Source organism: Pygocentrus nattereri, chromosome 9 (assembly GCF_015220715.1).
Source record: "Pygocentrus nattereri isolate fPygNat1 chromosome 9, fPygNat1.pri, whole genome shotgun sequence".
Lineage (NCBI taxonomy): Eukaryota > Metazoa > Chordata > Actinopteri > Characiformes > Serrasalmidae > Pygocentrus > Pygocentrus nattereri.
In genome coordinates this window covers 1,807,134-1,932,133 of record NC_051219.1, presented here as the reverse complement: position 1 = coordinate 1,932,133, position 125,000 = coordinate 1,807,134, and the positions used below count along the sequence as shown (strand labels likewise).

The following is a 125,000-nucleotide window of genomic DNA, read 5'->3' as shown; positions in this document are numbered from 1 at the left end:
TGAACTCACTCCGCTGCTTCGGCCTGAAGCAGTAAATAACAGTGATGGTAATTGGGCTCTTTATTGGTAACTGACCGTGAAAACTGGTCAATGATTCACGCACAGGCGCACAAACTGGGAGTCAGGTCTATGAAGCCTGTCCCTGCAGGTCTCAGGCACTGATACGATGCTTTCCAACTGAAAAGTGTGTGTTATGGCCAAAACTGGATGAAATCATGTGTCTGATTACGTAGTGTGGTCAGTTCTCTAAGCTTTCAGAGGCCAGTTATGCATTGTAAACCAGGCATGAATGAACAGAGGCCTCTCACAGAAAACGTATAGCAACAACAGCAGCATTAAGATCAGCTGGAGGCTGGCAGGATATTTACAAACAGAGCAGCACTATTTCAACACTGTAATACTGTTTCAATATGATTACAGTTATAACACTTCATATGACTAGATAACGCATCACAATTTGGGCTGGAGGTTAGCGAGCTGGCCCGTGACCGGAAGGTTGCCGGTTTGATCCCCAGGGCCGACAGTCCATGACTGAAGTGTCCTTGAGCAAGACACCTAACCCCCAATTGGCGCCGTGGATAGGGCTGCTCACCGCTCCAGGCAAGTGTGCTCACTGTCCCAGTGTGTGTGTATTCACTAGTGTGTATGTGGTGTTTCACTGCACAGACGGGTTAAATGCGGAGGTGGAATTTCCCCGTTTGGGGGATTAAAAAAACTATCAACTTAATAACAGTGCTGTTCAAGCATGATAGCATGATTATAATACTTTAGATAACGAGATAATATACATACAACACCATTTCACCACTAATACACTGTTTAAATGCATTACCAATATTGATTTAACACTAACAGTAATACAGGTCTTAGCCCAGTGACTCCTATGACACAGCCATTCTCTGTTATTGCTAAAATTAAATTCAGTTTATTAACATGACCAATTGTATGTAACTGAGTTATTAAGACCGTTAATTTGATAGTACACTATAAATTGCAATGGCAGGTTTATAACCGTGCAGCAAGCTGAACCTCCTGTGTGTGAGTAAACATCCTGACGGAAAGTCAGCGTCCAGCACTTACACACTTCTGCTTTTACAGGAATAGAGTGTGAACATCAGCACTGCAGTCTGTGTGTCATTAACAACCTCCCTCCATCATCAGACCCCCTCCAGACTCCGCCCACAAACCTCCTCTCTTATAGCTGCTGCTGTAAAGCTTTACAGACCACAGACTCAAATCCCACACAACCCTCGTCATATCACAATACCTACATTTAGAGTCGGTTATTCATTCAGTCTAATGAGAAACTGTAGAACAGACTCGGTTTATATCACAATACCTACATTTAGAGTCGGTTATTCATTCAGTCTAATGAGAAACTGTAGAACAGACTCGGTTTATATCACAATACCTACATTTAGAGCCGGTTATTCATTCAGTCTAATGAGAAACTGTAGAACGGACTCGGTTTATATCACAATACCTACATTTAGAGTCGGTTATTCATTCAGTCTAATGAGAAACTGTAGAACGGACTCGGTTTATATCACAATACCTACATTTAGAGTCGGTTATTCATTCAGTCTAATGAGAAACTGTAGAACAGACTCGGTTTATATCACAATACCTACATTTAGAGCCGGTTATTCATTCAGCCTAATGAGAAACTGTAGAACGGACTCGGTTTATATCACAATACCTACATTTAGAGTCGGTTATTCATTCAGCCTAATGAGAAACTGTAGAACGGACTCGGTTTATATCACAATACCTACATTTAGAGTCGGTTATTCATTCAGCCTAATGAGAAACTGTAGAACGGACTCGGTTTATATCACAATACCTACATTTAGAGTCGGTTATTCATTCAGCCTAATGAGAAATTGTAGAACGGACTCGGTTTATATCACAATACCTACATTTAGAGTCGGTTATTCATTCAGTCTAATCAGAAACTGTAGAACAGACTCGGTTTATATCACAATACCTACATTTAGAGTCGGTTATTCATTCAGCCTAATGAGAAACTGTAGAACGGACTCGGTTTATATCACAATACCTACATTTAGAGTCGGTTATTCATTCAGTCTAATGAGAAACTGTAGAACAGACTCGGTTTATATCACAATACCTACATTTAGAGCCGGTTATTCATTCAGTCTAATGAGAAACTGTAGAACAGACTCGGTTTATATCACAATACCTACATTTAGAGCCGGTTATTCATTCAGCCTAATGAGAAACTGTAGAACAGACCTGGTTTATATCACAATACCTACATTTAGAGTCGGTTATTCATTCAGTCTAATGAGAAACTGTAGAACGGACTCGGTTTATATCACAATACCTACATTTAGAGTCGGTTATTCATTCAGTCTAATGAGAAACTGTAGAACGGACTCGGTTTATATCACAATACCTACATTTAGAGTCGGTTATTCATTCAGTCTAATGAGAAACTGTAGAACGGACTCGGTTTATATCACAATACCTACATTTAGAGTCGGTTATTCATTCAGTCTAATGAGAAACTGTAGAACAGACTCGGTTTATATCACAATACCTACATTTAGAGTCGGTTATTCATTCAGCCTAATGAGAAACTGTAGAACGGACTCGGTTTATATCACAATACCTACATTTAGAGTCGGTTATTCATTCAGCCTAATGAGAAACTGTAGAACAGACTCGGTTTATATCACAATACCTACAATTAGAGTCGGTTATTCATTCAGTCTAATGAGAAACTGTAGAACGGACTCGGTTTATATCACAATACCTACATTTAGAGTCGGTTATTCATTCAGTCTAATGAGAAACTGTAGAACGGACTCGGTTTATATCACAATACCTACATTTAGAGTCGGTTATTCATTCAGTCTAATGAGAAACTGTAGAACGGACTCGGTTTATATCACAATACCTACATTTAGAGTCGGTTATTCATTCAGTCTAATGAGAAACTGTAGAACGGACTCGGTTTATATCACAATACCTACATTTAGAGTCGGTTATTCATTCAGCCTAATGAGAAACTGTAGAACGGACTCGGTTTATATCACAATACCTACATTTAGAGTCGGTTATTCATTCAGCCTAATGAGAAACTGTAGAACAGACTCGGTTTATATCACAATACCTACATTTAGAGTCGGTTATTCATTCAGCCTAATGAGAAACTGTAGAACAGACTCGGTTTATATCACAATACCTACATTTAGAGCCGGTTATTCATTCAGCCTAATGAGAAACTGTAGAACAGACTCGGTTTATATCACAATACCTACATTTAGAGCCGGCTATTCATTCAGTCTAATGAGAAACTGTAGAACAGACTCGGTTTATATCACAATACCTACATTTAGAGTCGGTTATTCATTCAGTCTAATGAGAAACTGTAGAACGGACTCGGTTTATATCACAATACCTACATTTAGAGCCGGTTATTCATTCAGCCTAATGAGAAACTGTAGAACAGACTCGGTTTATATCACAATACCTACATTTAGAGTCGGTTATTCATTCAGTCTAATGAGAAACTGTAGAACGGACTCGGTTTATATCACAATACCTACATTTAGAGCCGGTTATTCATTCAGCCTAACGAGAAACTGTAGAACAGACTCGGTTTATATCACAATACCTACATTTAGAGCCGGTTATTCATTCAGCCTAATGAGAAACTGTAGAACAGACTCGGTTTATATCACAATACCTACATTTAGAGTTGGTTATTCATTCAGTCTAATGAGAAACTGTAGAACGGACTCGGTTTATATCACAATACCTACATTTAGAGCCGGTTATTCATTCAGTCTAATGAGAAACTGTAGAACGGACTCGGTTTATATCACAATACCTACATTTAGAGTCGGTTATTCATTCAGTCTAATGAGAAACTGTAGAACAGACTCGGTTTATATCACAATACCTACATTTAGAGCCGCTTATTCATTCAGTCTAATGAGAAACTGTAGAACGGACTCGGTTTATATCACAATACCTACATTTAGAGTCAGTTATTCATTCAGTCTAATGAGAAACTGTAGAACAGACTCGGTTTATATCACAATACCTACATTTAGAGTCGGTTATTCATTCAGTCTAATGAGAAACTGTAGAACAGACTCGGTTTATATCACAATACCTACATTTAGAGTCGGTTATTCATTCAGTCTAATGAGAAACTGTAGAACGGACTCGGTTTATATCACAATACCTACATTTAGAGTCGGTTATTCATTCAGCCTAATGAGAAACTGTAGAACGGACTCGGTTTATATCACAATACCTACATTTAGAGCCGGTTATTCATTCAGTCTAATGAGAAACTGTAGAACAGACTCGGTTTATATCACAATACCTACAAACTGTAGAACGGACGGTTTATATCACAATACCTACATTTAGAGCCGGTTATTCATTCAGCCTAATGAGAAACTATAGAACGGACTCGGTTTATATCACAATACCTACATTTAGAGTCGGTTATTCATTCAGTCTAATGAGAAACTGTAGAACAGACTCGGTTTATATCACAATACCTACATTTAGAGCCGGTTATTCATTCAGTCTAAAGAGAAACTGTAGAACGGACTCGGTTTATATCACAATACCTACATTTAGAGACGGTTATTCATTCAGTCTAACGAGAAACTGTAGAACGGACTCGGGTTATATCACAATACCTACATTTAGAGTCGGTTATTCATTCAGTCTAACGAGAAACTGTAGAACGGACTCGGTTTATATCACAATACCTACATTTAGAGTCGGTTATTCATTCAGCCTAACGAGAAACTGTAGAACAGACTCGGTTCATATCACAATACCTACATTTAGAGTCGGTTATTCCTTCAGTCTAATGAGAAACTGTAGAACAGACTCGGTTTATATCACAATACCTACATTTAGAGTCGGTTATTCATTCAGCCTAATGAGAAACTGTAGAACGGACTCGGTTTATATCACAATACCTACATTTAGAGACGGTTATTCATTCAGTCTAATGAGAAACTGTAGAACGGACTCGGATTATATCACAATACCTACATTTAGAGTCGGTTATTCATTCAGTCTAATGAGAAACTGTAGAACGGACTCGGTTTATATCACAATACCTACATTTAGAGTCGGTTATTCATTCAGTCTAATGAGAAACTGTAGAACGGACTCGGTTTATATCACAATACCTACATTTAGAGTCGGTTATTCATTCAGTCTAATGAGAAACTGTAGAACAGACTCGGCTTATATTACAGTACTTACATTATATGCAATATACTTTCAAAAGTCAAGTTCTTCCACACCAAACTGGCTCATCCACGTCTTTATGGACCTGCTTTGTGCACTGGTGGGCAGTCATGTTGGAACAGGAAGGGGCCGTTCCCAAACTGTTCCCACAAAGTTGGGACCATGAAATTGTCCAAAATCTCTTGGTGCTGAAGCTTTAAGAGCTCCTTTCACTGGAACTAAGGGGCCGAGCCCAACTCCTGAAACACAACCCCACACCATGATCCCCCCTCCACCAAACTTTACACTCGGCACAATGCAGACAGACAAGTACCGTCTCCTGGCAACCGCCAAACCCAGACTGTGGAATATTTAGTAGTGAGGAAATTTCACGACTGGACTTGCTGCCCAGGTGGCGTCCGATCACGGCACCACGCTGGAATTCACTGAGCTCCTGAGAGCGACCCATTCTTTCACTAATGTCTGTAGAAGCAGTCTGCAGGCCTAGGGGCTCGGCTTTATACACCTGTGGCCGTGGAAGTGACTGGAACACCTGGATTCAGTGATTTGGATGGGGGAGTGGAGAGTTTTGGAAATATAGTGTGTGTATAGTACTAGCGTCCTGCTACTGCCTCGTGCTGCTGTGGCCATGCAGCATGCGCAGGTGGGAGGACTCAGTGCTGTGAGGTTAGAGGTTGTAAAGAACGTGTTAGGTGCCTCGGTGTGGACATGTGACCCCGTCCTGCTGTTAATGGCTAACAAATGTATGTCTGTGTGTGTGTGTGTGTGTGTGTGTGTGTGTGTGTGTGTGGTCTGTCTGCTCTCCACTCTCTAATAACACACATTCAGTAATAAAAGGCTGAAGTGTCGACCCGTACGGCTCACATTACTGACCCATAATTAGACAAAAACACAAAAACATCGCTCACCACAGAGTGAGTGTGTGTGTGTCTGTGTGTGTGTGTGAGTGTGTGTCTCTGTGTGTGTGTGTGTGTGTGTGTGTGTCTCTGTGTGTGTGTGTGTGTGTGTCCTGGGAAAAACTTTAGAGGCATTTTTATAAATGAGGAAGTAACACAAGGGCCTGTAGTGATTTATTCACCATCTCTCTCTCTCTCCTCTCTCTCTCTCTCCCTCTTGCTCACTCTCTCTCTCCCTACTCTCTCTCTCTCTCTGTCTCTCTCTCCCTCTCTCTCTCTCTCTCTGTCTCTCTCTCCCTCTTGCTCACTCTCTCTCTCTCTCTCTCTCTCTCTCTCTCCCTCTCCCTCTCTCTCTCCCCACTCTCTCTCTCTCTCTCTCTCTCTGTCTGCCTCTGTCTCTCTCTCTCTCCCACTCTCTCTCTCTCCCTCTCTGTCTCTCTCTCTCTCTCTCTCTCTCTCTCTCTCTCTCTCTCTCTCTCTCTCTCCCCTCTCTCTCCCTCTCCCTCTCTCTCTCCCCACTCTCTCTCTCTCTCTCTCTCTCTGTCTGCCTCTGTCTCTCTCTCTCTCTCTCTCTCTCTCTGTCTCTCTCTCTCTCTCTCCCACTCTCTCTCTGTCTCTCTCTCTCTCTCCCTCTCTGTCTCTCTCTCTCTCTCTCTCTCTCTCTCTCTCTCTGTCTCTCTCTCTCTCTCTCCCACTCTCTCTCTGTCTCTCTCTCTCTCCCTCTCTCTCTCTCTCTCTCTCTCCCTGTTTGTCCTGAAGTTCAAAGTTCGCTCCTGTGTGTGGTGAGTCTCAGTGCAGGTGTTGTGAAGTGCAGGGAGTGTAAAGTTGTGGAGGAGCTCACTGAGGACTGACTGACAGCTGTAAGTACTGTGAATCAGACCCTGATCAGACGGAGTCTGAGGTTTATTCTGTGCTTATTGAGTGGAGTAAGTGAGTGATGTGTTCTCATTAACTGGACTGATTAATGTGCTTGTGTTCAGCTACTGACAGTAAAGGAAGCAGCACAAGTGACCAGGCTTTGGTTAGAGCTGTGCAGTTTCTGAACGCGGTCAGTGAAGCTGTATAGAAACCTCATGGTTTCATGATGAACAGAGATGGATGAGAACTGCTTGGATTTAAATCCATTTAACACTGTTTCTCCTGGAAAGGTACCAATTTGGAGACATTAGTTTTTTGTCTGAAGACCAGGAGAACCAGGATTCCCTGAGTGTCACTCAATAAACAGTCTTAAAGTGGATCTGAGGCTGTGTTTCACTGAAACACCACAGCCTAGAGAGTTTAGCATGAGTTCAGTAAGATCAGTGAAAGAAACTGACTGAACTCAACAGCAGACTGACTTTACTGCGAGAGCGGGTTTAGTGTATTTAGAGGCAGTGCAGTCCTCTGGGTGTGATGTACAAAGATTAATGATCTTTATTGCTGCCTCTGCAGTTATAAAACTTTTAATAACAACAGTCTTATATCTATCAGCGTCCACAGCAAGTGGCTATTTAATCAGAAACCCCGGGCTTATAACTGTACGAATACTGTTACAGCACCACTACACAGAATTACTGTTATAGCTTTACTCTATAAGATTACTGTTATAGCTTTACTCTATAATATTACTGTTATAGCTTTACTCTATAAGATTACTGTTATAGTTCCACTGTAGAAGATTACTGTTATAGCTCCACTGTAGAGGATTACTGTTATAGCTCCACTGTAGAGGATTACTGTTATAGCTCCATTGTAGAGGATTACTGTTATAGCTCCACTGTAGAGGATTACTGTTATAGCTCCACTGTAGAGGATTACTGTTATAGCTCCACTGTAGAGGATTACTGTTATAGCTCCACTGTAGAGGATTACTGTTATAGCTCCACTGTATAGGATTACTGTTATAGCTCCACTGTAGAGGATTACTGTTATAGCTCCACTGTAGAGGTTTACTGTTATAGCTCCACTGTATAGGATTACTGTTATAGCTCCACTGTAGAGGATTACTGTTATAGCTCCACTGTATAGGATTACTGTTATAGCTCCACTGTAGAGGATTACTGTTATAGCTCCACTGTATAGGATTACTGTTATAGCTCCACTGTAGAGGATTATTGTTATAGCTCCACTGTAGAGGATTACTGTTATAGCTCCACTGTAGAGGATTACTGTTATAGCTCCATTGTAGAGGATTACTGTTATAGCTCCACTGTAGAGGATTACTGTTATAGCTCCACTGTAGAGGATTACTGTTATAGCTCCACTGTAGAGGATTACTGTTATAGTTCCACTGTAGAGGATTACTGTTATAGCTCCACTGTATAGGATTACTGTTATAGCTCCACTGTAGAGGATTACTGTTATAGCTCCACTGTATAGGATTACTGTTATAGCTCCACTGTAGAGGATTACTGTTATAGCTCCACTGTAGAGGTTTACTGTTATAGCTCCACTGTATAGGATTACTGTTATAGCTCCACTGTAGAGGATTACTGTTATAGCTCCACTGTAGAGGATTACTGTTATAGCTCCACTGTATAGGATTACTGTTATAGCTCCACTGTAGAGGATTACTGTTATAGCTCCACTGTATAGGATTACTGTTATAGCTCCACTGTAGAGGATTATTGTTATAGCTCCACTGTAGAGGATTACTGTTATAGTTCCACTGTAGAGGATTACTGTTATAGCTCCACTGTATAGGATTACTGTTATAGCTCCACTGTAGAGGATTACTGTTATAGTTCCACTGTAGAGGATTACGGTTATAGCTCCACTGTAGAGGATTACTGTTATAGCTCCACTGTAGAGGATTATTGTTATAGCTCCACTGTAGAGGATTACTGTTATAGCTCCACTGTAGAGGTTTACTGTTATAGCTCCACTGTATAGGATTACTGTTATAGCTCCACTGTAGAGGATTACTGTTATAGCTCCACTGTAGAGGATTACTGTTATAGCTCCACTGTATAGGATTACTGTTATAGCTCCACTGTAGAGGATTACTGTTATAGCTCCACTGTATAGGATTACTGTTATAGCTCCACTGTAGAGGATTATTGTTATAGCTCCACTGTAGAGGATTACTGTTATAGTTCCACTGTAGAGGATTACTGTTATAGCTCCACTGTATAGGATTACTGTTATAGCTCCACTGTAGAGGATTACTGTTATAGTTCCACTGTAGAGGATTACGGTTATAGCTCCACTGTAGAGGATTACTGTTATAGCTCCACTGTAGAGGATTATTGTTATAGTTCCACTGTAGAGGATTACTGTTATAGCTCCACTGTAGAGGATTACTGTTATAGTTCCACTGTAGAGGATTACTGTTATAGTTCCACTGTAGAGGATTACTGTTATAGCTCCACTGTATAGGATTACTGTTATAGTTCCACTGTATAGGATTACTGTTATAGCTCCACTGTAGAGGATTACTGTTATAGCTCCACTGTATAGGATTACTGTTATAGTTCCACTGTAGAGGATTACTGTTATAGTTCCACTGTAGAGGATTACTGTTATAGCTCCACTGTAGAGGATTACTATTATAGTTCCACTGTAGAGGATTACTGTTATAGTTCCACTGTAGAGGATTACTGTTATAGCTCCACTGTAGAGGATTACTGTTATAGCTCCACTGTAGAGGATTACTGTTATAGCTCCACTGTAGAGGACTACTGTTATAGCTCCACTGTAGAGGATTACTGTTATAGCTCCACTGTAGAGGTTTACTGTTATAGCTACACTGTAGAGGATTACTGTTATAGTTCCACTGTAGAGGATTACTGTTATAGCTCCACTGTAGAGGATTACTGTTATAGTTCCACTGTAGAGGATTACTGTTATAGCTCCACTGTAGAGGATTACTGTTATAGCTCCACTGTAGAGGATTACTGTTATAGTTCCACTGTAGAGGATTACTGTTATAGTTCCACTGTAGAGGATTACTGTTATAGCTCCACTGTAGAGGATTACTGTTATAGCTACACTGTAGAGGATTACTGTTATAGCTCCACTGTAGAGGATTACTGTTATAGCTCCACTGTAGAGGATTACTGTTATAGTTCCACTGTAGAGGATTACTGTTATAGCTCCACTGTAGAGGATTACTGTTATAGCTCCACTGTAGAGGACTACTGTTATAGCTCCACTGTAGAGGATTACTGTTATAGCTCCACTGTGGAGGATTACTGTTATAATTCCACTGTATATGATTACCCCTTCCTGGATCGGTTGGTCTCTCTCCTACTCAGGGGTTGCACAGGGTGAGAGGCGCTGGGCGGGTGTGGGGATACTCACGAATCCCCGGCTGGTGACCATGCAGTTGGAGTTTGTCCCGGTGGATGAGAGGGTCGCCTCAATGCGCATTAAAATCGCAGAGCAGAAAATTTTGACTGTTGTCTTATGCACCAAACAACAGGTCAGAGTATTCAGCCTTCTTGGAGTGAGTGGGCGGGGTTCTGGAAAGGGTCCTGCCTACAGACTCCATAGTCTTACTGGGAGACTTCAATGCTCACGCTGGCAATGACTGGGAGACCTGGAGAGGTGTGATTGAGAAGAACGACCTGCCTGATCTAAACCTGAATGGTGAATTGTTATTGGACTTCTGTGCCAGGCATGGATTGTCCATAACGAACACCAAATTCGAACACAAGGATGTTCATAAGCTCCTTAGGTCAATGGTCAATGATAGACTTTGTTGTTGTTTCATCTGACTTGGGACCATATGTTCTGGACACTCAGGTGAAGAGAGGTGCTGAGCTGTCAACTGATCACCATCTAGTGGTGAGTTGGATCAGATGGCAGGGAAAACTGATGGTCAGATCCGGTAGGAAGGGGACATGGAGTCTGAATGGACCCTGTTCAAAACCTCCATTGTGGAAGCTGCCAGGCGTAGCTGTGGCCAAAAGCTTGTGGGTGCCTGTCGGGCGGTAACCCAAGAACCTCCTGGTGGACACCAGTGGTGAGGGAGGCCATCAAGCTGAAGAAAGAGGCCTTTAGGGACTGGTTGGCCGAAGGACTACCGATTCAGCAGACTTGCAAAAAAGGTGGCAGCTGCAACGGTGGCAGAAGCAAAATCAAGGCCATGGGAGGAGTTTGGTGAGGCCATGGAAAAAGACTTTCGTTTGGCCTCAAAGAGGTTCTGGACAACTGTCCAGCGACTCAGGAGTGGTTGGGGTGGCTGCGCCCAAGCTGTATTCGGCAAGGGTGGAGAAACTCTGACTTCGAATGAGGATATTGTCAGTTGGTGGAAGGAGCACTTTGAGAAACTTCTTAATCCAGGAGACGTGCCTCCCTCACGGGAGTCTGGGCCAGAGGCTCCGGGGGTGTCAAGTTCCATTTCCCTGGTAGAGGTCACTGAGGTAGTTGGTAAGCTCCTCAGTGGCAAGGCACCGAGGGTGGATGAGATTCATCCAGAGATGCTTAAGTCTCTGGATATTGTGGGGCTGTTGTGGCTAATACGCCTCTGCAATATTGCATGGACCTCAGGAACTGTACCCTTGGACTTGCAGACTAGGGTGGTGGTCCCTATTTTTGAAAAAGGGGGACCAGAGGGTGTGTGCCAACTATCGGGGTATCACACTGCTCAGCCTCCCTGGGAAAGTCTATGCAAAGGTGCTGGAAAGGAGACTCTGACCGATAGTTGAACCTCAGATTGAGGAGGAACAATGTGGATTCTGTCCCAGCTGTGGAACAATGGACCAGCTTTTCACCCTCTCACAGATTGTTGAGGGGGCATGGGAGTTTGCCAACCCAGTCTACATGTGTTTTGTGGACTTGGAGAAGGCTTATGATCTTGTTCCTCGAGATATCTTGTGGGAAGTCCTCCGGGAGTATGGGGTGCCGGGGCTACTACTCCGGGCCATCCAGTCTCTGTACTCCCAGAGTGAGAGCTGTGTCCGTATACTCGGCATTAAGTCAGACTCTTTCAGTGTTAGTGTTGGACTCCGCCAGGGTTGTGCCCTGTCTCCACTCTTGTTCGTGATATTCATGGAGTGTCAGGGTGTAGCCAGGGTCAGGAGGGCATTATGTGTGGAGGCCTGAGGGTGGCGTCTCTGTTATTTGCAGATGATGATGTTCTTTTGATGTTGTTCTTTTGAGTGATGGGAAGAGGGATCATGAGATCGGGTGATAGCATTCTAGTTTAATTTTATAGGATTACTATTTGCGTTTCATTATGTAGGATTACAGTTATAGCTCCTCTACATTATAATGTGGGTCACAGCAGTGAACTAATGATGGTTCTTTCTCTTTTTACCACTGTTTGTGTGTGTCAGGTTCAGGATGTCAGACTCCAGCTGCTGCATCAGATTGCACTCCTGTCCTAAACCACATGGCTTCCTCGCGTCTGCCATCACTAAAGGTGTGTGTGAATGAGAATTAACTCAATGAAACAGTGTTTATTACATCAGTCCATAGTGATCAAACAATACAGTGGTGTGAATTACACCAATCGACTCTAATCTCATTTGCATACACAATTGTATTACTGATCATTTCATCTGCTGAAAAAAGTTTTTTAAATAATGTATAGTAAAGTTACAGCTGTTGTTGCTTAGCAACCACTGATGAATATGACTAAAATCAGACTGTGTGGGAGGAGCTAAGTGCTGTATAAACATGAAACATGTATAAACATCATCATTACATCCACCAGGTATATATGATTCTTTAGTATCATTCATATGAGTTCATGTGTTTGTAGGGCTGCTGGGTGTGCTGCTGTTCGGAGTAGTATGGTCAATCGTGGGTCCAGAGTGCCTTCCGGGTAGGAACCTCTTTGGGCTGGTGATCCTGTTTCTCAGCGCTGTGTGTGGAGGAAAACTGATGGGAATGATCAGACTACCTACCTTACCACCATTCCCACCACTACTGGGTACGGTAACACGCTGACCAGACTGCCCTCCTCACCTCCATTCCCACCACTACTGGGTACAGTAACACGCTGACCAGACTGCCCTCCTCACCTCCATTCCCACCTCTACTGGGTACAGTAACATGCTGACCAGACTGCCCACCTCACCTCCATTCCCACCACTACTGGGTACAGTAACACGCTGACCAGACTGCCCTCCTCACCTCCATTCCCACCACTACTGGGTACAGTAACACGCTGACCAGACTGCCCTCCTCACCTCCATTCCCACCACTACTGGGTACAGTAACATGCTGACCAGACTGCCCACCTCACCTCCATTCCCACCTCTACTGGGTACAGTAACACGCTGACCAGACTGCCCTCCTCACCTCCATTCCCACCACTACTGGGTACAGTAACATGCTGACCAGACTGCCCACCTCACCTCCATTCCCACCACTACTGGGTACAGTAACATGCTGACCAGACTGCCCACCTCACCTCCATTCCCACCACTACTGGGTACAGTAACACGCTGACCAGACTGCCCACCTCACCTCCATTCCTCCATGTGTTCTAGGTATGCTGCTGATGGGTCTGATTCTGCGCAATGTTCCGTATGTGTCTGACGCTGTGTACATTGACCAGAAGTGGTCTTCATCCCTGCGCAGTGTCGCTCTCGCCATCATCCTCACCAGAGCTGGCCTGGGACTCAACCCAGCAGTACGTACACACTGTACCTGTGTGATGGAGTGTGTTAGTGGTGTGGGGTCAGACGCCCAAAGTTCTCATGATGTTTCCACAAACAGTCTGGAGTCATCCATTCTGCTACGTGAATAGAGAGCAGACTGTGGTTAAAGCTTGTGTATTTGTTAACCTGCTCTAGTGATTGGACAATTGTTTCAAGCCTTCAAGCCTAACAGTAATTTTAAAACTGTATTTTGCGTACACATTTGTATTAAACAATTCATTAAGGGAGGTGTGTAGTGCCTCATCCGTATGCTGCAGATATACAGGGAGATTCACTTGAAAGAGGCCCCGACTATTCTGCTGTAACTCCCGTGAGGATGAAGCAATCTGAACCACAAAAAAAAGCTACACACCTTGACATGTGTGTAATTGATTGCATTACATGTGATGCTGGAAGTGATCTCCGTTTTCTGCCAGACACATGAAGGGGTGTGAGGGTATGCAAACTGCTACAATGCAGCAAGTTGCAAATGGAGGTTAAACTTCATGACAGCTGTCCAACACCTACCCCATCGCTCCAAAGCAGGGGCATCCTGGCTTGTTCAAAGCTCCATATACCGTGGAGCTCATTGTTGTGTTGTTTGGTTCAGAGTGTTTCGTCGTAGAGAGAGTTATCACAGCGTATTTGGGGCCTCTTTTGAGTGAATCTCCCTGTATAATAAGGGTAAGAGTGGTGAGCCAGTTATCAGAAGGTTGTTGTTCAGATCCTTGGACTGACAGGGCATTCTTACAGTCCCAGAAATGAAAGGTCAGTACTGTCACTGAGGCGATGTCTTCAAGGGTATGTTTCAGTACATTTAGTTAAGGAACGAAATTTCCATGATTCCAGTAATTACAGAACTGAGGAGCAGACATTTGCAGCTACTCTGCTGTGCGTGTGTGTGTGTGTGTGTGTGTGTGTGTGTGTGTGTGTGTGTGTGTGTAGGCTCTGAGGAGGCTGAAGGCGGTGTGTGTGAGAGTGGCTGTGGGACCCTGCACTACTGAAGCCTGCACTGTGGCGGTGGTCTCCCACTTCCTCATGGGGCTGCCGTGGATATGGGGCTTCATTCTCGGGTAAAGCACACATACACAAAACATTGATTATTGATTATCTGCAGATTGAACCAGAGTTCATATGTGCTCTTGCTTTTGTATGTGTATTAATCCATGCATCAGACATTAGAGGGCGCTCCTGAGTGAGTCTATAATGAATAGGTAAAACGATTAACCTTTCAATAAAGCCAAAAGCAGTTAACCCCTCAATACAGAACAGAATAATGTTGCAACACTGTTATTATATGTTTACAGGACATTCAAATCAGGCCTGATACATTGATACATTCAGCAGACACTCCTATCCAGAGCATCTTACAGTTTAGCCAGGTTACAGATTAGATAACCAGTCACTCCAACTGCTACAGTACTACTCTCAGTAGCAGTAACACTAACCAATCAGCTCTCAGTAGCAGTAACGCTAACCAATCAGCTCTCAGTAGCAGTAACACTAACCAATCAGCTCTCAGTAGCAGTAACTCTAACCAATCAGCTCTCAGTAGCAGTAACACTAACCAATCAGCTCTCAGTAGCAGTAACACTAACCAATCAGCTCTCAGTAGCAGTAACACTAACCAATCAGCTCTCAGTAGTAGTAACGCTAACCAATCAGCTCTCAGTAGCAGTAACTCTAACCAATCAGCTCTCAGTAGCAGTAACACTAACCAATCAGCGCTCAGTAGCAGTAACGATAACCAATCAGCTCTCAGTAGCAGTAACACTAACCAATCAGCTCTCTGTAGCAGTAACACTAACCAATCAGCTCTCAGTAGCAGTAACTCTAACCAATCAGCTCTCAGTAGCAGTAACGCTAACCAATCAGCTCTAAGTAGCAGTAACGCTAACCTATCAGCTCTCAGTAGCAGTAACGATAACCAATCAGCTCTCAGTATCAGTAACGCTGACCAATCAGCTCTCAGCAGCAGTAACGCTGACGAATCAGCTCTCAGCAGCAGTAACGCTAACCAATCAGCTCTCAGTAGCAGTAACACTAACCAATCAGCTCTCAGTAGCAGTAACACTAACCAATCAGCTCTCAGTAGCAGTAATACTAACCAATCAGCTCTCAGTAGCAGTAACGCTAACCAATCAGCTCTCAGTAGCAGTAACACTAACCAATCAGCTCTCAGTAGCAGTAATACTAACCAATCAGCTCTCAGTAGCAGTAACACTAACCAATCAGCTCTCAGTAGCAGTAACGCTAACCATTCAGCTCTCAGTAGCAGTAACGCTAACCAATCAGCTCTCAGCAGCAGTAACGCTAACCAATCAGCTCTCAGTAGCAGTAACACTAACCAATCAGCTCTCAGTAGCAGTAACACTAACCAATCAGCTCTCAGTAGCAGTAACGCTAACCATTCAGCTCTCAGTAGCAGTAACGCTAACCAATCAGCTCTCAGCAGCAGTAACACTAACCAATCAGCTCTCAGTAGCAGTAACACTAACCAATCAGCTCTCAGTAGCAGTAAATCTAACCAATCAGCCCTCAGTAGCAGTAACTCTAACCAATCAGCTCTCAGTAGCAGTAACTCTAACCAATCAGCTCTCAGTAGCAGTAACTCTAACCAATCAGCTCTCAGTAGCAGTAACACTAACCAATCAGCTCTCAGTAGCAGTAACGCTAACCAATCAGCTCTCAGTAGCAGTAACACTAACCAATCAGCTCTCAGTAGCAGTAACGCTAACCAATCAGCTCTCAGTAGCAGTAACACTAACCAATCAGCTCTCAGTAGCAGTAACTCTAACCAATCAGCTCTCAGTAGCAGTAACACTAACCAATCAGCTCTCAGTAGCAGTAACACTAACCAATCAGCTCTCAGTAGCAGTAACTCTAACCAATTAGCTCTCAGTAGCAGTAACACTAACCAATCAGCTCTCAGTAGCAGTAACACTAACCAATCAGCTCTCAGTAGCAGTAACACTAACCAATCAGCTCTCAGTAGCAGTAACTCTAACCAATCAGCTCTCAGTAGCAGTAACACTAACCAATCAGCTCTCAGTAGCAGTAACGCTAACCAATCAGCTCTCAGTAGCAGTAACGCTAACCAATCAGCTCTCAGTAGCAGTAACTCTAACCAATCAGCTCTCAGTAGCAGTAACTCTAACCAATCAGCTCTCAGTAGCAGTAACACTAACCAATCAGCTCTCAGTAGCAGTAACACTAACCAATCAGCTCTCAGTAGCAGTAACACTAACCAATCAGCTCTCAGTAGCAGTGACACTGACCAATCAGCTCTCAGTAGCAGTGACACTGACCAATCAGCTCTCAGTAGCAGTAACTCTAACCAATCAGCTCTCAGTAGCAGTAACGCTAACCAATCAGCTCTCAGTATCAGTAACACTAACCAATCAGCTCTCAGTAGCAGTAACACTAACCAATCAGCTCTCAGTAGCAGTAACACTAACCAATCAGCTCTCAGTAGCAGTAACGCTAACCAATCAGCTCTCAGTAGCAGTAACTCTAACCAATCAGCTCTCAGTAGCAGTAACACTAACCAATCAGATCTCAGTAGCAGTAACACTAACCAATCAGCTCTCAGTAGCAGTAACACTAACCAATCAGCTCTCAGTAGCAGTGACACTGACCAATCAGCTCTCAGTAGCAGTAACACTAACCAATCAGCTCTCAGTAGCAGTAACACTAACCAATCAGCTCTCAGTAGCAGTAACGCTAACCAATCAGCTCTCGGTAGCAGTAACACTAACCAATCAGCTCTCAGTAGCAGTAACACTAACCAATCAGCTCTCAGTAGCAGTAACGCTAACCAATCAGCTCTCAGTAGCAGTAACACTAACCAATCAGCTCTCAGTAGCAGTAACACTAACCAATCAGCTCTCAGTAGCAGTGACACTGACCAATCAGCTCTCAGTAGCAGTAACTCTAACCAATCAGCTCTCAGTAGCAGTGAGACCTGTCAGGAGAGTTGGTGTGAATGAACTGTACTGTTTTTTTGTGTTTGTTGGTTTGTTTTTTTGTTTGTTTGTTGGTTTTTTTGTCTGTTTGTTGGTTTGTTTTTCTGTTTCTTTGTCTGTTGGTTTGTTTGTTTGTCTGTTGGTTTGTTTGTTGGTTGGTTTGTTTGTTTGTTGGTTTGTTCATTTGTTTTTGCTTGTTTGTTTTTGTTTGTTGGTTTGTTTGTTTGTTGGTTTGTTTGTCTGTTGGTTGGTTTGTTGGTTTGTCTGTTGGTTTGTCTGTTGGTTTGTTTGTCTGGTGGTTTATTTGTTGGTGTGTTTGTCTGTTGGTTGGTTTGTCTGTTTGTTTGTTTGTCTGTTGGATGGTTTGTCTGTTGATTTGTTTGTTGGTTTGTCTGTTGGTTTGTTGGATGTTTGTTTGTTTGTCTGTTGGTTGGTATGTCTGTTGGTTTGTTTGTTTTTGTCTGTCGGTTGGTTTGTTTGTTTGTTTGTCTGTCGGTTGGTTTGTTTGTTTGTCGGTCTGTTGGTTGGCTTGTTTGTTGGTTTGTTTATTGGTTTGTCTGTTGGTTTGTTGGATGTTTGTTTGTTTGTCTGTTGGTTGGTATGTCTGTTGGTTTGTTTGTTTTTGTCTGTCGGTTGGTTTGTTTGTTTGTTTGTCTGTCGTTTGGTTTGTTTGTTTGTCGGTCTGTTGGTTGGCTTGTCTGTTGGTTTGTTTATTGGTTTGTCTGTTGGTTTGTTGGATGTTTGTTTGTTTGTCTGTTGGTTGGTATGTCTGTTGGTTTGTTTGTTTGTTGGTTTGTTTGTCTGTTGATTTGTTTGTTTGTCTGTTGGTTGGTTTGTCTGTTGGTTTGTTTGTTTTTGTCTGTCGGTTGGTTTGTTTGTTTGTTTGTCTGTCGGTTGGTTTGTTTGTTTGTCGGTCTGTTGGTTTGTTTGTCTGTTGGTTGGCTTGTCTGTTGGTTTGTTTGTTGGTTTGTCTGTTGGTTTGTCGGTTTGTTTATTTGTTTGTCTGTTGGTTGGTTTGTTTGTTTGTTTGTCTGTTGGTTTGTCTGTTTGTTTGTTTGTCTGTTGGTTTGTTTGTTTATGTGTACCAGGTTTGTGTTGGCTGCTGTCTCTCCTGCAGTCGTCGTTCCCTCCATGCTGTTGCTCCAGCAGGCGGGATTCGGGGTTCAGAAGGGAATCCCCACGCTCCTGATGGCCGCGGGAAGCTTCGACGACGTCCTCGCCATCACCGGCTTCACCACCTGCCTCGGCATGGCGTTCGGCACCGGTAACAGACACACTGACAACCACCAGCATTTAAATGATGCCAAAACCACCGGGGGGCGGTAACTGGGGTAATTAGCGGTACTGGACGCTTTGCTGAACTGTCACTTTAATTGGTTTGACTGCTCCCTGAATGTTTGTGGCTGAGCTGCTGAGCTGCTGAGCTCCTGAGCTGCTGAGCTGCCGAGCTCCTGAGCTCCTGAGCTGCTGAGCTCCTGAGCTGCTGAGCTGCTGAGCTCCTGAGCTCCTGAGCTCCTGAGCTGCTGAGCTCCTGAGCTCCTGAGCTGCTGAGCTGCTGACCTCCTGAGCTCCTGAGCTCCTGAGCTGCTGAGCTGCTGAGCTCCTGAGCTGCTGAGCTGCTGAGCTCCTGAGCTGCTGAGCTCCTGAGCTGCTGAGCTGCTGAGCTGCTGACCTCCTGAGCTCCTGAGCTTCTGAGCTGCTGAGCATCTGAGCTCCTGAGCTGCTGAGCTGCCACTCCATCAGAAGCTCTTTTCTGTGTGTTCTTACTGCTGGTTCAGGTTCCACGTGGCTGAGTCTGGGTAAGGGGGTGCTGGAGGTGGTGGTGGGCATTTTTGCAGGAGGAGTGCTGGGGGTCCTACTGCACTTCTTCCCCAGTGATGACCAGGTAACTCTAACACACCGTAAACAGCTCAGTCCAAAACACTCCCAGTCAGCTCACTCTTCAGCACTGTAGTGACCTCCTGTGGTCAGCAGGTATCATTACAGCATCTCTCTCTCTCTCTCTGTCTCACACTCATGCACACACACACACACACACACATGCACACACACATGCACACACACATGCACACACACATGCACACACACACGCACACACACACACGCAGAAGTCTGAATGCACCAAATTCCAGGTGAACGTTTCGTTTAACGGATCTTCTGCAGGGAACTAGACAGTTTCTATTTTTTTGCTTAACATATTGGATGCAAAATAAACTGAAAATATAAAAGGTGCCATAACTTTTTAAGAGTCTGGCTAACGGGCAGTGCTGGGAATGTGCTGTTGTGTTGCAGGTGTTCATTTAGTCCTCAGAGCGTGAGCCTCAGGTTAAAAAAAAAAGGCTGATACAAACTGTCCAATAAAAATGTCCATTAAATCAGAATCAATAAGCCATATAAAGCCATAATGAGTGGACTCCAAAGGTCAAAGCACCCACTGCGCTGTAGTTGATCTACCTGTGTTGTGTGACTGTGAAGGACTGAAGAGCAGGTTCCTCACTGTAACCGCACTCATTCTGCAGCTGCAGTAATATAACAGTAATGTCTGGTGTGTGTGTGTGTGTGTGTGTGTGTGTGTGTGTGTGTGTGTCTGCGCAGGCTGACCTGGTTCTGCGGAGGTCCTGCATGCTGCTGGGTCTGTCTGTGTTTTCAGTGTTTGCGAGTCACTCCGCTGGTCTGGGGGGAGCAGGGGGTCTCTGTACCCTCGTCCTGTCCTTCATTGCTGGACTCAGCTGGGACTCGAAGAAGGTGAAAAGCTGCAGCAACACCTGTGTTATACTGCCTCCTTACACTAGGGGGCACACGCCTGTTAGTACAGACTGAGCTGATATAAAATATCAACACTGGTTACTCCACACAGGTTTATGAAAACCGACATTATCCACAAACGGCAGCTTTAAACTTCACTTTATTTGTATGTAAATATAAATAAGCAGCTGGACACAGGGTCCAACATTAAATGTGATGAAAGCCCTTAATTATTGACAAGTTCATCCAGAAAGCTCTTCAGGTAAAGAGCAAATCTAACTTTACTGTACAAATGGTATATTATACAATGTACATCTACTATGTACTTACAGTAAATATATGAGTGGCTGGTAAACTACCACAGATTTGTATGTATGTGTATAGATTAAGACTAAGATTACATTAAGACCCTTTTTAGTCCCACAATGGGATAATTTCACCTCCACATTTAACCCATCCATGAAGTGAAACGCCACACACACTCTAGTGCGCACACACACACTTGCCCGGAGCGGTGGGCAGCCCAATCCGCAGCGCCCGGGGAGCAGTTGGGGGTTAGGCATCTTGCTCAAGGACACCTCAGTCATGTGCTGTCGGCTCTGGGGATCGAACCAGCGACCTTCCGGGCACGAGGCTGGTTCCCTGACCTCCAGCCCACGACTGCCCCTATATTTACAGTATAAGTGCTGAAGCTATGAAGCACAGACTGACTTTCTATTGGTGGATTAATCATGGAGCTCACACAAAGCAAAGGGGAGCTGGTGTTTTTAAAAGGTTAAAGGTTTTCTTATCACTGCAACGCTAAACTGTCTCATTCATACGTTGCAAGTGAAACCTGCTGCAGTTATAGTTATAAGTTTTATATTATATATTATATATTACTATTCTATTATAGATGCACTTTCTGACGCGGGAAAATTAGTCACAACCCCTGTCATCTCACACTGATGCAAGACATTCTTTTAAAAGTAGTACATATGGCTGAGGGGTTTGCTGTTAATTGAAGTATTATAACTACTGTAATCTGGCTTTTATTTCATAAGTGCACTTCTGTAATCCAGTGTTTGATTCACTATGATGAGGATATTTGAATGACGATGTGTTTGTCTGAAAGGGTCCTGTAGCTGCAGTAGTCGGGAGGTTTTGGGACGTATTTCAGCCACTGCTGTTCGGACTGATTGGAGCTGAAATCACCATTTCAACTCTCAACCCCAACACTGTGGGTCAGTACTGCGCTACTACACTACACTATGCTCTCAGATCTAACACTGTGGGTCAGTACTGCACTACTATACTACACTGTACTCTCAGATATAACACTGTGGGTCAGTACTGCGCTACTACACTACACTATACTCTCAGATCTAACACTGTGGGTCAGTACTGCGCTACTACACTACACTATACTCTCAGATATAACACTGTGGGTCAGTACTGCGCTACTACACTACAATATACTCTCAGATATAACACTGTGGGTTAGTACTGCACTACTACACTACACTATACTCTCAGATATAACACTGTGGGTCAGTACTGCACTACTACACTACACTATACCCTCAGATATAACACTGTGGGTCAGTACTGCACTAATATACTACACTATACTCTCAGATCTAACACTGTGGGTTAGTACTGCGCTACTACACTACACTATACTCTCAGATCTAACACTGTGGGTCAGTACTGCGCTACTACACTACACTATACTCTCAGATCTAACACTGTGGGTCAGTACTGCACTACTACACTACACTATACTCTCAGATATAACACTGTGGGTCAGTACTGCACTAATATACTACACTATACTCTCAGATATAACACTGTGGGTCTGTACTGCACTAATATACTACACTATACTCTCAGATATAACACTGTGGGTCAGTACTGCGCTACTACACTACACTGTACTCTCAGATATAACACTGTGGGTCAGTACTGCGCTACTACACTACACTATACTCTCAGATATAACACTGTGGGTCTGTACTGCACTAATATACTACACAATACTCTCAGATATAACACTGTGGGTCAGTACTGTGCTACTACACTACACTATACTCTCAGATATAACACTGTGGATCAGTACTGCGCTACTACACTACACTATACTCTCAGATATAACACTGTGGGTCAGTACTGCACTAATATACTACACTATACTCTCAGATATAACACTGTGGGTCAGTACTGCGCTACTACACTACACTATACTCTCAGATATAACACTGTGGGTCAGTACTGCGCTACTATACTACACTATCCTCTAAGATATAGCACTGTGGGTCAGTACTGCGCTACTATACTAGACTATGCTCTCAGATATAACACTGTGGGTCTGTACTGCACTAATATACTACACAATACTCTCAGATATAACACTGTGGGTCAGTACTGCGCTACTACACTACACTATACTCTCAGATATAACACTGTGGGTCAGTACTGCACTTCTATACTACACTATACTCTCAGATCTAACACTGTGGATCAGTACTGCACTACTACACTACACTATACTCTCAGATATAACACTGTGGGTCAGTACTGCGCTACTACACTACACTATACTCTCAGATCTAACACTGTGGATCAGTACTGCGCTACTACACTACACTATACTCTCAGATATAACACTGTGGATCAGTACTGCACTGCTATACTACAGTATAGTCTCAGATCTAACACTGTGGGTCAGTACTGCACTTCTATACTACACTATACTCTCAGATATAACACTGTGGATCGGTACTGCACTGCTATACTACACTATACTCTCAGATATAACACTGTGGATCGGTACTGCACTGCTATACTACACTATACTCTCAGATATAAGACCATATAAGGGTCAGTACTGCACAGCTATATACTACACTATACTCTCACAATACTATTTTCTCCTTCTGCAGGTTTGGGGATGGCCACTCTGTGTGTTGGAGTCGTTGTCCGTGTGTTGGTGACCTTTGCTGTAGTTCTGTTTGCCGGTTTTAACCTGAAAGAGAAGATCTTCATTTCTCTGGCCTGGCTGCCCAAAGCTACCGTACAGGTTTGTGTGTGTCTGCGTGTTTGTGTGTGTGTGTGTGTGTGTGTGTATATCAGTGTGCTGTGATGTTGGGACACATGTTTGGGTTATGTGGTCAGACTAAAAGTTATTCATAAATGTTCCTCAAACAGCCTTCAGTTTTCATAGGAAAGGAAAAAACGCTTAGGCCCAGTCTCATGTCACCCCTCCCACTCAGCCCTAGCCCCCTGTCTCAGACGTTAATGCCTAGCGGTAGGGTGTCGTGGGCGAAGTGTAGTGGGGCGAAGTGCTAGGGCAGTGAGATGGCTAAGCAAGAGAGCAAAAAACCCACAAATGTGAGAATTTAACTTTGTTAAAAATCACAATAATCACTGTTTTATCTTAGTTTAATGTGTATTATGGTGCTTTTCATCATAACTAGGATAAACATCGCTAGCATTTTGCTAATGTCGCGGTAGCTAAATTTCCCGTTCCACCTTAAATGGTGCAGCAGTTACACTGTGGCTCCTCAGGCATCGGAACGGTTGTTCCATTTAAGGTGGAACGGGGAAATCTGAACAAGAATCTGGAGAATCTCTGACTTCAGCTTCATATCACTGAAGAATTAGGGGGGGTGATAATAAATAACTGCCCCCCTCTTTGAAGGCGTATGATCCCTAAATGTAAATAAAGCCCAGCAGTGAGGAGCTGAACTGTCCCCTCCTCTGCTGCCCCTGCAGACGGGCAGGGTCGCCTACAGGGCGGCGCTAGTAGCTGTTAATGAAGAGATGCTCTTTTATTAGAGGGTCTCATTTCAGAGGGAAGATCTCAACCACTGCCCTGTAGCTCAGGAACAAGGGGCAACACTCGAAAACAAGGGGTAGGGTTGACAACAGGAAATCGGGCCTTAGTTTTGTTCGTCATGCTGAATGTTGCTGTTACGAACGTCAGCTGTAGTGGAACGTTGATCCGTGTGTGCAGGCTGCTATAGGATCCACTGCTCTGGACATGGCGCGCAGTGTAGGGGACGAGCAGCTGGAGCGTTACGGGATGGATGTTCTTACTGTGGCTGTTCTGGCCATTCTGGTCACGGCTCCTATCGGGGCGATCGCTATCGGCCTGGCCGGACCCCGACTCCTGCAGCAGTACACTGAGATGAAAGAGACACTCCCCGAGGGTGAGACACACACACACACACACACACTGCAGTAAATGTACGTAAAGCACTCGCAGACCGGCAACCCTGCTGTGTCTCATGATTGAGTTCATACTGAAAAATGGACATCGTGGTTTGGCTTGCTTTAAATTTCTTCCCCTCTCTCTCACTCCCTCCTTCCCTCTCTTTCTCTGCCCCTCTGTACTTACTCTCTGTCTCTCTCTCTCTCTCTCTGTCTGCAGAGAAAGCTGAGAGCGCCTCCACTCCAGATCCAGGTGTATCTCCGGCTCTGGAGAGCAAACTTTAGAAGCAGCAGAAAACAGAAAAGAGCGTGATCTGATGGTCACCATCAGCACCACTGCAATGCTGTAATACTGAAGGACGACTCCACCATGTTTCAGCCTGACCTGCCCGGCGGCAGCATCTCGGTCCCTCCTGTTATAAACGTGTTTCAGTGTCTCTCTGTTGCTTTAGATACAGAGTAGTCTATTAAAGCCACGCTCAGCCCGGACGGGTCAGGCTGGATTCTCTTCAGCATTCCTGTAACCCTTAGTGCTGTTCTGTCCTTTAGCTGAAGCTTAAAGCGTGACTGACTCCTTCAGTCGATCAGACTCGCGGCACGTCTTGCCCTGCTGGTTTATCCTGAAACTGCCTTTATTCCAGTAGTTTTATTAGTGTTGAGTATTTATTATATTCTATTTATTATATTGCACCATTTTTCTATGATGTGAGCTAATTCCCACTCCCCTGTGGTAAACCACTGCGGCCTATTACACGATATCACACTGGACGCTCATCACTGCGTGGCGTTCACTCTGTGGCTCAAGCAGTCCAGCAGCAGAGCACCGCTCTTCTGTTTAAACTAACGGCTCTTAAAGGGGAATTCAAAAATTTCTGCCTAATCCAGTGTGTGAGGTGTAATCAGAGGTTCAGAGGGTTTGGTGTGAACCGGTTCAGACGTCTTTACAGTGGTGGTGATGGGAACCAGGCGTCGCCATGACTACAACACAGATATAGACACTTTATTTACCATCCAGAACCACCAGAGAACCTACACGAGTCTTCTGAGCTTATATGGAATGTTGATGATGGAAAACAGTGGAAAATCTGGAATAATGAGTTTTCTTTGGGGACTATTTTGCTGCACAGCGCCCTGCATGTCTCCCTCCACCATGAATGGAGTTGAAGTTCTCTAAACTCTCATAAAACAGCGTCTCAGTCATCAGGCAGTGAATTCAGAACCAGTTCATGTAGGAACTTTCTGTAGGAGCTTTTAGAGGGACGTCTGGTTCCCATCACCACCACTGTGAGGAGCTTTTAGAGGGACGTCTGGTTCCCATCACCACCACTGTGAGGAGCTTTTAGAGGGACGTCTGGTTCCCATCACCACCACTGTGAGGAGCTTTTAGAGGGGGACGTCTGGTTCCCATCACCACCACTGTGAGGAGCTTTTAGAGGGGGACGTCTGGTTCCCATCACCACCACTGTGAGGAGCTCTGACTCAGTCAGTTTATCTAGAACAGAGAACCCCTCTGGATGACTCTTTGTACATGTTTACCACTTCATTATGCAGAAATCTGAGTGGACAAATTCCACTTTAATTGTGTAATTATTATTGCGTAAAGCCGAGAGGTTTGGGTCATTTCGGCCACTCATCATGAAACGTTCGCGCAGGAGCGGCTGCTGTGTTAACCCTTATAATCTCAGGCTTATTATTTAGTAATACAGGGACTTCAGCGCAGACTGCCTAAGCTGTTCCTCAGTTATAGAGGTGTGTAATAACTGCTGCTGAGCCTGTGGCCTGTTAAAGGGTCAAAATAATGTGGACAAATAAAAACGGGACATTTAAAGATACAAAACAAGAGATTTGTGGATATTCTGTGCAGATGTACGGTGTCAGTAGCCAACGATCTTTCACTGCGATGTTTGCTATTTACTTTTAGTGTGTTTGTTGCTGCTGTATTGTAGTCTTTGATATACTGTAGTACAGTGAGTGATGAATCTCTAATATTTAACACTAACATTTGCTCTTTCTTCATGTAACTCCATCCAGAAACATTCATTAACTAACTAACTACTCAGCACAACGAACGAGAAGCGTTTTAACTCTTTAACAACCACAGAATTGTTTGTTTTTCTTTTATTGTCTTTGCTTTGTTATGAAGGCTTATAAGTGGCTATCATCATACAACCATGCTGTTAAGAATGGACTATAGTGCAGAAATAACACTGTAAAATAAAAACACAAGCTAAAGTGTGTGTGTGTGTTTAATAAAGAACACTCGCGATGGCCTGAAGCGTCTCCAGCTCTAATGAATAAATCAACTAAGACGGGAGTTTCTGGCTCCATCTTTAAAGAACGTGACCGGAGCGGCGTTTCGCGGCGGTTCTAGCTAATAACAGCTGTTTACAGCCAACAGTATGATGACGTTATTATTTACCACAGTGTTAAAGTGTTTTCCCATCACACGACACATAAAACTACAACAGTTACGCTGTGCATCACGCAGAGATGTGGAGCAAGTATAACATTTAAACCAATGAAAATCATCTCAAAGCAAATGTAGATGAAAAAATAAAGATTTCTAACAAAACACAACCAATCCATGAGCACCGCTAGGAAGCTCCACCCCCTCACTGCAATATTCATAAACAGCCTGCTGAGGTTACGATCACTCTTCCCACTAGGTTACTGAAGAATACTGAAGGTTTCTGTAGATTACTGTAGATCACTGTAGGTTACTGCAGGTTACTGAAGAATACTGTAGGTTACTGTAGGTTGATGTAGGTTACTGAATGTTACTGTAGGTTACTGAAGAATACTCTAGGTTACTGTAGGTCACTGTAGGTTACTGAGGATTAATGTAGATCACTGTAGGTTACTGTAGATTACTCTAGGTTACTGTAGATCTCTGTAGGTTACTGTAGATTAATGTAGATCACTGTAGGTTACTGTAGATTACTCTAGGTTACTGTAGGTCACTGTAGGTTACTGAGGATTAATGTAGATCACTGTAGGTTACTGTAGATTACTCTAGGTTACTGTAGATCTCTGTAGGTTACTGTAGATTAATGTAGATCACTGTAGAATACTGTAGATTACTCTAGGTTACTGTAGGTTAATGTAGGTTACTGTGGATTAATGTAGATCACTGTAGGTTACTGTAGATTACTCTAGGTTACTGTAGGTTAATGTAGGTTACTGTGGATTAATGTAGATCACTGTAGGTTACTGTAGATTACTCTAGGTTACTGTAGGTTAATGTAGGTTACTGTGGATTAATGTAGATCACTGTAGAATACTGCACTTTTTCTGCAGTAAATTTACAACAGATTACACAGAGCACCGACCCTCTAAACTCACTGGCATGGCGACAGAGCATAATTCCACAATCACAGGCTGAGCGTGTTAAGAAGCTCCACTCTGCTCTGTTAAAACCTGCAGTTATTATTCACACCCAGCAGACTTAATAATCCCCCTCTCACAATGAATCCTACTCATTGCCTAATTAGCATTAACAGTAAACTCATAAAGCCCTGTCTGGCTCTGTCTGTCTGTCTGTGAGGAATGTCCCAGTGATGCATATCCGCACTTGCACAATTGGCACAATTTGGAAGCTTCCTATTCAAATTTTCCACTCCACCTTAAATGGTGCCGCAGTTACATTCCAGTGCCTAAGATTTCTTGTTTAAATGATCAGTTCCACCTTAAATGGTGCTGCAGTTACATCCTGCCATTTAAGGTGGAACTGACATTTCTCAGACACCAGAAAATGAATCCCACGTGATTTAAGGTGAGATGGAAGAGTAGAATTAAAGCTGGTGAATAAGAAGCCAACTTCATCACAACACACCCACACCCACACCCACACACACCCACCCACCCACACCCCCAACACACACTGCTTATATACTCTACAGCTAACACACCCACACACCCAACACACACTGCTTATATACTCTACAGCTAACACACCCACACACCCAACACACACTGCTTATATACTCTACAGCTAACACACCCACACACCCAACACACACTGCTTATATACTCTAACCAGTGTGTGTTGGGTGTGTGTGTGTGTGTGGGTGTGTATAAGCAGGGTGTGTTGGGTGTGTGTGTGTGTGGGTGTGTTAGCTGTAGAGTATATAAGCAGTGTGTGTTGGGTGTGTGTGTGTGTGGGTGTGTTAGCTGTAGAGTATATAAGCAGTGTGTGTTGGGTGTGTGTGTGTGGGTGTGTTAGCTGTAGAGTATATAAGCAGTGTGTGTTGGGGGTGTGTGTGTGGGTGTGTTAGCTGTAGAGTATATAAGCAGTGTGTGTTGGGTGTGTGTGTGTGGGTGTGTTAGCTGTAGAGTGTATAAGCAGTGTGTGTGGGTGTGTTAGCTGTAGAGTATATAAGCAGTGTGTGTTGGGGGTGTGTGTGTGTGGGTGTGTTAGCTGTAGAGTATATAAGCAGTGTGTGTTGGGGGTGTGTGTGGGTGTGTTAGCTGTAGAGTATATAAGCAGTGTGTGTTGGGTGTGTGTGTGGGTGTGTTAGCTGTAGAGTATATAAGCAGTGTGTGTTGGGTGTGTGTGTGTGTGTGTGTTAGCTGTAGAGTATATAAGCAGTGTGTGTTGGGGGTGTGTGTGTGTGGGTGTGTTAGCTGTAGAGTATATAAGCAGTGTGTGTTGGGTGTGTGTGTGTGGGTGTGTTAGCTGTAGAGTATATAAGCAGTGTGTGTTGGGGGTGTGTGTGTGTGGGTGTGTTAGCTGTAGAGTATATAAGCAGTGTGTGTTGGGTGTGTTAGCTGTAGAGTATATAAGCAGTGTGTGTTGGGGGTGTGTGTGTGTGGGTGTGTTAGCTGTAGAGTATATAAGCAGTGTGTGTTGGGGGTGTGTGTGTGGGTGTGTTAGCTGTAGAGTATATAAGCAGTGTGTGTTGGGGGTGTGTGTGTGTGGGTGTGTTAGCTGTAGAGTATATAAGCAGTGTGTGTTGGGTGTGTGTGTGTGGGTGTGTTAGCTGTAGAGTATATAAGCAGTGTGTGTTGGGGGTGTGTGTGTGTGGGTGTGTTAGCTGTAGAGTATATAAGCAGTGTGTGTTGGGTGTGTGTGTGTGGGTGTGTTAGCTGTAGAGTATATAAGCAGTGTGTGTTGGGTGTGTGTGTGTGTGGGTGTGTTAGCTGTAGAGTATATAAGCAGTGTGTGTTGGGTGTGTGTGTGGGTGTGTTAGCTGTAGAGTATATAAGCAGTGTGTGTTGGGTGTGTGTGTGTGGGTGTGTTAGCTGTAGAGTATATAAGCAGTGTGTGTTGGGGGTGTGTGTGTGTGGGTGTGTTAGCTGTAGAGTATATAAGCAGTGTGTGTTGGGGGTGTGTGTGTGTGGGTGTGTTAGCTGTAGAGTATATAAGCAGTGTGTGTTGGGTGTTGCTCTGAGAGCGTCTCTGATCGTGGATCATAATGACTCTGATGAGAGTCTGTGCGCTGCTGTGTGTCCTGCACTATCCAGCTGCTCAGCCGTCCACACCTGCAGGTAAGACAGACAGACAGACACACACACACACACGCACACACACACACACACTTCTCAAAATACTGACAGAATCTCTCAAAATACTGACTTATTACCTCTAATGAATGACTTCTATAAATACTGACTTAGTCTCTCAAAATAAAGATTTATTATCTCAAAATAATGACTTATTAACTCAAAATAACGACTTATTACCTCTAATAAATGACTTCTCAAAATACTGACTTAGTCTCTCAAAATAAAGACTTATTACCTCTAATAAATGACTTCTCAAAATACTGACTTAGTCTCTCAAAATAAAGACTTATTACCTCTAATAAATGACTTCTCAAAATACTGACTTAGTCTCTCAAAATAAAGATTTATTACCTCTAATAAATGACTTCTCAAAATACTGACTTAGTCTCTCAAAATAAAGACTTATTACCTCTATTAAATGACTTCTCAAAATACTGACTTAGTCTCTCAAAATAAAGACTTATTACCTCTAATAAATGACTCCTCAAAATAATGACTTAGTATCTCAAAATAAAGATTTATTACCTCTAATAAATGACTTCTCAAAATACTGACTTAGTCTCTCAAAATAAAGACTTATTACCTCTAATAAATGACTCCTCAAAATAATGACTTAGTATCTCAAAATAAAGACTTATTACCTCTAATAAATGACTTCTCAATATACTGACTTAGTCTCTCAAAATAAAGACGTATTATCTCAAAATAAAGATTTATTATCTCAAAATAATGACTTATTAACTCAAAATAATGACTTATTAACTCAAAATAACGACTTATAAATGACTTCTCAAAATACTGATTATTACCTCTATTAAATGACTTCTCAAAATACTGACTTAGTCTCTCAAAATAAAGACTTATTATCTCAAAATAATGACTTAACTCAAAATAAAGACGTATTATCTCAAAATAATGACTTATTAACTCAAAATAATGACTTATTAACTCAAAATAATGACTTATTACCTCTATTAAATGACTTTTCAAAATAATGACTTAGTATCTTAAAATAAAGACGTATTACCTCTAATAAATGACTCCTCAAAATAAAGACTTATTACCTCTAATAAATGACTCCTCAAAATACTGACTTAGTATCTCAAAATAAAGACTTATTACCTCTAATAAATGACTGCTCAAAATAATGACTTAGTATCTCAAAATAACGACTTGTTACCTCTAATAAATGACTCCTCAAAATACTGACTTAGTCTCTCAAAATAAAGACTTATTACCTCTATTAAATTACTTCTCAAAATACTGACTTAGTCTCTCAAAATAAAGACTTATTACCTCTATTAAATTACTTCTCAAAATACTGACATAGTCTCTCAAAATAATGACTTATTACCTCTAATAAATGACTTCTCAAAATAATGACTTAGTCTCTCAAAATAAAGACTTATTGCCTCTAATAAATGACTTCTCAAAATAATGACTTAGTATCTCAAAATAATGACTTATTACCTCTATTAAATGACTTCTCAAAATACTGACTTAGTCTCTCAAAATAATGACTTATTCCCTCTATTAAATGACTTTTCAAAATAATGACTTAGTATCTTAAAATAAAGACGTATTACCTCTAATAAATGACTCCTCAAAATACTGACATAGTCTCTCAAAATAATGACTTATTACCTCTATTAAATTACTTCTCAAAATACTGACTTAGTCTCTCAAAATAAAGACTTATTACCTCTATTAAATTACTTCTCAAAATACTGACATAGTCTCTCAAAATAATGACTTATTACCTCTAATAAATGACTTCTCAAAATAATGACTTAGTCTCTCAAAATAAAGACTTATTGCCTCTAATAAATGACTTCTCAAAATACTGACTTAGTCTCTCAAAATAATGACTTATTCCCTCTATTAAATGACTTTTCAAAATAATGACTTAGTATCTTAAAATAAAGACGTATTACCTCTAATAAATGACTCCTCAAAATACTGACTTAGTATCTCAAAATAAAGACTTATTACCTCTAATAAATGACTCCTCAAAATAATGACTTAGTATCTCAAAATAACGACTTATTACCTCTAATAAATGACTCCTCAAAATACTGACAGAATCTCTCAAAATACTGACTTATTACCTCTAATGAATGACTTCTATAAATACTGACTTAGTCTCTCAAAATAAAGATTTATTACCTCTAATAAATGACTTCTCAAAATACTGACTTAGTCTCTCAAAATAAAGACTTATTACCTCTAATAAATGACTTCTCAAAATAATGACTTAGTCTCTCAAAATAAAGACTTATTACCTCTAATAAATGACTTCTCAAAATAATGACTTAGTATCTCAAAATAAAGACTTATTACCTCTAATAAATTACTTCTCAAAATACTGACTTAGTCTCTCAAAATAAAGACTTATTACCTCTAATAAATGACTTCTCAAAATACTGACTTAGTCTCTCAAAATAAAGATTTATTACCTCTAATAAATGACTTCTCAAAATACTGACTTAGTCTCTCAAAATAAAGACTTATTACCTCTAATAAATGACTCCTCAAAATAATGACTTAGTATCTCAAAATAAAGATTTATTACCTCTAATAAATGACTTCTCAAAATACTGACTTAGTCTCTCAAAATAAAGACTTATTGCCTCTATTAAATGACTTCTCAAAATAATGACTTAGTCTCTCAAAATAAAGATTTATTATCTCAAAATAATGACTTATTAATTGAAAATAATGACTTTTTAACTCAAAATAACGACTTATTACCTCTAATAAATGACTTCTCAATATACTGACTTAGTCTCTCAAAATAAAGACGTATTATCTCAAAATAAAGATTTATTATCTCAAAATAATGACTTATTAACTCAAAATAATGACTTATTAACTCAAAATAACGACTTATTACCTCTATTAAATGACTTCTCAAAATACTGATTATTACCTCTATTAAATGACTTCTCAAAATACTGACTTAGTCTCTCAAAATAAAGACTTATTATCTCAAAATAATGACTTAACTCAAAATAAAGACGTATTATCTCAAAATAATGACTTATTAACTCAAAATAATGACTTATTAACTCAAAATAATGACTTATTACCTCTATTAAATGACTTTTCAAAATAATGACTTAGTATCTTAAAATAAAGACGTATTACCTCTAATAAATGACTCCTCAAAATAACGACTTATTACCTCTAATAAATGACTCCTCAAAATACTGACTTAGTCTCTCAAAATAAAGACTTATTACCTCTAATAAATGACTCCTCAAAATACTGACTTAGTCTCTCAAAATAAAGACTTATTACCTCTAATAAATGACTTCTCAAAATAATGACTTAGTATCTCAAAATAACGACTTATTACCTCTATTAAATTACTTCTCAAAATACTGACTTAGTCTCTCAAAATAAAGACTTATTACCTCTATTAAATTACTTCTCAAAATACTGACATAGTCTCTCAAAATAATGACTTATTACCTCTAATAAATGACTTCTCAAAATAATGACTTAGTCTCTCAAAATAAAGACTTATTGCCTCTAATAAATGACTTCTCAAAATACTGACTTAGTCTCTCAAAATAAAGACTTATTACCTCTAATAAATGACTTCTCAAAATAATGACTTAGTATCTCAAAATAAAGACTTATTACCTCTCTTACATGACTTCTCAAAATACTGACTTAGTCTCTCAAAATAAAGACTTATTCCCTCTATTAAATGACTTTTCAAAATAATGACTTAGTATCTTAAAATAAAGACGTATTACCTCTAATAAATGACTCCTCAAAATACTGACTTAGTATCTCAAAATAAAGACTTATTACCTCTAATAAATGACTCCTCAAAATAATGACTTAGTATCTCAAAATAACGACTTATTACCTCTAATAAATGACTCCTCAAAATACTGACTTAGTCTCTCAAAATAAAGACTTATTACCTCTAATAAATGACTCCTCAAAATACTGACTTAGTCTCTCAAAATAAAGACTTATTACCTCTAATAAATGACTTCTCAAAATAATGACTTAGTATCTCAAAATAACGACTTATTACCTCTAATAAATGACTTCTCAAAATACTGACTTAGTCTCTCAAAATAAAGACTTATTACCTCTAATAAATGACTTCTCAAAATACTGACTTAGTCTCTCAAAATAAAGACTTATTACCTCTATTAAATTACTTCTCAAAATACTGACTTAGTCTCTCAAAATAATGACTTATTACCTCTAATAAATGACTTCTCAAAATAATGACTTAGTATCTCAAAATAAAGACTTATTACCTCTATTAAATGACTTCTCAAAATACTGACTTAGTCTCTCAAAATAAAGACTTATTACCTCTAATAAATGACTTCTCAAAATACTGACTTAGTCTCTCAAAATAAAGACTTATTACCTCTATTAAATGACTTCTCAATATACTGACTTAGTCTCTCAAAATAAAGACTTATTACCTCTCTTACATGACTTCTCAAAATACTGACTTAGTCTCTCAAAATAATGACTTATTACCTCTAATAAATGACTTCTCAAAATAATGACTTAGTATCTCAAAATAAAGACTTATTACCTCTAATAAATGACTTCTCAATATACTGACTTAGTCTCTCAAAATAAAGACTTATTACCTCTCTTACATGACTTCTCAAAATACTGACTTAGTCTCTCAAAATAATGACTTATTACCTCTAATAAATGACTTCTCAAAATACTGACTTAGTCTCTCAAAATAAAGACTTATTACCTCTATTAAATGACTTCTCAAAATAATGACTTAGTATCTCAAAATAATGACTTATTACCTCTATTAAATGACTTCTCAAAATACTGACTTAGTCTCTCAAAATAAAGACTTATTACCTCTATTAAATGACTTCTCAAAATAATGACTTAGTATCTCAAAATAACGACTTATTACCTCTAATAAATGACTTCTCAAAATACTGACTTAGTCTCTCAAAATAATGACTTATTATCTCAAAATAATGACTTATTAACTCAAAATAACGACTTATTACCTCTAATAAATGACTTCTCCAAATACTGACTTAGTATCTCAAATGAATGACTTATTTTCTCCAAATGTTGACTTAGTATCCATAAGTAATGATTTATTTTTCTCTAAATGTTGATTTAGTATCTTATACTATAATAATGACCAAACAGTCCTTTGTTATTTGGACATAAAGTCATTATGATAAGATATCAGGGGAAATTTGAAGGAGAACCGTTTTTTTTTAGATCACTGCTTTGGGAAAAGAATTCCTGTGAGACACTCCATGGTGTGGGAACAGAGACTGATCTGTACGGTTGTGTTTTTAACTAGGAGACCTTTTTATTCCGATTTGAATTTGATGAAAAGTTATTTTGACAGAAATGCAGACTCAAATCTGTCGCCCCAGAGCCTAGTTCAGTATTTCAATACTGCTTGACTGGACGGTGATAAGTACCGAGAGTGACCAGTTTCTGTAGGTGCTGAGTGTTAGAAGGTGCCGTGATGACCTCTGTAAGTCTGATATCGTCTCTCTATCCTCAGTACCCGACTATGAAGGTCAGACAGACTCTGACGTCTGGCCAGCTGGATTTGGGCAGGGCATCATTGACGGAAGCCCTGTGACTCCGCCCTGTAAGATCTTCCCAGTACCAGACCCACGTCTCGACAACCCAAACACAACACCACTGGTCCAGACCAGCAAAACCACCGCGCAGCCCGTCCAGACCACCACAGCGAAACCACTGGTCTTTCAAAACAGGCCTAACCCTGGGCTGACCTTGTACAAACTGTGGCTCGTAAACCGCCTCGCAAATGGTTTTGCTCCAGGACCACCAAGGTTCCTGCCACGGCCCCCCCACAGAGGACCCTTTTACAGACCACAACCATGGCCTTTCCTCCCCAGCTGCAAAGGACGCCAGGGCTAGTTTACAGGAGGAGATGGTCAGCTTCGTCTGAAGAACACTAACTCTACATCCTACAACTCACTCCAAAGAGCCTACAACTCACTCCAAAGAGCCTACAACTCACTCCAAAGAGCCTACAACTCACTCCAAACAGCCTCCAACTCACTCCAAACAGCCTACAACTCACTCCAAACAGCCTTCAACTCACTCCAAACAGCCAAAAGTCTTCAACTCACTCCAAAGAGCCTTCAACTCACTCCAAAGAGCCTTCAACTCACTCCAAACCGCCTACAACTCACTCCAAAGAGCCTTCAACTCACTCCAAACAGCCTACAACTCACTCCAAAGAGCCTTCAACTCACTCCAAACCGCCTACAACTCACTCCAAAGAGCCTTCAACTCACTCCAAACCGCCTACAACTCACTCCAAAGAGCCTTCAACTCACTCCAAACAGCCTACAACTCACTCCAAAGAGCCTTCACTCACTCCAAACAGCCTACAACTCACTCCAAACAGCCTCCAACTCACTCCAAACAGCCTACAACTCACTCCAAAGAGCCTTCAACTCACTCCAAAGAGCCTACAACTCACTCCAAACAGCCTACAACTCACTCCAAGCAGCCTTCAACTCACTCCAAACAGCCTACAACTCACTCCAAACAGCCTACAACTCACTCCAAAGAGCCTTCAACTCACTCCAAACAGCCGAAAGTCATCAACTCACTCCAAACCGCCTCCAACTCACTCCAACCACCTCCAACTCAATCCAAACAGCCTACAACTCACTCCAAAGAGCCTTCAATTCACTCCAAAGAGCCTTCAACTCACTCCAAACCGCCTCCAACTCACTCCAAAGAGCCTTCAACTCACTCCAAACCACCTCCAACTCACTCCAAACCGCCTTCAACTCACTCCAAAGAGCCTTCAACTCACTCCAAACAGCCTACAACTCACTCCAAAGAGCCTCCAACTCACTCCAAAGAGCCTTCAACTCACTCCAAACCGCCTCCAACTCACCCCAAACAACCCATAATGTACTACCAACATTTGACAATGCACTCCAAACAGCTGCTAACTCACTCCAGACAGTCTAAAATGCATTCTAAATAGATCCTAGCAAGTTCAGGCGTCCTCGTTGGTGCTACTATAAATATTTATTCCTTGTTACTGTTATCTTCACACGCTAACATCGCTAATTAGGCTACATGATGTTGTTCTGAGGTAAAAATGTGTAAATATGTCTTTTTAAATTGCAAAGTGAGACCAAAGCACACCGATGAGCTCAGTAAGAGATGAGGAAGAGGCCCGAGGCTCGTCCTAGATGAGGCATTTGTAGCCTATTTATTGTTGTTTTGGTACAAATTTGATTCATTTTAATATTTTTTGCATGTTATAATTACGATTACATCATGAATGACATTTCCATCTGATTGGCCGTCTGAATGGACATGTTCTGACTTTTTTCTGTTTGATTTGATGTGGAAAAATGACCAAAATATGGCAAAAATATGAAGCCAGTTTCCTTCCCTTCCCTGAAACAGGTCTGCACACACGAACATCGTTTTCATCCATCTCAAATGATGAAATGTCTCCGATTTGGCGAGGGTGGTAGGTGGCATGGACTGAGAGTGTGGAATCTGCACTCTCTCACCCGACGACCTACGGAATAATTCAACACAAGAAAAGGGATTCAAAGCAAATCCACGGCTCCTGTGCTGCTCTGTTTAACACATAAAAAGTGTCCAGTGTTGAGCCGGAGTTGAGTGACTATGGCCAGACGGACGCTGGAGCATTGAAAATAATCACTAACCAAAACTAATCACTCCAATTGCAGATCACAGCTCATTTGAATGTATCCTTTGGAACAGATCATTTAAAGTGAACCCGTACAGCACCTCTATGAGGCGGCCTCCAACTCCTTGTTAAGTGTGATTGTTGACTTTTCTAGAATCCCTTTAAAATGATCTCCATAAGCAGGTGGGTCGTTCTACAGAAGCGTCCACTGTTCTGTCTGTCCATAGGGGTCTCTGGTGTTCCTGACCATCTCTGGTGTTCCTCAGAATAAAGGAAACACCAGAGACGTTTTTAATGATCAGTGCATTTCACAGAACATCAAACCACACGCTGTCCATCAGGGAACGTCCACTAAAATATGGAATTTAATCCATTTGTGTTTCTATTTTTTCCACAGTGACCTCAGAATAAAGTCGGTCACACCAGTGACGTCAGCTAGAAGCTTCATATGAGATCATGAGCTGAATGAGAAGATCTCTGAGAACTGAGAGACACAGTGGACTCACCATGAGCTTTTCTCCATAGATCCTCAGAAAACAGGTCAAAGGAGGTCGAGTGACGTCATCGGTGTGACTTTTATTTCAAAATAAGAGACGCAGTAACACCAGAGACACGACTCCTGGGGACTTTTATTATATATTTATAATATTTATTTGTTTTTATAATTGATTTATAAACCAATGTTGCTAAATTGAGGCTGAAGAAGTTAAAATTGTTAAAATAACTATTTTAATATATAAATAGCAACGCTAATGTGTTTTTAAGTGCAATATATCTGTAAACACTAGGGACACAAAGCTGGACGTATCCAGAGAATGACTCCAGTTCTCCTATTCTGGAAAATATTCATCAATTCTCTTCCATAAATCCACACTTTGGAATAACAGGCTTATCACTTTAAACAGAAAGATCCACAGAGGAATCTTCTCAGTTCAGGATTTACTGGACAGTGAGGGGCGTTTCTCGTCTTTTAATGGTGGTGTTGCGTAATCCGGTGGAAGATCTACTTGCAAAGGCTTTGAGAAAAACAATTCCCTTAGCGTTCCTCAGTCCCATTCAGAGTTACCTTCAGAATTCCTTATTAAAGGAACTTTTGACACTTTTAGCATCTTTGTTGTCTTTTGTTGGCCGATTTTCCCTTTTCTGCACTTTTCGTCAACTAAATTAAAAAAAAAGATAAAATGTTGACCTTTGGCTCATCTTTGCCACTCAGGGCTGCCACTGCCCCCTTGTGGCTCCACAGCTGAATCAGATCAGCAGGTAATAATAAAATAATCCTCCTCTACAGTAAAATAAAGCTCTGCTGATCCTTCAACTCAGTTTAACAGTAAATGGTCTTAAACGCTGGAGTTAATGTAGAACTGCTGATTCACCCTTTAACCCTGAAGACCAGCGCAGACGGCTGGTCACCATAGCAACGCAGACAACAGCCTCGCCCAGCTAGTAGATAACGAAACGGCAAAGAGAGAGATTTAAGACGGACATCGGTAATTTGGAGATGGATGGACTGATTAGTGTTTATAATCAGTCCAGCTGGTTTCCTGATACGTTTAATCTGCAACAAGAAACTGAAACACTAAAAAGTCGCGAAGCTGAATCAGCTGCTGGCTCAAATTATCCCGTTCAACCTTAAATGGTGCCTGAGGTGCTATAACATAACAGCCACACCATTTAAGGTGGACCGGGAATAATCTGAACAAGCTGGTGAATGAGAAGCGACTTCAGCCTCGTAACAATCTGTTCGACTTTTGAGGTAAAGTTTCCTGCCAGAGATGTGAGAAAAGTGGCTGTAGTTGAGCTGAAGCTACGTTTGGGTGCTGCCGCGGCCTGGCTTAAAGCCCACCCCTGCGTTATAGCCTGACTGGACACTCCTCGGCCAGTAAACTCTGCACTAATGTGGCCCTTTGGGACTGAACTTCGAGACTCTTGGCCTTTCTGAACTGCTGGGATCTGTTAGTGAATCATTTCTGAAGACTTTCTTTTATATAGAACACCTCAGTCGGGCTGGGTGCTGCTAAATCACACCCTGACTGAAGACGACACACACAGTTACAGCGTCATGCTGGTGGTGGTTTGATAATTGCGGGTTTGAGAAATGAGACGTGAATAAAAGCAGACGTGTAAAGCCTTTTATTGCGTGTGATGAAATGTTGCGCAGACCTGGCAGACGCAACCAACAATGCAGCTTTATTGACTCAGGCTTAAGCGCTTATATCCACTTATAAAGCGAAATCCTGGGTTCTGGAACAGGCGGCTCCATCGTCAGGAGCAAGAAAGGCCCACGGTATGAATGAAAGAGGAATTCCTCAGATTTTCCAAACTTCCCCAATAATCCAGTGTGTGGTGTAATCAGAGAGGGTTTGGTGTGAAGTGGTTCAGACGTCTTTACAGTGGTGGTGATGGGAACCAGGCGTTGCCATGACTACAGCACAGATATAGACACTTTATTTACCATCCAGAACCACCAGAGAACCTACACGAGTCTTCTGAGTTTATCTGGAATGTTGATGATGGAAAACAGTGGAAAATCTGGAATAATGAGTTTTCTTTGGGGACTATTTTGCCGCACAGCGCCCTGCATGTCTCCCTCCACCATGAATGGAGTTGAAGTTCTCTAAACTCTCATAAAACAGCGTCTCAGTCATCAGGCAGTGAATTCAGAACCAGTTCATGTAGGAACTTTCTGTAGGAGCTTTTAGAGGGACGTCTGGTTCCCATCACCTCCACTGTGAATGGCTCTGACTCGGTCAGGTTATCTAGAACAGAGAATCGCTCTGGATGACTCTGTGTACATCTTTACCACTTAATTATGCAGAAATTTGAGTGGACAAATTCCACTTTAATTGTGTAATTATTATTGTGTAAAGCCAAGAGAACAGCGTGAGCAGTTCTGACTCTATCTAGAACACCAAACTGCCCTGAACGGCTCTGATTAGATCTTAACTGAGCAGATAACTGAAACTGGGCCAGACTAAATGCTAGTAAGCTAGCTAACTTGCTAACCACAGACAATGACACAACAGCTGTGGTGGGCAGCAGTGGGATGACTTGTGCGCAGCTGCAGTTAGCCAAGCAGCTATCATAGCAGTTAGCAAGCTGGCTAACTCGCATAGCGTAAAGAGTAAACAAAGAAAGTGAACACAATTATATCAAAATCATTATATCTGACAGTGATAAACACAAACACACAAACTATTACACAGGTAGGGAAAAGTGATGGGCCCATTAAGAGCCCAGGCATCGCTGATATTCCCCGTTTAGAAATGTTAGTGTTGCTGATGATGAATTAAAGTGAATAAGTGCTGTAAAAATGAGACGCGCTGTGTTGCTATGGAAGTATTTTTGGCTGGTTTAACTCAAATCTGGATTTGAAAGTTAAAAATCTCTGCTCTATAAATTAAACACAAACTTTGAAGGTGAGACCTCAAGGAAACCTGGCGAGCTGCGTGTAATAAATGATTAATAATATGTAATAAAAATAATACGTGTGCGCAGTATGAATGTGAGGTCCAGGCCCTGCTGGAAATCTGTAAAAAGATGTGCAGACAGACTGGGAGAGGATTTTCTCTGAGTCAGAGGTGGTAAAGCTGTGCTGTAGCACCACCTAATGGTGAACACCAGCATTAATCAGCAGTCTAAGACGAGTGCGGCACATTTATTGATGAGAATCTGATGATGGGTTATGATCTACAGTGCGTCTGTGGGCTTTGGGTCCGTGCATGTGTGTGTGTGTGTGTGTGTGTGTGTGTGTGTTATGTGTTTCTGTCCAGGTGCTCTGCTGCAGTGATGGAGGGAATCCGTGTGTCTTTCTTTTTGCTGTGTTTTCCTACAAGAAAACAATAAACAACTGTTTTTATACAGTGTCAGGAAACACAACATGTCCCATTCATATTATACATGTAGACGCTGTCGTCGCTGAGCACATCATTAGCAACACCTGCTCGTTTCTACGCTCACTGTCCACTTTATCAGCACCGCTGACCGTTCAGTTCCACTCTGTAGTTCTACAGTTACAGACTGTGGTCCATCTGTTTCTCTGATACTCTGTTACCCTGTTCTTCAGTGGACAGGACCCCCATGGACCCTCACAGAGCAGGTACTGTTTGGGTGGTGGATCATTCTCAGCACTGCAGTAACACAGGTGTTGCGCTGGTCTGAGTGGATCAGACACAGCGGTGCTGCTGGAGTTTTTAAACACTGTGTCCACTCACTGTCCACTCTATTAGACACTCCTACCTCGTCGGTCCACCTTGTAGATGTAAAGTGAGAGACGACAGCTCATCTGCTGCTGCACAGTTTGTGTTGGTCATCCTCTCGTCCTTCATCAGTGGTCACAGGACGCCGCCCACAGGACGCTGCCCACAGGACGCTGCCCACAGGACACTGCCCACAGGACGCTGCCCACAGGACGCCGCCCACAGGACGCTGCCCACAGGACGCTGCCCAAAGGACGCTGTTGGCTGGATGTTTTTGGTTGGTGGACTATTGTCAGTCCAGCAGCGACACTGAGGTGTTTAAAAACTCCAGCAGCGCTGCTGTGTCTGATCCACTCAGACCAGCACAACACACACTAACACACCACCACCACGTCAGTGTCAGTCTGTAATCGAGGAACTACAAAGTGGTCGTATATGGTCAGCAGCGCTGATGAAATGGACAGTGAGGGTAGAAACAAGGTGCTCAGTGAGTGTATGTAGTATCTCTGTGCAGTGATAATCCCAGGAGTAATCCTGAAGGATCTGCTCTGTTTTTTGTGTGAAGCCCTCGGGTCACTGTGCTGGTCCTGCGGACAGTCTTGCTTTTCTCTGGTTTTACTGTTAAATCATTTCTGCACTGCTCAGTGTTCAGTGCTGTTTACCGTCTGCTCTGGGCTCTGGAAGGAGTGTGTTGCGCAGTTCAGGAAAGCGTATCTCTCCTCTTCTCTTCCCAGCATTCCCTGCTGCATTCCATTTGCAGTGGAATGATCTCTCTGGAGCCAATCCCCGCTCTGGCCCTACCTAGACGATCAGACGAGTAATAGTCACTTACGGCCAATCACCTCTCAACATAGTCACTTACAGCCAATTAGCTCACAGCACAGCCACTTACAGCCAATTAGCTATCAATATAGTCACTTACAGCCAATTAGCTCTCCATATAGTCACTTACAGCCAATTAGCTCACAGCACAGCCACTTACAGCCAATTAGCTATCAATATAGTCACTTACAGCCAATTAGCTCTCCATATAGTCACTTATAGCCAATTAGCTCTCAATATAGTCACTTACAGCCAATTAGCTCTCCATATAGTCACTTACAGCCAATTAGCTCTCCATATAGTCACTTACAGCCAATTAGCTCTCCATATAGTCACTTACAGCCAATTAGCTCTCCATATAGTCACTTACAGCCAATTAGCTCTCCATATAGTCACTTACAGCCAATTAGCTCTCAATATAGTCACTTACAGCCAATTAGCTCTCCATATAGTCACTTACAGCCAATTAGCTCTCCATATAGTCACTTACAGCCAATTAGCTCTCCATATAGTCACTTACAGCCAATTAGCTCACAGCACAGCCACGTACAGCCAATTAGCTCTAAGCACAGCCACTTACAGCCAATTAGCTCTAAGCACAGCCACTTATAGCCAATTAGATCTCAATATAGTCACTTACAGCCAATTAGCTCTCCATATAGTCACTTACAGCCAATTAGCTCTCCATATAGTCACTTACAGCCAATTAGCTCTCCATATAGTCACTTACAGCCAATTAGCTCTCCATATAGTCACTTACAGCCAATTAGCTCACAGCACAGCCACGTACAGCCAATTAGCTCTAAGCACAGCCACTTACAGCCAATTAGCTCTAAGCACAGCCACTTATAGCCAATTAGATCTCAATATAGTCACTTACAGCCAATTAGCTCTCCATATAGTCACTTATAGCCAATTAGCTCTCAATATAGTGACTAACAGCCAATTAGCTCACAGCACAGCCACTTACAGCCAATTAGCTCACAGCACAGCCACTTACAGCCAATTAGCTCTCAATATAGTCACTTACAGCCAATTAGCTCACAGCACAGCCACTTACAGCCAATTAGCTCTCAATATAGTCACTTATAGCCAATTAGCTCTCAATATAGTCACTTACAGCCAATTAGCTCTAAATATAGTCACTTACAGCCAATTAGCTCTCAATATAGTCACTTGCAGCCAATCAGATCACAGCACAGCTGCATAAGCAAATCAGCTCATAGCACAGCCAATCAGGTCACAGCCCAGCCATTTACAGCCAATCAGCTTTCAGCACAACGACAGCAGATGGAACATAAGGAAAGTGCAGATTTCAGGACTTTCAGAACTTCATGCAGGTAGGGAGCTCACCTGTACTGCAGGAGCTGCTGCGGTGTGATTGGACAGAGACTGCTGGGAGAATCTGTTACACACATTCACGTTTCTCTTCTTCTCAACAGACCTTCAGACAGACACACAAAGACGAGATCAGACAGGCCTTCAGACAGACACACAAAGACGAGATCAGACAGACCTTCAGACAGACACACAAAGACGAGATCAGACAGGCCTTCAGACAGACACACAAAGACGAGATCAGACAGGCCTTCACATAGACACACAAAGACGAGATCAGACAGGCCTTCAGACAGACACACAAAGAAGAGATCAGACAGACCTTCAGACAAACACACAAAGACGAGATCAGACAGGCCTTCAGACAGACACACAAAGACGAGATCAGACAGGCCTTCAGACAGACACACAAAGACGAGATCAGACAGGCCTTCACATAGACACACAAAGACGAGATCAGACAGACCTTCAGACAGACACACAAAGACGAGATCAGACAGGCCTTCAGACAGACACACAAAGACGAGATCAGACAGGCCTTCACATAGACACACAAAGACGAGATCAGACAGGCCTTCAGACAGACACACAAAGAAGAGATCAGACAGACCTTCAGACAAACACACAAAGACGAGATCAGACAGGCCTTCAGACAGACACACAAAGAAGAGATCAGACAGACCTTCAGACAGACACACAAAGACGAGATCAGACAGGCCTTCAGACAGACACACAAAGACGAGATCAGACAGGCCTTCACACAGACACACAAAGACGAGATCAGACAGACACACAAAGACGAGATCAGACAGGCCTTCAGACAGACACACAAAGACGAGATCAGACAGGCCTTCAGACAGACACACAAAGAAGAGATCAGACAGACCTTCAGACAGATACACAAAGACGAGATCAGACAGACCTTCATACAAACACACGGTGGAGATCAGACAGAGCTTCAGACAGACACACAAAGAAGAGATCAGACAGGCCTTCAGACAGACACACAAAGACGAGATCAGACAGACCTTCAGACAGATACACAAAGACGAGATCAGACAGACCTTCATACAAACACACGGTGGAGATCAGACAGGCCTTCAGACAGACACACAAAGACGAGATCAGACAGGCCTTCATACAAACACACGGTGGAGATCAGACAGGCCTTCAGACAAACACACAAAGCCGAGATCAGACAGGCCTTCATACAAACACACGGTGGAGATCAGACAGACCTCCAGACAAACACACAAAGAAGAGATCAGACAGGCCTTCAGACAGACACACAAAGACGAGATCAGACAGACCTTCAGACAGACACACAAAGACGAGATCAGACAGACCTTCAGACAAACACACAAAGACGAGATCAGACAGACCTTCAGACAGACACACAAAGACGAGATCAGACAGACCTTCAAACAGACACACAAAGATGAGATCAGACAGACCTTCAGACAGACACACAAAGACAAGATCAGACAGACCTTCAGACAAACACACAAAGACGAGATCAGACAGAGCTTCAGACAGATACACAAAGACGAGATCAGACAGGCCTTCAGACAGACTCACAAAGACGAGATCAGACAGACCTTCAGACAAACACACAAAGACGAGATCAGACAGAGAAACAAAAACGAGATCAGACAGGCCTTCAGACAGACACACAAAGACGAGATCAGACAGACCTTCAGACAGACACACAAAGACGAGATCAGACAGACCTTCAGACAGACACACAAAGACGAGATCAGACAGACCTTCAGACAGGCACACAAAGACGAGATCAGACAGACCTTCAGACAGACACACAGAGACAAGATCAGACAGACCTTCAGACAGACACACAAAGACGAGATCAGACAGACCTTCAGACAGGCACACAAAGACGAGATCAGACAGACCTTCAGACAGACACACAGAGACAAGATCAGACAGACCTTCAGACAGACACACAAAGACGAGATCAGACAGACCTTCAGACAGATACACAAAGACGAGATCAGACAGGCCTTCAGACAGACTCACAAAGACGAGATCAGACAGACCTTCAGACAGACACACAGAGACAAGATCAGACAGACCTTCAGACAGACTCACAAAGACGAGATCAGACAGACCTTCAGACAGACTCACAAAGACGAGATCAGACAGACCTTCAGACAAACGCACAAAGACGAGATCAGACAGACCTTCAGACAGATACACAAAGACGAGATCAGACAGGCCTTCAGACAGACTCACAAAGACGAGATCAGACAGACCTTTAGACAGACACACAAAGACGAGATCAGACAGACCTTCAGACAGACACACAAAGACAAGATCAGACAGACCTTCAGACAAACACACAAAGACGAGATCAGACAGAGCTTCAGACAGACTCACAAAGACGAGATCAGACAGACCTTCAGACAAACACACAAAGACGAGATCAGACAGAGAAACAAAAACGAGATCAGACAGGCCTTCAGACAGACACACAAAGACGAGATCAGACAGACCTTCAGACAGACACACAAAGACGAGATCAGACAGACCTTCAGACAGGCACACAAAGACGAGATCAGACAGACCTTCAGACAGACACACAGAGACAAGATCAGACAGGCCTTCAGACAGACACACAAAGACGAGATCAGACAGACCTTCAGACAGACACACAAAGACGAGATCAGACAGACCTTCAGACAGGCACACAAAGACGAGATCAGACAGACCTTCAGACAGACACACAGAGACAAGATCAGACAGACCTTCAGACAAACACACAAAGACGAGATCAGACAGACCTTCAGACAGATACACAAAGACGAGATCAGACAGGCCTTCAGACAGACTCACAAAGACGAGATCAGACAGACCTTTAGACAGACACACAAAGACGAGATCAGACAGACCTTCAAACAGACACACAAAGACGAGATCAGACAGACCTTCAGACAGACACACAAAGACGAGATCAGACAGACCTTCAGACAGACACACAGAGACAAGATCAGACAGAGAAACAAAAACGAGATCAGACAGGCCTTCAGACAGACACACAAAGACGAGATCAGACAGGCCTTCAGACAGACACACAAAGACGAGATCAGACAGACCTTCAGACAGGCACACAAAGACGAGATCAGACAGACCTTCAGACAGACACACAGAGACAAGATCAGACAGGCCTTCAGACAGACACACAAAGACGAGATCAGACAGACACACAAAGACGAGATCAGACAGTCCTTCAGACAGACACACAAAGACGAGATCAGACAGGCCTTCAGACAGACACACAAAGAAGAGATCAGACAGACCTTCAGACAGGCACACAAAGACAAGATCAGACAGGCCTTCAGACAGACACACAAAGAAGAGATCAGACAGGCCTTCAGACAGACACACAAAGACGAGATCAGACAGACACACAAAGACGAGATCAGACAGACCTTCAGACAGACACACAAAGACGAGATCAGACAGGCCTTCAGACAGACGTTCAGACAAACACACGGTGGAGATCAGACAGACTTTCGGACAAACATGACTTTCAGTGCTGATGATGTGTGTCTGATAAAACAGTGGAGCTGGTCCTCGGTGCAGAACTAGCAGCACAGTTACCACTTCAGGACTGTAGGGGGCACTGTTTGTCTTTTACAGACGTGGCGACGTGGAGATAAATCTGACACATGAACGTCATCAATCAGTCCTGATTAATGTAACACATTTAGGGCGTTTACTCTTTGATCTGTTCTGATAGAATTCTGATCTTTTTCAGGATTCAACATACATACGACTGAACATTAGAATATTTATGCTGCCGTTATGAAAAACACTCGTATACTGTAAATATATCAAATGTATATAAAATATAATGTATGTAAATGTGGAGCATTTCTATTGGTCCATTCATCACGAAACATTCACACAATGTAAAAAAAAAAGATGTATAATATTATAGCCCTTCATCCAGAACAGCAAGAATAATCAATAATCAATATTTATCACCTTTAAACGATATGGAAAATGTGTGGTATGGTACTGGAGTGTGCTCTAACCTGAGGCTGATTGTGGTCAGTGAGGGTCCCGTGGCTGTGCTGGCTGCAGTAGTAACGATGGTCAGTGGGCTGTTGGTCAGGGGCGGTATCCCGGGGGCAAGGCAGTTTTTGAGGGGCAGTTCTGGGGGTCTGGAGGCTGTTGTCGATGTCTCGCTGTGTGTGTATGAATCCACTGGACTGTGTTTAGAGGCGTGGGTGGTATCTCCCCCCTCAGGTCCGGCTCTGAGCAGGAACGTCTGCGGCCTGTTTTGGTCATTGAGCCCAGCGTCCTGCAGCAGAGTCAAATCCCAGTGCACAGGCTGAGTGGGAGGGGCTAAACCGCTGTAGGCTGAATGGGTGGGGCTAAACTGCTGCAGGCTGAACGGCTGGGGCTAAACTGGTGTAGGCTGAATGGGTGGGGCTAAACTGGTGTAGGTTGAATGGGTGGGGCTAAACTGGTGTAGGTTGAATGAGTGGGGCTAAACTGGTGTAGGTTGAATGGGTGGGGCTAAACTGGTGTAGGTTGAATGAGTGGGGCTAAACTGGTGTAGGTTGAATGGGTGGGGCTAAACTGGTGTAGGTTGAATGAGTGGGGCTAAACTGGTGTAGGTTGAATGAGTGGGGCTAAACTGGTGTAGGTTGAATGAGTGGGGCTAAATTGGTGTAGGTTGAATGGGTGGGGCTAAACTGGTGTAGGTTGAATGGGTGTGGCTAAACTGGTGTAGGTTGAATGAGTGGGGCTAAACTGGTGTAGGTTGAATGGGTGGGGCTTAACTGCTGTAGGCTGAAAGGGTGGGGCTTAACTGCTGTAGGCTGAAAGGGTGGGGCTTAACTGCTGTAGGCTGAAAGGGTGGGGCTTAACTGCTGTAGGCTAAAAGGGTGGGGCTTAACTGCTGTAGGCTGAAAGGGTGGGGCTTAACTGCTGTAGGCTGAATGGGTGGGGCTAAACTGAATGGGCGGGTCTAAACCACTGCAGCTGAAGGGCAGCTAAATGTAAACGTGGTTGTCTTTGTGACATCACAACCATTATAAATTAAACCAGGCTGTTTTTGCAGCTCCGTTTCGTTGTTGGACTGGATTACATTTTAAAAGTTGGAAGTTCTCACTTTAAACTCTTTTCACTTAAAAACTCACGTGCGTCCCATGATTTGGGCCCTTAAACAGCACCTGATAAACTGGGGTGCTGAGGGTTCAGGTCACCCAGCCGTGTCTGAGTGACGACCCTGACAGTGATCCCTCTGACCTTTAGCTTGGCTCCGCTCCTCTCCTCCGCGAGGGAGTCCTGTTTCTCCCTCTGCGCGACGTCATCGCTGTCCTTCCTCGTCAGCTCGTCCCTCTCTCTCCTCGCCGCGTCCTCCCGCTCTCTCTTTGTGCTTTTAGACGCTTTGGGGTTCTCCTTCAGGTTCTTTGCGGCCTTCGAGGCGGAGCCTAGGCTGAAGCTGAACAACACAAACGCTCGCTAAAGGCCACTCAGCGGCCGGAACGCAGTCGGCTTTCATTGCCAGCTTTGATGTTAACCAATAATAAATTGATGGCTAATCAATAATACATAGGGCTTAATTAGACGGGTGACTGAGCTCCTTCATATCGGCTGAACGGCTTCCACTGAACATCAATAACAAACACGGCGTAAACAAACACGCAAACACATTCAGTTCCAGCTCAACAATCACAATAACAATCCATACACATACACAACTGAGCCTGGCACGCCTAGAAGCACGGTTCTTCAGGGGCTCTCCAGTAAAGAACACGGCTCTATACAGTACTATGGACACGAAGGATCCTCTGCATGATTAAAGGGTTCTCTGCATGGTGAAATGGTTCTTCAGACTGATGGAGAATGTCCTGTAGATGGTTCTATATTAGAACGCTTTTGAAAATGGTTCTTTACAGCACCAAGTAAGAGTTCTTCTACTGTTACAAGCATGACATCATACACAACAGCAAAACCCTTTTTTGGTGCTAAACTGAACCCCTTTTCAAAAAGGTTCTATATAGAACCGTCTACAGCACATTCTCCATCAATCTGAAGAACCATTTCATCATGCAAAGAACCCTTTAAAAGTTCTTTTGACTGTGCATAGGTCTATTTAGAACCATTTTCTTTACTAAAGAACTGTTGAAGAACCACCTTTTTAAAGAGTGTAGGCAAAACAGATTAAATAGATTAAAAGTGTGAGTGTGTTTGAGAGTATGTGTATATGTATCTGTGTGTGTGTGTGTGTATCTGCGTGCGTGTGTGTGTGTGCGTGTATATGTATGTGTGTGTGTGTGTGCGTGGGTGTGCGTGTGTGTGTATATGTATCTGCGTGTGCGTGTGTGTGTGTGTATGTATCTGTGTGTGCGTGCGTGTGTGTGTGTATGTGTGTATATGTATCTGCGTGTGCGTGTGCGTGTGTATCTGCGTGTGTGTGTATATGTATCTGTGTGTGCGTGCGTGTGTATGTGTGTATATGTATCTGCGTGTGCGTGTGTGTGTGTGTGCGTGTGTATCTGCGTGTGTGTGTGTATGTATCTGTGTGTGCGTGCGTGTATGTGTGTATATGTATCTGTGTGTGCGTGTGTGTGTGTGTGTATCTGCGTGTGTGTGTATATGTATCTGCGTGTGTGTGCGTGTGTGTATGTGTGTATATGTATCTGTGTGTGTGTGTGTGTGTGTGTGTGTGTGTATCTGCGTGTGTGTGTATATGTATCTGCGTGTGCGTGTGTGTGTGTATGTATCTGTGTGTGCGTGCGTGTGTGTATGTGTGTATATGTATCTGTGTGTGCGTGTGTGTGTGTGTGTGTTTGTGTATCTGCGTGTGTGTGTGTATCTGCGTGTGTGTGTATCTGCGTGTGTGTGTGTATCTGCGTGTGTGTGTATCTGCGTGTGTGTGTATCTGCGTGTGTGTGTGTGTATCTGCGTGCGTGTGTGTGTGTGTGTGTGTGTGTGTGTATCTGCGTGTGTGTGTATCTGCGTGTGTGTGTGTGTATCTGCGTGTGTGTGTATCTGCGTGTGTGTGTGTGTATCTGCGTGCGCATGCCCCACTCACCGGATGTGGAAGTCGTCTCTGGTGAAGAAGTCGTGGTGCAGGAGCTGAGAGCTCTGAGATCTTCTCTCTGGATCCATCTGCAGACATTTCTGACAGGAGGACAAACATCAAACGTCGCTCATTAGAGCAACAGTAAACCAGCTCACTGTGTGTGTGTGTGTGTGTGTGTGTGTGTGTGTGTGTGTGTGTGTGTGTGTGTACCTGTGTGAGGTCAGCTGTGGTTCCGGTGAGCTGGGGGAAGCGTGAATGGAGTGGTTCTCTCTCTGTGGGTTCTGGCAGACGGACTCCAGAGAACAGAGCGTTTCTGTAGAAAACGTCCTGCTGCCGTGGCGTCAGACTGCCTGCAGAAACATCACAGAAACAAGGCAGACGTGAACTCACTGCTCGACTGCTGAACTCACTGCTCGACTGCTGAACTCAGTGCTGAACTCACTGCTCGACTGCTGAACTCAGTGCTGAACTCACTGCTCGACTGCTGAACTCACTGCTCGACTGCTGAACTCAGTGCTGAACTCACTGCTCGACTGCTGAACTCACTGCTCGACTGCTGAACTCAGTGCTGAACTCACTGCTCGACTGCTGAACTCACTGCTCGACTGCTGAACTCAGTGCTGAACTCACTGCTCGACTGCTGAACTCAGTGCTGAACTCACTGCTCGACTGCTGAACTCACTGCTCGACTGCTGAACTCAGTGCTGAACTCACTGCTCGACTGCTGAACTCACTGCTCGACTGCTGAACTCAGTGCTGAACTCACTGCTCGACTGCTGAACTCACTGCTCGACTGCTGAACTCAGTGCTGAACTCACTGCTCGACTGCTGAACTCACTGCTCGACTGCTGAACTCAGTGCTGAACTCACTGCTCGACTGCTGAACTCACTGCTCGACTGCTGAACTCACTGCTCGACTGCTGAACTCAGTGCTGAACTCACTGCTCGACTGCTGAACTCACTGCTCGACTGCTGAACTCACTGCTCGACTGCTGAACTCAGTGCAGAACTCACTGCTCGACCGCTGAACTCAGTGCAGAACTCACTGCTCGACTGCTGAACTCACTGCTCGACCGCTGAACTCAGTGCTGAACTCACTGCTCGACCGCTGAACTCAGTGCAGAACTCACTGCTCGACTGCTGAACTCACTGCTCGACTGCTGAACTCAGTGCTGAACTCACTGCAGAGCTCACTACTCGACCGCTGAACTCAGTGCTGAACTCACTGCTCGACCGCTGAACTCACTGCAGAGCTCACTGCTCGACCGCTGAACTCAGTGCTGAACTCACTGCTCGACCGCTGAACTCAGTGCAGAACTCACTGCTCGACCGCTGAACTCAGTGCTGAACTCACTGCTCGACCGCTGAACTCAGTGCTGAACTCACTGCTCGACCGCTGAACTCAGTGCTGAACTCACTGCTCGACCGCTGAACTCAGTGCTGAACTCACTGCAGAGCTCACTGCTCGACTGCTGAACTCAGTGCTGAACTCACTGCTCGACCGCTGAACTCAGTGCTGAACTCACTGCTCGACCGCTGAACTCAGTGCTGAACTCACTGCTCGACCGCTGAACTCAGTGCTGAACTCACTGCTCGACCGCTGAACTCAGTGCTGAACTCACTGCTCGACTGCTGAACTCAGTGCTGAACTCACTGCTCGACCGCTGAACTCAGTGCTGAACTCACTGCTCGACTGCTGAACTCAGTGCTGAACTCACTGCAGAGCTCACTACTCGACCGCTGAACTCAGTGCTGAACTCACTGCTCGACCGCTGAACTCACTGCAGAGCTCACTGCTCGACCGCTGAACTCAGTGCTGAACTCACTGCTCGACCGCTGAACTCAGTGCTGAACTCACTGCTCCACTGCTGAACTCACTGCTCGACTGCTGAACTCAGTGCAGAACTCACTGCTCGACTGCTGAACTCACTGCTCGACCGCTGAACTCAGTGCAGAACTCACTGCTCGACTGCTGAACTCACTGCTCGACTGCTGAACTCAGTGCTGAACTCACTGCTCGACTGCTGAACTCACTGCTTGACTGCTGAACTCAGTGCTGAACTCACTGCAGAGCTCACTACTCGACTGCTGAACTCAGTGCTGAACTCACTGCTCCACTGCTGAACTCACTGCAGAGCTCACTACTCGACTGCTGAACTCACTGCTCGACTGCTGAACTCAGTGCTGAACTCACTGCAGAGCTCACTACTCGACTGCTGAACTCAGTGCTGAACTCACTGCTCCACTGCTGAACTCAGTGCTGAACTCACTGCAGAGCTCACTACTCGACCGCTGAACTCAGTGCTGAACTCAGTGCTCGACTGCTGAACTCAGTGCAGAACTCACTGCTCGACTGCTGAACTCACTGCTCGACCGCTGAACTCAGTGCTGAACTCACTGCTCGACCGCTGAACTCAGTGCTGAACTCACTGCTCGACCGCTGAACTCAGTGCTGAACTCACTGCTCGACCGCTGAACTCAGTGCTGAACTCACTGCTCGACCGCTGAACTCAGTGCTGAACTCACTGCTCGACTGCTGAACTCAGTGCTGAACTCACTGCTCCACTGCTGAACTCACTGCTCCACTGCTGAACTCAGTGCTGAACTCACTGCTCCACTGCTGAACTCACTGCTCGACTGCTGAACTCAGTGCTGAACTCACTGCTCGACCGCTGAACTCAGTGCTGAACTCACTGCTCGACCGCTGAACTCAGTGCTGAACTCACTGCTCGACTGCTGAACTCACTGCTCGACTGCTGAACTCAGTGCTGAACTCACTGCTCGACTGCTGAACTCACTGCTCGACTGCTGAACTCACTGCTCGACTGCTGAACTCAGTGCTGAACTCACTGCTCGACTGCTGAACTCACTGCTCGACTGCTGAACTCAGTGCTGAACTCACTGCTCGACTGCTGAACTCAGTGCTGAACTCACTGCTCGACCGCTGAACTCAGTGCTGAAATCACTGCTCGACCGCTGAACTCAGTGCTGAACTCACTGCTCGACCGCTGAACTCAGTGCTGAACTCACTGCTCGACCGCTGAACTCAGTGCTGAACTCACTGCTCGACCGCTGAACTCAGTGCTGAACTCACTGCTCGACCGCTGAACTCAGTGCTGAACTCACTGCTCGACTGCTGAACTCACTGCTGAACTCACTGCTCGACTGCTGAACTCACTGCTCGACTGCTGAACTCACTGCTGAACTCACTGCTCGACTGCTGAACTCAGTGCTGAACTCACTGCTCGACTGAAGAGCGCAGAAGAACTTCCAGCTCAGCGCTGCCCTCTAAAGGTGTTATAACACCTGCCAGGTATTACAGCTTCTCTTTCACAAGCCCTATGACTTGTCTCATGGATGTGTTTTCAGCTTTCGTTCATTAACATTCTTTATTAACATCCCTCCCATGATTCTCTTACCGAGGCACCTGATGATGTGGTAGAGCTGATCGATATCAGATTCTCCAGGAAACAGAGGAACACCAGACACCATCTCCACAAACAAACAGCCTACAGCCCACACGTCTACTGCCCTGCAATACACACACACACACACTTGATATGTTTCTATTCATTTCAGATTGTGGATGAATAAAAGCGTTAATATGACTGGCTGACAGTGTTACACTGTAATTGGACAACACTATGACAGTGTTACACTGTGATTGGCCAACACTATGACAGTGTTACACTGTGATTGGCCAACACTATGACAGTGTTACACTGTGATTGGCCAACACTATGACAGTGTTACACTGTGATTGGCCAACACCATGACAGTGTTACACTGTGATTGGCCAACACTATGACAGTGTTACACTGTGGTCACCTGACAGTGTGACTGTAACATCGTGGTTGGCTGGCAGTGTGACAGTGTTACATTGCAACTGGCTGGCACTGTAACGGTGTTACACTATGACAGGCTGATAGTTTGCACTGTGGTTGGCCGACAGCACAATAGTGTTACACTGTAGTTGGCCGACAGTGCAACAGTCTTATATTGTGGTTGGCTGACAGTGTGACAGTGTTATATTGTGGTTGGCTGACAGTGTGATAGTGTTATATTGTGGTTGGCTGACAGTGTGATAGTGTTATATTGTGGTTGGCTGACAGTGTGATAGTGTTATATTGTGGTTGGCTGACAGTGTGACAGTGTTATATTGTGGTTGGCTGACAGTGTGACAGTGTTATATTGTGGTTGGCTGACAGTGTGATAGTGTTATATTGTGGTTGGCTGACAGTGTGATAGTGTTATATTGTGGTTGGCTGACAGTGTGACAGTGTTATATTGTGGTTGGCTGACAGTGTGATAGTGTTATATTGTGGTTGGCTGACAGTGTGACAGTGTTATATTGTGGTTGGCTGACAGTGTGATAGTGTTATATTGTGGTTGGCTGACAGTGTGACAGTGTTATATTGTGGTTGGCTGACAGTGTGACAGTGTTATATTGTGGTTGGCTGACAGTGTGACAGTGTTATATTGTGGTTGGCTGACAGTGTGACAGTGTTATATTGTGGTTGGCTGACAGTGTGATAGTGTTATATTGTGGTTGGCTGACAGTGTGACAGTGTTATATTGTGGTTGGCTGACAGTGTGACAGTGTTATATTGTGGTTGGCTGACAGTGTGACAGTGTTATATTGTGGTTGGCTGACAGTGTGACAGTGTTATATTGTGGTTGGCTGACAGTGTGACAGTGTTATATTGTGGTTGGCTGACAGTGTGATAGTGTTATATTGTGGTTGGCTGACAGTGTGATAGTGTTATATTGTGGTTGGCTGACAGTGTGACAGTGTTATATTGTGGTTGGCTGACAGTGTGACAGTGTTATATTGTGGTTGGCTGACAGTGTGACAGTGTTATATTGTGGTTGGCTGACAGTGTGACAGTGTTATATTGTGGTTGGCTGACAGTGTGACAGTGTTATATTGTGGTTGGCTGACAGTGTGACAGTGTTATATTGTGGTTGGCTGACAGTGTGACAGTGTTATATTGTGGTTGGCTGACAGTGTGACAGTGTTATATTGTGGTTGGCTGACAGTGTGATAGTGTTATATTGTGGTTGGCTGACAGTGTTATATTGTGGTTGGCTGACAGTGTGACAGTGTTATATTGTGGTTGGCTGACAGTGTGACAGTGTTATATTGTGGTTGGCTGACAGTGTGATAGTGTTATATTGTGGTTGGCTGACAGTGTGATAGTGTTATATTGTGGTTGGCTGACAGTGTGACAGTGTTATATTGTGGTTGGCTGACAGTGTGACAGTGTTATATTGTGGTTGGCTGACAGTGTGACAGTGTTATATTGTGGTTGGCTGACAGTGTGACAGTGTTATATTGTGGTTGGCTGACAGTGTGACAGTGTTATATTGTGGTTGGCTGACAGTGTGACAGTGTTATATTGTGGTTGGCTGACAGTGTGATAGTGTTATATTGTGGTTGGCTGACAGTGTGATAGTGTTATATTGTGGTTGGCTGACAGTGTGACAGTGTTATATTGTGGTTGGCTGACAGTGTGACAGTGTTATATTGTGGTTGGCTGACAGTGTGACAGTGTTATATTGTGGTTGGCTGACAGCGTGACAGTGTTATATTGTGGTTGGCTGACAGTGTGACAGTGTTATATTGTGGTTGGCTGACAGTGTGACAGTGTTATATTGTGGTTGGCTGACAGTGTGACAGTGTTATATTGTGGTTGGCTGACAGTGTGACAGTGTTATATTGTGGTTGGCTGACAGTGTGATAGTGTTATATTGTGGTTGGCTGACAGTGTGATAGTGTTATATTGTGGTTGGCTGACAGTGTGATAGTGTTATATTGTGGTTGGCTGACAGTGTGACAGTGTTATATTGTGGTTGGCTGACAGTGTGACAGTGTTATATTGTGGTTGGCTGACAGTGTGACAGTGTTATATTGTGGTTGGCTGACAGTGTGACAGTGTTATATTGTGGTTGGCTGACAGTGTGACAGTGTTATATTGTGGTTGGCTGACAGTGTGACAGTGTTATATTGTGGTTGGCTGACAGTGTGATAGTGTTATATTGTGGTTGGCTGACAGTGTGATAGTGTTATATTGTGGTTGGCTGACAGTGTGACAGTGTTATATTGTGGTTGGCTGACAGCGTGACAGTGTTATATTGTGGTTGGCTGACAGTGTGATAGTGTTATATTGTGGTTGGCTGACAGTGTGACAGTGTTATATTGTGGTTGGCTGACAGCGTGACAGTGTTATATTGTGGTTGGCTGACAGTGTGATAGTGTTATATTGTGGTTGGCTGACAGTGTGATAGTGTTATATTGTGGTTGGCTGACAGTGTGATAGTGTTATATTGTGGTTGGCTGACAGTGTTATATTGTGGTTGGCTGACAGTGTGACAGTGTTATATTGTGGTTGGCTGACAGTGTGATAGTGTTATATTGTGGTTGGCTGACAGTGTGACAGTGTTATATTGTGGTTGGCTGACAGTGTGACAGTGTTATATTGTGGTTGGCTGACAGTGTGATAGTGTTATATTGTGGTTGGCTGACAGTGTGATAGTGTTATATTGTGGTTGGCTGACAGTGTTATATTGTGGTTGGCTGACAGTGTGACAGTGTTATATTGTGGTTGGCTGACAGTGTGATAGTGTTATATTGTGGTTGGCTGACAGTGTGACAGTGTTATATTGTGGTTGGCTGACAGTGTGACAGTGTTATATTGTGGTTGGCTGACAGTGTGATAGTGTTATATTGTGGTCGACTGACAGTGTGATAGTGTTATATTGTGGTCGGCTGACAGTGTGACAGTGTTATATTGTGGTTGGCTGACAGTGTGATAGTGTTATATTGTGGTTGGCTGACAGTGTGATAGTGTTATATTGTGGTTGGCTGACAGTGTGACAGTGTTATATTGTGGTTGGCTGACAGTGTGACAGTGTTATATTGTGGTTGGCTGACAGCGTGACAGTGTTATATTGTGGTTGGCTGACAGTGTGATAGTGTTATATTGTGGTTGGCCGACAGCACAATAGTGTTACACTGTAGTCGGCCGACAGTGCAACAGTCTTATATTGTGGTTGGCTGACAGCGTGATAGTGTTATATTGTGGTCGGCTGACAGTGTGACAGTGTTATATTGTGGTTGGCTGACAGTGTGACAGTGTTATATTGTGGTTGGCTGACAGTGTGATATTGTGGTTGGCTGACAGTGTGACAGTGTTATATTGTGGTTGGCTGACAGTGTGATAGTGTTATATTGTGGTCGACTGACAGTGTGATAGTGTTATATTGTGGTTGGCTGACAGTGTGACAGTGTTATATTGTGGTTGGCTGACAGTGTGATAGTGTTATATTGTGGTTGGCTGACAGTGTGACAGTGTTATATTGTGGTTGGCTGACAGTGTGATAGTGTTATATTGTGGTTGGCTGACAGTGTGATATTGTGGTTGGCTGACAGTGTGACAGTGTTATATTGTGGTTGGCTGACAGTGTGATAGTGTTATATTGTGGTCGACTGACAGTGTGATAGTGTTATATTGTGGTTGGCTGACAGTGTGACAGTGTTATATTGTGGTTGGCTGACAGTGTGATAGTGTTATATTGTGGTTGGCTGACAGTGTGACAGTGTTATATTGTGGTTGGCTGACAGTGTGATAGTGTTATATTGTGGTTGGCTGACAGTGTGACAGTGTTATATTGTGGTTGGCTGACAGTGTGACAGTGTTATATTGTGGTTGGCTGACAGTGTGATAGTGTTATATTGTGGTTGGCTGACAGTGTGACAGTGTTATATTGTGGTTGGCTGACAGTGTGACAGTGTTATATTGTGGTTGGCTGACAGTGTGACAGTGTTATATTGTGGTTGGCTGACAGTGTGATAGTGTTACGCTGGCTGGCAGATATTTCGACAGCGTCACACTGTGATTGGCTGACACTGTGGCACTTTCTGGCAGCGTTGGCTGAAACTCACTTGTTATATTTAGTGTCTCCCACCAGTAGCTCTGGCGCTCTGTACCAGCGAGTGGCGACGTAATCCGTATAAACTTCCCCCGGAGCTGCCATCGTACGAGCAAAGCCAAAATCACACAACTTCACCACCCCCTGCTGGGACACCAGAACGTTCTCCGGCTTTATATCCCTGTGGATGATCTGAGAGAGAGAGTGAGAGACAGAGAGAGAGACAGACGAGAGAGGGAGAGAGGGAGGGAGACAATGAGGGAAAGAAACAGAGAAAAAATGACAGATTCTGAACATCACTCTTCTAGACTTCTTCCTGATTCAGCCGTATTCGGATATATTGTAATCATGGTGACCAACCCCGACTCCAAGTAGCAACAAGATCATGCCAAAAGTTAGCTTAACAAGTAATGGAAGCTTATGTACCAGTTAGCATGGTGCTAACCACATGCCTAAATCACCACTCACTCTCCTCCGACCGTGTGGAGCTGTGATCAGTGTCTCTAATACTCTTGATTCTGTGGTTTCTGACACTGTGTGAATCCTGAAACCTGAATTTCGTCCATAATTTTGTCCATTTTGTTTCGCCCACACTCACGTTGTGCTGGTGGCAGAAGCTGATGGCTCTGAGGATCTGGTAGAGGTATCTGCGGACCCGGTTGGGCTCCAGTCCGTTAGGGAACTGCTCGAGCTCATCCAGAACCGTTCGGTCCACAAACTCAAACACCAGGTACCAGCGCCGCTTCTTCTTCCACACCTCCAGCAGGTTCACCAGGTTCTCGTGCCTCAGTTGCTGCACAAACACACAGCACATTCACTCTGACTCAGCAAATCCAAAGAGAGGGTTATTATACCACAGTATGAGTCAGCAAACCTGCAGCCGGAACGACTCCGCAGCCGGACTCGGCAAACGAAGGAAAACAGTTTGGTGGACGGTGGTCCAATTTTAGAAGTCAGGCAATGTTCCGTTTGGGGACGTGGCCTAAATCTGGATCACCATCAACTGTTTTCCTTCCTTTTGAGACTTTTTATTATATTTTAATTCATTACTTTTATTTATCATTCTAATTTAATTGGTTGAGAGCAGTCGTGATAGTATGATGGTGTTTATCCTTTATCTCTTAATGAAAGCTAAGTCTATAAATGCAGAGAGAACCCTTTAATAAGTCAACCCACTCTCTTCAACCTTAATTGTGAGAGGAGAACGGAGATTAATAGAGTTCAGTGGAGGAGAATTTAGATGAGTAGAGATGAGCGGAGACGAGCCGAGGAGTACAGAGATTAATAGAGTTGAGTGGAGGAGAATTTAGACGAGTAGAGATGAGCGGAGACGAGCCGAGGAGTACAGAGATTAATAGAGTTGAGTGGAGGAGAATTTAGACGAGTAGAGATGAGCGGAGACGAGCCGAGGAGTACAGAGATTAATAGAGTTGAGTGGAGGAGAATTTAGACGAGTAGAGATGAGCGGAGACGAGCCGAGGAGTACAGAGATTAATAGAGTTGAGTGGAGGAGAATTTAGATGAGTAGAGATGAGCGGAGACGAGCCGAGGAGTACAGAGATTAATAGAGTTGAGTGGAGGAGAATTTAGACGAGTAGAGATGAGCGGAGACGAGCCGAGGAGTACAGAGATTAATAGAGTTGAGTGGAGGAGAATTTAGACGAGTAGAGATGAAAACAGAGATGAGCGGAGACGAGCTGAGGAGAACGGAGATTAATAGAGTTGAGTGGAGGAGAATTTAGACGAGTAGAGATGAAAACAGAGATGAGCGGAGACGAGCCGAGGAGAACGGAGATTAATAGAGTTGAGTGGAGAATTTAGACGAGTAGAGATGAAAACAGAGATGAGCGGAGACGAGCCGAGGAGAACAGAGATTAATAGAGTTGAGTGGAGGAGAATTTAGACGAGTAGAGATGAAAATAGAGATGAGCGGAGACGAGCCGAGGAGAACGGAGATTAATAGAGTTGAGTGGAGAATTTAGACGAGTAGAGATGAAAACAGAGATGAGCGGAGACGAGCCGAGGAGAACGGAGATTAATAGAGTTGAGTGGAGGAGAATTTAGACGAGTAGAGATGAAAACAGAGATGAGCGGAGACGAGCCGAGGAGAACAGAGATTAATAGAGTTGAGTGGAGGAGAATTTAGATGAATAGAGATGAAAACAGAGATGAGCGGAGATGAGCCGAGGAGAACGGAGATTAATAGAGTTGAGTGGAGAATTTAGACGAGTAGAGATGAAAACAGAGATGAGCGGAGACGAGCCGAGGAGAACAGAGATTAATAGAGTTGAGTGGAGGAGAATTTAGACGAGTAGAGATGAAAACAGAGATGAGCGGAGACGAGCCGAGGAGAACGGAGATTAATAGAGTTGAGTGGAGGAGAATTTAGACGAGTAGAGATGAAAACAGAGATGAGCGGAGACGAGCCGAGGAGAACGGAGATTAATAGAGTTGAGTGGAGGAGAATTTAGACGAGTAGAGATGAAAACAGAGATGAGCGGAGACGAGCCGAGGAGAATGGAGATTAATAGAGTTGAGTGGAGGAGAATTTAGACGAGTAGAGATGAAAACAGAGATGAGCGGAGACGAGCCGAGGAGAACGGAGATTAATAGAGTTGAGTGGAGAATTTAGACGAGTAGAGATGAAAACAGAGATGAGCGGAGACGAGCCGAGGAGAACGGAGATTAATAGAGTTGAGTGGAGAATTTAGACAAGTAGAGATGAAAACAGAGATGAGCGGAGACGAGCCGAGGAGAACGGAGATTAATAGAGTTGAGTGGAGAAGAATTTAGACGAGTAGAGATGAAAACAGAGATGAGCGGAGACGAGCCGAGGAGAACGGAGATTAATAGAGTTGAGTGGAGGAGAATTTAGACGAGTAGAGATGAAAACAGAGATGAGCGGAGACGAGCCGAGGAGAACGGAGATTAATAGAGTTGAGTGGAGGAGAATTTAGACGAGTAGAGATGAAAACAGAGATGAGCGGAGACGAGCCGAGGAGAACGGAGATTAATAGAGTTGAGTGGAGGAGAATTTAGATGAATAGAGATGAAAACAGAGATGAGCGGAGACGAGCCGAGGAGAACGGAGATTAAGCGAGAAACTGACAACCACTAAAAAGTCGTAAAGCTGAAGTCGAATTCTCCCGTTCCACCTTAAACGATGCAGTGGTTACAATCTGGCCCCTCACACACCATTTAAGGTGGAATGGGAAATTCAAACGAGAAGCGACTTCAGTCTCGTGAAAATCCAGCGCTGAGAAGCGTTTTACAAGAAACTGCTCCACTTTTGAGGAAAAGTTTCCTGCTGGAGATGTGAGAAAAGCGGCTGTGGCTGAGCTGAAGCTGAAAGCAGAGCGAAGTCTGAGCTTTCATTAATTTTATGTGTTTTGGTCTGGATTAGCGCATCAGCGCATACTGAGACACGTTTACAGCCAAGGTGGTTTGACTTTTGTTGAAAGGTCCAGATGGCTCTTAACGTTTGGGTTGCTGCCGCTGGTGTAGGTGACCAGAGACGAGTGAGGGAGGACTAAGGTTTATGGAGATGAGCGGAATTCCAGTCGTACCTTCAGCAGTTTGATCTCCCTCAGTGCGATCTTCTTCACACTCTTGTCCTCATCGCTCTCCAGAAACTTCTTGACAGCCACGATCCGGCCGCTGTCTCGGTGGCGGCATTTGGTGACCGTTCCGTAGCTTCCCTCACCCACCAGCCCCAGACACTCATACTTCTCCATCACACTGCAAGAAGAGAACACAAACGGTCAGGAACTCGACTACAACACAGATATAGACACTTCATTTACCATCCAGAACCTCCAGAGAACCTACACGAGTCTTCTGAGCTTATATGGAATGTTGATGATGGAAAACAGCGGAAAATCTGGAATAATGAGTTTTCTTTGGGGACTATTTTGCCGCACAGCGCCCTGCATGTCTCCCTCCACCATGAATGGAGTTGAAGTTCTCTAAACTCTCATAAAACAGCGTCTCAGTCATCAGGCAGTGAATTCAGAACCAGTTCATGTAGGAACTTTCTGTAGGAGCTTTTAGAGGGACGTCTGGTTCCTATCACCACCACTGTGAGGAGCTTTTAGAGGGGGACGTCTGGTTCCCATCACCACCACTGTGAGCGGTTCTGACTATCTAAGATTATCTAGACCAGAGAACCGCTCTGTTCACATCTGAACCACTAATTATGAAAGAATTCAGGAAAGTCGGTGGAGTTGCCCTTTGAGTCAGAGCCCTGTAATTCAGCGCTAATATAATGAAACACAGCCCGAATATAAGCTGATCTAATGAGAGCCGAGTCTCCTGAGCGACCCAGTTCAGCGAGTAAACAATGAGGCTGGAGTCGAACTTTCCCGTTCCACCTTAAACGGTGCAGCAGTTTCCTGTCGGCGCCTCTGTCGTTACAGTAACTGCTGCACTATTTAAGGTGGAACGGGAAGCTGCCTTCAGCCTCGTGAGTAAAGTTGTTTACCGGAGCTAGAACGGCGGAACCTCAGGTTTCACTGCAGTCGCCGGAGCTCTTAGTGCCTCCAGACGGGACCATTTCCCTCAGGAACCGGGCTTAAACCGCGAAACCAGCGAAGAGGAACAAGAAAAACACACAAAAACAGACGTGGCGGGAAAACGGTCTCACGCGCCGCCCGCGTCTCCGGTAGCAACCGATCAGTAAACAAACCTGCAGCGTTGCGGGGCAACGCCGTTTCACCGAGATAAGGATCCTGTTCGCACCAAATATTAACTCGACACTTAATATATCATCAGAACCTCGGGGTGGTCGTGTGTGGACCTCAGGCTGCTGAGGTACCGATATCAGAAAGCGTTCAACTATTAGCTAGCTCAGTTATTAGCACTAGAAAATAACGTTCAACTCGGAAAAAAACGGATTTTAACGTAAAAACGTAAAAATTACCAGGAGGAAATGCGTTTCAGCTCCTCACACTTCACCATCTTCACTGTCAACTCATATCGTTTTCTAGCTCACTTTAAATCGGATAAATATATATATTTATACACAAACACGGCTCACTAAGTAAAAACGGTGACGTAAAAGACAAGAAACCCCATTCTAACCCAATTTCTGTGGGAAGATGAGACCGTAAGAACTCCTGGCAGAAACGGGCCTCCAAGCTGGCTTGGTGACCCCGACCAGAGCCTCAGTCTTTTCCTCCACAGTCGTCTTCACACGTTCAAACCTTCCTCCAGTAAAACTGAAATAAAGTGCATTTAATACTGAGTAACTTAGATCTGCAGACCTCCATCCAGGACCCATCAGCTCAGGTGCCACTCAGCTGAAACCGGGCCCTCGTTTAAATTCTCCGCTCCACCTTAAACGGTGCAGCCGTTACCTTCTGGGGCCTTCAGGCACCTGAGAGTAGCAGCCTCAACTTTTGAGGTGGAATGGAAAACTCAAAGGAGAAGGTGGAGAGCTTCTTAAGATAGTACGTTTCCTTGGTCTAAAACAGGACCAACTGGAAGCCCTGAGACATCAACAGCAGGAAGCTGGACTCCTGTTCCACCCTGAAGACGCTGCAGAACGTGTAGAGAAGCCTTCCTGGTGGAACCGGCGGACAAAACCAAAGGAAGACCACGCAGAGAACACACGAGAAGGGGGTCTGACACGGTTGCAGATATCAGTAGTTTATTGAAAGTTGAAAACACATTCAAACTTAACCTGCTGAAGCCAAACGGGAGTAAAGGTCCAAACCCACGCAACAGAAAAATCAAAATAAAAAAAGAACTGCGAGGAGTGGAACCAAAGCTTGAGTGGAGGGGTGGAGGAGAAAGTGCAAGACAACCAAGCTTCAGAACTCTGTATCAAAAAGAGCATCCTGTTCCGGAAAACGGCCGTGCAGAGTGGTTTCAGAGATCAGAGGGGAAAAAAACAACCAACAAAAATAAAGTAGAAAATCAACTGCACACGGAGAAGAGTTCAGTACGGAATACTGCAGGTACGCAAGCTCTGCTTCAGCAAGCTGCTCGACCAGCTACTCGTAAAGTCAGACTAAAAACAAACATCTATACATAAAAAACTCCACATGAACAGTACTAATCTGGGATTATCAGGAATCAGTACCGGTAACACTGCCTTGCCATCATACGACCGACCGCCTTCTGCAATGAGTTAATTAATGCGATAACAGCTCCACTCCTGACGACTTTAGTCCTTTCGTCTTCCACAGGACGAGAGAGAGAGAGAGGAGGGGAGAGAGAGAGAGGGGGAGAGGGGGAGAGAGAGAGAAAATGGGCGAGAACAGTTTAAGGCACCACCACTGTTTTTTTTTATTAACTAACAAAATAAATAAGTTGTACAGTGAGCGTTGATTTTTTTTGAAGCTTTGATGTTCATGTCCGTTATAAAATGTGCGAGTCGACAGTTCCATGAGGAAACCCCGTCCGTGACATTCATCTTTTTTTTTGTTGTTCTACAGAAAATAAACCACGCCCCCCCTTTCCTTTTCTCTTTGCGAAGAAAAAAGAAAGAAAAAAAAGAAAGCGATGAAGATTTTGGAAAAAAACGACTCCTTTATCAGTGTGAGAGAGTGAGTTCTGTTTAGTCTTTTTCACATCAAATGGTTTCTGATGGCCGGGTCACATTCCAAAAGCCAAAAAAAGGAAAGAAAAAAATATTTGTTGTTTTTTTTTTTCGCCCATTGATGTGATTACAGAGCGCAGTTCCGGGTCCCGGATCCGTAGGGGGCGCTCCTCAGCGGCGTGCTCCGGCGAACCTGCTCTCTCCGCTCTGGCCCCCGCCTCGGCCGGAGCCCATGCCGCCGCGGGTGGAGGGGGGTCCGCGCCCGTCCCGGCCCATGCCGTTCCCCATGGGGCCTCGGGGCCCGCCGGGGCCGCGGTCTCCACGGCGTCCGTCTCCGGTGCCCCGGGTCTCCCGCTCTCGGGCCGCTCTCGTCTTTTTCTCCTCCACGTTCAGACGCACCTCGCCGCGGAACATGATGGGCTGCAGAGACGGAAACATCAGATTTCACAGGCTATTCAGAATATAGTCTGATCTAATCTTACACGCGCATCGCTTCTATATTAGCGGAGTTAAAGGTACTGACGACGTACACTGACCGCTCTAGTTTCCATCAACGCCGTTAACTCATTTCCCCGTTATGAATCTGAGAACCTCAAGGCTGAAGTTTAACTCCTCTCAGCCAGTGTTTTAGCCAAATATGCAGTTCCACCTTAAACAGTGCAGCAGTGACAGGAAGCAGAATGAAACTACGGCACTACTTAAGGTGGAACGGCAGAGTCAAACGAGCAGTTCTGTTTATTCAGTTATTTACTCCGTTAAATTATTATTGCATTTTTATTTAACATTTTCATTTTGTGCTTTTCTTCATTGTAATTAAAATGACCTACTTATTATTTCTCTCTTTTAAAACGTCTGTATCCGATTACATTCCCTATCGGAAAGTTTCAGTCCGTTCTGCATGAGCGTCGCGTCACAGTGAGAGTTTATACCGTTCAACACGGCGGAGCAGAAACTGGTCTGCAGAGGAGACGAAGTTCACGCTCTGATCTTTAAAAGACGGCGGTGGGACGGACGTCCAGCTTATGCGTCTCAGAGCACGACGTCTTCCTCTCGGCCTTCTTTAATAAGGACGTGTGAAGGACGTTTTCCTGAGTCTGACGTCATTTTAAAGCAGTTAAAAACACAATCACTGCTCACTGCTGCTCATCTCACTCTGACTGGACTCACGGGATGCTGGTCGTCATGGTAACGTTTACTCTAAGCGGTTCTCCACGCATCGCATTTTTATCTTTCTCTTCTTCCTCTGTTGCTTTTACTTTGCATTGTAAAGTGTTTTGAGTGGTATTTTTAAAGTATGACAGCTGCTATATAAATACATTAATCAGATGTTATTACATACTACAAATGTCTACATATAATGAAGTCCCTTATGTATTATATATACGCATTCATATGCAGTGAGAGTTTTCTAGTCCTAATTTTTCCCTAATCTTAATCTCAGGCACCAAGACTAAATGGTTTTGCTCTTTTATATGACCGTTTATGAAGTTAGTATATTTTGTGGTTCCTGTATTTCAGTCCTTAAAGGGTACAAAAAAAAAAAAAAAAAACACAGTAATACATTTTCTCCCACCTTGGCTCCCAGAATCCTCTGCACAGGGTCGGAGTCGTCGAAGACAACAAAGCCGAAGTTGGGCAGCTTCCCGCCGACGCCCTTCGTGTTGATGCGCATCTCCACCACATTACCAAACGCTGAGAAACACAACGCAGCCAATCAGCACCAGGAGAAACACTGACCTGAGTCCTTTTACATCCTGAGACGGTGAGGATGTTCAATCTGGGGCGGCAGGAAGTGACCTCAACCCCGAATTTTTAAATTCTAAACTTCCTCGTAAAACTATTTGAAATATTTTCATATTAATAACAATGACATTCTATATAGTTAAGATTAAGTCTAACATACTTTAAAACATGATTGGAGTTTAAATGTTAGCCGTGTTGCTAATTCTAACGTTTCTGGTATGTATGCTACACTCCTAAATAATTATGGTATGGACGGACGTCCAGCTTATGCGTCTCAGAGCACGACGTCTTCCTCTCGGCCTTCTTTAATAAGGACGTGTGAAGGACGTTTTCCTGAGTCTGACGTCATTTTAAAGCAGTTAAAAACACAATCACTGCTCACTGCTGCTCATCTCACTCTGACTGGACTCGTGGTTGTCATGGTAACGCTTACACTTAGCGGTTCTCTATGCATCGTTTTGGATCTGATTACTTGCAGAGAACATGTAAAGAGAGATTTCCATCAGACTGTTGAGTAGAGTGAGAATCAACACCTCAGTCTTGATCTGTAATGGGAACGTATTAATCGGACTGGGGAACATCTCTGCATGTAAACACAGACGCTGTAAAGAGTTCTTACTCATGAAGAAGTCCTTCAGCTCCCCCTCGTCGATGTCGTGAGGAAGATTTCCGACAAACAGCTGGTGACTGTCCGGGTAACGGACGGACCGACGGCCTTCAGACTCCCCGCCTTCAGATTCACCACGGCCTGGAAATCAATCAATGAAGCAATAAATCAATAGAGATACACGCAGTCCAGCACATCCATCCACTCAGTGCCGCACACAGCGGTCCATTACAGAACGCAGAACCTGAAACCCTCCATTCAGTTCAGGAGGCTGACTGTGTTAAAGGCCATTCATAAATGTGGTTATAACAGACTAATAACTGCATGCATGGGATCAATTACACATTATAGACACTGATCAGCGCAGAGCGACTGAGCTGTCGTACTTCCCTCATTTATCTTTAGCCGTTTGATTTTCTCCTGTTTCTCTAAAATAACTCGGCTCTGTGTGTGTGTGTGTGTATGTGTGTGTGTGTGTGAGAACCTGGACAATCTGAACTGTGTGATCTGTATTATGTTTCATATGAAAACTGACCGGCCTAACCGGAAAGAGTTTTCACCTCATCTCCTGACCACAGTCCTTTACTCTGCCTGCAGTCGCCCTCAGGGCGTCAGAGCTCAGTCCCACTGCGACGCTACAGGCAGTTAAACTGAAACTTCGTGGGTCAAAAAGCCGGGACGGGTTAAGTTTGGCGCTCTGACGTGTTCAGAGAGCAGCGCTGATGAGGGTTTGTGCCTTAGCTGTGTTGTTAATGACGCTACACTAAAAATGGTTCTTCCAGGGGTTCTTTAGTAGCAAAACAGTTTTATATAGAACTAAGAACGCTCCAAGAACCCTTGATTAAACAGTTCTCTACATGGTGAAACTGTTCATCAGACTGATGGCAAATGGTTCTAGATGGCACCAAAAAGGGTGCTGCAATTGTTACGATGTCAAGCACGTTTTCTGTCAATCTGAAGAACCCTTTCGCCATGCAAAGAACCCTTTAATCGTGCAACAGCTTCTTTGAGTGTTCATGGTTCTGTCTAGAACCATTTTCTCTAATAAAGAGGGTTCTAATGTTCTGAGAACATTAGAATCAGCAACCCAACTAACAAATAAACCCTGACCAGCGCTGCCCTCTAAACGTTACTCATTTTCTTAAGAACCCTCGGAGAACCATCTTTGAGTGTAGCAGGATGAGTGTTTCGATATATATTGACTCAGTGCAGAACGCAGTAGAACCAGCACTCAGTACTAACACAGCCAGCAGGCAGAACGGCTGGTAAAGCCTGGGCCCCTTTGGCTTTTATTGCGACAGCTGAACAGAATGAACAAGAAAAGGCAAATTAATCATTAACAGCGATCATTAATACGAAGATCCTCAGCTGGAGCTTCACGATGGTGCCGGTTCTCCTTCTGTACCGCACCGTTTTATTTCTGCCCATGTTTTTAGAGTCCGATCAGAGCAGAACTCTGACTCAAACTCACCTTTGAAGCCGAAGTAGGGTTTTCCTCCCTGAGCCTCAGACGCAGCTCCATCTGACCAGGACACAGAACACAGTCAGTCAAACAGGTTTGACCATTAACATCGTCAGGCAGGCAGGCAGGCAGGCAGGCAGACAGACAGACAGACAGACAGACAGACAGACAGACAGGAATGCAGTGCTGCCGCTGTTGGAGGCGTGAATCATTCACAGACTCGTTCAGCTGCTCCACAGTAATGCCTCATCTACTCGGGCGAGAACCGACTCGGCTGCTTCCGGCTTAGACGGTGTTTGTCTACGCATCGGTGTCATAAGCAGGAACAGACGCTGCAGTCCCCTCACAGAGCAGAGGTGACCCCCCGCATCAGAATCTTCTTCTTTCGGCTGCTCCCTTTAGGGGTCGCCACAGCGGATCATCTGCCTCCATCTTGCCCTATCCACTGCCTCCTCTACTTTCACACCAACCATCTCCATGTCCACCTTCACTACATCCATAAACCTTCTCTGAGGTCTACCTCTTCTCCTTCTGCCCGGCAGCTCCATCTCCAACATTCTTTGCCCAATATCTCCACTATTCCTCCTCAACACATGTCCAAACCATCTCAACCTGGCCTCTCTGGCTTTATCTCCAAACTGCTCCACCTTCACCGTCCCTCTGATCTGCTCATTTCTAATCTTGTCCATCCTTGTCACTCCCAACGAAAATCTCAGCATCTTCATCTCCGCCACCTCCAGCTCAGCCTCCTGTCACCTCCAGCCACCACAGATTACAATGTCATCTGCAAACATCATGGTCCATGGAGCCTCCTGCCTGACCTCATCTGTCAACCTGTCCATCACCATTGCAAACAAGAAGGGGCTCAAAGCTGATCCCTGATGTAACCCTACCTTCACCTTGAAACCATTTGTCACTCCAACTGCACACCTCACCACTGTCTCACTATCCTCATACATGTCCTGCACCACCCTAACATACTTTTCAGCTACACCCGACTTCCTCATACAGTACCACAGTTCCTCTCTTGGCACCCTATCATCTGCCTTCTCTAGATCCACAAAGACACAATGCAGCTCCTTCTGACCTTCTCTGTTCTTCTCTACCAACACTCTCAACGCAAACACTGCATCTGTGGTGCTCTTTCTGGACATGAAACCAAACTGCTGCTCACTGATCTGGACCTCTCGCCTTAGCCTTGCTTCAACAACTCTTTCCCATACCTTCATGGTGTGGCTCATCAACTTTATACCTCTGTAGTTACTGCAGTTCTGCACATCACCTCCCGCATCAGAATATAGAGTAAAAAACAAAGAAAACAAGCTTCTTATCGCCCCTCATGTCTGTAAAGAGCTTAAGAACCAACCTGAACGCTCCAGTATCCTTTAACACTGGTACCCGGCTCTATCTGCAGCATGCGTGACGCCCTCAGCGCCGTTTTCCGTGATTTGGGGGAAAACAAACCCTAACTAGCCAAACAACTCCATAAAGTAAACAACTTAAATTCCAACCTTCCAGTGATATAAATGACTCTCTACAGGCACCTTTACAAGTCCAAACAGATGACGGCAGACGGGGCGTCTCACGCCGGCTTTTGCAGATTTTTCTGCGCGACCGAAATATCGGAGACCCACACTGAACATTCAGGGATCACACAATACGACCCTTCAGCTGAACGGAGCTCAGCGAACTCCTCCTGATACCGAGACACGCAAATAAACAAACGGCTGCTGCTGCCAGTAAACTGGTAAACATGTTTCAGTGGATTTTAAAAATTGTCAGTTGGTATTTTTAGAGTTTTAAATGTTCATAAACGAACTCTGCTCATTAAAAAGCTTCGCCCCGCATGTGAGAGACTTTCTGCCCTTTTTGTTTACCGTTTGCATTTTCTTCTTTTGCGCTCTCGGTTTTCACTGGTTGTTGCAGGAATCTGCTCAGATTGAGTCACTGATCAGTTTACACCAGATTACGCTCAGTCGGGTCGAGATGGACACATTTGATGAACTCTGGTCTGAAACACGATCGGGAGGCTGTAAATCTGAGTCAGTCGACTCCGGCTGACCCAAACGTCTGCGGACTAGAGGGGACCAGCTCGGACTAGCACTGGGTTAAAGTTTAAGCTCGGATTAAGGAGCGTTTTAAGACGATGGCATCGATCGCACCATCACCAGCCTGCGGGTCACGTCTTCAGCACCAGAGTCAAAGCTATGATTATTAAAGACACACACAGTGTTTAACAGCCATCTCGAGAGGGTATCTGACCACCTGTCTGGAGCTTTAGACGCCTGTAAATGGTGCAGGTATCAACCAGTTTTAACCTCCTGACTGACGTAACACTAATTCCTGCTGGGGGCGCTGTGTTGTACCTGGTCTGGGTCCTCGTGGAGTGAATCCAGGCCTCTCCCGCCGCTGGTCTCTCGGCAGTGGAGCCTGAGCGTCCTGCTTCACCTCCACACGGGGCTGAGACAGAGAGGACGGGGGGTAAGAGAGTTATTATGAATCATTAACAGGTTACAGGAACTTCTCTTTCCTAGTCACCTAAAAATAAGGGTTCTCTAAAGAAACTGCTCTATATAGAACCATGAACACTCAGAACGCTTTCCACAATTAAAGGGCTCTTCGCTTCGTGAAATGGTTCCTCAGACGGATGGAGAACATGTTGTTCATAGTTATATAATTGCACCAAACTGGGTTCTTCTACTGTAACAAGCCTAATAACAACAGAACAAAGAACCTTTTTTGGCCTTTCAGCACTTTGATCAACCTGAAGGTAAGGCAGGTTTATTTATGCAGCACCTTTCACACACGGTCATTAAACGTGCTTTAGAAAGGAGAAGATACAGAGTCAGAAGACAGAGATGAATAAAAAAAGACATTAAAGCCATAATATAACAAGATTAAAGCTAATTTAAAGGAGAAATCATTCAATTAAAAACCTAATTAGAAATTTAATTAGGACAGTTAAATAAAACAATTAAATAAACTGAAAGAATCCTTTAACGATGGAAAGGGTTCTCCGAGCACTGAAGGTTTCATACATAACTATTTTCTTCACTAAAGAACCCCTGAACCATCTTTAAGTGTGTGGTGAGAACCGTTCGTCAGATGCAGGTTCCAGCATGAGAACCATCACAATACTGAAGTCCGACTCCACCCAGCACTGCCTGAGCCGTGAGTGGTCACACTATAATGACCCACGTGAGACCCACCTGTACACTGGGGGCTTTAACCACGTGTGGGGGGATTCCAGAAGCAGGCAGAGCTCCGCTGGGTGGCAGATTCTTACTGGTCACTGAAGCCCAGGAGAAGGTCTGCAGGGATGATGCACCAATGAGACACTACTCTCAATTATTCACTCACTCACTCAGCCCCACCACCCACCCTCCCAGAGCTGTTCACAGTGGTGGTGATAGGAACCAGACGTCCCCCTCTAAAAGCTCCTCACAGTGGGGGTGATGGGAACCAGACGTCCATCTAAAAGCTCCTACAGAAATTCCTACATGAACTGGTTCTGAATTCACTGCCTGATGACTGAGACGCTGTTTTATGAGAGTTTAGAGAACTTCAACTCCATTCATGGTGGAGGGAGACATGCAGGGCGCTGTGCGGCAAAATAGTCCCCAAAGAAAACTCATTATTCCAGATTTTCCACTGTTTTCCATCATCAACATTCCATATAAGCTCAGAAGACTCGTGTAGGTTCTCTGGTGGTTCTGGATGGTAAATAAAGTGTCTATATCTGTGTTGTAGTCATGGCGACGCCTGGTTCCCATCACCACCACTGTAAAGACGTCTGACCCGTTTCACACCAAACCTGTCTGTGCGTTTGTCTGACCTTGGGTGGCTCTGGCGTCTGAGGGGGCGGAGTTGGGGCTGGAACAGGAGTGGGGGCTTTCTCCTCCGGCTCTTCTGGAAGCTTCTCTTCCACGTCAGGCTCCGCCTCCTCGACCTGCAGCTCCGCCTCTGGGCTAAGCTCCACCTCTGCCTCCTGACTGGCTTCTGGTTCTGGCTGAGCCTCAGGCTCCGCCTCTGGCACCACCTCCTCCTGCTGCTCCTCCACTCCGTTACTGTGGGACACAGTCGAGGAAGAAGCGGCGGTGAGAAAAGAGGCGGCTCGAAAGAAAAAAGCCATAAAAATAAACGAGGAGTAAATATCGCAGCAGCGTGTGTACCTGACCGGAGGAGGCTCGTAGTAAGCAGCTCCAGCAGAACAGTCCTGAGTAGGTTCAGGAGAGGCGTGAGCCTCCACCTGCTCCTCCTCAGCCTCCTCCTCCTCAGACTCTACAGGAGACAAAGAAAAACGTTATTAAAGAGGTTTTTATTATAAAAGCTCCACTCAAGTCTTACACACACACACACACAGACGGGTGGGCTTTTCAGACAAGTCTGATGATCTGAAACATTTAAATAATTCAGACGCCACTCACTGCCTCACTTTCTCGGTGCTACACTAAACCCAGGTTTGACGAACACAGAGCCCAAGACAAACAGACCAGTTCTGAACGTCACTAATGACTGTGCGTATAGAGTAACTACCTCCCAGCTCCGCCTCCGAATCTCCGAACAGCTCCTCCTCGTAGCGGAAGATGTCGTTGTGCACGTAGAACTTATTCACAGCTGAGCCCTGAGAGAGAGAGAGAGAGAGAGAGAGAGAGAGAGAGAGAGAGAGAGAGAGAGATTAGAGCCTTCAACTCCTCTCAGTAGAGCAGCTCTGACAGCCGTCTGTAAACTGTACATGACTCAGGAACAAAACCAAATGCATTTAAAATTGTTTCTGTAACGTCATAAATATAATAAACACGTTTACTGCGCAACGGCTACTCAGCCTGCAGGAGAACCTCAGGAGCCGTATCACAGAACCACCTTAACTCTGAAATCTATTCCAGATTATCTCCTCATTAACTCCAGATGGGAGATGTTTTTCTCTTCTAACTCTGCGTTTTAAACATCTCAGACGCTGCCGACTCGAACTCCACCGCCCCTCTGATCTCCTTCCTGTGTTAATGTAGATGATGGAGTATTACAGTGATGGAGGTGAATAATGAGGAGGCGGAGCTAAACGGGTGTCTGTTTATTAGGAGGAGGAACGTTAGCGCGCTCAGCTAAAGTGTTTGGGAAATGGAGACTGAAACTGGGGAGCGGGCGACGCTCTGATCAACGGCAGGGGGCGCTTCAGTTTTGTTGGACCTTTTTAAATCAGTGAAGGTAGCCAAGGTTAGCTGCTTATGGTTAGCGGGGCGCTTATGGTCAGTTGCTAGGCAACAGGTGTGACACTTGATTGTCACCTTTGATAAAATAAGAAGAAACAGACAGAGAAACAGACAGAGAAACAGAGAGAGAGGGAGAGAGACAGAGAGACCACCTCAGGCGCGAGGACGAAGGTCTGCATGAATCTCCTCATGGGACGACCGCTGTTGGACAGTTCGCCCATCACCTGGACCACCACGCCGTCCCCCAGCGTCGCGTGGGCGTCAACATGGCGGATCTTAGTGTGACACTCACTGAACTGCAGAGACATCACCTTCTTATGGATCTCCTGAAACACACCCACACAGAGACACACCCACACCACCGTCAGGGTTAAGTTAAGTTAAGTGATACATTTTTAATCCTACAACCGGGGAAATTCACACACACACTAGGGGGCAGTGAGCACACTTGCCCGGAGCGGTGGGCAGCACTATCCGCAGCGCCCGGGGAGCAGTTGGGGGTTAGGTGTCTTGCTCAAGGACAACTCAGTCATGAACTGTCGGCACTGGGGATTGAACCGGCAACCTTCCGGTCACAGGGCCAGTTCCCCTGACCTCCAGCCCACCACTGCCCCCTTAACAAAAAACAATCACTACAAAAGGTGGAAGAAAACGCAGTGCAGTGATTAAAGGCACTTAACGACCCATAACTGCAGAAAATCAGAGTCAGTAATCAGATCAACACGTTTACACGCCCGAGTAATCAGATAAAGGGAAACTCCGCGTTGACACGAGCCAGACAGATTTCTGCTGTACAGCCAGCCGATAAACTCACAGAAGACGTGACGTTAAAGTCGAACCTCCGGCCGCAGTTTTTAAAATAAATCTTTAATAAGAATATTTAACCCCTTCAGCACGTATTGGGTTTCAGCATCGCTCCCAAAGCGTTTCGCTCCGCTCAACTACAAACTAAAACCCAAACACGGTCTAAACCAAAACTCAGGAAACCAACAGTTCACTCTTCAAACGGCCTGGAACTGAACGGAAAACCCAAACGAGACACAGGCAAGAACCTCAGAGCCACAATAACCTCGGCACGAAGATTCACTCCATCAAAGCTCCCAGCAGTGCCGGTCCGCCGGTCTGTTACAGGATCGTTCAGATCACAGTACTGGAACAGACCAAGACTACTCAGGGATTTAGAGAACCTAATAACACGCAGACTTTAATAACCGCCATCGGATCCGAAACGGGTCCAGCACTGCGGCCGAAAGGGCAGCGGTTACAGTTTTCGGTTTAAACTCGTCTGAGCAGCTTTACGCTGGAATATTTGACTTCTCTGATGATAAAGGCTCTAAAAGTGGAAACATCCACCTTAATATCACCGCGCCAACCTACGGAACGTTTTCAGGCACTGCTTATCGCGGCCGCACTGAAGAACTGAGACGTCACTTAATTTACGTTCTGAATTTTGTGAACTGCTGCATCCTCGCTACTAAAATCCAAGGGAATTCCGCTGCTTCTGGCAACCCTAACCAGGCTGCTGAGACTGTGTCAGACGGAGGAGAGCAGAGGAAACGAATGCGCTGTTTGACCAACATCATAAACCGACACAAACCTGATCAATCCCGACGCACAGCAGCGCGACTTCATACAGAGCTACTCCAACGGCTTTTCCGTTTTAAAATGCTCTATTAAACGTCCTGGAGCCTCCCGCCAGAAGACTGGATGATCTGGACTAAAACTCCGGACCTCAATTTCTAGGAAATAATCAGTTGCAATAGTCTGAAAATTCATAATTACAACCCCTGGCAAAAATGATGGAATCACCACTCTTTCCGTAGAAAAAAGTTAATCCCAGAGACGTGCCACAAAACCTTTCAAAATTCCAACCTTCCGGCATTAAGAAAATAAAAAAAAGAAATTAATATAATTGTAGTAGTCGGTCACAACTGTTTGTAGATCAAGTAGAGGAAAAATACGGAATCACTGAATTCTGAGGAAAATATTATGGAATCGCTCTGCAGTTCTAAAACAAACACCTGGATCAGATTAAATCTGCCGATTAGTCGAGTTAGAAAAGAGTGCGCACACCTTGGAGAGCTGCGGCACTAAGTGGATTGACGTGACTCGTGGCTCCAACACGAGATGTCAGTAGAAACAAAGGAGAGAATTATAAAACTTCCTCAAGAAGGTAAATCATCATGAAATGTCGTGAAAGATGCTGGTTGTTCCCAGTCAGCTGTGTCTAAAATCTTGACCAAGTCCAAACAAGATGGGAAGGTTGTAAAAGGGAAGCACACAGGTAGAGCAAGGAAAACATCAACACGTCAGGATAGGAAACTCAAAGCACGAGGTCCTGAAAACTGAAAATGCCCAACGAAACAAACGGGCGGAAACGGGAGCCGGTGTCTGTGACCGAACTGTAAGAAATGGGATCTATATCCAGGAAAGCAGTCATTAACATGTAAACAGAGAAGAACGAGGTCACAGTGGGCTGAAGTAGTCACGGACCGTGGATGACCGGAGTAATCTTGAGTGATGAATGGCGAGTCTGTGTTGGTCGAGGTGATGATGCTGGAGCTTGTTTGGTGCCGGTCCAATGAAATTTATGATGACTGCCTGAAGAAAATGTGCAAATTTCCACAGTCACTGATGATCTGGGACGGCATGTCGGGTAAAGGCAGGAGGTGATGAATGCCAATAATAAACGGCAAAGTCTACACGGAAATTCCATCAGCTGAGAGGACGTTTGGTGGGGATGACATCTTGCCGCAGGGCAAAGGTCATGAAAACTTTCCTTCAAGAAAACACGTCAACGGCATGGCCTGCAAATACCCCAGATCTCAATCCAGCTGAAAATCTCTGGTGGGAATTGAGGAAAATGGTCAGTGACAAGGCTCCAACCTGCAAAGCTGATCTGGCAACAGCAGTAACAGACAGCTGGAGACGGACTGATGAACACTTCCTCATTAAGTCCACGCCTCAGAGAATTCACACTGTTAGAAAAGCCAGAGGTGGTGCAGCAAAGTACTAATGGTGCCGTGTTCTTCTCATGATTCCATAATAGTTTCCTCAGAATTCAGTGATTCCATATTTCTTTCCTCTACTTGATCTACAAACAGCTGTGACCGACTACAACAATTATATTTATTCCATTTTTTATTGTTTCCTTAAAGCCAGAAGGCTGGAATTTAAAAAAAAGGTTTTGTGGCATGTCTCTGGGATTTTTTTCCACAAAATTAAACCACTGAAAGATCTTCCTCCAAGAGTGGTGATTCCATCATTTTTGCCAGAGGCTGTAGAAACTTTCCCCAAGTCGTTTAGCCCTGTCTGTCATCACGGGGGAATTCTGCAACCCTAGCCAGGCAGCCGGGACTGCGGGGTTGTGTCAGTGATGAGCAGCAGAGGCCACAGAGCTCAGAGAGGAAAGAAGCGCTTGACTAACATCACAAACCGATAAAAACCGATTTCAGAAAAGCCGGAGAAGGACAAGTCGTGCGGATTATCCGAATATCATATTCACTGAACTTTACGGAAGATTTCTTCCGCGTCGGTTCAAACGACGAGCGCAGAACAGCAGCAGCTCCAAGTCTCTGAGCTGTCGAAGTCTTCAGCTCGTCAGAGCGCCGTCCAGCGAACCAGCATCTCAGACCTGCTCACTCAGGCTTTTCACGCTGACTGCCAGGTAAGATGAAAGAGGGAAGCGCCGTCCCGAGAGCGCCTGATCTCAGTACGAGAGCCTGAAAGGCCTTGGCAGCGGCTGGACACTCCACGCCAGTAAATATTTGAGTCTGATCAGGGGTCAGATTCCCTGACGTCCGTCCACCGGGACAGGGCACGGCTGCCCAGCACGCCCGTAACCATGGAAACGCCACCGTATCCAAGAGAGTTAATAGATCACAAGCGTTGTTTACATTTCGTCGCCGCACGAAGAAAAACAGACGCCTCCCAAACGGCGAGTTTACAGGAGAAACGAGAGAGTGACCCTAACGTACAGCGTGAACCAACGAGGAGAGTTTATTCGTCCAGGGCCTCCGCGCTCAGACGCCGCGGAGGACAAACACGGACGTGATCCGCCTGCTCTTACTAAAACACCCATAACCAGCGGTGAGAACGTTTTTCACAGCTTTCCAAAGTCACATCGTGAAGATGGAAGGTTTGGTTCCCACAGCTCTCAAATGGTTCTGTGTGGAACCTTTGTGAAAATGTTCCGTGTCTAGAGGAACCCTTTCTGGTGCTGCACAGAACCATTTTCACAGAGGTTCTGAACAGAAACACTGCCTTTACCAAGAACCACTGAATAGCCGCTGGAAACGTCCGACACTCGTCAGCTTCTTGGCCTCGTAGCTGCAGCAGTAAAGCCAAAGAAGAGACGCCTCTAAACTGACCGACTACGTTGAGGATAAAAGGGAAAAAACGAGGAAACCCAATTTTCCAGTGTCCCACTCCTTTTCCGTAGCTTCCCGTCAGGCCGCTCTGCAGGCGCCGTTAATCGGACTGAGGGGATATTTTTAGAATAAAGGAGAAGAAAGAGCTTCACAGAGCGACGGTCACTGTTCCCCCGTCGCAGAGGAACATCTACTCACAGCCTGGCCGTAGACGGCCTCCTCGGGTTTACCGCTGCCATCCAGACCGCCGTGCACGTACGAGGAGTTCCTGCCGTAGAACCTGAGAGAAAAACAGGATAAAAGACAATCGGGTAAAAGAATTTTTAAACAAAAGCAAAGGCATCACGTCAAAAGGCTCTGACTGGATTTGCTTGAAGGCCTGTAATAAACTCGACACAGGAGAGGGTTTCAGAGTTTATGAACCCGACGTTCGCGTCACTCGTGGTCATATGACCGCAGGGCACCGAGAGCCGATGATGCCATGACTATGAAGTATGACGCCGTAATAATCGTCCCTTTCACTTTCGCTTTTCTGACGGACTCAGTGAGTAAACGTACGAGAGACGCCAACATCGTCCATATTTCTGAGGAGCAGTGTTGACCCTCTACTGCACAATGTTGCCTCAGGGCAACACTCAATTTCCCCCCTTTACAACAACAGTACACACATTTAAAGACACCAGTGGGGGTAACAATAAACAGATGTGTTTGAGGAGGTCAATAAAAAGCATGTACTTGGTCAGACAACCATGGTAGTGGGCAAAATATCCATTTTTTTGTGGTAAGACAAAGACAATATTTTTGCCAATCCGATTGAATACAATCAGACGAGAGATCCAGACTGAGGTGTTTATTCTCACTCTACTCAACAATTTGATGAAAACCTCAGTTTACATGCTCACGACAAGTAATTCAATCCAAAAATTACACGCATGTGGAGAACCGCTTAGAGTAAACGTTACCATGACAACCAGCATCACGAGTCCAGTCAGAGTGAGATGAGCAGCAGTGAGCAGTGATTGTGTTTTTAACTGCTTTAAAATGACGTCAGACTCAGGAAAACGTCCTTCAGACGTCCTTATTAAAGAAGGCCGAGAGGAAGACGTCGTGCTCTGAGACGCATAAGCTGGACGTCCGTCCCACCGCCGTCTTTTAAAGATCAGAGCATGAACTTCGTCTCCTCTGCAGACCAGTTTCTGCTCCGCCGTGTTGAACGGGATAAACTCTCACTGTGACGCGACGCTCAGGCAGAACGGAATTAAACTTTCCGATAGGGAATGTAATCGGATTCAGGCGTTTACACGGATATTATTCTGCTATTTAATGGGATATTTATAGGATTAGCCACCTCGATCAGATAAAAATTGTATTCCAAATGGCCTCAATCGGAGGAGACAATTCCGACTGAGGTGTTCACATGGCTGTATTCTATTCCCGATTGAGCTATTAGTCTGATTATTAACGGATTACTGGGCTGCATGTAAACGTGGCTACTGTGCGACAGTGGAACGGATTTAGCCAGTCACAAGCCAGGCCTCACTACTACACTACACTACAGGGAACACGGCTCTATATCATTTTTCCCCTTTGTCGTATAATGTCGCCTCAAGGCAACATAATCCAAAAGGACCCCAGGAGGCACTTTTTTTCCCCTTTTGTTTGTTTTTTAATTTAATTGTGTCTGAATAAATAAATCAAGGACCATTTTATCAGATAAACTGACCTCTTGAATCCCTCTCATAGCGCCTGCAGTAAAGGGTTAAATATCAATAAGCCGCTGAGAGACCGAGTAGAACAGACAGGCGCATTTAAAGGACACGAATCACAGAGAACAGTCCGGTTTGGATGTCGCTGCTGTCGGAGCGAAACCTCGTATCTCCAAAACGGTAACTTCCCAGGAGAAGGAAAAAGCCTGCTCTACTTTTAATGTTAGTCAATGGAACCAGATGTTCCTCCAAGTCATTTTGGACCGTTTCTTTTAACCCATTCATCATAAAGTTCACACACAAAGCTCCGCCCTCTCCTGCTAGGGTCATAAGGAGTGTTTGCGCCTAGACTGCTTTCTGAATGAGGCTCAACACAGGGCACCAATCAGAACTGAGCTCATTTACATACAGACTTAAAGGCACAGTATTAAAAACTGCCTGTTCAAGTCCAAGAGAAGGAGAGGCTGGAAAACAGTCCTGTAGAGACGAATTCTGGGGCATAAAACTGCACAAATGTTAAAAGTGGGCCTTAAAATAAACAACAGAACGCAAGACACGAGCCTTTTTAACCGAGCTCACGACAGACCTTCGCCACAGTCACCACGTCCGGCTGTAAGTACCAGTGTTCCCGAACTTCCTCCTGCAGCGTTAACAGACCGGTTTTCAGCCTCGCTCTAAAATCTTCTGGCCTCAGCGCCGCTAACAGGTGAGCAGTTACCTCAGCAACATTCGCTCTCCAGTGCAGTTTCTCTTTTTTGATTGGTTACCTCATTAAAAGTGACATGACGAGCGGAGCTTTGAACACACAGCTGCTGTGTAGTCGTCTTGCAGGAGTGTCGATGGTTTATTTGGGGCATCGTCGCCCAAAAGTACTGTGGCTGTTGTTAAAGTAGCGCTGGGCAACACGACAATATTTTATCGGTGTTGTAATCGATCGTCACAGTCCACGTTTCTGAGCATGACCTGGATATCATCAGGGCTTAAACACTGACCGGCTACACGCTTGATCACGAGATGGGCGTAATTAGGCCTGATTAACTGGACCTGATGAAGCGCAGACTGTAAAACGCTGAGGAAAGCCACTGTAGCTGCTGGTTCGGTACCATTAGAGCATGTTTATGTAGCATTTATACACACATGTATACCGTTTATATACTACAGGTCCTGTTTCGACTGTTCCATCTAATCGGGTGCCAAAAGACTCGATGCTGTGATGCGTACGACGTGAAGCAGTCCTGAAATATCATAACATTCAGGTCCTAAACTGAAGGTGCACAGCTAACCTCCATCTGCAGAACGTATCTGGTTCCCTGCGCTGAGTAAAAGAACAGAGGAACCCCTGAAGCTCGTTTATAATCAGGCGCTGCCTCTTCACTGGACCTGCTGTCCACTGTGCTGCGGAGACGCGGCCGACTGAGACGTCCCTGGGAAACGAGCTGATCTGAAGCCCTCAGTGATGATCTCTGGTCTTCAGATCTCCACACAGCACACGGTACCAGTTAAAGAGCCGAGACGGTGTTAGAACACCTTCTGATGAGGTTTCCACAACGTTCCGTCTCCACTCACCTGTGCAGGTAGTCAGGTGCTTTGTTGAGGAGTGTGTAGTACTGCCTCACAAACTCGCGCCCTACGAGCAAGGGGCTGGGTTTCTCCATCACCATCTCTTTCAGGTAGACAGGTTAGGATGCTGGAACACAAGAGGAACACATGAGGAACATAGAACATAAAGGGAACACCAGAGGAACATAAGAGGAACGCAAGAGGAAGACATGGGGAATGTACGGAGAACATAGGGAAGACATGGGGAACACAAGTGGAACATAACGGGAACGTAACAGGAACACAAGGGGAACATAAAGGGAAGACACTGGGGAAAATAAGGACATGGGGAACAGAAGGGGAACATAGTGAGAACATGGTGAACACAGGAACAATACAGTGAGAACCCATGGGGGACACAGGGAGAACATGGGGAGAACACAGGAACAACACACTGAGAACCCATGGGGGACACAGGGAGAACATGGTGAACACAGGAACAACACATTGAGAACCCAGGGAGAACCCATGGGGAGAACACAGGGAGAACCCATGGGGAGAACACAGAGAGAACCCATGGGGAGAACACAGAGAGAACCCATGGGGAGAACACAGAGAGAACCCATGGGGAACGCAGGGAGAACACGGGGAGAACCCATGGGGAACGCAGGGGTCGTTATCAGGCCGGGCCCGGGAGCGCCAGAGAACAATGGGCGGCCGTCAGAGACTCGGCGGCGCTCAGGCCTCACTTCCCCTCGGAGAGACGGCGCTAAGCCCTCCGGTCCGAGCCGAGCGGGACAGGGGAAACGGGCCCGGCTGGCCGGTTCGGCCCAAACGGAGAAAAGCGGTCGGTCCATCAAAGAAACCACGCGATTAAAAGGTCGATTCTCCGGCTTCTCGCTGGAATCTCGCCGTTCCACCTTAAACGGCGCAGCACCAACATCATGAGTCGCCTGTTACTGCCGCGCCGTTTAAGGTGGAACGGCGAGATTCGGACCAGAAGCTGGGGGGTCGGAAAGTCGGCTCCAGGCCCGGTCTGGAAGGCGCGCGTCCCGCTGATGTGAGCGACAGAGGGCGGTTCTGCCCCCGCGGACGGTCCGCGGTGCTCGCCTGGGTCAGTGCGCAGTTCTACAGCGGAGAGAAGCGAAAGCGAAGAGCGCAACGCACTTACAGCGCGGAGCTAACGCTAAAGCTAACGTCGCGGACGGCACGGCGGGCTGTAATCCCGCTCGGCGCGGCCAGGCCGGTCCGGGCCGGCCGCCCTGTCGAGCGAGGGCCGCGGCTGTAGTTCAGCGGGCGATCCGAGGGGAAACGGGGAACAGCGAGCCCGGCGGAGAGCGGCGAGCGGGGGGCGCCGGATCCGGCAGCGTGCGCTCTCAGACAAAGCAGCAGCGCTAGCCTGAGGAAGCTAACCCGCTAACCGCCGGACCAGCCGCGCACCGAGCGGAGAACCGCGGCCGGACGGTGCTGCGGGTCCCCGCGTGCTTCGCTGAGGTTTACCGATGCTCCGTGTCGCCGATGCGCCGCTGGATGCTCCGCGTCTCTCGGGCTCGCGTGTCTCTCAGTGCTGTGCCGAGTTCGGCTGTGCGTCGCTCTCAGCGCTCCGGCGTCTCGCCCCCTGCAGCGCGCGCAGGGAAACCCACACACAAGCCGAGCCGGCGGTGCTGCGCTGTCACCCGCACCCCGCCGAATCGTGCACCCCGCAGCTTCCGCTCGCAATCTGATTGGAGGAGAAGAGGAACCTGAGCTGTCGATCAGCGGCCGTGGGCGGGGCACCTTCTTATTATAACGCAGTTGTTGTTGTTGTTGTTGTTCTTCCTCCTCCTATTATTATTATTATTATTATTATTATTATTTAATTTTTTTATTTATTTTTTTTCCTGCCGGATTTTATGTCCGCTAACTCGTCCCGCACCCTCGGTTTTATCAGTGGTTTGCTTTGCCAGCAGCTTTTTGATCGTTTGACTGTTTTCATACAGCTGAATGATTGTGTGTGCAAAAGTTTGTGCACTCCACTTACTGATACAAATACACTAGAAACATCCAAACATCTGTAAGCCATAGTAGCTGCCTAGAAACATCCTAGCAACCACCTGGGATGACACAGCAACCGCCTGCTGAACAACACCCTAGTAACTACCAGGGCTACCTTAGCAACTGCCTAGCAAACACCCAAGCAACCACACAGCAACAGCCTAGCAACCACTTAGCAACCACCTGGGATACAATTGGCAACTGCCTAGCAGCTCCCTAGCAACCACCTGTGCTATCTTAGCAACCACCTAGTGACACTTTATTCATCTTAAACAATAAATGTTCAACATTCTGCAGCCCCTTCATCTTCACATCGGATGGACAGTGAAAATGACCACACCACAAAGAGCACGACGCAAATTTTCAAACCTTTATTATCTGGAAAACTGTGATGACCGCTGATATGACCTTCATCAGTCAGGCGCTTTAGGCTTCAGGTGTTTCGGAAGCTGAACAGCTGCAGCTCCGCACACTGCAGTGACGTTTTGGTGGACTTTCGCTGGCTGACCCGTTCCCTCCACCGTGACCGAGAGTGTGGACCGTGGACTGGTCACTCCTCCCTGAGCTTCAGCTCCAGCACTGGACGGACTGAGAAGACCAGCAGCTTTATTGATCTGATGCTGATGAATTGATGGCTGATCAATCGGACAGGCATCGCTCTGAGTCACTGGGTTAAAGATGTAAAACGTCTGTCTGATATTTTTACATGTATTATGTTAATTAACATTTTATAATTGACTAAATATCTTAAATATTCTAACATATAGGTAGTGTAGCCATATTTTAATAGTTTAAAAACTGTAATAAAATGTGTTAAATAAATTCATATTGATTATATCAGTATTCATATATTTTATATTGGATGGTTTTTGTCTGTAGAGTTAACGATCTTAGATATGTCTGTGCCAGATTACTGCCAGCGTTTTGCCCAATTATTGCTTGGTAATTTTTATTTCTTTATGTTGCTTTTTTCACATTTTAAAACTATTAAAATATCAAATGTACATTAAAATATTCCATTTAATATTTACAATTTTTTTAAACAATATGTATTAAAATTATTTTTTACAAATATTATTAATTGTCATCTAAAAAATGTAAACATAAAATAAAATATCTGTGTGTCCGATTAAGTGTGTGAAGTGGGTTCTGATGGGTTTGTGTGTCTGATTAAGTGTGTGAAGTGCGTTCTGATGTGTTTGTGTGTCCGATTAAGTGTGTGAAGTGGGTTCTGATGGGTTTGTGTGTCTGATTAAGTGTGTGAAGTGGGTTCTGATGTGTTTGTGTGTCCGATTAAGTGTGTGAAGTGGGTTCTGATGGGTTTGTGTGTCTGATTAAGTGTGTGAAGTGGGTTCTGATGTGTTTGTGTGTCTGATTAAGTGTGTGAAGTGGGTTCTGATGTGTTTGTGTGTCCAATTAAGTGTGTGAAGTGGGTTCTGAAGTGTTTGTGTGTCCGATTAAGTGTGTGAAGTGGGTTCTGATGGGTTTGTGTGTCTGATTAAGTGTGTGAAGTGGGTTCTGATGGGTTTGTGTGTCCGATTAAGTGTGTGAACTGGGTTCTGATGGGTTTGTGTGTCTGATTAAGTGTGTGAACTGGGTTCTGATGGGTTTGTGTGTCCGATTAAGTGTGTGAAGTGGGTTCTGATAGGTTTGTGTGTCTGATTAAGTGTGTGAAGTGGGTTCCGACGTGTCTGTGTGTCTGATTAAGTGTGTGAAGTGGGTTCTGATGGGTTTGTGTGTCTGATTAAGTGTGTGAAGTGGGTTCTGATGGGTTTGTGTGTCTGATTAAGTGTGTGAAGTGGGTTCTGATGGGTTTGTGTGTCCGATTAAGTGTGTGAAGTGGGTTCTGATGGGTTTGTGTGTCTGATTAAGTGTGTGAAGTGCGTTCTGATGTGTTTGTGTGTCCGATTAAGTGTGTGAAGTGGGTTCTGATGGGTTTGTGTGTCTGATTAAGTGTGTGAAGTGGGTTCTGATGTGTTTGTGTGTCCGATTAAGTGTGTGAAGTGGGTTCTGATGGGTTTGTGTGTCTGATTAAGTGTGTGAAGTGGGTTCTGATGTGTTTGTGTGTCTGATTAAGTGTGTGAAGTGGGTTCTGATGTGTTTGTGTGTCCAATTAAGTGTGTGAAGTGGGTTCTGAAGTGTTTGTGTGTCCGATTAAGTGTGTGAAGTGGGTTCTGATGGGTTTGTGTGTCTGATTAAGTGTGTGAAGTGGGTTCTGATGGGTTTGTGTGTCCGATTAAGTGTGTGAACTGGGTTCTGATGGGTTTGTGTGTCTGATTAAGTGTGTGAACTGGGTTCTGATGGGTTTGTGTGTCCGATTAAGTGTGTGAAGTGGGTTCTGATAGGTTTGTGTGTCTGATTAAGTGTGTGAAGTGGGTTCCGACGTGTCTGTGTGTCTGATTAAGTGTGTGAAGTGGGTTCTGATAGGTTTGTGTGTCTGATTAAGTGTGTGAAGTGGGTTCCGACGTGTCTGTGTGTCTGATTAAGTGTGTGAAGTGGGTTCTGATGTGTTTGTGTGTCCAATTAAGTGTGTGAAGTGGGTTCTGAAGTGTTTGTGTGTCCGATTAAGTGTGTGAAGTGGGTTCTGATGGGTTTGTGTGTCTGATTAAGTGTGTGAAGTGGGTTCTGATGGGTTTGTGTGTCTGATTAAGTGTGTGAAGTGGGTTCTGATGGGTTTGTGTGTCTGATTAAGTGTGTGAAGTGGGTTCTGATGTGTTTGTGTGTCTGATTAAGTGTGTGAACTGGGTTCTGATGGTTTTGTGTGTCTGATTAAGTGTGTGAAGTGGGTTCTGATGTGTTTGTGTGTCCGATTAAGTGTGTGAAGTGGGTTCTGATGGGTTTGTGTGTCTGATTAAGTGTGTGAAGTGGGTTCTGATGTGTTTGTGTGTCTGATTAAGTGTGTGAAGTGGGTTCTGATGTGTTTGTGTGTCCAATTAAGTGTGTGAAGTGGGTTCTGAAGTGTTTGTGTGTCCGATTAAGTGTGTGAAGTGGGTTCTGATGGGTTTGTGTGTCTGATTAAGTGTGTGAAGTGGGTTCTGATGGGTTTGTGTGTCCGATTAAGTGTGTGAACTGGGTTCTGATGGGTTTGTGTGTCTGATTAAGTGTGTGAACTGGGTTCTGATGGGTTTGTGTGTCCAATTAAGTGTGTGAAGTGGGTTCTGAAGTGTTTGTGTGTCCGATTAAGTGTGTGAAGTGGGTTCCGACGTGTCTGTGTGTCTGATTAAGTGTGTGAAGTGGGTTCTGATGTGTTTGTGTGTCTGATTAAGTGTGTGAACTGGGTTCTGATGGGTTTGTGTGTCCGATTAAGTGTGTGAAGTGGGTTCTGATGGGTTTGTGTGTCTGATTAAGTGTGTGAAGTGGGTTCTGATGTGTTTGTGTGTCCAATTAAGTGTGTGAAGTGGGTTCTGAAGTGTTTGTGTGTCCGATTAAGTGTGTGAAGTGGGTTCTGATGTGTTTGTGTGTCTGATTAAGTGTGTGAAGTGGGTTCTGATGTGTTTGTGTGTCCAATTAAGTGTGTGAAGTGGGTTCTGAAGTGTTTGTGTGTCCGATTAAGTGTGTGAAGTGGGTTCCGACGTGTCTGTGTGTCTGATTAAGTGTGTGAAGTGGGTTCTGATGTGTTTGTGTGTCTGATTAAGTGTGTGAAGTGGGTTCTGATGTGTTTGTGTGTCCAATTAAGTGTGTGAAGTGGGTTCTGAAGTGTTTGTGTGTCCGATTAAGTGTGTGAAGTGGGTTCTGATGGGTTTGTGTGTCTGATTAAGTGTGTGAAGTGGGTTCTGATGGGTTTGTGTGTCTGATTAAGTGTGTGAAGTGGGTTCTGATGGGTTTGTGTGTCTGATTAAGTGTGTGAACTGGGTTCTGATGGTTTTGTGTGTCTGATTAAGTGTGTGAAGTGGGTTCTGATGTGTTTGTGTGTCCGATTAAGTGTGTGAAGTGGGTTCTGATGGGTTTGTGTGTCTGATTAAGTGTGTGAAGTGGGTTCTGATGTGTTTGTGTGTCTGATTAAGTGTGTGAAGTGGGTTCTGATGTGTTTGTGTGTCCAATTAAGTGTGTGAAGTGGGTTCTGAAGTGTTTGTGTGTCCGATTAAGTGTGTGAAGTGGGTTCTGATGGGTTTGTATGTCTGATTAAGTGTGTGAAGTGGGTTCTGATGGGTTTGTGTGTCCGATTAAGTGTGTGAACTGGGTTCTGATGGGTTTGTGTGTCTGATTAAGTGTGTGAACTGGGTTCTGATGGGTTTGTGTGTCCAATTAAGTGTGTGAAGTGGGTTCTGAAGTGTTTGTGTGTCCGATTAAGTGTGTGAAGTGGGTTCCGACGTGTCTGTGTGTCTGATTAAGTGTGTGAAGTGGGTTCTGATGTGTTTGTGTGTCTGATTAAGTGTGTGAACTGGGTTCTGATGGGTTTGTGTGTCCGATTAAGTGTGTGAAGTGGGTTCTGATGGGTTTGTGTGTCTGATTAAGTGTGTGAAGTGGGTTCTGATGTGTTTGTGTGTCCAATTAAGTGTGTGAAGTGGGTTCTGAAGTGTTTGTGTGTCCGATTAAGTGTGTGAAGTGGGTTCTGATGTGTTTGTGTGTCTGATTAAGTGTGTGAAGTGGGTTCTGATGTGTTTGTGTGTCCAATTAAGTGTGTGAAGTGGGTTCTGAAGTGTTTGTGTGTCCGATTAAGTGTGTGAAGTGGGTTCCGACGTGTCTGTGTGTCTGATTAAGTGTGTGAAGTGGGTTCTGATGTGTTTGTGTGTCTGATTAAGTGTGTGAAGTGGGTTCTGATGTGTTTGTGTGTCCAATTAAGTGTGTGAAGTGGGTTCTGAAGTGTTTGTGTGTCCGATTAAGTGTGTGAAGTGGGTTCTGATGGTTTTGTGTGTCTGATTAAGTGTGTGAACTGGGTTCTGATGGGTTTGTGTGTCCGATTAAGTGTGTGAACTGGGTTCTGATGGGTTTGTGTGTCTGATTAAGTGTGTGAACTGGGTTCTGATGGGTTTGTGTGTCTGATTAAGTGTGTAAAGTGGGTTCTGATGGGTTTGTGTGTCCGATTAAGTGTGTGAACTGGGTTCTGATGGGTTTGTGTGTCCGATTAAGTGTGTGAACTGGGTTCTGATGGGTTTGTGTGTCCGATTAAGTGTGTGAAGTGGGTTCTGATGGGTTTGTGTGTCTGATTAAGTGTGTGAAGTGGGTTCTGATGTGTTTGTGTGTCTGATTAAGTGTGTGAAGTGGGTTCTGAAGTGTTTGTGTGTCCGATTAAGTGTGTGAAGTGGGTTCCGATGGGTTTGTGTGTCTGATTAAGTGTGTGAACTGGGTTCTGATGGTTTTGTGTGTCTGATTAAGTGTGTGAACTGGGTTCCGATGGGTTTGTGTGTCTGATTAAGTGTGTGAACTGGGTTCTGATGGTTTTGTGTGTCTGATTAAGTGTGTGAAGTGGGTTCCGATGGGTTTGTGTGTCTGATTAAGTGTGTGAACTGGGTTCTGATGGTTTTGTGTGTCTGATTAAGTGTGTGAACTGGGTTCTGATGGGTTTGTGTGTCTGATTAAGTGTGTGAAGTGGGTTCTGATGTGTTTGTGTGTCTGATTAAGTGTGTGAAGTGGGTTCCGATGGGTTTGTGTGTCTGATTAAGTGTGTGAACTGGGTTCTGATGGTTTTGTGTGTCTGATTAAGTGTGTGAAGTGGGTTCCGATGGGTTTGTGTGTCTGATTAAGTGTGTGAACTGGGTTCTGATGGTTTTGTGTGTCTGATTAAGTGTGTGAAGTGGGTTCCGATGGGTTTGTGTGTCTGATTAAGTGTGTGAAGTGGGTTCCGATGGGTTTGTGTGTCTGATTAAGTGTGTGAACTGGGTTCTGATGGTTTTGTGTGTCTGATTAAGTGTGTGAAGTGGGTTCTGATGCGTTTGTTTGTCCGATTTCGGCCGTGTTTATTACAGCCCGGTTAGCTGTGATGCTAACGAGGCTCGCTAACTCGCCAGCGTCGAGGTTTAAAGCATGAAAACCGTCAGTTTCTCCCTAAACCACATCGTCCGGGTCAGAATCGTGAGCAGAACCCGGCCGAGTCCGCTTGCCGACACCCTCGCCCAGTCCGGGACGGTATTAGAGAGCATTCGGAGGGCTCCGCGTTAGCTTAGCTTAGCTTAGCTTAGCTAGCGGTAAGACCAGGCGGCCGCGGCGGACACCACACAGGGGGCCTTCGGGGTGGGTACACCTTGTGCTGGGGGGCGAATGATGATGCACCGCGCCGGATGTGACGCACTTTTCGCGTCGGCTGGCGCAGGAAAACAGCGTCAATTTGTAGTTAAAAAGACGAGGAAAAAACTACAGCCGTAAATCCGGGCCTGGTCCGCTCCTGGATTAAATATGTGTAGCAGCGGATCGACGGAGAGACACGAACCAATCAGAGGGCGCTGTATAACAGAGCCCTTCACAGCCCGAGAACCTACAGGGGAGCTCCACCCGTCTTTCAGAATTCTCAGCATAACTATCTGGTTCAGATGTAGACAGAGCGGTTCTGAGCGGTTTGGTGTTCTAAATAAACTGACCGAGTCAAAACTGTCCACAGTGGTGGTGATAGGAACCAGACGTCCATCTAAAAGCTCCTACAGAAAGTTCCTACATGAACTGGTTCTGAATTCACTGCCTGATGACTGAGACGCTGTTTTATGAGAGTTTAGAGAACTTCAACTCCATTCATGGTGGAGGGAGACATGCAGGGCGCTGTGCGGCAAAATAGTCCCCAAAGAAAACTCATTATTCCAGATTTTCCACTGTTTTCCATCATCAACATTCCATATAAGCTCAGAAGACTTTTTGCACACAGCACAAGTTTGCAAAGTATGCATGTAGGTGTAAACTCACATTGATTACAACAATCTTTTTAAACATCTCCTCAGATCAGAGCTGTGAGATGCTCACACCAGCTGTCTTGTAGGTTCCAGGCTCTGTGATTGGTGAAAAGTCCCCTCGGATGTGGCAAACGCCGCCTGAAAGGACAGGAGAAATTTGGCTCACCCCATTATGTGCTCTGTCGTCATTTAGAGGAGACACAAGCTGCACAATCACACGTGAAACTGGTCAGAAACGCGTAATAAGACGAATCGTGTATGTCACATGAACCTAAACCCATAAACTCAGAATCAAAATCAAAGCCCTTTCATGGGAATCCTTAAAAATAGACCAGGTAAAGTTGATGCTGGAGCTACTCACAGAGAGAGAAGAGAAAGTGTGAAAGCGGCGAGAGCTGCTAGTCACATTCATCTTCTGACAGAACACGGGCCTCAGCCTTCCTAACTGACACCGACCGTCAGAGCCAGACGAGCCAGTCATACCAGAGCCGAGTCCGTTTGCTGACATTGCTCTGCTTGTTATGACTGGATTCCCTCATGAGAATAAGTGAGATTGTTTCACCGCCTAAAGAAACGATGCATTTCAGGGTTATCTATAGAGATGCAGTAGAGCTGACTGAATGGTTGATTGATTGTGTTAATAAAATGAATTAAAATTCAGATTAAGTGACCCTTATTAGTCCCACAACAGGGAAATTTCCCCTCTGCATTTAACCCATCTGTGCAGTGAAACACCACATACACACTAATGCATGCACACACTAGGGGGCAGTGAGCACACTCGCCCAGAGCAGTGGGCAGCCCCATCAGCACCACCCGTGGAGCAATTGGGGGTTAGGTTTCTTGCTCAAGGACACTTCAGTCACGTGCTGTCGGCTCAGGGATCAAACCGGCGACCTTCCGGTCACAAGGCCACGACTGCCCCATGCTGTAATGGTTATGGACAACGTTTAGGAATATTTCACTTGCTGTAACTGGTTCAAAGCCTGTCCAAAGGCCATAAGGCACTGAATGTGAAATATACAATATTTCACACCCAAACTATACACTGGGCAGCAATTTTCACTGTTTTTCACGCCATGATAAAAAGACCAAATGGACAGAAAGTGAAAATTGCGATTTTTGATGGTAGCATTGCATCCGCCTCATTCAGGAGCTGAAATGTTACAAGAGCTTTCACACAGAACTCAGATGTTTGTAGCCCAGTTTACGCTCGAATTGAGCTGATTTTGGAGGATAATGAAGAAGCAGAGGACAAACTAATTTCTTTGCCATTTGTAAAAAGGTCTAGTTGCTGGGACACCACCAAACTGACATCTTGGTTGTCGCCATGCCAACAGCAGAGACAAAAGTCTTTGAAGAAAGTTTACAAAAATGCAGTTGAGTGCGAGTCTGAAAAATCATGTTGGGTGTGCAAGATTTCAGTCACATGTCTTTGAATTAATTTATTTACTTCCAAATAAATCATGAGAATAAATCAAATTCAAAGTAAAAGCCTTAGGATGTAGGTTCTTATACAAGTAATACAAATGTTGTATGAGAGAGACAGAAAAAAAACATGCAGCACACGACCACAAGCCTGTGGCTTCAGCTGACTTGCTCATACACAGTTGTCTGGTTTAAAGAAGTACTGTTAAACAGGTGGTCACGTATGCGCCAGTTGCTAAACCTTTATGGCTTTTTTTTGCTGATTCATATTCTAGTGCTTATTGTTCTGTAACTACCTGGAAAACAATGTCGCAATATTCACTGAAAAGTCCATTCAGGATCAATGATCTCTGACAGCATTCATTTTTAAAAGCAGTGACAAAAGAACATCTGTTCTATTTTTTAAATCAAACAATCAACTTCATTCTGACCAGGAACAGTAAATTAAGTCATCAAAAATGAATGAAAAGCCTTTTATTCCAGCAGCAAACTCTGGAAAACAAACTACTACAAGCAAACCTGTACCTTAAAATACAAACTCCAAGTCAAATCATAGGTGAAGAGGCTACTGAGGGAAAAGCCTCACAAACTGGAAAAATAGGGGCCAGAAAAGAACAAAAAACAATGGTACAGCTGGTCAGCAAGACAGTAAGAGTCATTTGTAGGTGGAGATTGAAGTATTTCATGGATAATCAACTTGATCTCCTGGGGAGAACATCAGGAGCACAACTGCACCAACAATCTGCCTGATCTTTCTGTTGCCGAACCACAATCTGCAGCCTCCTAAACGCTTTCAGCCCTGTGGAACAAGTCATTAATCCTCGGGAGTGTCCATTTGACCCGGATACCACAGAAGCAGGGAAGGATGATAACCAAACATACAGGGAAGCTGTAATTGTGAGGATATTCAGGAACATCTTGCAGACTGGTAGCACTCCTCATGTCCCTCGTGTAAAAAGTAATGAAGCAATTTCTTTAGCTTTAGGTTCAGGCTTTCTACTTGCTTGCAGGTATCCTGATGTGCATGTCGACCCAGGCCATGACCGGACTGTCTTGATCTTATGCTCTTCAAGTTGCACATTCTATTAAAAAAGGTTTTTACAGACAGCTGGAACAAGGCAGGCACATTAGCCAGTCCATAAGGCATCACCACATACTTTAGTGGCCTGATCTGTAAGTGGCCTAACTCTAAATGCAGTCTTCCACTTGCCCTTCCCAGTGTGGAACAAATTTCAAGCACTCTTCCCAGCTTTCCTTCTGGTTACAGTGGAACTTTGGGCCGATCCTGAAACACCCGAAAGGCGTAGATGACAATAATCAACAAACATTTGAGTTAATACTCTAGATTAGTGTGAGTTATCTTTATTGAATGGCACAGTTTTAGCAGACTCCAGTATAGAATAGCACAGTATAAATATTTACAGTTAGTATTGCTTTACTGTTGTAGCACAGTTCATAGGACAGTAGATTTTTGTGTAGAGATTGTGTGAGCCTGAGAAACAAGGTTTTATCCTTGTGGGCTAAGACTAGGAAATAAAATGACACTGGCTGTGTTTACATGCAAAGATTTTTACCAGTCGGATTGAACACAATCGGATTACAGATTCAGACTGAGGTGTTTATTCTCACTCTGTTCAACAATCTGATGAAAAACTTTGTTTACATGCAACATGACACGCATGTGTAGAGAACCACTTAGTGTAGACGTTACCATGATAGTGAACCTCACGAGAGTCCAGTCAGAGTGAGATGAGCAGCAGTGAGCAGTGATTGTGTTTTTAACTGCTTTAAAATGACGTCAGACTCAGGAAAACGTCCTTCACACGTCCTTATTAAAGAAGGCCGAGAGGAAGACGTCGTGCTCTGAGACACATAAGCTGGACGTCCGTCCCGCCGCCGTCTTTTAAAGATCAGAGCATGAACTTCGTCTCCTCTGCAGACCAGTTTCTGCTCCGCCGTGTTGAACGGGATAAACTCTCACTGTGACGCGACGCACAAGCAGAACGGACTTAAACTTTCCGATAGGGAATGTAATCGGATAGAGGCGTTTACACGGATATTATTCCTCTATTTAATGGATTATTTAGAGGTTTACCCACCTCAATCAGTCAGATAGAAACTGTATTCCGAATGGCCTCAATTGGACGAGACTATTTCGACTGAGGTCTTTACATTCTATTCCGATTGAGCTGTTGGATTATTAATGAATTATTAGGCTGCATGTAAATGTGGCTACTGTCACTGTCATAACAAAATACAGTATCTCTACTGGTCAAGCACAGAGAGTGAAGACCAGCTGCCTCTTTTTCCTCTTCTGAGAAGGAAGAATCATGAGAGATCTGAAACAACAGAAAATCAGCAGTTAGAGATACTTGGATGGAAATTTGTGATAACAGTGTTCAGTGCCACATTTCGAGTTTACAAATTTTGTGCAATACACACACACACACACACACACAAAAATATATATACTGATTTTTGAATGTGGCACATCCAATCAGAACAGAGCTCATTTACATATAGCAAATAATCACCTGCTTAATTGTAAGGCATAAAAAGTGAGCTATATAAAAAATTAATTATGATTAAATGAAATTAAATTAGATGAAATTACAAAGTACAAACATGCAGGGAATGGGTCCTTAAATAGGTCATTAGTTGATTCTGTATAGAAAACCGTCTCTTTTCGTGGACGTGTGAACAGAAGCTCTGAAGTCATCTCCACCAGCGTGAACACGTCTAATATCTGTAGTTAATACATCTCTATATGAGATGAAGGTGCTGTATGGGGTTTATTTTGGAGTTTATATTAGATCCTGATGTTTGAGAGAGGAATGTTCCAGTCTGAGAGGACCTCGCTGCTCTGAGCGCAGATAATGAACTTGTACGCACCGGTCAGCACGATGTGCGGCAATGATGTGTCAGAACTCCAGCCAATCACACCTTCACATCAGCTCAGCATGGTGACGATGATGATAATGGTGATGATGTGCCTGTAACACATTTCTGTACGTGTTAGGACTGGATCTCCTATCTAGACCAGTTAAAGAGGAACCGTTCACAGTGGTGATGATGGGAACCAGACGTCCCTCTAAAAGCCCCTCACAGAAAGTTCTGAATTCACTGCCTGATGACTGATACGCTGTTTTATGAGAGTTTAGAGAACTTCAACTCCATTCATGGTGGAGGGAGACATGCAGGGCGCTGTGCGGCAAAATAGTCCCCAAAGAAAACTCATTATTCCAGATTTTCCACTGTTTTCCATCATCAACATTCCATATAAGCTCAGAAGACTCGTGTAGGTTCTCTGGTGGTTCTGGATGGTAAATAAAGTGTATATATCTGTGTTGTAGTCATGGCAATGCCTGGTTCCCATCACCACCACTGTAAAGACGTCTGAACCACTTCAGACCAAACCCTCTGAATCTCTGATTACACCTCACACACTGGATTATGAAGAGTGTAAGTGTCCTCATTTATCACCCGCTGCTTCTCACAGGCTCTTCAGGAAACTCTTTAAATGCTCCACTCAGATTTCCAGGCTTATTTCATGAATCCAGGCTGAGGAGAAGAAAAGCTGGGTAGAATTAAACAGCCTGAAATGCTTTCATGTCAGCAATACAGCGAGTAACCTACTTAAAGTTCCCTCACACAACAGCGTTTAAGTAGCTTTGCGCAACACGTACTCGATGTTCTCAGGTGAACGCGGCCCTTTATGTGTCGTCTGAAGGAGATAAGCTACAGCCGAGCGCAGGCCTGATCAGTGATGTGGGTTTGAACCACAGCTGTACAATAACACTCAGGCTCAGCGGCTGGCGCAGAGCTGCGCTGGCTCAGCATCACTGCTGGGCCGAGAGCGGACCTCCGACTACAAAACACCCAGACAAGAGCAGCTCTGTGGTCTGAAACTGACCGGAATGAAGGCCTATCGCCCCCTAGGGGCTGTAATGTTCAACAGCTCGTCCGGTCACACTCCAGAAAGGGTTTGGGCTTCTGCTGAGTAGCTGGATCAGAGGGATGATTTTACTTTCTCAACAATCTAAACGTATCATGTCTACATAATTAAATTATTATTCAAGAAAGCGAACAGTGCTCTAGGACAACGAGCTGGATTGACATACGAAGTCAAGATTTTGAGTAAATAAGTAAAAACATGGATAAAAGTTCAGCAAAGAAGTGAGAAATCGTGCTAATAAATGCTCAGTCTTAACAGTGATTCACAGTGTGAGTTAAAAGGCCCACAGGGGTCCAGAGGGGGCCGGAGGGGGCTGGCGGGGCCACATGGGGTCCTGACTGGTTCAGTCATTACAGTCACGTTCAGTTCAGATGATCAGAGGAGCCTCTAAAACACAGGACTGTGTGACGTGTGACGTCCTGAGTGACACATGATCGTGTTTTTCCGTCTTCACTCGTGGTTTTGTGATCATGTGATAACAGAGAAACACATTACGCCAACGGATCATTTCACATTACGCCAAGCGAGCAGATCACGATGTGAGAAGAAAACGCCTATGAAACTTTACAGAACACCTCCAGCCAGAGGAGATAAACACCTGCCTCTCCTTCCGCCTGCAGGCCCCGCGCTTTACTGAGAGACTTATTTGCTCAACTTAATTGCTCAACCTCAATCCTCAACCGCTTATCCAAGTCCTGGTCGCAGGGGCGGCAGTCTAAGCAAAGAGGCCCAGGCCTCCCTCTCCTCCGCCACCTCCTCCAGCTCTTCTGGGATGCCGAGGCGTTCCCAAGACAGTCGAGAGATATAATCCCTCCAATGTGTCCTGGTCTTCCCCGGTCTCCTCCCTGTAAGACATGTCTGGAACACCTCCCTAGGGAGGCGTCCAGAGGCCATCCTTACCAGATGCCCGAACCACCGCAACTGGGTTCTGTCAACGCGGAGGAGCAGCGGCTCTACTCCGAGCCTCTCCCGAATCGCCGAGCTTCTCACCCTATCTCTGAGGAAGAGCCCGGTGAGCCTTCTTGTATCCGCGATCTCGTTCTTTCGGTCACCACCCAAAGCTCGTGACCATAGGTGAGAGTCGGAATGTAGACTGACTGCTAAATTGACAGCTTCGCCTTCTGGCTCAGCTCTCTCTTCACCATGACGGACCGGTGTAGGGTCTGCATTACTGCAGATGCCGCAGTAATGAAGTTTGAAGATGCAAGGAGTAGAGGTCGTAAAGGTGGATGACTTCAAATATCTTGGGTCAACCATCCAGAGCAACGGACAGTGTAGAAAAGAGGTGAAGAAGAGGGTGCAGGCAGGATGGAGTGGGTGGAGACGGGTGTCAGGGCTGATGTGTGACAGAAGGATAGCAGCAAGAGTGAAAGGGAAGGTCTACAAGACAGCAGTGCGTCCTGCTATGATGGACGGTTTGGAGACTGTGGATCTGTCTAAAAGACAGGAGGCTGAGCTGGAGGTGGCGGAGATGAAGATGCTGAGATTTTCGTTGGGAGTGACGAGGCTGGACAAGATTAGAAATGAGCAGATCAGAGGGACGGTGAAGGTGGAGCAGTTTGGAGATAAAGCCAGAGAGGCCAGGTTGAGATGGTTTGGACATGTGTTGAGGAGGAATAGTGGATATATTGGTCAAAGAATGTTGGAGATGGAGCTGCTGGGTAGAAGGAGAAGAGGTAGACCTCAGAGAAGGTTTATGGATGTAGTGACGATGGACATGGAGATGGTTGGTGTGAAAGTAGAGGAGGCAATGGATAGGGCAAGATGGAGGCAGATGATCCGCTGTGGCGACCCCTAAAGGGAGCAGCTGAAAGAAGAAGAAAGATTACTGCAGACGCCGCGCCAATCCGCCTGTCAACCTCTTGCTCCGTCCTTCCTTCACTTGTGAACAAAATCCCAAGATATTTAAACTCCTCCACTTGGGGCAAGAATTCACTCCCGACCTGGACAGAGCATTCCACCCTTTTCCGACTGAGGACCATGGTCTCAGATTTAGAGGTGCTGATTTTCATCCCAGCCGCTTCGCACTCGGCTGCAAACTGGTCCAGAGAGAGCTGGAGGTCCCGGCCTGATGACGCCAACAGGACCACATCACGTGAAATCCTGAGGCCACCATACTGGACGCCCTCCGCCACCTGGCTGTTCCAAGAAATTCTGTCCATAAAAGTTATGAACAGAATGGGTGACAACGGACAGTTCATGAGTCCAACCCATAAAAAATCATTATTAATAATTGAATATTATTACTATTAATTGTGCTCATGTGAAGTTCATATGTTTTATATTAATAAATATACATTTTCTAATGTAACAAAATATAATAATATAGTAATATTTAATACAATAAGTCATTAATAAATAAATGTTATTATTATTAATTGTTCACATGTGAAGCTCGTGTGTTTTGTGAATGGGGGAGGAGCCATTTCTGATCCGTGATCTCGATCTCGACCGGCCCTGGAGCAGGTTAGCCGTGCAGCGTTAGTTGCCTTGGGGACGTAGTTCCAGGCTCAGATCAAACCGAGCTTAAAGCTAAGCTGGAATGCCTGCGTGGTGAGACGGAGTCGGCCGGCTCTGCTGACCAGAGCGGAATGATACTAACGCGAGAGCTTTCAGAGCCAGTTTTATTACAAAAATATACACGTTTATTATTGACACGGTCTGTACAGGGCGAAGTCCATCTGGGCCACGGTGAGTTTGAAGCTGAAGAGCAGGTTGTGCTGTTTGTGCAGTCCAGGGTGTTTGTTTGTTTGTTTGTTGTTTGTTCTCCTCTACGTCGTTTGTTCCTCAGCCACCTCTTTTATTCTCTGGAGCAGTTGGGAGAAGGAAGGCCGACCCTGAGGCCTCTGAAACACACAAACACACACGGACATGAATACACCACCTTCACGCAGGGGAAATGAGCACACCTGGGATAAATGGGCGGTGCATTTGATTCTTCAGCCAAACGAGACCACCAGGAGCCCTTCAAGGTGGTTCTTCATGGGTCTTCAAGGGTTTTTTAGTGAAGAAAATGGCTCTATACAGAACCCTGAGCACTTGCAGAACCCTGAGCACATGATTAAACACACACCAACGGCCCACTGTCCTGCTGGAGCTCATTCAGCCACACACACACACACACACACACACACAGCCCCAACACGCGCTTCATCACAACACCCAGCACTGCATTCAGCCCCACACACCAACAGCCCACTGTCCTGCTGGAGCTCATTCAGCCACACACACCCATAAACACACATGCTCTGCTAAGTGTGAGGGGAGTGAGGTTCAGACCTCGTGCCAGCACTGGAACATGATGTTGTAGATGTTTGTGGGACATTTTTGGGGTTTGTAGAGTCGTCCACCCTGAGTGACCTCCTCCACCACGTCCACGTTAGACTTGCTCCCGAAAGGAATGCGGCCTTCAGAGAACACCTCCCACATCAGCACACCTGCAGAGAGAACACAGAACACCTCCCACATCAGCACACCTGCAGAGAGAACACAGAACACCTCCCACATCAGCACACCTGCAGAGAGAACACAGAACACCTCCCACATCAGCACACCTGCAGAGAGAACACAGAACACCTCCCACATCAGCACACCTGCAGAGAGAACACAGAACACCTCCCACATCAGCACACCTGAGAGCTGCACAACACATTCAGCAGCACCAAGTTCCCACATTCAGCAGCACCAAGTTCCCACATTCAGCAGCACCAAGTTCCCACATTCATAAACGTTTACTGAATAAACTGTTTCTTCTCAGAAGCGAAGAGCTTCTTGTAGCTACTGTTGGCTACGTTAGAATAGAATTTAAAACCATTTACCAACTGTATTTTGCACACTGTGGAATTAGACCTCCGCATTTAACCCGTCCGTGCAGTGAAACACCACATACACACTAGTGAACACACATACTTGCCCGGAGCGGTGGGCAGCCCTATCCACAGCACCCGGGGAGCAGTTGGGGGTTGGGTGTCTTGCTCCTGGTTTCCTCAGTCATGGACTGTCGGCTCTGGGGATCGAACCAGCGACCTTCTGGTCACAGGGCCGGTTCCCTAACGTCCAGTCCACGACTGCCCTAATGAGCTAACGCTAAAGCTAACAGTTTAACATTAGCCGAGGGAGAGCCGTCGTCTTCTGCTTGCCCTGAATGATGTTCTGCTCAGTGCTCGATGTGGAAACATGTCGCTTGGTGAGGAAACAGTGTGAAAGGAGCACGGTATGTTTGTTTACCCTCAGCAGTATTCTGACTTCTGATCGGTTCTCGATAGTTTTGAGCTGGGTCGACATACAGAGAGCACAGAAAGATTGGTGTTTAGTTTGATGACAATCGGAGTAAAAACGTTTTGGGTGGTGTTTTGATCCGTTTTCATCGATTTAGATTAGTCTGTAATTTGCCGTGTGATGTGCGAAGCCTCTCCTCTAAACGCTGCCCTGCTGCAGTGCTGAGTCGGGGAGGCTCTGCTCGACAGGCTGTGCTAATATGAGCGCTGAGGTTAAAGAGGTAAGACGTCCTGCGTCACTAACACCTCTCAGAGGTAGAACGTGTGAAACAGGCCGGCCGCAGCTGGCACTCGATGGCCACTCACATCCTGCATCCACTCTACAGATATTTCACACAGTCAGCCTCCTGTTGTCCACTTAGCTACGTGAGTGATCAGCACGTCGCTTCAAACCTGTATCCACTGAAAAAGCCTGTGAAGCCCAAAACTCGTTTTTCATTCAGAAACACTGGGATGACAAAAAAAGTTGGGATGCTGTGCAAAATGTAAACAAAAGCAGCAATGCAAATCTTTTAAAACCTGCATTTAAACTCAAAAACAGGCATCACATTTCTCAGCTTCAACGTTTGATTTGTTATCTTTGTACTATTTTCAATTAAATATACACTCTTTAAACACTCTATAGTGCTTCAAGGGTCTTTTACTTACAAAAATGGTTCTAAATAGAACCACACTAAAAGATCAACCTCATGCAAGGGTTCTTTGGATCAATGCATGATATATAGACCTTTTTGAACTTGTTACAAACTTACAATAGAAGAGATCTTTTGAGTGCTACTTAGAACCATTTTCAAAAAGGTTCTATATAGAACCATGTGCAACATTAATCTGTCGAACCTTTCATGATCCAAAAAAAGCCTTTAATCATGCAAAGGATTCTTTGAGTGTTCATGGTTCTACATAGAGCCACTTTCTTTATTAAAAAACGCCTGAAGGACCATCTTTTTAAAGAGTATAGATTTCCTTGGAAATAGTACGAAGACAACATCTCAGACATATCAGTGGAAATATATGCCTGGATTTGAATTTGAATGAAGGGTTTAAATGATGTGGTTACATCATTGTTTTTATTTATGTTTTGCACAGCACCCCAACTTTTTCAAAACTGTGGTTGTGTGCAACTGTGGTTGAGACAGCGTAGTGGGCAACACTCTGTCTTCTACACTGTAGAGTGGGGTTCAATTCCCCTCCTGGGTACCGTCCTACCGTCCACCAATAAGAGTCCCTGGGCAAGACTCCCAACACCACCTTGGCCTACCTGTGTAAAGTGGGTAAGAGCGTCTACCAAGTACTGTAAATGTACAAATAACTCACATAAATAAATAAATAAACAGCACAGTGTGTTATCCATCAAATCAAGACATCAAATACACATCATAAGAACGAGTTATAGAACGATGTGAGCGAGAACTCTGGTTCTCAGAGTTCGGCAGGCAGACAGAGAGATGTGTATCAGGACCGCAGGCCGTCTGACGGGGTCAGCGACGAGATCAGACGCATCAGATAATCATCAGAGTGAAGCTGCTCAGCACAGCGTGAGCGTTCCTTACCGAAGGACCAGACGTCAGACTTGCTGCTGTATTTCTGGTAGTGCAGAACCTCCGGCGGAGACCAGCGCACTGGGAACTTAGAACCCATAGAACTGGTGTAATTGTCGTCCAGAACGTACCTGCAAACACAAACACAGAGATGATGAAAGACTCTTTGATCAGAGCTCAGTGTCAAACTCGTCTGATTTTACTGACTTATTTACTCGTTTTTCCTGTAATAAACTGAACCACACGGCGCCGGTCACTGGATGTACTGGCTGGTCATCTCTGGCTGTGCGTCCGGAGACACCTTGGCTTCGTTTTATATATTTAATATCATTTTGGTGTGTTTCAGCTGTTTTTTCACTTTTATTATCCTTTTCGAATGTATTTTATTATTGTTCTCTTTAACTGCCCATTTATCTTCTACCTCTTTATTTATTAACTTATTTGTTAATTGTGTTTTTTAATTTATTTTTGGAACGTGCAGCGAGGAGGCGGACGCACACGCTGAGGTAAGCAACTTTGGTTATGGGCAAATCCAGGGTCATAGTCCCAACAGTCCAGGCTCAAACAGCCAACACGGAGAGAAGGAGGGACAAAATGAAAAAACAAGATCAACAAACACCGGAGGCCGGAATAAACAAACGCCAAATGACATCAAACACTTCAAACAACAGTTCAGACAGAACAAAGACCAGCAAAGACAAGGGGCAAACACAGGGCTTAAATACACCAGGGATGATGGACAGGCGGACACAGTCAGGGGCGGAGTCACGAAACAAGGGGCTGGACTAGGACCAAAACGAAAAGCATGTGGACTAGACCAAAACACAACACGAGCACATGGACAGGACTGGGCGGGGCCAATCATGACAGGTTTATCCGTATCTGATGGTTTTTATTGAGCTGCTTCGCTGTAATTTGAATCGTTTATTAATTTCTTTACTAGCTCTAATAAAATTGCTGCACTTGAAATGTTTTTCATTTTTTACTGTCCAACTTCTCACCCGCTGATCTCATCTACACGCTCCCTCAGTAAATAAACCTTGATTGATTCATTGATTGATTGATCACTCCAGCTGACCTTTATAGTGTCAGCTGTCAGCTTTATAGTGACCGATAAAAACGAAGCCGAATCTTTTTACGTTAAATGAAAGTATGGGCAGGTTCCTGCCTTCTTCTCTAAGGTGGCCGTTTCTGAGCCGGTCAGTTGAACACAGAGGCAGCACGACGTCCCACGGCTTTGAAGCCACGACAAGAGCTTGAAATAAAAAGGCTGCCGTCTGTGCTCTTCGTGTATTTTCGCGTTTTGATGCCTGTAAACAGTAAAAGGTCGTCGGTGTCGTCGTCAGTGGCGCTGCAGAAACAGACAGGAAGGTCTTCTGAAAGCCTCCTCCTCTGGGTGTCTCACAGGAAGAAGGCCTGATTCTAAGAAGCCCGGCGTGAGTGATGAAAGCTCTCCTCGGGGCGTTTCTGGCGAATGTGACTAAAACACTGACGGCTCCGTGTGGCACAAAAACCCAGTGGCGAAACTCAAGAAACTTGAAGTGCTTTTAGAGCTGGAGTGAAGTAACAGCCTGGTGCAGCGTTTCTTACTCTCTGCTCCTCCACAGTGGAGGTGTCATCACAACAGGGACAGTGTACAAACACTCATAACAAGCTGGGTTCTCCACCATTAGCATCAGCAGCGATGCCATCAGGCTGTTGAATATTGAAGTGAGTGTTTTCAGTGGTCTCTGAGCATCAGCGTGACTTAGTGCTCAGTGCGTGTGCAGCTCTGTGTGCAGTGTCGAAATTCTGACCTTGTCATGCCGAAGTCACAGACTTTCACAATGTTCCTCTCATTCACCAGACAGTTCCTCGCTGCCTGCAGGAGACATATTACATCAGCACTGTACTCTACATATATACAGTATACATACATATAAACAGCACACGCCAGTACGGCAGGTCACCAGGATATCACTGCTATTGGATCAAAAACTCATAGCTCCAAAATGGTAATTTAACAGGACAAACCACAAACATGCTTCACTTTGTCTGTGAGTGAACGCGACCGGACATTTCTCCAAGTCATGTGGGGCCGTTACTCTTGGTCCATTCATCATGAAATTTGCGCAAAAGGCCAACAGGCGTTTTTAGATTATGTCAAAAACTGAAAAACAACAAAAATTGAGATGCGAGGCTTTGTTCTGACAGCAGTGATATGTACATATATATATATTTTATTATATTATATAACAATAGCAAAATTAGAAAGGGAACAACATGTAGCTCATGTGTCAGCCTCCAGTCCTTGTGGGCCACCGCACTGCAGACTTCAGCACACAGCCTCATTAAACACACCTGATTCAGCTCATCGGCTCAGCTCATCGGCTCATCAGCAAGCCCTTCATGAGCTGAATCCAGAACATGAGATGGGAGATAACGCTGATCTCTAAATGTAGGTATTGTGATATAAACCGAGTCTGTTCTACAGTTTCTCATTAGACTGAATGAATAACCGGCTCTAAATGTAGGTATTGTGATATAAACCGAGTCTGTTCTACAGTTTCTCATTAGGCTGAATGAATAACCGGCTCTAAATGTAGGTATTGTCATATAAACCGAGTCTGTTCTACAGTTTCTCATTAGACTGAATGAATAACCGACTCTAAATGTAGGTATTGTGATATAAACCGAGTCCGTTCTACAGTTTCTCATTAGACTGAATGAATAACCGACTCTAAATGTAGGTATTGTGATATAAACCGAGTCCGTTCTACAGTTTCTCATTAGACTGAATGAATAACCGACTCTAAATGTAGGTATTGTGATATAAACCGAGTCTGTTCTACAGTTTCTCATTAGACTGAATGAATAACCGACTCTAAATGTAGGTATTGTGATATAAACCGAGTCCGTTCTACAGTTTCTCATTAGACTGAATGAATAACCGACTCTAAATGTAGGTATTGTGATATAAACCGAGTCTGTTCTACAGTTTCTCATTAGGCTGAATGAATAACCGACTCTAAATGTAGGTATTGTGATATAAACCGAGACCGTTCTACAGTTTCTCATTAGGCTGAATGAATAACCGACTCTAAATGTAGGTATTGTGATATAAACCGAGTCCGTTCTACAGTTTCTCTTTAGGCTGAATGAATAACCGACTCTAAATGTAGGTATTGTGATATAAACCGAGTCCGTTCTACAGTTTCTCATTAGGCTGAATGAATAACCGACTCTAAATGTAGGTATTGTGATATAAACCGAGTCCGTTCTACAGTTTCTCATTAGACTGAATGAATAACCGACTCTAAATGTAGGTATTGTGATATAAACCGAGTCTGTTCTACAGTTTCTCATTAGACTGAATGAATAACCGACTCTAAATGTAGGTATTGTGATATAAACCGAGTCCGTTCTACAGTTTCTCATTAGGCTGAATGAATAACCGACTCTAAATGTAGGTATTGTGATATAAACCGAGTCCGTTCTACAGTTTCTAATTAGGCTGAATGAATAACCGACTCTAAATGTAGGTATTGTGATATAAACCGAGTCTGTTCTACAGTTTCTAATTAGGCTGAATGAATAACCGACTCTAAATATAGGTATTGTGATATAAACCGAGTCTGTTCTACAGTTTCTCATTAGACTGAATGAATAACCGACTCTAAATATAGGTATTGTGATATAAACCGAGTCCGTTCTACAGTTTCTCATTAGGCTGAATGAATAACCGGCTCTAAATGTAGGTATTGTGATATAAACTGAGTCTGTTCTACAGTTTCTCATTAGACTGAATGAATAACCGACTCTAAATGTAGGTATTGTGATATAAACCGAGTCCGTTCTACAGTTTCTCATTAGACTGAATGAATAACCGACTCTAAATGTAGGTATTGTGATATAAACCGAGTCTGTTCTACAGTTTCTCATTAGACTGAATGAATAATCGACTCTAAATGTAGGTATTGTGATATAAACCGAGTCCGTTCTACAGTTTCTCATTAGACTGAATGAATAACCGACTCTAAATGTAGGTATTGTGATATAAACCGAGTCCGTTCTACAGTTTCTCATTAGACTGAATGAATAACCGACTCTAAATGTAGGTATTGTGATATAAACCGAGTCCGTTCTACAGTTTCTCATTAGACTGAATGAATAACCGACTCTAAATGTAGGTATTGTGATATAAACCGAGTCTGTTCTACAGTTTCTCATTAGACTGAATGAATAACCGACTCTAAATGTAGGTATTGTGATATAAACCGAGTCCGTTCTACAGTTTCTCCTTAGACTGAATGAATAACCGACTCTAAATGTAGGTATTGTGATATAAACCGAGACCGTTCTACAGTTTCTCATTAGGCTGAATGAATAACCGACTCTAAATGTAGGTATTGTGATATAAACCGAGTCCGTTCTACAGTTTCTCTTTAGACTGAATGAATAACCGACTCTAAATGTAGGTATTGTGATATAAACCGAGTCCGTTCTACAGTTTCTCATTAGGCTGAATGAATAACCGGCTCTAAATGTAGGTATTGTGATATAAACCGAGTCCGTTCTACAGTTTCTCATTAGGCTGAATGAATAACCGACTCTAAATGTAGGTATTGTGATATAAACCGAGTCTGTTCTACAGTTTCTCATTAGACTGAATGAATAACCGACTCTAAATGTAGGTATTGTGATATAAACCGAGTCTGTTCTACAGTTTCTCATTAGGCTGAATGAATAACCGACTCTAAATGTAGGTATTGTGATATAAACCGAGTCCGTTCTACAGTTTCTAATTAGGCTGAATGAATAACCGACTCTAAATGTAGGTATTGTGATATAAACCGAGTCCGTTCTACAGTTTCTAATTAGGCTGAATGAATAACCGACTCTAAATGTAGGTATTGTGATATAAACCGAGTCTGTTCTACAGTTTCTCATTAGACTGAATGAATAACCGACTCTAAATATAGGTATTGTGATATAAACCGAGTCCGTTCTACAGTTTCTCATTAGGCTGAATGAATAACCGGCTCTAAATGTAGGTATTGTGATATAAACCGAGTCTGTTCTACAGTTTCTCATTAGACTGAATGAATAACCGACTCTAAATGTAGGTATTGTGATATAAACCGAGTCCGTTCTACAGTTTCTCATTAGACTGAATGAATAACCGACTCTAAATGTAGGTATTGTGATATAAACCGAGTCTGTTCTACAGTTTCTCATTAGACTGAATGAATAATCGACTCTAAATGTAGGTATTGTGATATAAACCGAGTCCGTTCTACAGTTTCTCATTAGACTGAATGAATAACCGACTCTAAATGTAGGTATTGTGATATAAACCGAGTCCGTTCTACAGTTTCTCATTAGACTGAATGAATAACCGACTCTAAATGTAGGTATTGTGATATAAACCGAGTCTGTTCTACAGTTTCTCATTAGACTGAATGAATAACCGACTCTAAATGTAGGTATTGTGATACAAACCGAGTCCGTTCTACAGTTTCTCATTAGACTGAATGAATAACCGACTCTAAATGTAGGTATTGTGATATAAACCGAGTCTGTTCTACAGTTTCTCATTAGACTGAATGAATAACCGGCTCTAAATGTAGGTATTGTGATATAAACCGAGTCTGTTCTACAGTTTCTCATTAGACTGAATGAATAACCGACTCTAAATGTAGGTATTGTGATATAAACCGAGTCCGTTCTACAGTTTCTCATTAGACTGAATGAATAACCGACTCTAAATGTAGGTATTGTGATATAAACCGAGTCCGTTCTACAGTTTCTCATTAGACTGAATGAATAACCGACTCTAAATGTAGGTATTGTGATATAAACCGAGTCTGTTCTACAGTTTCTCATTAGACTGAATGAATAACCGACTCTAAATGTAGGTATTGTGATATAAACCGAATCTGTTCTACAGTTTCTCATTAGGTAATTAGGATTGATGATATTTTTGTGGGATTACATGAACTGTAGAACTGAAGTAGATGTGAAATAAGAATTGAAATAGAATTGAAGTAGAATTGAATAAAACAGAATGGAATTAAAGGAGAACTGATGTAGATTTGAGGGACCCGATAGAGTCACAGTAGAAGTCAGTATAACTGAGGAAGACAGAATTGAGTAGAATTGAGTAGAATTGAGGAGGAAGGCTGACCAGGTCCCTGTGGATGAAGTTGTTTTTCTCCAGGTACTCCATGCCCTCACACACGTCCTGGCACATGGTCAGCAGCCTCACACTGTGCAGTGTGCTGGTGCTGTGCTGCAGAACGTGGTGCAGACTGCCCTTCTCCATCAGCTCCGTCACGATGCAGATTGGCCTCTGTACCGTACACACACCGTACAGCTGCACCAGCTTCGGGTGACACAGCCTCCTACACACACACACACACACACACACACACACACATTGCTGTCATTCAGAGGGTTTGATGTGAAACGGTCCAGACGTCTTTACAGTGGTGGTGATGGGAACCAGGCGTCGCCATGACTACAACACAGATATAGACACTTTATTTACCATCCGGAACCACCAGAGAACCTACACGAGTCTTCTGAGCTTATATGGAATGTTGATGATGGAAAACAGTGGAAAATCTGGAATAATGAGTTTTCTTTGGGGACTATTTTGCCGCACAGCGCCCTGCATGTCTCCCTCCACCATGAATGGAGTTGAAGTTCTCTAAACTCTCATAAAACAGCGTCTCAGTCATCAGGCAGTGAATTCAGAACAAGTTCATGTAGGAACTTTCTGTAGGAGCTTTTAGAGGGACGTCTGGTTCCTATCACCTCCACTGTGACTCGGTCAGAACACCAGAACCGCTATTTTGACATCAGAACCAGTTAATCTTGCAGAAAATCTGGAGAAGTTGGTGGGATTCTGTGATGTATCTGTAAGTCTAGACAAGTCTAGACAAGACAAAGGAGCTGATAGTGGACATGAGGAAGGAGAGGAGACCTCATCGGCCACTTTTCATCCGGGAGCTCGAGGTGGAGAGGGTGAGCAGCTTTAAATACCTGGGTGTCCACATCAGTGAAGACCTCACATGGTCACTGAACACCAAGCAGCTAGTCAGAAAGGCTCAACAGCGGCTGTACTTCCTGAGGAGGCTAAGGAGGTTTGGGATGTCTCCGGTGATCCTCAGCAACTTCTACAACTGCGTCATTGAGAGCCTCCTGACCAGCTGCATCACCGTGTGGTACGGCAGCTTGACTGTGATGGACCGTAAATGCCTACAGAGAGTGGTGAAGACTGCAGAGAAGATCACCAATTCTCCACTGCACTCTCTGCAGAACATTTACAACCACAGAGTCCAAAGGAAGGCTGCCTCCATCATCAAAGACCCCACCCACCCCCAGCACGGTCTGTTCAAACCTCTGCCCTCAGGACGGAGGTATAGGAGTATGATGTGCAAGACCTCCAGACTAAAGAACTCCTTCTTCCCCACCGCAATCAGAGTTCTGAACCAGAAATAACTATTCACACTTCGGTCTGCCAGACTTAGGTACAGACGTGTGATGTGTATCCCACTGGTAAAGAACTCTTTCCTCAGGAATAACCTGCACCTACTGTCACTTTAACTGTAGCACATGTTTACAATTGCACTATTGCACTTTAGCACTCATTTCTGCTGCAGACAATCATGTTCCCGGCAAGGCACAGCACCATCCATCCATACCACTGTAATTTATACATTGCACTATTTCTTGATTAATATATATGGTTGTATATATACTCTTTATATTCTTAATGTTATATCTGGCATTCTTAGCGAGGAGCAAAGTAAGCTTTTCATTGTATATAAGGAAACCTGTTTGCTCTGTACATATGACAATAAACACTTTGAACTTGAGCTGCTATTTTGCAGTTCAGTAGAAATTCTATATTTAAATTAAAAGTTCCAACAAGTTTAATTATACGAGACGACCTGCAACACGATCTCACTTCAGACACAGCAGCGGAAATATTCAGCACACACACACACACACACACACACACACACACACACACACACACACACACACCCCGTTAAAGTAACTTTGCCCCCTAAGCCCTCCGCCTTTTACACTCACAGCTTTTCTTCTCTAGAACCTTTCACAGGAAGTGGTCATCGGCCTATATCTGCCTCTCTTTCCTCCCTCTCACTCTTTCTCGCTCTTCACACACTTTCTGCCCCCTCACTCGCTGCACTTTCCATCACCTTACTAAACTTTCCACTTCTAATGTGAGTGTGTGTGTGTCTGTATGTGTGTGTGTGTGTGTGTGTCAATTTGTGTGTCTGTGTGTGTGTGTGTGTCTGTGTGTGTGCGTGTGTATGTGTTTGTCTGTTGTGTGTCTGTGTGTGTGTGTGTCTGTTGTGTCTGTGTGTGTGTGTGTGTCTCTGTTGTGTGTCTGTGTTTGCGTGTGTGTCTGTTGTGTGTCTGTGTGTGTCTGTGTCTGTGTGTGTGTGTGTGTGTGCGTGTGTGTGTGTGTGTGTCTGTTGTGTGTGTTTATGTGTGCGCCTGTGTGTGTGTGTCTGTTGTGTCTGTTTGTGTGTGTCTGTGTGTGTCTGTTGTGTGTGTGTGTGTGTGTGTGTCTGTGTGTGTGTTTGTCTGTGTGTGTGTTGTGTGTCTGTGCGTGTGTGCGTGTGTGTCTGTGTGTGTCTGTGTGTGTGTGTCTGTTGTATGTCTGTGTGTGTGTGCGTGTCTCTGTTGTGTGTGTGTGTGTGTGTGCATGTGTGTGTGTCTGTTGTGTCTGTTTGTGTGTGTTTGTGTGTGTGTGTGTGTCTGTTGTGTGTTTGTGTGTGTGTCTGTGTGTGTGTGTCTGTGTGTGTGTGTTTGTCTGTGTGTGTGTGTTGTGTGTCTGTGCGTGTGTGCGTGTGTGTGTCTGTGTGTTTGTCTGTGTGTGTGTGTGTGTGTGTGTGTGTGTGTCTGTTGTGTGTGCATGTGTGTGTCTCTGTTTTGTGTGTGAGTGTGTGTTTCTGTGTGTGTGTGTGTGTATGCGTGTGTGTGTGTGTGTATGCGTGTTTGTGTGTGTCTCTGTTTTGTGTGTGAGTGTGTGTTTCTGTGTGTGTGTGTATGCGTGTGTGTGTGTGTGTGTGTGTGTGCATGTGTGTGTGTGTGTGTCTGTGGGTGTGTGTGTGAGTGTGTTTCTGTGTGTGTGTGTGTGTGTGTGTGTGTGCGTGTGTGTGTCTGTGTGTGTGTGTGTGTGTGTGTGTGTGCGTGTGTGTGTCTGTGTGTGTGTGTGTGTGTGTGTGTGTGTGTGTGTCTGTGTGTGTGTGTGTGTGTGTGTGTGTGTGTGTGTGTGTGTGTGTGTGTTGGTATTACTCACGTCATGATCTTGGCCTCCTCTATGAAGTCCTCCTCAGACATGGCTCCCTCGTTGATGATCTTAATGGCCACTCGGCACAGAGCTCTCCACTTCCCCATCTTGACCACTCCGAACTGACCACTGCCCAGCTCATTCAGAAACGTCAGCTCAGACGGGTTGATTTCCCACTTATCTGCACACGCACACACACACACGCACACACAGACACACACACATTACCATCACAGAGTTACTGTAGATTTACAGTATCCACACAATATCACAGCAGAACTGATTCATACAGTCTTCCTCACTACAGTTTTACCAGAATGTTTGCATTAAATGAACCCTTATATAACATTACAGCAGTGTTACTACATTAGCGTAAAATCACCATATATATAGTTACCGGACAGTTACCACAGGATTAGTGTAACATTATTACTAGTTATAAAATTAAATGAAATGACCTCAGCATTATCACAGCATTACTACAGTGTTACCACAGCGTTAGTGTAAACTTATCAGTTATATAACTTTAGTACACTGTTAGTGCAAAATGATCTATGACATCACCACAGTGTCACCACGGCATTAGCATAAAATTATTTATAAGTTATATAACCACAGTGGTGAAACAACAAAAGCATGAAGTGATCAGTTATTTATAACGTTACTACACCGTAAAGATATCAGTTACACGTTGATGACCGGCCTTACCACAGCGTTAGTGTAAAAGTATCACTTATATATCTACAGTGTTCCACAGGGTTACCACGAAATGATCAGTTACATGTAACACTAAAATGTTACCACAGCATCAGTTTGACACCCTCAGTAAGATACAGCATTACAATGTCACCGTTATCAGTTATAACAGCATTATAACATGTTCGGTTTACAACATAACAGTGTTACCACTGTGTTAATGTAAACACTAATGTTTCCATAAAGGAGCCTTAAAATATGCCTTACCTAAGTAACATTACAAGCTTACTGCCGCTTTGTTGTGAGGTCACAGTAACATCATCGATATATGCGCATAAATAAGGACCACAGTGTTACCACAGCAAGTGTAACAATCACGTCGTCACAGCAAACGACAGCATTTTCCATTACAGAGCAACAGCAGTATTACTGTCGCTCACTGGTGTGTTAGTGTCTGTTACCTGAGCTGAATCCCGCAGTAGCAGGGAGACACTTCCTCATCGGACCAACAGGAAAACGCAGCCTTGACACCAGACCTGCCCATCAGACATAAGGTGAACGTCTACAACAGCAGACAGTCCAGAGCACTACGGTGGTCGCTTCTATTACATCACGACGGGACAGAAGGTTTCACAGAGGCACGGTACAGAGGAGAAATCGGAAACGGACAGAGGGACAGAGGAGAAATCACAGAGGAGAAATCGGAAACAGACAGAGGGACAGAGGAGAAATCGGAAACGGACAGAGGGACAGAGGAGAAATCACAGAGGAGAAATCGGAAACAGACAGAGGGACAGAGGAGATATCGGAAATGGACAGAGGGACAGAGGAGAAATCACAGAGGAGAAAACGGAAACAGACAGAGGGACAGAGGAGAAATCGGAAACGGACAGAGGTACAGAGGAGAAATCGGAAACGGACAGAGGGACAGAGGAGAAATCGGAAACGGACAGAGGGATAGAGGAGAAATCGGAAACGGACAGAGGTACAGAGGAGAAATCGGAAACGGACAGAGGTACAGAGGAGAAATCGGAAACGGACAGAGGGACAGAGGAGAAATCGGAAACAGACAGAGGGACAGAGGAGAAATCGGAAACGGAGAGAGGGACAGAGGAGAAATCAGAAACGGACAGAGGGACAGAGGAGAAATCGGAAACGGACAGAGGGACAGAGGAGAAATCGGAAACGGACAGAGGGACAGAGGAGAAATCGGAAACGGACAGAGGGACAGAGAAGAAACCGGAAACGGACAGAGGGACAGAGGAGAGATCGGAAACAGACAGAGGGACAGAGGAGAAATCGGAAACGGACAGAGGGACAGAGGAGAAATCGGAAACGGACAGAGGGACAGAGGAGAGATCGGAAACGGACAGAGGGACAGAGGAGAAATCGGAAACAGACAGAGGGACAGAGGAGAGATCGGAAACGGACAGAGGGACAGAGGAGAAATCGGAAACGGACAGAGGGACAGAGGAGAAATCGGAAACAGACAGAGGGACAGAGGAGAGATCGGAAACGGACAGAGGGACAGAGGAGAAATCGGAAATGGACAGAGGGACAGAGGAGAAATCGGAAACGGACAGAGGGACAGAGGAGAAATCGGAAACGGACAGAGGGACAGAGGAGAAATCGGAGAGGGACAGAGGAGAAATCGGAAACGGACAGAGGGACAGAGGAGAAATCGGAAACAGACAGAGGGACAGAGGAGAGATCGGAAACGGACAGAGGGACAGAGGAGAAATCGGAAACGGACAGAGGGACAGAGGAGAAATCGGAAACGGACAGAGGGACAGAGGAGAGATCGGAAACGGACAGAGGGACAGAGGAGAAATCGGAAACGGACAGAGGGACAGAGGAGAAATCGGAAACAGACAGAGGGACAGAGGAGAGATCGGAAATGGACAGAGGGACAGAGGAGAAATCGGAAACGGACAGAGGGACAGAGGAGAAATCGGAAACAGACAGAGGGACAGAGGAGAGATCGGAAACGGACAGAGGGACAGAGGAGATATCGGAAACGGACAGAGGGACAGAGGAGAAATCGGAAACGGACAGAGGGACAGAGGAGAAATCGGAAACGGACAGAGGGACAGAGGAGAAATCGGAAACGGACAGAGGGACAGAGGAGAGATCGGAAACGGACAGAGGGACAGAGGAGAAATCGGAAACGGACAGAGGGACAGAGGAGAAATCGGAAACAGACAGAGGGACAGAGGAGAGATCGGAAACGGACAGAGGGACAGAGGAGATATCGGAAACGGACAGAGGGACAGAGGAGAAATCGGAAACAGACAGAGGGACAGAGGAGAGATCGGAAACGGACAGAGGGACAGAGGAGAAATCGGAAACGGACAGAGGGACAGAGGAGAGATCGGAAACGGACAGAGGGACAGAGGAGAAATCGGAAACGGACAGAGGGACAGAGGAGAGATCGGAAACGGACAGAGGGACAGTTCGGGACAGTTCGGGACACAGTGCGGTTCGGAGGCCTTACCTGCGGCGTTGTGCTGGTGGTACCGGATCACATCAGGGATGGAGCCGAACACATAATTTTCAGCCAGGAAGTATTTCCCTCCGTCTGTTTGCTTTATCTGGTAGTGCCTCACCTCTCCCAGGCTCTCAGTGACTGAGTGACTGGTTCATCAGATACAGGTTATTAACACATGTTCCAACCTAGTGGCGCCTCACATGACGCCTTACACTCAAAATCTAAAATGAACTGACAATCAATCAATCAATCAATCAAACAGACAATCTATTAATAAACCAATGAAACAGTGAGTTAGACAACAATTTCTTGCCTTTTGGGGGTTAGTCAGTTACGCCTTGGGGCTTTGCTGTGGTTACAGGTCGGGTTAGTCAGTTGTACCTCTACGCCCTGGCATGGTTGCAGTTTGGGCAGGGTTAGTTTAGCAGGGTTATAGTTCAGAGATAGCCGGTTGCTTTAGCATAATTATAGTTCGGGGTTAGTCAGGTGTACCTTGGTGTTTTAGCGTGGTTGTGGTTCAGGGTTAGCCGGTTGTACCTTGGTGTTTTAGCGTGGTTGTGGTTCAGGGTTAGCCGGTTGTACCTTGGTGTTTTAGCGTGGTTGTGGTTCGGGGTTAGTCAGTTGTACCTTGGTGTTTTAGCGTGGTTGTGGTTCGGGGTTAACCGGTTGTACCTTGGTGTTTTAGCATGGTTGTGGTTCGGGGTTAGTCAGTTGTACCTTGGTGTTTTAGCGTGGTTGTGGTGCGGGGTTAGTCAGGTGTACCTTGACGTTTTAGCGTGGTTGCGGTTCGGGGTTAGCCGGTTGTACCTTGGTGTTTTAGCGTGGTTGTGGTTCGGGGTTAGCCGGTTGTACCTTGGTGTTTTAGCGTGGTTGTGGTTCAGGGTTAGCCGGTTGTACCTTGGCGTTTTAGCGTGGTTGTGGTTCGGGGTTAGTCAGGTGTACCTTGGTGTTTTAGCATGGTTGTGGTTCAGGGTTAGCCGGTTGTACCTTGATGTTTTAGCGTGGTTGTGGTTCAGGGTTAGTCAGTTGTACCTTGGTGTTTTAGCGTGGTTGTGGTTCAGGGTTAGCTGGTTGTACCTTGGTGTTTTAGCGTGGTTGTGGTTCAGGGTTAGTCAGTTGTACCTTGGTGTTTTAGCGTGGTTGTGGTTCGGGGTTAGTCAGTTGTACCTTGGTGTTTTAGCGTGGTTGTGGTTCAGGGTTAGCTGGTTGTACCTTGGTGTTTTAGCGTGGTTGTGATTCAGGGTTAGCCGGTTGTACCTTGGTGTTTTAGCATGGTTGTGGTTCGGGGTTAGCCGGTTGTACCTTGGTGTTTTAGCGTGGTTGTGGTTCGGGGTTAGTCAGTTGTACCTTGGTGTTTTAGCGTGGTTGTGGTTCGGGGTTAGTCAGTTGTACCTTGGCGTTTTAGCGTGGTTGTGGTTCAGGGTTAGCTGGTTGTACCTTGGTGTTTTAGCGTGGTTGTGGTTCAGGGTTAGCCGGTTGTACCTTGGTGTTTTAGCGTGGTTGTGGTTCGGGGTTAGCCGGTTGTACATTGGTGTTTTAGCGTGGTTGTGGTTCGGGGTTAGTCAGTTGTACCTTGGTGTTTTAGCGTGGTTGTGGTTCGGGGTTAGCCGGTTGTACCTTGGAGTTTTAGCGTGGTTGTGGTTCGGGGTTAGCCGGTTGTACCCTGGTGTTTTAGCGTGGTTGTGGTTCGGGGTTAGCCAGTTGTACCTTGGTGTTTTAGCGTGGTTGTGGTTCAGGGTTAGCAGGTTGTACCTTGGTGTTTTAGCGTGGTTGTGGTTCGGGGTTAGTCAGGTGTACCTTGGTGTTTTAGCGTGGTTGTGGTTCGGGGTTAGCCGGTTGTACCTTGGTGTTTTAGCGTGGTTGTGGTTCGGGGTTAGCCGGTTGTACCTTGGTGTTTTAGCGTGGTTGTGGTTCAGGGTTACCCGGTTGTACCTTGGTGTTTTAGCGTGGTTGTGGTTCGGGGTTAGCCGGTTGTACCTTGGTGTTTTAGCATGGTTGTGGTTCAGGGTTAGCCGGTTGTACCTTGGTGTTTTAGCGTGGTTGTGGTTCGGGGTTAGCCGGTTGTACCTTGGGTTTTAGCATGGTTGTGGTTCAGGGTTAGCCGGTTGTACCTTGATGTTTTAGCGTGGTTGTGGTTCAGGGTTAGTCAGTTGTACCTTGGTGTTTTAGCGTGGTTGTGGTTCGGGGTTAGCCGGTTGTACCTTGGTGTTTTAGCGTGGTTGTGGTTTGGGGTTAGTCAGTTGTACCTTGGTGTTTTAGCGTGGTTGTGGTGCGGGGTTAGTCAGTTGTACCTTGGTGTTTTAGCGTGGTTGTGGTTTGGGGTTAGCCGGTTGTACCTTGGTGTTTTAGCGTGGTTGTGGTTTGGGGTTAGTCAGGTGTACCTTGGTGTTTTAGCGTGGTTGTGGTTCGGGGTTAGCCGGTTGTACCTTGGTGTTTTAGCGTGGTTGTGGTTCAGGGTTAGCCGGTTGTACCTTGGTGTTTTAGCGTGGTTGTGGTTCGGGGTTAGTCGGTTGTACCTTGGTGTTTTAGCGTGGTTGTGGTTCGGGGTTAGCTGGTTGTACCTTGGTGTTTTAGCGTGGTTGTGGTTCAGGGTTAGCCGGTTGTACCTTGGTGTTTTAGCGTGGTTGTGGTTCGGGGTTAGTCAGGTGTACCTTGGTGTTTTAGCGTGGTTGTGGTTCGGGGTTAGCCGGTTGTACCTTGGTGTTTTAGCGTGGTTGTGGTTCAGGGTTAGCCGGTTGTACCTTGGTGTTTTAGCGTGGTTGTGGTTCAGGGTTAGCCGGTTGTACCTTGGTGTTTTAGCGTGGTTGTGGTTCGGGGTTAGTCGGTTGTACCTTGGTGTTTTAGCATAGTACTTCAGGGTTTGTCAGGGGTTAGTAGTCAGTTGGCATTAGTATTGTACCTCGGCACGTTAGAATACTAGGTTGGGGTTGGTTGTACCTCAACGCTTCAGCGTAACAGTTCAGGGTTAATCATTTTTACCTCGGCGCTTTAGGGTAGTAGTTAACAGTTAGTCAGTTGTACCTCGGCACTTTAGCATAGTAGTTCGAAGTTAGTCAGTTGTACCTTGGCGGTTTTGGGTAGTATTTTGGAGTTAGTTGGTTGTACCTCGGCGCTTTAGGGTAGTAGTTAAGGGTTAGTTGGTTGTACCTCGGCGCTTTAGGGTAGTAGTTAAGGGTTAGTTGGTTGTACCTCTGCGCTTTAGGATAGTAGTAAAGGGTTAGTTGGTTGTACCTCGGCGCTTTAGGTAGTAGTTAAGGGTTTGTTGGTTGTACCTTGGTGCTTTAGGATAGTAGTTAAGGGTTAGTTGGTTGTACCTCGGCGCTTTAGGGTAGTAGTTAAGGGTTGGTCGGTTGTACCTCGGCGCTTTAGGGTAGTAGTTAAGGGTTAGTTGGTTGTACCTCGGTGCTTTAGGATAGTAGTTAAGGGTTAGTTGGTTGTACCTTGGCGCTTTAGGGTAGTAGTAAAGGGTTAGTCGGTTGTACCTCTGCGCTTTAGGATAGTAGTTAAGGGTTAGTTGGTTGTACCTCCATGCTTTAGGATAGTAGTTAAGGGTTAGTCGGTTGTACCTCCGTGCTTTAGGGTAGTAGTTAAGGGTTAGTCGGTTGTACCTCCGTGCTTTAGGGTAGTTATAGTTCTGGGTTAGTTGGCTGTACCTCTGTGCTTTAGGGTAGTAGTTAAAGGTTCGTTGGTTGTACCTCAGTGCTTTAGGGTAGTAGTTAAAGGTTAGTTGGTTGTACCTCAGTGCTTTAGAGTAGACAGACACGGTGTAGCTGTTGGGCTGACTGGATTCTCTCACAATGAAGCCACCATCTTTATTCTATACACAGACAAGAGAGCAGAGTTTAAAGCCGAGACTCCGTCTGACTCTGGACAGCTGAGTAAGAGGATTTTATGTTTAACATTACAACCCAATCAAGAAAACTTCTGCTGCCTTTCAAATCAAACCACACAAAAACCCAACCTGTACATGTTTATACACCCATGAGGTAGGTGTTTCTCACGGAGCGGACAGGGAGAGTGATGACCTGGCTCTACTCACCTCCTGACGTAGTAAGGTTTCAGCTTCAGACCTGTTAATGTTCTTGCAGTACCACCTGTAGAGTGAAGTAAGGCCAACGTTGAGCAGCAGTGTGTGAGTGTGTATGATGGAGAAGTGAAGGTCTGATACTCACTCATTAGCCTCTATGTTGTCTACGCCTGTGACGTAGTTGCTGGGGATGAAGCCCTTATTCCTGACACAGAGACACTGCAGTCAACATCAGCTTCTCATAATGTATATAATAAGTAATGACTCATGCATGAAGGTATGTATGCATCTTTATATAAGAGTACTGTCACATATGCATTGTAAATATGTAAGAAACTACATATAATAAAAGAAACTACATATAATAACGGTAAGACATAAGGCGTACGTGTTATAGGCGTGTATATATCTATGTATAACGGTGAGATGTAAGGCGTACGTGTTATAGGCGTGTATATATCTATGTATTACGGTGAGACGTAAGGCGTACGTGTTATACGCGTGTATATATCTATGTATTACGGTGAGACGTAAGGCGAACGTGTTATAAGCATGTATATATCTATGTATAACAGTAAGACGTAAGGCGTACGTGTTATACGCGTGTATATATCCATGTATAACGGTGAGACGTAAGGCATACGTGTTATACGCGTGTATATATCTATGTATAACGGTGAGACGTAAGGCGTACATGTTATACGCGTGTGTATATCTATGTATAACGGTGAGACGTAAGGCGTACATGTTATACGCATGTATATATCTATGTATAACGGTGAGACGTAAGGCGTACGTGTTATACGCGTGTATATATCTATGTATAACGGTGAGACGTAAGGCGTACGTGTTATACGCGTGTATATATCTATGTATAACGGTGAGACGTAAGGCATACGTGTAATAGGCATGTATATATCTATGTATAACGGTGAGACGTAAGGCGTACGTGTTATACGCGTGTATATATCTATGTATAACGGTGAGATGTAAGGCGTACGTGTTATACGCGTGTATATATCTATGTATAACGGTGAGACGTAAGGCGTACGTGTAATACGCGTGTATATATCTATGTATAACGGTGAGACGTAAGGCGTACGTGTTATACGCGTGTATATATCTATGTATAACGGTGAGACGTAAGGCGTACGTGTTATAGGCGTGTATATATCTATGTATAACGGTGAGACGTAAGGCGTACGTGTAATACGCGTGTATATATCTATGTATAACGGTGAGACGTAAGGCGTACGTGTTATACGCGTGTATATATCTATGTATAACGGTGAGACGAAAGGCGTACGTGTTATACGCGTGTATATATCTATGTATAACGGTGAGACGAAAGGCGTACGTGTTATAGGCGTGTATATATCTATGTATAACGGTGAGACGTAAGGCGTATGTGTTATACGCGTGTATATATCTATGTATAACGGTGAGACGTAAGGCGTACGTGTTATACGCGTGTATATATCTATGTATGACGGTGAGACGAAAGGCGTACGTGTTATACGCGTGTATATATCTATGTATAACGGTGAGACGAAAGGCGTACGTGTTATAGGCGTGTATATATCTATGTATAACGGTGAGACGTAAGGCGTACGTGTTATACGCGTGTATATATCTATGTATAACGGTGAGATGAAAGGCGTATGTGTTATACGCGTGTATATATCTATGTATAACGGTGAGACGAAAGGCGTACGTGTTATAGGCGTGTATATATCTATGTATAACGGTGAGACGTAAGGCGTACGTGTTATAGGCGTGTATATATCTATGTATAACGGTGAGACGAAAGGCGTACGTGTTATACGTGTGTATATATCTATGTATAACGGTGAGACGTAAGGTGTACGTGTTATAGGCGTGTATATATCTATGTATAACGGTGAGACGAAAGGCGTACGTGTTATAGGCGTGTATATATCTATGTATAACGGTGAGACGTAAGGCGTATGTGTTATACGCGTGTATATATCCATGTATAACGGTGAGACGTAAGGCATACGTGTTATACGCGTATATATATCTATGTATAACGGTGAGACGTAAGGCGTACATGTTATACGCGTGTGTATATCTATGTATAACGGTGAGACGTAAGGCGTACATGTTATACGCATGTATATATCTATGTATAACGGTGAGACGTAAGGCGTACGTGTTATACGCGTGTATATATCTATGTATAACGGTGAGACGTAAGGCGTACGTGTTATACGCGTGTATATATCTATGTATAACGGTGAGACGTAAGGCATACGTGTAATAGGCATGTATATATCTATGTATAACGGTGAGACGTAAGGCGTACGTGTTATACGCGTGTATATATCTATGTATAACGGTGAGACGTAAGGCGTACGTGTTATACGCGTGTATATATCTATGTATAACGGTGAGACGTAAGGCGTACGTGTAATACGCGTGTATATATCTATGTATAACGGTGAGACGTAAGGCGTACGTGTTATACGCGTGTATATATCTATGTATAACGGTGAGACGACAGGCGTACGTGTAATACGCGTGTATATATCTATGTATAACGGTGAGACGTAAGGCGTACGTGTTATACGCGTGTATATATCTATGTATAACGGTGAGACGAAAGGCGTACGTGTTATACGCGTGTATATATCTATGTATAACGGTGAGACGTAAGGCGTACGTGTTATACGCGTGTATATATCTATGTATAACGGTGAGACGAAAGGCGTACGTGTTATACGCGTGTATATATCTATGTATAACGGTGAGACGAAAGGCGTACGTGTTATAGGCGTGTATATATCTATGTATAACGGTGAGACGTAAGGCGTATGTGTTATACGCGTGTATATATCTATGTATAACGGTGAGATGAAAGGTGTACGTGTTATACGCGTGTATATATCTATGTATAACGGTGAGACGAAAGGCGTACGTGTTATAGGCGTGTATATATCTATGTATAACGGTGAGACGTAAGGCGTACGTGTTATACGCGTGTATATATCTATGTATAATGGTGAGACGTAAGGCGTACGTGTTATAGGCGTGTATATATCTATGTATAACGGTGAGACGTAAGGCGTACGTGTTATACGCATGTATATATCTATGTATAACGGTGAGACGAAAGGCGTACGTGTTATAGGCGTGTATATATCTATGTAAAACGGTGAGACGTAAGGCGTATGTGTTATACGCGTGTATATATCTATGTATAACGGTGAGACGTAAGGCGTACGTGTTATACGCGTGTATATATCTATGTATAACGGTGAGACGAAAGGCGTACGTGTTATACGCGTGTATATATCTATGTATAACGGTGAGACGAAAGGCGTACGTGTTATACGCGTGTATATATCTATGTATAACGGTGAGACGTAAGGCGTACGTGTTATACGCGTGTATATATCTATGTATAACGGTGAGACGTAAGGCGTACGTGTTATACGCGTGTATATATCTATGTATAACGGTGAGACGAAAGGCGTACGTGTTATACGCGTGTATATATCTATGTATAACGGTGAGACGAAAGGCGTACGTGTTATAGGCTTGTATATATCTATGTATAACGGTGAGACGTAAGGCGTATGTGTTATACGCGTGTATATATCTATGTATAACGGTGAGATGAAAGGCGTACGTGTTATAGGCGTGTATATATCTATGTATAACAGTGAGACGTAAGGCGTACGTGTTATAGGCGTGTATATATCTATGTATAACGGTGAGACGTAAGGCGTACGTGTTATACGCGTGTATATATCTATGTATAACGGTGAGACGAAAGGCGTACGTGTTATAGGCGTGTATATATCTATGTATAACGGTGAGACGTAAGGCGTATGTGTTATACGCGTGTATATATCTATGTATAACGGTGAGACGTAAGGCGTACGTGTTATACGCGTGTATATATCTATGTATAACCGTGAGACGAAAGGCGTACGTGTTATAGGCGTGTATATATCTATGTATAACGGTGAGACGTAAGGCGTATGTGTTATACGCGTGTATATATCTATGTATAACGGTGAGACGAAAGGCGTACGTGTTATAGGCGTGTATATATCTATGTATAACGGTGAGACGAAAGGCGTGCGTGTTATAGGCGTGTATATATCTATGTATAACAGTGAGACGAAAGGCGTACGTGTTATACGCGTGTATATATCTATGTATAACGGTGAGACGTAAGGCGTACGTGTTATACGCGTGTATATATCTATGTATAACGGTGAGACGAAAGGCGTACGTGTTATACGCGTGTATATATCTATGTATAACGGTGAGACGAAAGGCGTACGTGTTATAGGCGTGTATATATCTATGTATAACGGTGAGACGTAAGGCGTACATGTTATTCGCGTGTATATATCTATGTATAACGGTGAGACGAAAGGCGTACGTGTTATACGCGTGTATATATCTATGTATAACGGTGAGACGAAAGGCGTACGTGTTATACGCGTGTATATATCTATGTATAACGGTGAGACGTAAGGCGTACGTGTTATACGCGTGTATATATCTATGTATAACGGTGAGACGTAAGGCGTACGTGTTATACGCGTGTATATATCTATGTATAACGGTGAGACGTAAGGCGTACGTGTTATACGCGTGTATATATCTATGTATAACGGTGAGATGAAAGGCGTACGTGTTATACGCGTGTATATATCTATGTATAACGGTGAAACGACAGGCGTACGTGTTATACGCGTGTATATATCTATGTATAACGGTGAGACGAAAGGCGTACGTGTTATAGGCGTGTATATATCTATGTATAACGGTGAGACGTAAGGCGTACGTGTTATACGCGTGTATATATCTATGTATAACGGTGAGACGAAAGGCGTACGTGTTATACGCGTGTATATATCTATGTATAACGGTGAGACGACAGGCGTACGTGTTATACGCGTGTATATATCTATGTATAACGGTGAGACGAAAGGCGTACGTGTTATACGCGTGTATATATCTATGTATAACGGTGAGACGACAGGCGTACGTGTTATACGCGTGTATATATCTATGTATAACGGTGAGACGAAAGGCGTACGTGTTATAGGCGTGTATATATCTATGTATAACGGTGAGACGTAAGGCGTACGTGTTATACGCGTGTATATATCTATGTATAACGGTGAGACGAAAGGCGTACGTGTTATACGCGTGTATATATCTATGTATAACGGTGAGACGAAAGGCGTACGTGTTATACGCGTGTATATATCTATGTATAACGGTGAGACGAAAGGCGTACGTGTTATACGCGTGTATATATCTATGTATAACCGTGAGATGAAAGGCGTACGTGTTATACGCGTGTATATATCTATGTATAACAGTGAGACGAAAGGCGTACGTGTTATAGGCGTGTATATATCTATGTATAACGGTGAGACGTAAGGCGTATGTGTTATACGCGTGTATATATCTATGTATAACGGTGAGACGAAAGGCGTACGTGTTATAGGCGTGTATATATCTATGTATAACGGTGAGACGAAAGGCGTGCGTGTTATAGGCGTGTATATATCTATGTATAACAGTGAGACGAAAGGCGTACGTGTTATACGCGTGTATATATCTATGTATAACGGTGAGACGTAAGGCGTACGTGTTATACGCGTGTATATATCTATGTATAACGGTGAGACGAAAGGCGTACGTGTTATACGCGTGTATATATCTATGTATAACGGTGAGACGTAAGGCGTACGTGTTATAGGCGTGTATATATCTATGTATAACGGTGAGACGTAAGGCGTACGTGTTATTCGCGTGTATATATCTATGTATAACGGTGAGACGAAAGGCGTACGTGTTATACGCGTGTATATATCTATGTATAACGGTGAGACGAAAGGCGTACGTGTTATACGCGTGTATATATCTATGTATAACGGTGAGACGTAAGGCGTACGTGTTATACGCGTGTATATATCTATGTATAACGGTGAGACGTAAGGCGTACGTGTTATACGCGTGTATATATCTATGTATAACGGTGAGACGTAAGGCGTACGTGTTATACGCGTGTATATATCTATGTAT

At 44.5% G+C, this 125,000-nt stretch overlaps 4 protein-coding genes across 7 annotated transcripts in view; 1 reads left to right on the top strand and 3 right to left on the bottom strand.

The window, feature by feature from the left end:
- Positions 1-6,892: 6,892 nt before the first annotated feature.
- LOC108414782 (sodium/hydrogen exchanger 9B2) lies at positions 6,893-25,594 on the top strand. Its single transcript, XM_017687687.2, has 12 exons — positions 6,893-7,009; positions 12,410-12,495; positions 12,838-13,008; positions 13,571-13,713; positions 14,666-14,793; positions 18,774-18,949; positions 19,464-19,570; positions 20,281-20,430; positions 21,545-21,653; positions 23,352-23,488; positions 24,425-24,620; positions 24,842-25,594. The coding sequence occupies exons 2-12, from the start codon at positions 12,417-12,419 to the stop codon at positions 24,904-24,906; spliced, it is 1,461 nt and encodes a 486-aa protein (XP_017543176.1). The 5' UTR covers positions 6,893-7,009; positions 12,410-12,416; the 3' UTR covers positions 24,907-25,594.
- Positions 25,595-37,343: 11,749 nt separating this feature from the next.
- On the bottom strand, positions 37,344-63,812 carry LOC108415238 (cyclin-dependent kinase-like 4). Of its 2 annotated transcripts, none has more exons than XM_037541539.1 (12): positions 63,654-63,812; positions 62,740-62,911; positions 59,772-59,966; positions 59,187-59,365; positions 54,661-54,773; positions 51,452-51,591; positions 51,251-51,339; positions 49,459-49,654; positions 48,237-48,505; positions 44,197-44,287; positions 42,684-42,822; positions 37,344-37,690 (listed from the first exon to the last, which is right to left on the bottom strand). In XM_037541539.1, exons 2-12 carry the CDS (start codon positions 62,905-62,907, stop codon positions 37,605-37,607), a joined length of 1,665 nt encoding a protein of 554 aa, XP_037397436.1. In that variant the 5' UTR covers positions 62,908-62,911; positions 63,654-63,812; the 3' UTR covers positions 37,344-37,604. The 2 variants fall into 2 exon arrangements, with proteins under 2 accessions (XP_037397436.1, XP_037397437.1); XM_037541540.1 differs by lacking the exon at positions 37,344-37,690 and adding an exon at positions 40,474-41,651.
- Positions 63,813-64,798: 986 nt separating this feature from the next.
- zgc:56304 (uncharacterized protein LOC406683 homolog) lies at positions 64,799-84,029 on the bottom strand. 2 transcript variants are annotated; one of them, XM_017688252.2, is made up of 13 exons: positions 83,852-84,029; positions 82,379-82,499; positions 79,305-79,386; positions 74,889-75,062; positions 74,063-74,150; positions 73,699-73,807; positions 73,362-73,593; positions 72,736-72,837; positions 71,893-71,986; positions 69,536-69,586; positions 68,077-68,205; positions 67,288-67,406; positions 64,799-66,134 (listed from the first exon to the last, which is right to left on the bottom strand). In XM_017688252.2, the coding sequence occupies exons 2-13, from the start codon at positions 82,471-82,473 to the stop codon at positions 65,886-65,888; spliced, it is 1,524 nt and encodes a 507-aa protein (XP_017543741.1). In that variant the 5' UTR covers positions 82,474-82,499; positions 83,852-84,029; the 3' UTR covers positions 64,799-65,885. The 2 variants fall into 2 exon arrangements, with proteins under 2 accessions (XP_017543741.1, XP_037397277.1); XM_037541380.1 differs by lacking the exon at positions 82,379-82,499.
- A 15,166-nt stretch (positions 84,030-99,195) lies between these two features.
- txk (TXK tyrosine kinase) overlaps positions 99,196-125,000 on the bottom strand; it is a 35,921-nt gene continuing 10,116 nt past the window's right edge. For both annotated transcript variants that reach the window (XM_037541039.1, XM_037541040.1), the window contains 11 exons: positions 119,068-119,127; positions 118,935-118,989; positions 118,633-118,712; positions 114,902-115,041; positions 112,869-112,943; positions 111,721-111,892; positions 108,568-108,784; positions 104,198-104,262; positions 102,414-102,532; positions 99,866-100,023; positions 99,196-99,432 (listed from right to left, as the gene is read on the bottom strand). In XM_037541039.1, the coding sequence (XP_037396936.1) occupies positions 99,358-99,432; positions 99,866-100,023; positions 102,414-102,532; positions 104,198-104,262; positions 108,568-108,784; positions 111,721-111,892; positions 112,869-112,943; positions 114,902-115,041; positions 118,633-118,712; positions 118,935-118,989; positions 119,068-119,127 (1,216 nt within the window). In that variant the 3' untranslated portion in view covers positions 99,196-99,357. The remainder of the gene's footprint in view (positions 99,433-99,865; positions 100,024-102,413; positions 102,533-104,197; positions 104,263-108,567; positions 108,785-111,720; positions 111,893-112,868; positions 112,944-114,901; positions 115,042-118,632; positions 118,713-118,934; positions 118,990-119,067; positions 119,128-125,000) is intronic.

Bases quoted from the DNA above. Each gene is read 5' to 3' on its own strand.
- LOC108414782 (XM_017687687.2), top strand. From the start codon at position 12,417: ATGTCAGACTCCAGCTGCTGCATCAGATTGCACTCCTGTCCTAAACCA. The intron at 19,571-20,280 runs GTAACTCTAACA...GTGTCTGCGCAG, and splicing joins TCTTCCCCAGTGATGACCAG to GCTGACCTGGTTCTGCGGAG. The intron at 23,489-24,424 runs GTTTGTGTGTGT...CCGTGTGTGCAG, and splicing joins TGCCCAAAGCTACCGTACAG to GCTGCTATAGGATCCACTGC.
- LOC108415238 (XM_037541539.1), bottom strand. From the start codon at position 62,907: ATGGAGAAGTATGAGTGTCTGGGGCTGGTGGGTGAGGGAAGCTACGGA. The intron at 54,774-59,186 runs GTGAGTTTCAGC...TGTGTATTGCAG, and splicing joins GGAGACACTAAATATAACAA to GGCAGTAGACGTGTGGGCTG. The intron at 42,823-44,196 runs GTGAGCTCCCTA...CTGATCGTCTAG, and splicing joins CAGCAGCTCCTGCAGTACAG to GTAGGGCCAGAGCGGGGATT.
- zgc:56304 (XM_017688252.2), bottom strand. From the start codon at position 82,473: ATGGTGATGGAGAAACCCAGCCCCTTGCTCGTAGGGCGCGAGTTTGTG. The intron at 67,407-68,076 runs GTAAGAACTCTT...TGTGTTTCTCAG, and splicing joins GCTGAAGGACTTCTTCATGA to CGTTTGGTAATGTGGTGGAG. The intron at 66,135-67,287 runs GTGGGAGAAAAT...CCGTCTCTGCAG, and splicing joins AGAGGATTCTGGGAGCCAAG to CCCATCATGTTCCGCGGCGA.